Below are 143,870 nucleotides of genomic sequence, written 5' to 3' on the forward strand. Positions count from 1 at the left end.
TAAATGCCCTTCCTGAGACACCGAGAAAGCTCAGGCACAGTTCTGAACCATTTGGCTGGAGGCTCACCCTCGGCCACTTGCAGCTGGACAGAGTTCAGAGAGCGTTTACTGAGCACCTCCAGGACAGGGGCTTGCATGGTGCATCCTGGAAAGCTCCCACTCTACACTACCTCTCAGGACCCCTGGCGGATGTCTGCGCCCTGAGGTGCTGCTTCGATCATTTCATGCTGTCGGCAAAGCAGCCACTCTGGGCCCAGCACTGGCCAAGCAGCTCTGGGCGCAGTGACGAGGAAAAGCCCATGGGATCTCTGCCCTCACAGAGCTCAAGTCCGGTGGGGAAGACAGCCTTTAGCAAACATGTTTTTAAAAGGAACATGGATCACAGATTGTGATCAGAGCTATGGAGGAAAAGCTCAAGGTCAAGGACATGTGTGAACAGGAGGACCTGATCAGTTCATCTCTGAAAAAGGCATTGGTGAGAAAAGTCTGGGCCACCCGCAGCTTAGACCAGTGGGAGAGGGGATTGCTAAAATCAGGGAGAGGTGGCTGTGGTCTGTCCGGGAATGGAAGGACAGGGAGGGGTGGTCTTGGGCTCTCCCCATTCTCCGGGTGTTCCTTGGGCAGGTAAGAAATAACGAGTTTCCCCCACAACCAGCAGGAGATGCCTGGTCCTGTAGAATCTTTACATTCCTCAATTCTGAAAGGGACAAAGAAAAATCTGTCTAAAGGTTGGATTATTCCAATTCGAGGACCCTGTGCAATGAGTAATGAGTAAGTGAAATCACAATTAAACCCAGCAATCATTAAACTCCTGTAATATGTCCATGTAGGATCTAATCTATAGTAACCTAGGGCTGGCCTATGCATAAAAAAGACCTTTTTTGCTCCCTGTTCCGGTCCTGGCCCTGCTCCCATGGTCATTTATTTAACAAATATTTAGCAAACACCTGGGCTGGGCAGAACACCGGTTTCCCAGCACGTGCCTGGCACAGACAGACCCAGGGCCGTGTAAACACTTGGTGCTCTCTGCAGAGTGGAGAGACACGATCCTGCCCCGGTGCCCACCGAGGGCCGCCTCCCTGAGCCCTGGCTATAGGAAACTGAGTACAGATGCAGGTCGGAGGAAGGCCAGGTGGCCACTAGGTCCCCGTGCTGGTCCCTTTCTGTGTCCCATGGATCCTAAGTCTCTGGGATTCTGAGGGGAGAGAGGTGCCATCTTGACCTGTGGTCTGGTTTCTCTGCAGAGGTTATGACTCCAGGGCTGCTCCCTCTGCTCGTGCCAACCTGCCCCCTCCTGCCCAGTCTGCCCCCCTTCTCATCTCAGCTGACGCCACTTTTGGAGGAGCCTCTGGATCTGCCTCAGGCTTCTCTTTGGCCCCCCTGCCTCCTTCCATCTCTGCGCTCAGTGTGCTGTCCAGGTGGTGTCTGGTGTTCAGCCTCTGCCCCACCAGAGTGCATGTCTTGATGGAGGACTTGTGTCATATTCTCCACGCGTCTAGTGTCCAGCAGTTAGCGTGGCATAGGGCAGGTGCTCAGTAAATAAATCTTAAGCAAATGATTGTAGGCAAATATGCAAAAGACAATATCTTCCTGCTCATTTATTCAAATAGCCATCTATCCTCTCTCTCTCTCTCTCTCTCTCTCACACACACACACACACACACACACACAACCTCTGCACATTCTCTCTCTCCCTGACTGACTCATTTTCTCACACTTAACTCTATTGCTCTGGTCTCTCCCCTCTGGAGCTGCCTGGAGTGCACAGACCCACCTGCAGCCAGCTACACTGAAGGCCTTTGACCCTGTTCCTGCAGATGGCATGGCCTAGGTCACCCTCTCCAGACCCACGCCCACCTCAGTCCCTGACAGCTCCCTCGCATCTGGTCACTGCAACACAGTCCGTACAGGGATCCCGTGTCTCAGCCTCCCTGGAGCCTTTCAACAAAGCTGGAAGGTAAACCGGTTGCAGGTAATGGACTCATTTTACAGATGAAGAAACTGAGGCTCAGAGAGGCTGAGGCCAGCACAGGGAGCAAAGCCAGAGTTGAGACCTCAGTTTCCCGAGTGTGGGCCAAAGCTCTTTCTGCTAAACCTCTGGGAAGCAAAGGCTGAGGCTCACCCCACGTCCCCTGAGACCCTGGAGCCCGTGACGTGGGAAGAAAATCCTGTTTGGAAGGACTGAATTGCGGGGAGGACTCTGCAGCACCTCTAATCCTGGCTCTCAGCTCCTCACCTCTGTCCATCCCACATGGGCCCCAGGAAATCTGCCCACAGCCTGACCCTCAGCATTGGGCTATTCGTCTCCCTGGGCATCCTGGAGGCACAGCACCCCGTTTGAGGAGTGTCGTGCAGGCAGAACAGGGGTGATGACAGGGCTGAGAAAGGAGCTGGCAGACCTCACCATCCCTCCCCCGCCCCACAGTGGCTGTTCAGTTTGCCCCAGGCCAGACCTCCTGGGCCCAGAACACCAGTGCTCCAGCCATCACAGCGGCCAATGCAGCCTTTATCTTCCCTCCTTGTCATTTAAAAAAAGCCTGGCCAAGGTTTTGTGGCCCTGCCTCCTTCCCTGAATACCCGGCCCCGCTGCTTCCAGTGCATCTCCCCCGAACACTCTTTCCTCCTGAAAGAGGGCATGAATATTTAAAGGCTTTTTTTCAGCCAGTGAAACCGCATCATGCTGCTCCTCTCTCTCCAAATTTGATCTCCAAAAAGTTTGCCAGAGTCTCTCGAATGCCTCGCCCTCCCTGGCACAGTGTCATGGGGGGTTCCAGAGATAGGAGCTGCCCCGAGGAGAAGTCAGCCTCCCTTCGCATCCTGGGGCTGACTTGCGTGTACACAGTCCTAAGTCTGGTTCCCAACCACCCTTTCTGCTGCCTGGGGAGCTGCACCTACCCACCCCCTGCCACCCCAGTTCTTGGAGGAGTAGAGAAGACGGACATTGACACAGGCAGGATCCGCAGAGGAACAGGGGTGCAAGAGAGCAGAGTGATGAACAAGGCCCCAGAAATGCAGGACCCGGCGAGAGAAAGCCCTTGGCTCATCAGTCCCCCGGGCGGATAGGAATCCCGCGTTCACGCGTGCATGGTGGACTCCCGCACGGCCACCACCTCCAGCTGGCCTCCTCAAGCGGCTCCGTTCTGCGGAATTACTCACAGCCCACCGCATCAAATCTCTCTTTTATCAACAAGACACAACACTCCCTGGATAACTTCTTGAAACTCCAGTCACGCGAAGCAGCTTCCAGTGCCCTGGGAAGGCTTGTGTCCCTGTGCCCGCCTGTGACCAATCGGCCACACACCACCAAATCCATTTCCAAAGTTCCAGGCAATTATGGCCGGCTGAGCTCCCTGGCGGGGTGCCCGCCCGCTCAGAGCCAGGACCCAGGTTGTCGGCAACCCCGACTCCCAGCCACCCATTCGCCCCGCCCTCCCCTGAGACCCCGGCACAGCAGAGCAGTCGCAGATGCCACGCCAAGGCACTTGGCCAGCCAGACCACATTAAGACAGAAAACGAGGGTCAAGGCCAGGCTCCCTACCTTTGCTGAGGGTCCCAGTGATGAGCTTAAAGACGGTCTGGGCACATTTCACGAACCCCAGCTTGCAGGTTTGGGAGCAGCCGCTCATGGTGGTAGAGGGAAGCTAGGCTCTGCTGTCGGCGCCCGAAAGGGAAAGCAGCCGCTTGCGTGGCCCTGGACCTTGGAGGCCGCCTGGGCAAACCCTGAGAGGCGGAGGTACCCCAGAAGCTCTGGGAATAGCACAGCTGCCTCTGCAGCGAGTCTGGCTTCTGCATCCAGAAAGCCTGCAGGGCACGAGGCTTGCTCCCTTCCTCCCTCCCTCCCTCCACCCCCTCCTGCTGTCCACTCAAGTCCTCACCACGGGAGGCCCTCAGGACACGGGGGGCCGGCCTGGGGATGTCCTGCCAGGGCACAGGGCGCTCCGAGGGAACCAAGGAGGAGTGAGGCTGAGCGGAGCAGGGAGGGAGGAGCTGGTTTCTCCCAGGCTTTGCCGACTGTCTTTCTTACATGGCAGTGGTAATGTAGCAATTAATACTCGAGTCAGAAGGGAGGGACTGCTACGCAAAAACACTCCACTCAGCAGCCACCTGCTTGCTCTCCCGCTCTTTCCTTCCTGGTGAATCTAATAGATCAATTCTCCCTGCCCTGATCGGGATGTGGGAGAAGTCCCCACAGAGCTGAAAGCGGCTGGTCGGCACTCGGGGGAAAGTTTGCAGGCAGCAGCTGAGCGGCCTGGTTTGCATCATGAAGTCGGGCTGGGTGGGAGCCCCGGGGGAGCAGGCCTGTGAGCCCCCCCCCTCCGCACCAGCAGCAGGGGCTCCCTGCCTCCAGGACTGGGAAGGCCAATGCTCTGACCACCTCCAGCTCCAAGCGCTCCGACTCAGAGTCGGCCAAAAGTCTGCGCTCTCATCGGGATAGAAGTGCGATTCGCGCTTTCCTCGATGAAGAAAGTATTCCTCAGAAATGCCAGAATAGAATTCAATTTGATTACAGTACAATACTCTGAGAAGTAAACTCGCAGGCAGTATGCAAATATGAAACCCAGTATACAAATATGAAACCCAGTATGCAAATAGGCTTAATAAAAAATCTGGTTGTTGTTCAGTACCACAGACTGTGCAGGTCAGAAGGGACCTCGGCGGACAGCTCATCCCACCCCCTACACAGGGCATGAACCTCTCCCATGACATCCGCACTTTACTTTCCTTGGTGATTCAAAAGGTCCTCCTGGGGCCATCAGCATCACAGTGAGGCCCTGTAGCCACACGAATAGCAGAAATGCAATCCCCCAATAGCTGAACTAAGCCAAACCCTGGGAAAGTCTTTCTCTTCGTCTCCATCTCATCTTTCTCCTCCTCTCTCGTCTCCCTGTCATCTGCTTCTCTGGGATGTTTGAGAAGAATATATTGCTTAAGAGCCAGAGAATGGGCTACCAGTTGATAAAATGCCAGATAAGTGGAATTCATGCTCCACGTCTGGTTTCTTCCCCATCTTCCATGAATCATGTGGAAGTGAATCTTGAAACAAATCTCAGCCCTTCTGGGGGGTCACCATCAAATTTCAGCTCTAAGACCAGACTCTGGAGACAGCCCACAAACACAGAGCACCTTGACTCACCGGCGTGGTATGAGTCACAACACATACAGAGAGAGGAGTCCTGATGGAAAATATCCCATTGTGTTTGATGTCTTAGGGCTTGAATTGCCCCTTTATTCACTCTTTTTTTCTTAAAGGATAGAAGGTCCCAGTTAAAATGCACATGGTATCTGGGAATGTTAATGGCGCTTAGTCTTTGGTTCACTTATTTGCGTGACTATTTACCGAGGTCCGAGGATGTACAAAACACTGGGCCAGGCAAACTAGACACACAGGGTCAGTGCCTTCCCAACTTTATGGTGGAGTGGATTTATCATGAACCTTTTTCACCTTTCGCCATCTTAGTGGGATGGAGACACGGGCAGGTAGATGTGAAGAAGGGGAAGGAAAGAACTTGACCATGCAACACACCTGCTGGGCAAGGAGCAGACAAAGAGCATCACCACCTGGCTCCAGGGAGGAGGAGAGAGTTGAGAGAAAGACTGAGGGAGGCGATGCTAGCCAGCTGACCATTTGCCATGGAGAGTACCACCCTCTGACCTCTGCAGGACGGAACTCTCAGCTAGACCCTGCTGCCTCTCTCTTCCCTCCCACACGAGGCAGGGACATGGAAGATTGTGAAGCCAGAAGAAACAATGGCTGTGACTTCAGGGGCATTAGCCGACTTCAAACCTTGCCAGGAACCTGCAGGAGGAGAGGCTCCCAGAAGGCTGTGGGCAGCATCTGTTTTGGGATGACAGGAGAGGTCCGGGGGGACTTGTGTTTGGGCTCCAGCTCCGGAATCTGGAGTCCTGTCATTTGAAACGTAGGGGGAAAGAGACACAGCACTGTGGTCTGAGGGAGCTGGCAAATCCCAAGAACGAGTCTCCCCTCCCTGCTCCAGGCAAGACAGGTGATGGTTAAGAGCATGGCCCTTTGCCCCCGGCGTTTAACCGCCCACCTGTTCACTCCGTACATACGAATGTTGAAGACAGACTATCTGGGCCTCGGCTCCAGGTGCTGAGCAGACAATGGGGAACAAAACAGAGTCTCTGGGCTTACTGGGGTCACATTCCTGTGGTGCAAGGACAGATAGACAGTGTGTCTACATACAGGACTGTGCTTTGAAGGAAAAGAGAGCTAAGTGGTTGGATAGGGACAGGAGCTCCTAAGGTTACAGAGTCACTGAGAAAAGCTTGTCTCCATTAAATGACATTTAAGGAAGACCCGAACCAGCCACACAGCTCTGTGGGGGGTAATAACTGTTCCAACTGAGAGAACAGCAAGTGCAAAGGCCAAAGACAGGCCTGAGATGCTAAGGTCTGCAGTCTAGCTGCTGCTGTGCAAGCAGAAGAGCCTCAGCTTTTCCTTCTGGAAAATGGGAATAATAATCTTTACCTCATCTGGGGAGGCTTTGATGAAATCAATGGGCTTAATATAGTGCCTGGCATAGTAAAGCCACTCTGTCTGTGCACAGGTCATTATCACTGTCCACTAGCTGCCACTGTCGGGTGCCACCACTCCTGCCCCTGGCCCCTAAAACCACTCCATAAAAGTAGAGCCTGTATAGGGAAACCTTTGTGATTATGGGAAATCCTGGGGCCAGGCTCCAATTTTTAATCTCCCCTTGTAGTAACTCAAACACGAAACATTTCAGATTCTCCTCCGATCTCAGCAAGGATCAAATGTTTGAACTCTCCATGTTAGAGAAACGACTCAGGCCCAGAGAGGGTCAGGAGCACCCAAAATATCACACAGCAGAACCTCCAGCAATGTGGGCAAGGTGTTTAGTGTGCCAAGAACATTCCCAGCAAAGGAAGGCCGGTGAATTCATAATAGAAGAGTACAGGAAAAAATCGTTCTCTGCTCTAGGAACACGCTATTCTGCAAATACGGCATAGAAAGGGACACACAGTAATGGAGCATTCAGGGGGCACCAGGGAAATTAGATCATCAGTAGGTTTGTAATTAGCCAGACTCCCTGTCACAGATGCGCATTAGCCAAAGGAACTTGGGAAGGCAGAGTTCTTACTCCTGATACTGTTCACAAGAACCTTCACATGGCATTTCCAGGGGGCAGGAGGAGAAGCCAATGGGGGCTCCTGATGTCGTCTATGCCCACGAGAGTATGCTGACTTCTCTGAGAGCAAGGCTAAGAGAGGGCAGACATGCTATCCTTTAGAAGGTCGAAAGCCTGCCCACATGACCATGACATTCACAGCAACATTCGCTGAGAGCCTTCTACACGCAGGCAACAACTCCAAGTACTTCCCTTCACATACGTACTCCTTACAACCCTATGACGGAAGTATTATTATGCTACCCATTCTATAGAGGAGGAAACAGGCCCAGAGAGGGAAAATAACTTGTTGAAGGCCACACAGCTGAGGCAGGATTTGAGCCTAAGGTCATTTGACATTTGACTCTAAAATTCATGGAAATTTATTTCGTATCTCACCAGGGCTCAAGATTAAAGCAGCTGGGAGTTTGAGTGAGACATATTTTGCCTTGACTTGAAAGAGACAAGCAGCTGCCTGTTATAATCATTAACCCTCGTTCTTGGATGCATCATGGAGTGAGTTGAGACCAACGTCCTTGGAAGGAATTCCTTCCATGACCATGGCTGTGGGGATGGGAGAGATGGAGACGGGCAAGGCTAGGTGCAGGGGCAGCCTCAGGCAGCCAGGGACACAGCCACACCAGCTATGCCGACAGCAAGAATTTCATATAAAGACTTGGTATATGCGTACTGGAGGACCGACAAGGGCAGAAGGGGACACTGAGGAATCGCGGAGGCGGTAACTGTAGGAAGCAGCGGCCAGCCCTAGCACTGGGTGGGAGGTAGACAAGGAAAGGACTGGGATTCCCAGAACCTAGGAGCCTGGAGGAGGGGTTCCCTGAGGCTGAGACCCAGTCCTCTGAGGATGGGGTGCTGGCTGGCTAATGCTGGTGTCTCTGAAGGAGAGTTTTGAGGTTGACTCTGGGAGTTCAAAACCTATGTATCAGAAACTAACCAATTGCTGCCACCAGAACCTGATGCCATTGCTAGTTGTCCTGGGGCCACAGGTGGGAGCGGGAAGCTGCCTGGAGGGACCATGGCCCCCTGCTCCCTGTCCCCCCTACTGGGAGAGCCGATCTTGGGCCTGCTGGCAAAGCAGAAATGTGGCTTGCAGAGTCCCAGCTCAGCAGCACCAAGCAGGACAGAGAAGAGAGCCCTGGAAGCTGGGGGTCGGTAGTTTAATAACCAGCCAGGCCAGGCGTCTTTCCTTCCAAAACTGTAGAATCCCACCTTGTGCCAGGTATTGAGGATACACCAGTAAATAAGACAGCATCCCTTCCCTTGCGGAAATTGCATTTTAGAGGTGGAGTGTGGTAGGTGTGCTCAGACTATAAACAAGCAGACAAATGTATAAAGTTAAGAACTTAAAAGCATGCAAATACTTGAAGCAAATAGTGACCAGTGTTTTCTAATCAGCAGAACTCACTGAATAGTTCATGATAGAATAACCATGAAGATGAGGAGGAGAGATTCCATGGGGGTCATGGTCATTATAAAAATAATCATCATGATTTGTAGGTCTGTTACCAGACACTTGTGCTGGGTGTTGTGTTTGGATTATCTGGGTCTTATAACACCTGAAGTCAGTATTACTATTATACCCATTTTACAGATGAGAAAGTGGAGACTCTGTCAGATTTGATGATTTGCCCCAAGGGAGAGGGTTGAGTCAATGGGACTGGTGACTGATTGGAGGAAGTCTGGGGAACAGGAGGGGGTCAAAAGCCACCAGCAGTTCTAGAAACAAAATCAGGAAAGGTATAAAGAGGATCTGGTCTGGGGAGGGAGATGGTTACAGATTTCATGTGTCTTGCGGAGAGCTGCATCCAGCTGGTAGGTGCAAATGAAGATGAGGAACTCAGGAGAGAGGGTGGGGAGTCTAGAATTCTCATAAATAAATGATTTTTTGTTACTGCTCAGGAAAAAATATTAAATGTTGCCTCCCAACAGGCCAAGCATATTAGCATTTAAATACAGGCTTACACAGGTGGGTAGAAAGGCAATTTCCTAAGAATTAAGTCAGATTTTATTTTTCCTCTAAGTCTCAGAAAAAAAAATCCCTTCTGCAGAAGTGGGTCCTCAGAGAGGGATTTGCCTTGCTCTAGGGGCATGGCAGCTCCATGTCCTCAGTGGGACCTGGTGTCTTCTCCCTGCTCTAACTATGGGAAAATGAGGCCTAAGAGCTGATGGAAATTCATCAGCACTGTTGGCTGGAGGGCCTCAGGATCATTTGTGTGGAGGGCAGGACAGCTCGTTTTGGGGTCCAGTGGCCTCTACACTCAACCATGTCAGCGGGTCTGCAGGGCCCAGCTGCGAGCTGGAGGAACCACAGTTTGCAGCAGAACTGGCGGGAAGGGGGAGTGAGCAGCTGCAGCTGCTTCCAGGCAAAGATGGGAAGAGACCACGTTGGTCATTGAGGCCACCCCTTTTCCCTCTGTGTCACCAACTGCTATCCCATTGCTGCCTGTCGACACGTCCTGCCCGTCGCTGTCTTCTCTTGCCCCAACAGCGCGCTACGCTTACAACTGGACTCCGTCCTGGACCGCCACGGGGAAACCTTTATTTTGTGATCATGGAAAGAGCAGAACCAGTTGAAGCTGGACACCAAAGGCCACAGGTGTGGGCATGGTTGCTCCCGGCTGACCACCAGAGAGCCCTCTAAGACAAGCCAACTAACCTGTCGGGGCTGCTTCCCCGTCTGCCTCCCAGGGTCACTGAAAGCAGGACACAGCCCCCCAAAGTGTAGAGATCAGGGCTGGGGTCCCAATTCCTAGATACGATGGGTTCTAGATGCCTCTGCTCACCTGCTTGCTCACCTGTCCTATGTCCCCAGGTCCTACTCTTTGCAAATAGCCCGGATGGCGTCTCTGACATTCTGTAGCTCAACAAACCACACTGTCAGCCTCTAGAACACCTGGGCTGTAACACTGGGAATCGTTCTTGACTCTCCCCCAACCTCTTCCACTTGGCATCAGTTTCCTGTGGCAGCTGTAACAAATCACCTTGTACTGACGGGCTTAAGGCAGCAAGGATCTCATCTCTCACCGTTCTGGAGGTCAGGAGTCAGAGATCAAGGGTCGGTAGGGTTGGCTCTGGGGAGAAACTATCCATCTGTGGCAACGAGGTGGGGGGTCAGTAATAGTAAAGGGGCAATCTGTCATGGGTGCCCAGTCCCTTTTTCTGTGATTCTTCCTCCCTTCCCCCACAGGTCAGGGTCCTGTCTGGCCAGGGCCCCCTGCAGAATAGGGGAGCTGACCTTAATGTTCACAGTTAGGCCAGAATGACTGGTCCCCTCTACCTTTAAGGCCCCATACCAAGAAAGAGGGAAGAACGGTCACATGACCTTTCACAAGGCCAAACCTCAGGCAGCTCAGGGTCTAAGTCAGAACAGTCCTTCTAGAATCCATCCAGACACAGTGATGGAGGGAATTTGGAGAGGAAGCATTTACCGGTTAAGTAAGAGTCCCTTTAAATATTCATCCTCTTGTTGGTAATTACGTCGGTGCCCAGAAGGGCTGGCAGGATCCTGGGTGGCTAATGGACAGGCAGGAGACAGTGGGGCATTTTCATAGGGCGCATAGTGGGGTGCTGAGTATTCCCATACTCTGGTGTGATGCTCAGTGCGGAGCTGAGATAACTTGTCTCTGTGCCCAGTGCCTCAGATGGCAAAACCAACTCAACTCTTAGAGGAATTAAAGCCAGCGCCAAGCTGGTGTGTTCTGGGAAGAGCAAGAGGCAATAGGCATGCCAGAGGTCACCCTCCGCCTTTTCGGGTGGTTTGTGTCATTTTTCTCCATCTAGCATGTAGGCTTGCTCATGGCAGGGAAGGGGTCTGTCACTCCTTTCATAGACACCCCCTCCGCCCCTGTCCTCAGTGATCTCTCTGCTGCAAAGTCAATACCCCTTCCTTCTGCATCACCCTCACGTTCCTATGAGCAAAGGGAAGGCGGACAGACCCCTGTATCTGTGCAAGCCTCAGTTTCTTGTTGTGCTACCGTTGTCAAAGAGCTTCCGGGTTGTGCGTTCCCAGATGGGGAGAAATGAAGTAATACAGGAGAATTTCATTTCTAAATCGCAAACTGTACACAAGCATTGAATGGCACCATGTGGTGGTTAAAAGCCCGGTTCCTACACCTCCTACCTGTGTGACTTTAGACAAAGGAAGCCCTTGAAGCCTCAGCCCCCCATCGGTAAAATGAGGGTAATCACAGTACTCACACCATATGGTTATCGTATCCCGTGAAAGGTGTGTGTGGGATCTGGCATGTAATACATGCTCAAAAAACGGCAGCCGTTATCATTTGCAGTCGGTGCTGGTATTGTTGTTGTTATAATAACCACAGTGCCCACTACACACATGAAGAACCTGAGATCCATCACTGGCCCATCCAGGGTGTTCTGATCTCACATGGAATTATCTGGAATCTGGAATTACTGCAAGTCTTGCCTCCTTACCACTCATAGCTCTTGTCTCCGTCTCCAGCCAGGAGTCTGAGAGCAAGGTATCCTTGGGCTTCAAAGGTACCAGAGCAGGAAGACAAAGGACTAGACATAATGTGAGTTTCCTGGGCCCCCTTCTTTATGTGGCTTCAGCTTAGGTTGGAAAGGGTGTGGGTCCTGCATCCCCCGAGGTGTCAGCGGACCACGCCCTCACAGGACACACCTTTACTACGACCCTGTCATGCAGATGGAACAATGCTTGAGTTTGAGTCCCGGACTTCCACTTGGGGAGCTAGGACCCTGCGAAAGTAACTGTGCAGCAGAACAAGGAGAGGCCTTGGAACCCCTCCCTGGGGCCTTCCACATCCCCAGCCCCGCGGCAGCGTCCTGGCAGCCCTCCTTCTCTCCAGCCTCTGGCCCACGTGGATGGGGAGCCCAGAGATAAAGAAAAATGCAGTGGACAGAGAGGTTATTATCCCATCGGCTGGCACCTACATTCCTCTTAGGGAAGGAATTGTCTTTCTTGGGATGTGGGTCCTGAATATTGCCTTGATAAACAATGGTTGACAGAAGACACAGAAAGAAATACTTAAACGTCTCTATTGTAGGAACCGGCAGGAATTGGGGTCAGAGCACTGATGAGAGCTTAGGAAAGAGGAGAGGGAGGCTGACCTCAAGGTGCCAGAAGTAGCCAAAGGACATTTAGGAAGATGCATGTCTGACATTCACCTTTCAGTTTGTCTGTGTGGTTATGAGGTAAACTCCCTCTGTCTCTTATGAAGTTGGCAGCCCACAGGGGACTTGTCAGATTTTTAAAAAATGAAAATTAGGAGAAGGGCTACATTACAAATTCAGATAGATTTCAGGTAGACTAGGACCAGGGCACATCGGAAACCAAGCAGGTCCCTAAAGTGGCCTAATTCAGTGGAAGCAAGTGCTCAGAGGTCTAGGTAATGGGGAAAAAACCCTAGCTTACCCATACCCTCCCATCTAAATAATAGGGAGAGTTTGGGAGAGGAAGGGGTCCACTATTTGGTGGTGGGACATTCAGACAAAACCCATTTGAGTCTTAAAAGATAAGGCATCTCACTTGACTTCTTTGTTTCAAACATAATAGAAATACTAATAACAGTTTGTGCATTATACTTCCCAGAATGCTTTCCCATATTTTGTCCCTTTTAACCTCAGTAGTTTGTTTTAATTTTCAGACAAGGAGACTGCAACCCTGAGAGGTCATGTGACCCCTTCCAAGTCATACTGGCCAGGGTCTGCTCCTCACTTCTGTTAGGACCTCTGCTGACTCAGCAGAGCCTAGGCAGCTGGTTGCGATTGTTTGCTAATCATTAGGATGCTAAGTGTTTCCAAAAATACTGTGGGGTGGCTTCCAGGAGGCAAAGTTGAGCCTGGAAATGGGACTCAGGACCAATCTCTAGCCCCGTGGGGTGGTGATAAGCAAGCTGGGGTCAGGGGCAAGCCCAACCCAACAGGCCCAGCAGAAGAATCAGCATGTGCTCAGGGTGGTAAAGAGGTTGGTGAGGAGGCCACCTCCAGCGGGAGGCCTGTGGGGGGCTACCTGGGGCTAGACCCAGGGATCTCTATGTACACAGCTGGGGGAAGTTCAGGTTCAGAGGTAAGTACCTCAAAAGAGTGAGCATTCCAGACAGCTCTGCTGGGGAGTTGTTGCTGTCCTTGATAGCCACAGGAGGTGCCATTTTTGACCAGGACTCACTCAACCCCATCATCTTCTTGATGGGGAGGAAGTCCTGCAGAGGCAGCTTTTTGCCTAGGATGCCCGTGTTTTCTTGCACTGCCTCGGTGCCTCACTAGAGGGAGCCCAAGTTCTCAACGCCCTGCCTGCAGCCCACCTGGCCCGGTGTGGCCGCCCTTCTGCCCCAGAGAGGGTGTGGATCTGGGGGCGTGGGAGAGGCAACAGACTTTGGAAAATGTTTTCAGGAATCACAGGCGGCAAAGGCTAGATTTGCCTACAAAATGAGTGCTGTTTCTCCTCACAGTTTGTGAGAACTTACGATCCCCACCCTGAACCTGGTGGTCTGTTGCCACCTGCCACCTACCTGTTCCCCCATCCCCAGATCAGGACTCTTCTCAGCAAGTGCCACCAAGTACAGTGTCCTGGGAGCCCAGAAACAGGACGGGGGATGGGAGGGGCTCGGCTGTGTGCTTGACCACGATGATAAGACCCATCACCTATCAAGGAGATAGTTCAGTGGTCAGACCTGTGGGCTCTGGAGTCAGATGATCCTGTTTCCAAATTTTCTCCACCCAGATGTGATTACCGAGAGACCAGGAGCATTGTCTGTCTCGTGGACCACAAAATCCCCGATGCCTGGAATAGAATCTGGCACACGGAGAGCCGTCAATATTTTATGAATAAACCAGTGGCTCCGACCTTACTGCTTCTTTAACCTTGTGCCAGTTACCTCCTGTCTTTGAGCCTCAGTTTCCCCTTCTGTAAAACAGGACAAAAATGTAACTTACCAGATGGGTGGTGGTGAGGACTAAATGAGTGTGTGTGTAGGCTGTAGTAAACCTCCAGCAATAAATGGCAACTCCTAGCAGTTCTTACATGCCGGGCACTCTGCGAGGTACTGGGGATGCATCTATGTGCATTTGTGTGTGGACACGCGCTTGTGTGCGTGCACAATCTCATGCTATCCTCCAGGAGGACGGGTCTATTATTATCTTATGTTTACAGTTGAGGAGACTGAGGCATGGAAAGGTGCTGCATGTGGCCAAAGTTGTTCTGCTGGTAAGTGGTGGTGGAAGCAGATTTTTAAGCCCCATGAATCTGACTCCACAGCTTTGCTCTTATGCTTGGAAATTGCTTGCTTAGGGTCCTTCCAGATCTCGGATTCTGCAAATGACAATGTACAATGATTCTGCAAATGACAATGTTTTGGGTCATTTTGTGCGGAGGACAAGGCAAGAGTCTCCAGCCATCCTTTTCTGCGTCTGACACTTCTAAGGCTTATGACCTTAGAAACCCAAGAGCTGATGAATTGAGTTGCCCAAGGATGAGATGATCAACTGTGGCATGCTAGTCAAGTGTCGAAGCCAGTGCCCACCCCCAGCTGGCAGAGGCTGATTCTGTACGTAGACTCTGAGGCCTGACTCTTTGGCAAGCTCTTTGGGTATTTCTGAGCAAGTGTTCTTTCTACTTTTGGAAATTTGAAAAGGAAAAAAAAAAGAGATCTACGAAATGGGTATGTACTCAGGAGGGAAGGGATGAACTTTGGCTTTTCAAGAAAGAAGGGAAGGCCAAAGAGATATAAGTCTATGGGTATCCCCCCGCGCTCCCCCAGTGCCAGCCCCTATCCCCCCACCAGCCCCCAAGCACCATTCCCACGCCCTACCCTCCGAGGGAAGTGCTAAGTCGCCTCCAATGGGCAGAGAACATTAAGCCCAGATAAAGGGACAGGGTAGGGAGTCTGCGCTCCGTCCTTCATCCTGCTCTTCCACCTCCCTTTGCTTCCATTGGAAAAAAAATTGCCCAGTAATTGCTCCTCGACAAACCCCGCTGGCCCTTGGTCTTCTTTCTTGCTGAGATTATAATTAAGGAATCAGTAAATTTAAATAGAAAATCCTGAGCAGCACAGAGCCTTCATTTTTCAAGCGCAATTTCGCACACCTTGTAAGCGGCCCTTGTGCTCGGTGGCGGGCAGCGGTGGTAGGGGGAGGCCCCACGTCTGGTGGGGGCAGGAAGCCAGAGCGCACAGCCCCCTGGGGTCTTTGCAAAGGCATGGGAGCCAGGGCAGAGGCTCGGGGGAGGATTTGCTGTGTGCCGGAGGCTGGGCCGGGTGTTTCCCAAGCCTTGTTATAGCCACCCTTGGAGGTACCACTAGTTTTATTCCCATGTTACAGAAGAGGAATCTAAGGCTCAGAGGGATGATGACTTGCCTAAGGTCATATAGCTAGTGAGGGACAGAACAGAGACTTGAAGCGCCATGCATCTGAGCCCTTAGCCTATTCATCTATCCTGAAATTTGACTGTTTTTCCAACAGAGGTGGGGGGGCCTCCATCCCAGATTTGAGTAAATTCCAGGTATGTGGCCCTCTTCTTCCCCCGCCAAAGTCTGGATGCAGCCAGAGCCTGGCCCGGGCCTGTCTTATCCCTTGGGCCCCCAGGGTAAGGGGTCAAAGCCAGGCTCCTGGATGGGCTGAGACAGAGGAAGGGATTTGTGCCTGTCCGGTGAGCTGTGGTTTCTCCCTGGACTAGTAGTATGGCCTCCCTACCCTGGGTCCTCGAAACGGCCTGTCTGGGCAGGAGGACCCCTCCCATCACCTTCATCTCCATTTTAGAGATGAGGAATCTGAGGCCACAGAGAGATAAAATGACTTTGCCCAAGATGACTTAGCCAGCTACTGGCCGATAGATTTGGGACTGGGAGCCTCCCCACCCCCGCCAGGGCCGAGCTGCTTCTCCAGGGCTCTGCAGCTGTGTGGCGCCGGGCTCCGGTTGCAGGCAGTGGGCCTGTCCAAAGAGAAAACCAAAAAGGTGACAGGCAGGGCAAGGAGAGGAAGCTGACATTTCTTGGTCGCCGATGACGTGTTGGCTGCTAATGGGGAGGGGTTTCAGAGCCTCTCTCTGTCAACGGTAGCTTTTGGCTTTGCCTTTCTGTGTGTCACGTAACGAGTGAGGGTGTTTTGTGATCTTCACCTAGTGGATGATGTGAAGACCAGCTGGGATCATGGATGTAAAGCCCAGACTCAGTACAGTGCTGAATGTATGGTGGTCATGTGTGGAAACCATGACCTATTTCCTTGCTAATAGTACACTAATATCATTAACAAGTCTTATAATAATGCTGTGAGATATTTTTTTTTTTAAAGATTTTATTTATTTATTTGACAGAGAGACACAGCGAGAGAGGGAACATAAGCAGGGGGAGTGGGGGAGGGAGAAGCAGGCTTCCCGCCAAGCAGGGAGCCCGATGTGGGACTCGATCCCAGGACCCTGGGATCATGACCTGAGCTGAAGGCAGTCGCTTAACCAACTGAGCCACCCAGGCGCCCTGGTCCTGGTTCTTATAGGGTCGCCCTTTCCTGGGTCGCCAGTTACCTGCTATGGAGGTTTTTTATTTAGTAGTAGATAAGGAAAAAGCCCTCTTAAACCCTTTCTGCCCTCTTCAAATCTTATTAATGATTTTTAAAAATATTTAAGAACTGTATCACTTTTTTTCTTTCCCTTCACCCTTTTGATTTTTGGTCTTTCGGTCTCTGTGTCTTGCTCTGCCTCTCTCTTTCCCTCTTTGCTTCTTTCCCTGTTTCTTGGCTTGGGAGCATTGAGGATGTTAGTCCCTGAAGTCAGAAGGAGCGTCAGACCTCCTCCTTTCTGACACTGCCCTCCCCAAGCCCTGCAGCCTCCTGAGCCTAGTACCAGCTCAGCACCTTGGTGAGGACAAACCCTTTTATATATCGCTGTAATTTTCCCTGGCCTCAGAAACTCACAGCTAAGCCTCTTTCCTCGTGTTCCTAAATGTAAATAAACATCATCCCCAGCTGGGTAGGGCAGGGTCATAAATTGGCTATGCTTCTGCAAAGTAGGACTTTTTAACCAGAAAAAGGCAGACTCTGGTCTTCCTGCCTGGAGGGGGGCAGAGAGGTGAGAGGCCAGAGGACCTAGAGGATGGGAGGAAAAGAGAAAGAACAAGCAAAAATAGGGGAGAGAGAGGGCAATGGAGGGGGGGAAGGAGGCTGCAGAAAGCCCACGAGAGTCACCCCTCTCTTTCTCACACCGTAGGTAAAGAGTTTAAAATTAGGTTTTCCATTTCACTGACTTGTAAACTGAGGCCGCAGAAACCTCGATGCAATAGGAGGAGGAGGCCGAGTTTTCTCCATGATTGACGGCGGCGCAGCAAGGACAGGGAGAAAGGGAGTTTTGGAGCTCCTGAAGCCCCAGGAACTGAAAAGCCACATTCAGCAGCCTCTTTCTTCCAGCGAACGGAACTGGCCCTGCGGTTCTGCTGATTTAGCTTTGCATGCCAAATGCATCTGGGGCTTCTGCAGTCTTCCAGAGAAACAGCACATTTCCTCGGGAGCGAGCACTGACACTGGATTCCTGTTCTTTTCAGGACATGAACAACGCCGCAACGCCACTTTGCTGCAAAGGTACAATCATAGCAGGAGGCAGTGGCCAGGCAGGATCTACACGGGGGCAAGGGTGCTGATGGAGGGTTCGGGAGAGGCCTCACACCCTTCTCTCGGCCTCCCCATATAAGGGTTGGGGGAGACCCCACGTGAGAGGCTTCAGCCCCCTGTACATTCCCGGGCTTCTCCTGGCACAGTCCACAGCACTGATGCCCAAAGCAGTAGCCTCGGGATCTTCCGAACACCTAGGCCAGCTGAGGGCTCAGGAGCTAATCAGGCTTGCAGCTTGCCACCCCCGGAGAAAGGCCACATTTTGGCTAAAGAGCATTTCCGGTAGCTGTGGACTGCGTGGGGGGCAGGGTGGGGGAGGTGGTGGGAGAAGGGAGCCATGCTGCTCTGCCCTCTGCCGGGGTCAGCACAATCAATCTCAGTTAAGCCAAGGCCCGGGGAGCAGGCTCTCATGTTCCCTGGGTTTCAGGTTATCTAAGCGGAACCCTTGTGAGCTCGGTGCCTTGGGGGTGGAGGAAACGTTGAGACAGTGCCTGGCCAGTAAAGCAGAGGCCATCGTGCAGTCTTGGCCCTGGGCTGGGAAAAGACGGTGACCAGAACTCAAACTCAAAACGGCCCCTGACACGTCCCCACCCTGGGCCGTATGCTACAAGACCTTTTCTTTTCTGATAAACCCTCATTGACAACATCTGTTTTTCATGTTCCCTTTTCTCCTAAAAGGCAGGTGTAGGTGTCTGCCCCATCTCTGCGTTCTGTGAAGTGTCTTCTGTTTCCTGAATGACCATCTGGATTTCTCTTCTTCCTGTGGTCTGTCTGGCCAGTGCCATTTTGCCCTGACCTCTTGTCTGGGATGAATGGCTGGGCACGCACCCACCCTGAGCCTTTGTGACTGGGTTTCAGTCACCAGAATAGCCCTGTCGCAGCCGCCGAGCGGCCCTGGATGGAAGGGCTGCAGACAGAGCTGGTCCGCAGGGCAGCACTCACGAGCAGAGCTATGGATGCTTTTGGAGTCTGTTGGCTTTGCTTGGTTTGTCTCTCTCCTCTCTATCCCTCTCAAGGATGATAGATAGTCTGCAGGTGGATCACAAGAGCCGGGAAGCATCTTTTCACAAGAGCAAGGAAAACAGCAGAAGATGCCTGATCTAAGCCTTCCTGAAGACTCATCTTCCCCATCTTCAAAGAGCTGTGGAAACACCCCTCATGGATTCCGGGGGTCCCCTCCCCTCAGACCCCTTTCCCTTCCCATCACCATGATGCTTTCTGGAGAGAGGGCCCCTGACCCACTTCTTTGCTTCATCTGAGCTGAGTTGAGGGGAGAGAAACTGCGGGAGCAACAGACCTCACCACATTCCCTCATGGACTGAGGGTGGGGGCGAGGACTGGGTGAAGGCAGCTCACAGGCAGGGTGCGAGCACGCCATGCAATTCTCATTGATTGTCTCCCCAAAGGCAGCAGCTCCTGAAGGGAAGTGTGAAAGCACCAGTAACTAGCTGTGGTGCCAGATAAGAATGGCCTTAGTTTCTCTTCCCATGCCTTCCCTTTGCACATGAATGTGAGCGCACACATGCGCATCCTTGGCTTGCTTCCCACGGTGGAGCCCACCGGCTTAGTTCATAGCAGCCCCCTTTCCCGCGCTCCACCCACCATCTACACAGCACACCAGCGGCCCCAACCCCAGACCCAAGCCTCATCTAGGAGCATGGGCCTTTACCAGCAACAAGGGCATCCTTGCCCCTTGAGAGAGATGAGCAAAGGGACCGAGATCTTTCCAAGCCACTGTACAGACGTGGGAATTTCCCTCCGGGTCAGAACCACCTCTCCTTCTCAGCAACTCCTTTGACCCCAAGAGAGAGAGGGCAGTCGGATGCCCCCAGACAAAATGGAATTGCCTGTGACTCATACCCGGCCTTGCTGGTTGAGAAACCTACTTTCTGGGGTTGAGGGGTGGGGGAGCAGTGGGGAACTGGGACCAGGGTGTGTGCATGTATGTATGTGTGTGCTCTCAGTTGGCCTCCTAGGAAAAGTTCTGGTGTAGCCCAAGGTCTGTTTGGACATTTTTGCCAGAAGAAAAAAAGAACTAAAGGAGAGCAAAAATACTTCAGCTGTGTGAAGCCAAATTACCTGCTCCGCTCTGGTTGGGAAGACACTTTATAAGGCAGGTTCAGGGGGCGGGTCCTGGAAGGCACAGTCTGATGCCGTTCCTGGAGCTCCCAGCTCTTGCCTCATCCTGGGCTGCTCAAGCCTCGGAGAGGCCACACTGCCTTCCTTTCTCCACCACTTTTTTCACTTGCAGTTCTGCTTTGGGGGCAATGGGATTGTCATGCTGGCTCTTGAGGGAACAGGAAGTGAAGCTGTTTCGGTCTTTGCATTTTTTTTTTTTGTTATTGTCACAAGCGGGAAATATCAGCCTGGATATAAACAAAATGGGGAACTGAGACACACTACAGGATTTTGCTATGTTCTCACTTTGTTAGAACAGGGGTGAAGCAGGAACGTGCTTTCTAATGGTACAACTTAACTTTTAGGCAATAAGGCCATGGTTTGTTCAAAGCGAGAAAAGGAGAGCCAATCATGTTTGTTGAAACCTATTATTTTACCAAAATGTCTTATTTAATCTTTCCCCCAGACCCAGTGACTTAGGTACTTATGTCTCCATGTCGTGGTGGGGACACTGAGGCTGAGAGGTGAAGTGGCTTATCCAAGGGCATACATGTAGAGATGAATGCTAGAGAAAGGATTCAAAATCTGGGCCAACTATCACCAAACTTCTGTGTTTCCCGAGTTCTTACACCATCCCCAGCTCTTACTCCCTCCTCATCCCCATGCTTATGATTGCCCTTCTCCCAGGATCCCAAGGAACTACAAGAGAAACAGCCCTGGACCAGGAGCTAAAGGCTAGCCCTGGACTGTTTCCAGGCAAGGCAGCTCTCTGTCCTTTGTCCTGGTTCTGAGATGGGGCCAAAAGATTGTCCAACAGCCACCTGACTAGAGCTCAGGACAAAGGTCGTCTCACCTGATACCATGTGTCAGAGGAGAGGACCTGGTGAAGGTGGTGCTGAGGGCTCAATGCAGGGACAAGCCATCGGCAGACTAAATTCAAAACCATGTACATGCATGATGTTTATGCATTCACTGAAACATTACTTCTGCGTCTAACTCAGAATGAGATCCAGATTCCTTTCCATGGACTGCAAGATGCTACATGATCTTACCTTGTCCCTGTGGACCTCTCCAACTGCATCTCCAGCCTCTCCACCTGCTTACTCTGCTCTTTTCTGTTCCTCAAACATACAAAGCTCATTCCCAGATGAGGACTTTCTGCCACTCTGTGCTTGGTTGCTCCTTTACTACCATTTGGGACTCACTACAAATGCCACCTTCTTATAAGGTGACCTAACCATTCCTTATAAAGCAACACCCTCTGCGACATCAATCTGGTTAATTCACTTTATAATAAATCTCGCTCACCTATTTTGCTTATTTGCTTCTTTTATTTCCATATTCTGTGCCCCCCATTTGGGTGTAGGGTTAGTGAGAGCAGGGCTTTCTCTCTCTTGTTATTCTCTATATCCACAGAGCCTGGAAAAATGGCTGATACATGGAGGATATTCAGAAATATTTGTTGTATGGATGAGTGAATGGATGGATGGACAGACAGGTAGATAGTTAGATGGATGGATGGACAGACAGATGGACAGATAGATATATGGATGGATGAATAACTTAATCAATGAACTGATGAATGGTTAGATAAAATGGATGGATAGATGGTATCTACTAAGTCCCAGGTCCCAGTGGGGGTATAGAGATGAATAAAATGCTGTCTCTCTGGTCAAAGAGTTGTTTCTCATAGTCAAGTAGATGTGACTAAGTAGAACAGATGTTCTGGGAGAATAAAGGAGCATATCTGAAGTAGAAAGGAGAAGGGATCCATTCTTGCTGGTGGATGATAGGGAGGTGACACTTCCAGCCATAAAGATAAATGGCAATTAGTCAGGTGATCAGTGAATTTAAGAGGTTTTCCTATAGCCCAGGAAAAGACAAAGAGGCTGAACCCATCCTACATAGCCTAGAAACTGGGATATGTAGGATGTTTGGTGTGGTGAAACATGGGATGTGTAAGATCTTATACTGTTCACTACTATGACTGCAGTGTTTAGCATCTAGTTACCCTACTATTAGCACTTGATAATAGTACTCAAGAATCAGTACTCAAAAGTTATTTGTTGAAGAAAGGAACAAAAGGAGAGCATGGTGAGAAGTAAGACTGGCAAGACTGACCAGACTAGAGAATTTAGACCTTGGCTGGAGGACAGTGGGAAGTCACAGAAAGACTGATTAGATGTGTATTTCTGATAATGGGCTACCCTGCTGTATCACAGGAAATGTGCTGGGGAAAGCCCATGCTGAGGCAGGAAAGAGGCAGACTATGGTAGTGGTCCAAGTGAGAGATGAGAGGTGGTCCAGGAGAGAAGAGGACCTGAACCATGAGAAGATGGTTTATATGAGGAGATAGAGAGATACCTCAGAGACATGAGGAAGAGAGATTTTATAAGATTGTATCCTTGATTCCTTATGGAAGAGGAAGGAAAGGGGGAGGGAATGGAAAGAGAGGAAGGCTCCCAGGTTTCCAACTAGAGTGACTACCTGCTGGTCACTGAAATACACAATGTATTGTGTGTGTGTGTGTGTATGTGGGGGGATTCATTATGAAGCTAGTGAAAGTTATGTGTCAGGCTCCCTCACTTTCATGGGCCACTTTCAAGACCCTGTACCTGATTTTGTATTCACTGTTTTATTTTTCTCAAAGAACCTTTCTCTGTTCGATTTTGGAAGCTGCAGCCCTCACCAAGCCTGGAATTATAATGGAAATAATCCCTGGGGAAAAGATTGTGAGTTCCATTTGGACCATGTTGAGTTTGAGGTGGATGAAAAATCTCCAAGTGGAGATGTTCTGCAAGGAGCATAGTGTGGTGGTTAGAGCATAGGTCAGAGTTTGGGTCCTGGCTTCAAGCCATGTGAATTTGGTGTTTGGGACTCTGTCTGTGCTCATCATGGGGCGATGATGTTAGTAGCACCTTGCTGGGGTTATTGTAAAGATCAGATGAGACAATGTATGTAAAATGTTTAAACAGTGCCAAGGGTATGGTTGGTCCTCACAATGCAGATCTGGGGGTCATCAAAGCGATGGAGGCCTTGGAAGGATCATGTAGGAAGAGCATGTTAGGGCATGATAAGAAGGCCAAGGACAGAGCTGTGATGTTTATCGGGGTGACCAGAGGAAGAGGAACCAGCAAGAGAGGCTGACAAGGATCAGCCAAATGGGTGAGGGGAGGAGAATGGGTCCCGGAAGCCAGAGGAAGAGAGACTATCCAGAAGGCACTCGGTCATGAGTGTCGCCTGCTGCTGAGAGTCAAGGCTCTGGTGTGGGCTTTGGAGGAAGTCCTTGGTGAACTCGAAGGCTTCAGAGTGGAGTTGGACACTGAGAAATGAACATATGTGCAGACGGCAAGTGTAGACTGTCCTCCGGAGGACCCTGGCCATGGGAAAAAGAGAACAGAGGCAGAGAGAGAGAGAACTTCGGGGTGCTTGGTTTGTTTTGCTTTTGGAGGACACGAGTTGTTTCGAGATGAAACTCACAGGCTTTGGGGGCTGTGTAGAAAAGTTGGGGCAGAAGATTTGAAATTTGGGAAAACAATGAAATAAATGATGGGAAATGGGAATATCCCAGAAGGATTAGGAAGGGGAGGACCAAAGACAAGGTGAGGGGTCAACCCTGAATGGCTCTCTGAGTCTGGAAGAAAGGGGGCAAGTGCGGAGGTTATAAATAAGTGTGTATGTAGGAGGACAGGAAGTGGGGGGTTATGCTTGTTGGTCTCAATTTTTTTCTGTGAAGTGGAATGTTGGGTTGTGTGTGGAAATAGATAAATATATAGCATCTCCCCAACTGCAGGGCATTTAGGAGAAATTGTGATTAAGAAACTTAAAATCTCAAGGAGAAAACCAGGGCTGTGGAAACCAAAGTTGACGATGAAGCTATTAATATCCTTAAAAATTATTTTATATCAAGTAATACAAAGCAGTGAACACAGCATACCGAGAGGACAACCTCAGAGGCAACCTGCACATCTTTATTAGTACAACGCAGCTCACTGTAATTCACAGTCCTTTGTTTGCTTGCTAGCTGCTGGATGCTTTTCAGGCCCTTCCTACCCTGCAGTTTAAATGAAATGCTTACAAGTTCATTTTTTAAAATTATGAATAACTTGAAACACACAACACAGTTGAAAGAATTTTATAGTGCCTACCAATGATTCTACCATTAACATTTTACTAAGCTTGTTTGTTTATTTATTTTAAAGATTTATTTATTTGAGAGAGAGAGAGAGCACACAAGCGGGAGGGGCAGGGAGAGGGAGAGAAAGAATCTCAAGCAGACTCACACTAAGCATGTGGACCCCGACATGGGGCTCAATCTCAGGACCCTGAGATCACGACCTGAGCTGAAATCAAGAGTTGGATGCTTAACCAGCTGCACCACTCAGGTGCCCCTAAGCTAGTTTATATAAATAAACTTTTAATTTTAGAGTAGTTTTGGATTTTCAGAACATTTGAAGATTGTGCAGAGTTTCCATGTCCCATGTGCCATTTTCCTGTATCATTAACATCATAAAATAATATAGTGCATTTATCACAATTAATGAACTAATATCAATGTATTATTATTATTATTATTATTATTATTAAAAGAGAGAGAGAGGGTACGTGTGGGAGGGGCAGAGGGAGAGAGAGAATCTTAAGCAGGCTCCAGGCCTAGTGCGGAGCCTGACAATGGGCTCCATCTCACGACCCTGACAAGATCATGACCTGAGCGGAAATCAAGAGTAGGATGCTTAACTGACTGAGTCACCCAGGTGCCCCTATTGATGTATTATTATTAGTGAAATAAAAATAGGTTTTTCAAATTTCCTTAGTTTTTCAGACTTCCTTAATTTTTGCCTAATGTCCTTTTTCTGTTCCAGGATCCCCTCCAGGATTCCACATTACATTCTGTTGTCCTGTTTCCTTAGGCTTCTTTTGGCTGTGACATTTCTTAGGCTTTCCTTGTTGTTAATGACCTTGACAGTGTGAGAAATAATGGTCAGGTATTTTGTAGAATGTCCCTCAATTGGGATTTGCCTGATGAATTTCCTCTTTTTTTTTAATTAATTGATAATTTTTCCCAGCTTTGTTGAGATATAATTGACATAAAACATTGTGTGAGTTTAAGGTGTACAGTCTGTTGAGTTGATACCATGAAATGGTCACCACAACTGAGTTAACCCCTCCATCACCTCACATATTTAGCATTTTTTTAATGGTTAGAACACTTAAGATCTACTTACTTAGCAACTTTCAAGTATATAATACAGTATTGTTAACTATTACCACCAAGCTGTGACCAACATCTCCGTGATTTTCCCCATCCCCTAGCTTCTGGCAACCACCAATCTCTGTTTCTCTGAATTCAGTCTTTTTAGATTCCACATATAAGCGAGATCACACAGTATGTGGCTTTCTCTGCCTGCCTTATCTCACTCTGCATGATGCCCAGCATATTATCAGAAATGGCAGGAATTCCTTCTTTCTCATGGCTGTGCAATTTTCCAGTGTGTGTGTGTGTATCTATGTGGGTGTGCACCACATTTTCTTTATTCATTTGTCTATCTATGGACTCTTAGCTTGTTTTCGTACTCGCCTGATATGATGATTTTCTCATGATTACACTGGGAGTATGGGTTTGGGGAAGAAAAACCACAGAGGTAAAATGCCATTCACATCACATCATATCAAGGGTACACACCATTGGCATGATTAATCACTGTGGATGTTGGCCTGGATCACCTGGCTGAGTTATTGTTTGCCAGATTTCTCTAGTGTAAGCTTAGCCTTCTTCCTCTCTTTTCATGTGTCCTCATTGGAAGGAAGTCACTGTGTGCAGCCCACAGGTGAAGGGCTGGGAGTTGGCTCCACCTCACCGAGGGCTTAAATTTCTTTTTTTCACCCACCAGTTAGCCATCCCTCCATCCATTAATCCATATTCTTTTTCTAAACATATCTCAAAATAAATTTGCAAATTTATTTTATTTTGTTGCAGGTGATGCACACATGAAGGGATATTGTTTCTGTGCCTTGTCTGGTCCTAATCCCAAGTTTCAATTGTATTACCTTCTGGGTTCTGTCTTCTGGCTCCCACCAGGATCCCGAGATCACAAAATATTGTTTAATCCATGTGTTTGCATACCAAGTAGACACTTCTCAAGGCAACTGCCAGTCTCTGAGATCATGGGTCTTGGCTCTGCCATGGCAACATCTTACACAGCATGCATGGACGGTACCTGCACCCTGGCTGTCTCTGGCCTGTTCTTCTATCGCTTCTAGGGCTTCAATGCAATCAATAAAGAGAAATAAATAAAAAGAATAAATAAACCTCTGCGGACCTTCTGGTTCCATTCTCACGTCCTAGTTCCCTCTTTTGCTAATTATCCCCATCGAGAGGGACGCTAGATTCACACACTGAAACTGAAATTCTCAATTCCTAGTACAGTTGCATACATTAGATTTGCATTTCACATAAAGTGAACTTGGAGTTGAAGACAGATATGTTGTGTTTTATAAGGGATATACGACGTAACACAACTACTGCATATTTTGCAAATATGCAAAATTAGGTATTTTCTGCCAAAGTGCAAATAGCTGTGTGAGTGCAGCCTAATGGGAAGAGTAATTGAAAGCTGTTGGATTTTATAAGAATCTGGCAAATTCCTGTTTAAGTGGAAACTACTTCAGGAACTTTTCTTTTAGCCATCAACATACTTCTTTGTTGATATTCATCACACTTTGTCACATTTTCTGTGTCTTCCATCATCTAGATCATATTGTATATCCCATGAGCCCTGGATGTGTGCTGGTCAGAACAACCCAGAATGATTGGCTGGTTGGCTGGATGAATGTAATTTCTAGATATTTTCTAAGAAATGCCTGATCTTTGGCTTATACCATCTGGTCTTCCTGCTTCAATTCAGAAGTATTAGTAGTGATGGTTGACAGCCTTCAAAGTATATGGTTACTTCGGGATTTAAAAAATTCTGTTTTAAATTAACACACAGTAATACTGACTTTTTTATGTGTGTAGTTCTATGAACTTTAAGATCGAGGTGTGTGACAGCCACCACAATCAGGATACAGAACAGGTTCTAACACCCCAGCAAGCTCCCTTCTGCTACCCCTTTGTATTCTTACCCCCCAGCCCCCACATCCCTAAGACCCTGGCAATCACTGATACTTCTCTATCACTGTTATGTCTTTTTGACAATATCATATGTATGGAATCTCATAGTATGTGATCCCTTGAGACCGACTTTTTTCACTCAGAATAATACCTTTGAGATGCTGCATGTATCAATGGTTGGCTTGTCTTCTTGCAGAGTAGCGTCCCGTGGTATAGACCTACTGCCGTTTGTCTACCCATTCACCAGTTGCAAGAGGTCCAGCTTGTTTACATTTCTTGACAACTATAAACAACTGCTATAAACATTAATGTACAGGTATGTGTGAACAGAAGTTCTCATTTCCCTAGGGCAAATACCTAAGAATGGAAATGCTAGTCCCCATGGTAAGGGACTATTCAACTGTATCAGAAACGGCCAAACTATTTTCCAGTGTGGCTGTACCATTTTGTGTTCTCACCAACAATAAGAGAGCTCCAGTTGCTTTGCTATCCAGTCCCCAATCACAGAGCAGGCCTTGGAGCTGGGACCTCATTTTGCTCCATGCTCGACCAGCAGTGCCTGTCCCCGGACTGAAGCCAGCCTTAGCAGTGTGCCTCTGGGCATCTGACAGCTTACAGTGCTCTGGCCCTGGCTTCCTTCCCTCGCAGATGCATGTTCTCTTCCAGAAGCCCAGCACACTCCCTCTTGCTTCAGGATTTCTTTTAACTTTTGCATGTACTTTGAGTTTTGATTTGTATTTGCATTATTTGTATTATTTGACTGCTACTTTTTGAGACCTTCTCTATGGCAAGCACTTTGCTGAGGACTGTCTTATTCTTAATTACTATTGTTAAATATTTCCAACACAATATATGATGATAAATCCCAATGTATCCCTCACTCCATATTTTGCCCATTTTGCTTCAGATCCTTTCCTTTTAAAAATTAAAACTTTACAAATATATTGGCGTCTCCCTTCCCCAAACCCATTTCTCCCTCCCTTTATATAATCAGTAAAACCTCAACTCTCCTCTATCATTTGCTCATTACAACCAGACGGAAAAGCCTATTTGTCAGCCCAGGCTTGGTTTTGGTGGTACTTCCAGATAAAGGATAGAGGGCCAATGGCAAATAGAAGCTTAAAGATCATCCATCACAAGCGAAGAGGTGGTACCTGGATTCACATCCAGTACCAGAATTTGGCCTGAGATGCTCCCCAGAGGTTCTTCCCATGCTCCTGGAGTCTTGAATTTCAGACTTCCCTGTCTCACTTATCATGGTTTTTATTTTCTCTAAGATTAACCACTATTACTTCTATTTATTATTTTATTTTAATTTAATTAATTATTTTAACTTTACAAAATCTTTTCCTTTTTCTGAACAACACCCACGAAATCATGAGTTAGATGAGCTCAGGGTATTTTCCTCACACATGGCAGTATGCGTGTGAGCACTGCATGCTATACTTACATTTGTCAAACCTAAGTTCCTCTGTGTCCTAAATCACAGTGATTCGTGCACCACACCAGTAAAACTCTGCTCAATACCACTCTACCTTTGTGGGGGCGGGGGGGCTGGATTTGGGCCCCCTGAATGCACAACTCAGGAAATAAGCCAGGGTGCAGGCCTTGGTGAGGAAATCCAACCAAAGAGTCACACTCTTATTAGGTACCACGGCTCCCTGTCCAGCCTAGTAGCTCAGGCTGCACTAGGTATTTCTTGAGACATGAGCTCTCCAAGAGAGGAGCTTTTTGCAAAAGACCTATAACACAGAGCTCAATTTCCTTTTGTGTAAACTGGGGTCAAAAACCCAGACTCTTAAGAACAGAGAACAAATTGGTGGTTGCCAGAGGGGAAGTAGGTGGGGGGTTGGGGAAGATAGAGGGGATCAAGAGTACACTTACCGTGATGAGCATTGAGTAACATGTAGAATTATTGAATCACTATATTGTCCACCTGAAACGAATGTAACACCATATGTTAATTATACTTCAATAAAAAAATAAAAATTAAAAATTAAAAAATACAATAAAAAAAAAAAACGAGGGAAAAGGATCTCAGGAGATCAGATTAGGGTTTTAGTTGTAAGCAGCAGAAACAGATGTTGCCTGGACCAACAACTGACATGCATCGAACAACTGAGGGGGCTGGAGGCTCAGAGAACTGGAAGGGATGCAAATGGGGCCGGGAAATGGGCAGTAGCCTGGTGACCCCAGAGGGCCAGGCGGCTCCCCCACACCGCAGCCTCCCACCTTGGGAGCCAGGGGATGCTCGCTCAGGGCTCCGGATGTTCCAGCTAAACCTATGTCGCTCTTTGCACCCCCAGCTCAGAGCTCAAAACCCTGGCACAGAGTGTCTGATGGGCCACGTCAGTAGGGGACCGGGATAGGGAAAACTGGCCCATAACACACACCCCTTCCATTGTGACTGCCCTGATGGGAGCGGTCCCCAAGGGATGCGCAAAGCATGCATCGGAAGCAGGGTGGGGACCCTGGGCAGCCCAAAGTAGCAACTGGCTCAAATTGCTTGGAGAATTTGAAATAATTTGTATAAGGTGACTGACAGAGTGCCTAGTACCTGAACAATTAATTCCATGGCCTGTGCAGTTTTACGGAAACCCGTAAAGAGAGGTAAAGATAAGAACAATAACAAAACTAAACTAAACTAAACTAAACTAAACTAAACTAAACTAAACTAAACTAACTAAACTAAACTAAATGAAAACAGCAGTTACCTTCCTGGGAGGACTTGAAAGAGCCAGTGTAGAACTGTACTTAAAAACTCCCTCTTTTCCAGACTAAGCCATCAGTTATGAACACAGCGGTTTCTAACACACGGCTTCTGCAGACAGGGCCAGGGGGAGGCAGCACTCATATTGCCAAAGGACATTGCAATCCCTCCGGAATGATGGTGTCCTCAGGGATGGAGGTGGAGCCCTGGGCCATGCTGCTCAGCCAGCACTCTGAACCCGAAGGCACACTTCCCAGGGCCCCTGAGACATGGGACTAGGATGGAAAGAAAAATATAACATCACAAGAGAAGGTCTAAAACTAAGGGCTGATCTTTGTTCAAAGATCCAAGACCATGTTCTCTTCTGGATATAGTATAGATGACACTTTGGTGAGTGTTTTTACCATAATGAAATAAAAATGGCATCCTTTTTTTACAAGTCTCCAAATATCGAGTTTATGGTCACCTTCTAGCATTTCCAATGCCAGTTTACAGTCGGGGGCCCAGCTAGGTCTAAGGATTACCTGGGAGTTTGCTAATGAGACAGACCTCTGGGACCCACCTGAGCTGGGGTGTTCACTGAGACCCCAGGATCTGCATTTTGCCAAGGGTACCAGACAAGGAGTCTTTGACTTGGTGTCTAAGCCCCAGTTAGCTTTTCCTTTGCCGTGGAGAAGGCTTGCTAGGAAAAGCTTTATGAAAATAGGGTCTGTTAAGCCAAATAAAATTTCACAGGGATTGTCAAGAAACACTGAATTACAAAACAGAATATAGTAAATATTTAAGGAAATTAACTCATTAAGGGCATCTCTTCTCATGAGAATAGTTGCTACATTAGTTAGAAATCATTCTTAACAGTTTAACAGGTCTCTTAAGGGCCTCAACTGAACAGTTTATTATATTGGCTCAAATTATTATGCCTAATTTAATGTAGTTCCAGCTACTAAGGGCTGAAGCCTCACTTGGTACTCTGTGCTGTGGGTTTTAAACACCTGATTACATTTAATTCCCAACTAAACACATCAGGGTGTGATATTATGATTCCATTTCATTTTTTTAAAAGATTTTATTTATTTATTTTTGTATGTGTGAGAGAGAGAGGGAGAGAGAGAGAGCACGAGCGGGGGTGGGGGGGCAGAGGGAGAAGCTGGCTTCCCGCTGAGCAGGGAGCCCGATGTGGGACTCGATCCCAGGACCCTAAGATCATGACCTGAAGCCGAAGGCTTAACTGACTGAGCCACCCAGGTGCCCTATGATTTCACTTCACAGCTGAGAAAACTGAGGCTCAGTACTGTCTTGCCCCAAGTCAAAGTCAAGATTCAAACCCAAATTTGTGTGATCCCAGATTCTATTAATCTCTGTGCTATGTTTGATAGGACCATCATGGAATTTTTAAAGATATTTATTTATTTATTTATTTGAGAGAAAGAGAGAGAGAGCAGGTGAGTGGAGGGGAGGGGCAGAGGGAAAGAGAGAATATTAAGCAGCTCCACGCCCAGCACCCAGCCCCCCATCATGGCATTTTAAAAATCATTGTTTTGGGGTGCCTGGGTGGCACAGTTGGTTAAGGATCTGACTCTTGGTTTTGGCTCAGGTCATGATCTCAAGGTCCTGGGATCGAGTCCCACATAGGGCTCCCTGCTCGGCGGAAGGTTGTGAGATCAGGCTCCACATTCAGCATGGAGCCTGCTTAAGGTTCTCTCTCCCTCTCCCTCTGCCCCTCCTCCCCATGAACTCTCTGTCTCTCTCTAAAAACAAAACAAAACAAAACAAAAACAGCAACAAAAATATAAAATCATTGTTTCAAATGTGATGCTGATATTCTCACCAGCCCTCCTTGGCATAAACCAGATTATTGATGTTTCTCTGGGGCTTTTCCCAGGTGGGTCCTGTGGCCAACTGCAAGGCCCTCTATCTACCTTCCCAGTGAAAACAGACTGAACACCAAAGGCAGCCCTGGCAGGATATGAAATGGCACAAAGCGACAATACATACCCTTCCACCCTGCTGTCAGAAGACAAATTTAAAGCTTTCTCAGTGGAGAGCAGTGGGTGAGGTGTAACAAAAGTATAAAAGTTCCTATCTTCCACCTAAGCAAGTCTACATCTAGCAATTTATCCTAAAGAAATAATTATGGCTATGTGTAGTAGTTTAGTTGAAAGAATGTTCATTTCTGAGTTGATTATAATAGTGAACTTTGGAACCAACTTAAGTATCCAACCAAGGGAAATTATTGAAATAAATTTTAGTACCTGCATATCGCAGGACATACTGCAGCCATTTGAAAAGCTGCTTTGGGACGATATTCAACCATATGGAAAGTTGCTCACAATATGTTGCATATATTTAAAAAAAGCCAAAGAGGTTATAAAGAACTGTATGAAGAGTGTGATCCCATTTTCACACTATGAATTTTTTTTTTAAAAAAGGAAATAATAAAATTTTAAGTGTTTAATGTTTATTATTCTTGTTTCTTGCTTGTATTTTCTCAAAGGAGGTGATGTTCAACATTGACAGGGAAGAGAATTATGAAGGGGGCACTTTACACATTCTCATAGAGGGGACAGGATGATGCTCTCAATTTGCATTGAGTCATCTGAAGTGATTCTGTGGGTAACTTCCAGTAAGTGGGTTCTGGGAGCTTTGAGTCTGGTCATGGGGCCTTAGAGCCCTGGCCAGGGGACCAGACAAGAGCTAAGAAGAACCAGGAGGGGTCTACAAGCCGGGTCGGCGAAGGGAGGGAAACCAAACTCAAAGTGAAACATCGGTTCCACCAAGCCTCGATCTGAAGGGAACTGGGCACAGAGGGAGAATGGAGGTGTGTGTGGCGGGGACAGAGCAGGGTGGGCGTAGCAGAGGCTGAGAGACATGCATCTTGGAGAAAGGCCCCCAGGGGGAGCTCAAAGGAGCTGTTGCTGTTGGCTCTCTCCACTGTTAATGTTGCTTTAAGCTTCCTCAGTCTCTGGTGCCAGGAGGAGAAAAATCTGTTAGGCAACCCAACCAAAGAAAAGAGGGGCAAGAATAGAAGAGCTGTTTGACATTAAACCTGACAGGGGAGATGGAATATACTACTTAACAAAGAAGGACTGGTGATGAGAGGGAAAGACACCCCCACGTAGTTGGCTGTTGAGACCTGCACCACCTTGTGATTTCCCCAAGGTCAGCCATGCACCTCCCCACCCTCCCGATGGCCTGTTCCAACCCATGGCCCCTTCCCAACCTGGCCCCCACTTTCCAGTGACATGGTTCTTCCCCGCTGTGTCTGGTATCCACCAGCATGAGGTCACCTTCCTCAAGCACGCAATCAAGAAGACCCCTGCATTATGCTCTCTCACACACTGGCTTGTTTCCGCATGTCCCCAGCAATCATTCCTCCTGAAAACGGGCTTCCTGCTGCATTCACTGTTTTCTCTCCCATTGTGCTCTGAGGGCAGGACCCTGTCTGTCTTGTGCATCACCATAATCTCACCCTTAGAACAGTACCTGGTACATAGTATGGCTTGATATAAAACTGCTGAATGAATGATAAATGAATGAATGGTGATTGTGTTTGGGGGGAAAGAAAACAAGCTCCAAAATCAGACACGGACAGGCCCAGGATTGAACCCAAGTCCACCACTTATGCATGGAGTAATCTCTGAGCCCAGGGTTCCAATTTGTAAAATGGGCTAGGCAAGGATTGTGGATTTGCAAAGGGCCTAATATAGTGTAAGTGCTAAAAGGTAGCTATTTAATTTTATTAACATGATAAAGAATAAGGAAGAATTTTGCTGTTATACCAGAGATGGGATGGGTAAGAGTGTAGAATGGCCAGCAGGCAAGCTGCATGGGTCAGGAAGGGAAAGCAGGAAGGGGAAGATGGAATGACCTGCTCTAAGTCCCCTCTAGGCCATCAAACCGCGGGAAGGAAAGGCTGAGCTGACAGGTCTCAGCAATCAAGAGCAGGCTGAGTGTGGTTTCTCTGGACAATCCCTGGGCAGAAACCAGAGCAAACTCATGACCCACCATCATTGCTCAGAAGCACGGATGTTTCTGGGGAGCATGCTTAGCCACATGAGCTGCCCCGGCCACACTCCCCCATCATGGCCCAGCCGTGGGGCCCTATCTGTGCACCTTACTGTGTAGACTGCCCCTCTAGAGAAACCAGGTTGGACATCTTGGCATCCTGTTGTGTTACTTTCACATGACATAGATGACTATCCAGATATTGCTGTTGGGCCAGGCCTGCAGAAAAAGGGAAAGTTAGCCAAATAGAAGAACACAGTCTGGAAGAAAAGGGGGAAGTAAGGAAAAACACAGCTGGGTCACGGGAAAAGCAGTAACTGAATTGAGAGAAAAATGTCCATCAAGAGCTCCGAGAACAAAGGGAAAGCTGTATGGGGCAGTGGAGAGCTGGAGAGAGTCCAGAGCCAGGGGAGGGAGGCCTGGGGCTCCAATACAGGCTCTGTCCTTAACTGCCGTGTGGGTTTAGGCCAATGGCTTCCCCTTTCTGAGCTTCAGTTTTCTCAATGACCACGTGTTCTCATTCCTTCCCTATATCATTCACTCATTGATTCACTGATTCAAAAATATTTCTCAAGCACCTAGTTTGTGCCAGGGACTGCTGTAAGCACTGGGGATTCAGTAATGAGCAGAGCTGACAAAAATCTCTAGCCTCACATTACTGCCCACAGTAAACAAAACCAGGAAAATATGCTGTATCTTATTTTGGGATGAGTGCTAAGGAGAAAAAACAGTAGGGGAGGGTGACAGGGAGCCTTTTCCGAAAGGGTGACTTCAGTCAATGGTGAGTCAAGACCTAAAGAAGTAAGGGAGTGAGCCAGGATTTCATCTGGGCAAAGGGGGTTCCAGGCAGAGGGGACAGCCAGTGGGCAGAGCTGCCTTGAATATGCAACTTTCTCATCTCCACTCCTTTCAATGCTCCCAGCTAGTTTGCTGGCTGCAGCAGCTTCCTAAGGGCCTTCCTGCCCCCACTCCTGCCTCTACAGTCCTCTCTGCACCCATGATCCTGGTGACCCTTTAAAAAGTAAGTCAGTCCCCATCACTTCTCTGCTCGAAACTGGCCAGGTACCCCTACTACACGTGGAGCAAATGGCGGTCCTTCACTATCGGTTGAGCCTGGCTTTCTCCTCTCTCCCTGGTTCACTCCTTCCCCGCTACTCTGGCCAAGCTGCTGTTTCTGCAGCCTTAGGGGTTTTACCCATGTTCTCCACCGAGATATCCTTCCCTGGTTCCCCAAGTCTCTCTTCCTTCAGAGAACCGCCTTCACCAACCTGTCCCACACAAGCAGCACCCTCTGTCCCCTCCCTGTGCTTTATCTGTTTTTATAGCATTCATCACTCCCCTCATTTTATATATTCACAGTAGTAGATGTAATTGATCAGACGGTTACTACATGCTGGACACTGTTCTAAACATCCAAGAATTAATTTATCTTCGCTCAGTCTCCCTGAAGATGGTATTATTATTAACTACATGCTCTAGATCAATAACCTGAGTTACAAAGAGGTTAAGAAATGTGCTCAAAGCTCCCAGCTGGAGAGTGTCAGGGAAGATTCAAATCCTGGAGCTTCCATTATTAACCACAACACTCTAGACCAGCACTACCCAAAACCACCGTGTGATGACAGAAGCGTTCTGTGTCCATATGGTAGCCACTGGCCGCAAGTGCCTGTTGAGTGCTTGAAATGTGTGTGACCAAGGAATTAAAATTTTAATTTTATTTCATTTTATTTTTAATTTTTTTTTAAAGATTTTATTTATTTATTTGATAGAGAGAGAATGAGAGACAGAGAGCATGAGAGGGAGGAGGGTCAGAGGGAGAAGCAGACTCCCTGCTGAGCAGGGAGCCCGATGCGGGACTCGATCCCGGGACTCCGGGATCATGACCTGAGCCGAAGGCAGTCGCTCAACCAACTGAGCCACCCAGGCGCCCTATTTTTAATTTAAATAGCCACATGTGGCTAGTGGCTACTATGTGGGACAGTGGAACCCTAGATAGAGCCTCTTATTTGTTCTTTTTTAATGTCTGTCTCCCACAGAAAGAGGGAACCTCTCTGTGCCTCAGTTTTCTTATTTTTATAGTGATATAAATACTTTACAGGACTGTTGTGAGCATGGGTGTATATATATATATGTATATATAATATTATATAATTTTATTACATTATATATCTATATAGACCTATATATCTATAGATCTCTATACTTGTATATGGCATATAAAGGACTTAGGACATAGCCTGGCACAGAGTATATACTCAATGCTTATTAATTATCATAATCATCATGATCATTGTCATTCTTATTATCATTGTGAGGCTCCATAAATCCAAGGACTTTGTTTACTGATGAATCCCATTACCTGGAACATTCTTAGCACATAGTAGGTGCTCAATAAATATTTTTTGAATGAATAAGTGAACTGAATTGACTGTGGGACTTGAACAAAAATCAATTGCCACAAACTCAAACTCTTTGGGGGCCTTGGCAGGGCATGTAAATGAGTGAAGGGGACCTGTCTAAGATAGTCGAGGAGGATTAGGGACTGTGGTGAACTGAAGAGAACGCGCTCCAGGTCAAGGCTTTCAAGATCATTTTCTGGGGGTGGGGGCAGCAGAGAGCACTGTGGTCCCAACAGAACACCCATAGATAAAGGCAGCCAGGAGCTGCCACTTTGGGGGACTTTGCTACTCCGTAATTACAAGTGTCTGGTTCTCTTTCCCAGAGGTTCAACTCTGGTCTTGATAGGTGTTCTTTGCATGTAAAGCAACCCCAGACCCAGGGCTCAGAAAACCAATGCTTTAGATGGTGCTGAAAGAAGACATATTTGTTCAGAAATTACATGTGAAGAAAGAAAGAAGGAAAGAAAGAAAGAAAGAAAGAAAGGGGAAGGAAGGAAGGAAGGAAGAACGAAGGAAGGAAATGTGAATGGCTGGCAAAACAGGAACATCAGTCTGGGAAGTGGCAGCCAAGTTGAAAACAATGACAAGGAAAGGATCCGACACAATGCCTTGTGTCTAGAAAGAAGTCTTTTTTTGGAAAGGATTTGAGTTCTGAAAACAGTGCCTTTGGTTGGCCTTCCGGAGCTCACCGGGGCATTTATTTTTTGTTGTTGAAAAGAACAGTCGGCAAAATGGCCTCCACCATTTGAATGGCTAGTTCTTTCTCTCTCCCAGCCGTGTACAGTTATGTGGATGTAGGGCATAAGCACGTATGACACACTTGAATGCTATTCTAGGAATCCACACCCCTAGTATGAGTCACTACGGTGTGATCTTGGGCACCTCTCAGACACTGACTGGGTCATCAGGTACTTCGAAATAAGAAGTGATACATCATTCAGTGATTCTAAATCAGAAGTGGCTCGTAGGTACTCTACAGCCAACAGCTGTGGGTTGTTTGGCCCATATGTTTTTTTAATATTTTATTTATTCATTTGACAGAGAGAGAGCACAAGCAGGGGAAGCGGCAGGCAGAGGGAGAGGGAGAAGCAGGCTCCCCGGGGGCCGGGCAGGGAGCCCAATACACAGGGGCTCGACCCTAGGATCCTGGGATCGTGACCTGAGCCGAAGGCCGACTGAGCCACCCAGGCGCCCCACCCACATGGTTTTTTAAAAGTTAGTCAGCGTATTACTTTTCTACTGCTGCTGTGAAAAATTATCACAAATTTAGTGACTCAAAACAATACAAACTCATTCTTACATTTCTGGAAGTAAAAGCTGACACAGGTCTCACTAGGTTAAAAAAGGGCTGCGTTCCTTCTCGAAGGATCTAGTAGAGAATCTCTTTTCCAGCCTTTCCCAGCTACCGCTCACATTCCCTGGCTTGTGGCCTCCTTCCTCCATTTTCAAAACCAGAATGTCACATCTCTCTGTGCCTTTCCTCCATAGTCACATCTCCACGGACTCTTCTTCTGCCTCCCTCTGCCATTTTTCAGGACCCTTGTGATGACATTGGGCCCACCCAGATATTCTGGGATTCTGAGATTTCAAAGCCAGCTGATTAGCAACATGAATTTCTCTTTGCCACGTAACTGAACGTATTCATGGATTCCAGGATTAGGACATTGATCGCATTTCCTTTTTTGACATAAAATCCAGTTTTCTAGTTTCCTTTGGGTAAATATCTGCTGACTGGTGACCCTGGGTCCCAATCGTGCACGGGCAGGCCCTCATTACAATATGGCAACAATTAGCCTGAGCTGAGCTCTGCCATTTGCCCCAGACTTCACCCCTCCTTATCATCTTTCTGACTAATGCCCAGAGTAAGTTGCCATTTGTTATTTCACTGGGCTACTGTTTTTCCTATGAAGCTTTCTTCACTCACTTGCATGTCCCCCTGGCCGTATCAGCCTGTGAGCCTGCCCCACAGGTCCTTAATGCTTAAATATTCGGAAAGTTCAACTCTGTTGCTTCTGCTATCTGTCTCCATCAGAAATATTACAGAGTAATGTATGCAATCGATCCCCACCCACATATGATAAGGGGAGTCTGGGGTTACATGCAACCTAGGGAACTCACAGCAATGGAAAACTAACTGCCCCTCGGGGCGGATGCCTGGGGAGGGCTGAGAGAGGCTGCTGAGTTCCCAATGGTGCACAATACCAGCAAGGATCACCACATACATGTATGGTGTGCCAGGCACTGCAGTCTGTGCTTGTGATTTTCTTTCGCTGAATCCTCCCAACCGTTCACTGAGGTGGACGTTATTATTTAGCTTTCCCCGTCCCCTTGTGAAAACTGTGGCACAGAGAAGTTAAGTAAGTTGCGCAGTGTCACAGAGCTCCAGAGGAAGAGTTGGGGTTCAGAGATGTTATTCTGATTCCAGAATCTGAGTCTTGACACCTATAGCTTCTGTCATTAGAGAGAAAATTGGTATGTGATTTTAAGCTTTTGAGGGGCTGGACTTAGGAAGACAAGCTGGACCCCAGGGATCATTCTAGCAGGTCTCGAGAATGGACTTGAGTCCCTCTGAGTTCCTAGGTTCACACAGGAAACCACTGAAACAGGAACAAAGGCCCTCGGTCAGAGGAGGCTGCAGCTCAGCAGAATTTGGGCCTTGAAGTTGTTTTGGCGAGACTTCCTAAATCGTCAGCCTTGCAGTCTGAGATGTTTGTGAGAGGCCATGAACTCTGTGAGGAATTGACAGGGAACACTGGTGGGGTGGGGGAAGGAAGAGGGATGCTTGTGAAAATCTAGCACTTCTGTTCGCTTTTCGCACATTAAATTTAGAGCTGTGAACTTGGTAGTTTCCCGATTTAAAGCGAGTGGCCGGCCCCTGCAAGTCTAGTAAGGGCCCGTTAAAGCAGTGCTTTGAGGAGCCCCCTCGAACAGCTGGGCAGTGACAGGCGCTGGGCTCGGGGCCATATGCTTGGACATGCCTCCACCCAAATTACATTCTGCCTGTGGCAGAGGGGATTCTGACTTCTTGCTAGATGCAAACAGAGTCACCATTTGCCAGGACGACGAAGGCAGAGGGAATTCTGTTTGACAAGGGCAGATGAGACTCATAGAAGACTGGCCAAACCTGGCCAAGGCACCAGGACAGCCGCATGATGACTGAGTAGGGCGCCTGTTTGCAGGAATGGCCCCAGACCACGCCTCCTCCTGTCATGGAATAGTTTGGTTTTTTTTTTTAAGATTTTATTTATTTATTCGACAGAGAGATAGACAGAAGAGCACAAGCAGAGGGAGTGGCAGAGGGAGAGGGAGAAGCAGGCTCTGCACTGAGCAGGGAACCCGATGCGGGACTCGATCCCAGGACCCTGAGATCATGACCTGAGCCGAAGGCAGATGCTTAACCATCTGGGCCACCCAGGCGCCCGTCATGGAATAGTTTTGATAGCATCCCTTGTGCTTTCCAAAAGTCCCAGTTTAGCTGATAATAGAGATGATCATCCTCTGATGATCCTCTGTGAACGCTTTTCAAAATAAATCCCCTGTATCAGGTTATTGGTATCTTTTTTGTTTCTGTCTCCAAAGAGAAATGGACAGAAAATTAATCCGCTATTGAGAAGCATCATGGAAAGTGAGAACTGCAACAAAGCTCTAGAAATTGTCTGGGGAAAGGGAACAAAGGTATGGCATCTCTATTACAGGCCAGACAGAGTTCAGACACGTAACACGAGCAACTTCATTTCTCACAAAAGTGCCAAGAGGAATGTTAAGTATTATTAGCCTTTTTAAAAGATGAGGAACCTGTAAAAAGGACTCAAGGACAGACACCTGGTTGAGGGCACTACTGCGATTAGAATTCAAGCCCAGGACCTCCCCACCTCCCAATCCATGGCTTCCATCCTTACCCCAGGTCACCTCTTTTTCTTCCCCTTGACATTATTTTTTGGCCAAATTAAAGAGGAACGGTCCATGTATCCTGGGACAGTTAGGGATTTTGTATTGTGCTATGGCCTAAATATTTGTGTCAAATTCCTATATTGAAATCCTAATGCCCAATGGGATGGTATTAAAAGGCAGGGCTTTTAGGAGGTGCTTAGGTCGTGAGGATGGAGCCCTCCTGAATGGGATTAGGGCCCTGGTAGGAGAGATTCCACAGAGCTCTCTAACCTGTCCTACCACATGAGGACACAGCAAGAAGGTGCAGGCTATGTCCCGGGAAGAGGGCTCCCACCTGAACATGACCATGCTGGCACCTTGATCTTGGACTTCTGGCCTCCAGAACTGTGGGAAATAAATTTATGTTGTTTATAAGCTACACAGTCTGTGATGGATATTTTGTTACAGCAGCCAGAACTGGACTAGCCACAGAGCCCAACTCTGTGCAACAAGGTAACTTATTAGAAGGAGACAAGGTATTCACATATTTATAAGGATTTTTTTAAAAGATTTTATTTATTTATTTGACAGAGAGAAACACAGCGAGAGAAGGAACACAAGCAGGGGGAGTGGGAGAGGGAGAAACAGGCTTCCCGCGGAGCAGGGAGCCCGATGCAGGGTTCGATCCCAGGACCCTGGGATCATGACTTGAGCCGAAAGCAGACGCTTAACGACTGAGCCACGCAGGGGCCCCTATAAGGATGGTTTTAAGAACATGAAGAAGCCAGACAATTCCTGGGGGTCTCCCCAACAGGACAATGCAGGCTTCCTCAGGATTCCAGCTCGAATGAATGTGGACAGTCACTCTCCTCCTCTTCTCCTCCAGCGCCTCCCCTCCCATCCCCCACTCAGCATGACCCAGCTGAGCTGTGGCCCCACATGCACATCTCCCTACATGCAGGGTACATTTGAGGGGCTTTGTGAGCCTCAGCATTAGAATTGACAAGCTTGCATCTTTTTTTGATTAGAGAAAAATATATGCAAACCAAGATCCCTTATTTTAGGAGCACTCAAAGACAGAATAATCTTTCTTTCATAGCCTAATAAATATGGTTGGCATGACCTGTTCTGGGTAAATAGTAACTATTCACCTAGTAAACTTTCATGCTTGGAAACTGCATCTTTCAGTGGAAAGAGTTTTAGCGTCAGACTGGTCTAGTTTCAACTCCCAGATTCCATGTCGGATCAATAGGCATCTGTTCTCCACAAGCCTTTCTCTGCAATCTGTAAAATGGTTATGTATCCTCTCCCTCCCTTTCCTGAAGAGCACTCACAAGGATCACATGCTATAATACATATAAGATTCTAGCATTCCTTTCCCCAAAACCCTTGCTGTCTAGTGGAAGGGTTGGATAGACATAGCATGTGTTTCCTAGAGCCTCTTCTCCCCAAACCCCTAACCCACTCCTTCTAAGGGACCCACTCTCCGTTCCAGGAACATGCTCACAGGAAGGCTCTGACACTCATGTGCAGTATGGTGGGAAGGACTGGAAAGGCCTACCAACATGTGTTGGAAGATGTGCTCTGTCTGGGTCAAAATCCTGGGAGGTCAGATAGAAACTGGTGTTCAGGGCACTGATATTTTCAAGGCAGGTAACGAAGCCACATCAGGAGCCCCAGAAATAGTGAGGGGGGCCACAAGAACCAAGGCCACAGGTGAGACAGGAAAATCCAGACTGAAAGTCAACAGCTAAGTGACTGACTGAGACTGAAGGGACAAGTTGTACATGTAGGACAAAGGATGGAAATCCGCCCAGGCCTGGGCTGGCATTCTTGCTCTGCATTTACTAGCTCTGGGAATGTGGGCAAAAGAATTTTGGTCTCTCAGCATCTGTAAAATGGGAGCATTGCCATCTAGTCAGAAGGCTTTTGTAAGATCAAAAGGGCCAAGAGCTATAAGGAATTTGATCCATGTGGGGCTGATGGGCTTGCTTGTTGCAAATCTTTGCTTCCTCCTAGGGCACGTATGTGTTTCCTGGGCCACCACTCTTCCTTGGGAATAAACAGCTGGAGGAGGCCACATCTACCCTTTCTGGGCTGTGGGTAAAACTGCTTTTGCTTTTCTTGCACTCATCCCACCTCTTCCCCCAACTCTGCCTCTCTACAGCTTGCCCGAGGAGGGGGGCAGCGCCTTTTCTCTTTTATCGAGATGAGAAGCCTGCCTTCCCCTCTCCTGCCCTTGCCCACATCCCACCCACCCTTGCGGCCACTTGGGGAGTTTCCCTTGGTGGCAGAGCTATCTGGGGATAGGCTGCCGAAGTCAAAAATAGGGCAGACAAGAAAGGGAGGCTTGACAGGAAGTCCAAATAAGCACTTCCTCCCACCCACTTTCAAACTTCTGAGGTACCTCCTTTAAAACAGCAAAGAGATCGAGAGGGTGAAAAAGACATGTATTTTTTTTTTTAAAAGAATGAACTTGTCAGCTTTGAGGAAGTGGAAAATATTGCTCCTCATTGTCTCGCATGTAGCCGCTGATTCCTGCTCTCCTCGTGTGTATCCCAGGATGGGGGAGGTGAGGACTGTGTCCAGTCTGGGGTGGCAGGTGTGTCTCGAGGGCGGTCGGGACAGAGTACAGCATGGCCCGAGGAAGGGCTGCTGTGGGCTGGCACCAGCGTCTCCCCACCTTCCCTACCCTGCAGCCTCCAGGAGCTCTGGTGAGCACGGCCCCTGTACCTCCCAGGGTGGTTGCATGGAAAGCCTGTCTCCCCCCCAAGCCCCCGGTACACCCATTCTGAGGCAGGGTCACCATATTCTGTGTCTTAGTGTATGGCCGCCGAGTGTGTGGAACTGCCCTGCCCAGGGCAGGGGCCAGGGCCCCTCTGGGCTTTCCTGCTCTACCTCTTATGTGGGTGGAGCCCTTTGCCATCCAGAAGGATTCCACACAGATGGCGCTTCTATTACCGACCTCTGAGGATGGAGGGGAAAGCTGTCTCCTCCTTGTGAAGGTCACAGCTGTGGTTCTTGTTCCCTCTGTAGGCAAACCCACCCAGGCTCTAAAGAAAGTTCAACAGCAATTCACTCCAGCAGTAGCTCACCTCGAGTGGTACATGCAGCCATAAAATGTTGGTGGCGGTGAGGCTGGGGTCACCCCACGCGAGGGCATTTGTCTCCATCGCCCACAGTGCCCCATGTCGTCACCCTCTCCATGTCACATGCCACCACTTTTGTCTCTCTCCCCAGCCAAGAGCCTCGGTACAAATCAAATCCAAATAAGCACGTCATCTTACCCACCTTCTAATGCCTTACGGGCCTCTCTTAGGAAGTCAACACACTCTCCCCCCCAAAAGCCTACTTCCCATTCTCTCTTGGGGTCCCATGACAAGTCCCCAGACCCTGCCCCCGCCCCACATGCAAAAGCTGCAGCTTCCAAGTCTCTTCTAATGAATTGCTTATCTTTCTCACCCCTCAAATTAGCTGTGAAGAAAACAGTTATCTCCCCACCTCATTCTGCAGTGGGTCAGTGGGAAGAGAGGGGGCTTTAAGTCCAGATGGGGTGGGGTGAGGCGGGGGAAAGGGGGGAGATCTCCCACTCTGGGTTGCAGTGTGCAATTCCTACATCTGCTTTTAGTCCCTAAGGTCGAAAACTCTGACACCTCACTCCCTCCAAGTGTCACTTTCTTGCCCACAAGCTCATTGATGCCACATGTAAAATTCCTATCCCGCGAGCCCCTATTCCCTATATCAGCGTGTCGTTCTTACTGTATGCTGAGATTTTGCCCCTTCCTAATCTGGAGATAATATCCCAAAGCCTGAGAAGGGCTCTGCTAACATTTCCATTGACTCCTTCACGAGTCCTGGCTTTCTCCACCTGCTGAGGGAGAGGGCATTCCCACCGAGGCCATGGCTTTACATCACTGCACCTTACCTGCCCCTCTCTCTGTTCTGCTTCATGCTTGAAGCCAAGACTGATGCCCATAAGAGGACTGGTGTGAGCTGGCCTGGCCTTCATTGCTGCAGCGTCCCCTCTGCGGTGGGCTGTACCCAGGGGCTGCTATTACGACTCTCCATTTCATAGGCAAAGAGCCTGAGGCTGGGCCAAGAGAGCCGGCCTGCATAGGATCACTATGGTCCTTCTGGCATCCTGAGCGTCTCTCGGAGATGAACTGGCCCTGCCCCCAGAACTTCTGGAACCCTGGGCCAGAGACAGGAGATGTGAAATTCGTGAGTGTTGGGAAATCGCCGAGGACTGAGGAAGGGAAAGTCTCCAGGCCTGAGGCAGCCCACTTCCCCTCGAGTCACCTGTTCTTGGCTGTTTAGCAGCCCTTCTGAGGAGTGGGCCTGTGGTCATATGGGGAGGGGGTGCCAAAGGCCTCATAGAAAGTGCTGGATCCTTTTTGTAACTTCTCCAGATTGCCAACCTCCCTTGCTCTTCATGGAAAGGAGGCTGACAGAGTAGGACAGAGCACAGGGTCTGGAGGCAGAGCTGGGTTTGAATCCCTACTCCACCTGGGTGATTTATGTAACATCTCAGAGCCTTGAGGTGACAGAAAGGGAAGGACCAGGGGCCCTGGACCCAGAGAGGGCGGGCGCCAGATGAGACCTAGTTGCACGACCTACTTTCTGGGTACAAGGCAGCAAGTAGTTTTACCTCTCTGAGCCTCAGCTTTCCCTTCTGTAAAATAGGAGAGGTGATAGTGCGAATAATTAAATAAGACAATTAGTGGCAAGTTTTTAGCATACTCCCTGGCACACGGGAAGGACTCTGGGGGTTTCACCCATGATGAGTCTTCTCTCCATCATCACCGTCATCCACATTTCTTACCTGCCGTGTCTCTCTTCTAAATGGGCTCCATGGATTGTCCATCTTGGCCACATTTGTTGGAGAGTTCTTTCAAAGGAACCTAATTTTTAGCTATACCTTAATTCAATTTCTGTGTTTCTGTAGATATTTATTCTCCTGAGTGGGAGTGAACATCATTAAAAAAAAAATGCTTCTACTTGTAAGAATGATCTTAAATATTCCTTTCCACTGGTGCTGTGTGTTTTGTTTGCTCACAAAGTACGCGCCACACACACCCACAGGGCCAGAATGTCCTTCCTCTGCTTCATTTTCCAAGGCCCTGCTTCAATTCCAGCTCATTCCACATCTTCTTATTTTTTTTTAAGCTTTGTATTTATTTATTTATTTGAGAGAGAGAGAGAGAGAGAGTGAGCAGGGGCACGAACGTAGAGTTGGGGCAGAGGGAGAGGGAGAAGCAGATTCCCTGCTGAGCAGGGAGCCCAAGGTGATTCGGGGCTCGATACCAAGACCCTGAAATCATGACCTGAGCTGAAGGCAGATGCTCAACCCACTGAGCCACCCAGGCGCCCCCCCGCGACATCTTCTTTGACTACCCTGCCCGGAAGTGATTTCTCTCTATCCTTCTCTTTTCAAATAGCTTTTTGTCATTGACCACTATTCCGGTGATTTGAAACGCCAAGTGACCTCTTCCCCCCAGTGGCAGAGCTTTTGAACGGCACAGTTAGGTACTGAGAGCTCCCAGGCCCTGGAGAGAGCACTTGGCTGGGCGGCCTCGATTGATGACTGGTGCCCCCAGCACCCCTGCACCACATTCTGTGGGCTGTTTCCCAGGTGCTGGGCCTGGAATGAAATGCAGAAGCCCTACAGGCTGGGACAGTGTCAGTGGGGCTCCTTAGATTGTGCGTAAGATGGGAACTCTGCGTGGCCAAAGCTACCCTCGGAAAGGCTTCAAGAACTGACCTCCTCTGGGACCAAGGTTGTGTCACTTAGTAAGTGACAGAGCTTGATGTTTTCCTCAAGCATCAGAACTGAGGGCTGTGTGTGTATGCGGGCGCGCAGAGCATTAGCTGAAGTGGAGAACCTGTGTTTAGAGACTGCGACTTTGCACAAATGTATTTGCTTTTATACACTGGATTTGCCCTCTGCCAACGAGGTGCTCATACTGTGAGAAGTGCGAGGGTCGGAGACCAGCTCAGAGAGCAGCAGATGCCCATGTCCTGCCACAGGACCACTCCAGAGAATGTACTCTTCGGGCAGAAGATATGGAGGAGTCAATGGGGACTAGAATCTATGGGGGAAACCACAGCGGAGAGAGCCCTTGGCAGCATCAACAGCAGTCGCTATTTGTGTGCTCTTGACTTTTTCTTTAAGTTTGTCTAGTTAACTGCATCTAAGGTTTGCGCATATACGAGACGATTCCCGTTCTCCTGTTTTATGGATATGGAAACTGAGACTCCTCCATTTTAAGCCCCGTGTGAGGTTGCACAGGATGGAAACAATCGCATCAGAAGTGAAGCCGGGGTCTGCCCGATGCAGCCCCTTTCTCAGCCCTGGGTGCCCGGCTCACTCCCTGAGAATCCTCTGGTAACTCTACGGAGGCGGTGGCTGAGGGAATGCCAACTTTATCCTTTTGGGAGAGACTGAGAGATGATTGGAAAGCATTAAAAGGCTATACTCCTTACCCCACAGTTTGCTGATGTGGGAGCTTATGTGTATTTGAGGTCAACTGTCAAAATAGATTTTCATCTGCGAAGACCCAGCCAAGCAGGACGGCAGTATAAATATCTGGGTGCCAGGAGTTTTAATGGAAACACACTTGGGCTCACACTGGAGTCTAAGTCCCCTTCACTGTCCCTCCTGTGGGGCGGGGGTGGCCAGGACCAGGGGGAGATTACCAACTCCATCACTCTCTCTACCTCTCCAGCCCCCAGAGCTGGGCTTCCTTGTTTACATATTTAGAGCTGAGCAGAGGAAGTGGTAAAGGAAACTTGCTGAGTCGTTTTCTGAGAAGAGACCATATTTGTTCGCAGAGGAAGCCGTTGCTTTTTGGGATCTGGTTAGAGCAAAAAAGACGTGTGCCCCAACAACGGGGTTCCAGAAGGTAACTTGGAGTTGGAAGAGCAAAGGACACCTCCACGCTGTGGATTTGGAGTTCTCTGTCCATGGGTGCAGCATCCATGCTCCGCTTGTGAGTTCTGTCCCGGGAGAGCAGCCATGGCATTGAAGAACGTGCCCTTTCGCTCAGATGTCCTGGCCTGGGACCCCGACAGCCTTGCAGACTATTTCAGGAAGGTGAGCCTTGCTCTTTGTTGGCGGTGAGGCTGGCGACCCTCGGCGGGCTGGGCAGAGGCTTGAAGAAGGGGTCCGGGCAGAACACGAGAGGTATAAAATAGAGCAGTGGACCTTCCAACCCCACGGCAGCCTTACCAATTAAGCGAGCGCTATGTAGATGCACATGCCTGAGTGTCCCTGGTGATGAGTTCTGGGGAGAAGAGAGGCCCTCAGATGGGTGTGCACCTACTAAGTGCCAGCACTTTAGTTTGCGCTGTGTAGGCATTGTCCCATTTAACACTCTCCAGTATCGCTGTCCTCTTGGCTCAGCTGCAAAGTAGGCTCCAGGAGGTTAAATGACCCAAAGCCCCAGGGACTACATGCGACAGAGGCAGGATTCCAGTCACGCCTTTCTGGCTTCAAAGTCCATGCTCAGAGACTCAGAACTGCTGTAACCACTAATGAGATCGAGGCTGCTTACTAGAAAGGGGTGAATGGAGTCCTGGGCGTGGGAGAAAGCAAAGGCAGGGCAGGAGGGCTGGAGAAGGCTAGGATGAATGTCTGGGCAGTCATTGCTTATGACCTGAAAAAGGGCTCCTCAAGCCCTTACGGAGAACAGAGTCTTGCTGGAGCTTTAGGAGGGTCTTGTGAAGCAGGAGGGAGAACTGCTACAAGCTCCAGGTTGTGATCGGTTGAGACAGCTAGGTAAACTGAGGCCCCTAAGAGGAAGAGTTTTGCCAGCAGGGTCAGAGGCCAAGCTTGTGGCAGACCTGATATGAGAGGGTCACTGTCCTTCCTTCCAGCCCTGGAGGGGCTGCTCAAGGACCCCGTGCTTGGTCATCTGCTGGGGGGACCACAGGTCACACATCTGCTTGGGCAGATCCCAAGCCACATGTCTCAGGGACTCTCCATCTCTGTTCAAGGGATAAGAAGTCTTGTAAGGGACATCTGATCTTCTAACAGCCCCATCCCTGGAGGCTGGGATGGAATTCAGTTGACACTCCAGATGGTTGTAAAGATGAGATTTTAAAGTCAAGACTTTAGAGGTCATTTAAGTCAACTTTCTGTTTTTTGTAGTGGTGGAATGGGGCTCCCTGGGACACACAGACATCTGGGGTCTACATAGTGCCTCACTGCTCCCCCTCCACCTAAAGAAGAGAGATGTGAAGATGTAGAATCGGGTGTGGCATGAAAAAGGCATAGCCCACAGATCCTGTTATTTGCTGCTTTGTGTGTATCTTGTTTTTGTTCTTCTTTCCTCCAAAAGGTCACAATAAACTTAGGTTTCAGCACTGTGGGTGCAAAGGTGGTTGGGACAACTGACTTTTGAAGTATTTTTCTTAAATGTAGACCAAATAAGTTAGGGCAAGAAGGTGAAATTTGCCAAGATGCTATAAAGTGGCATGTTAGCTCAATTAAAGGAAGGAGAAAATATTGAGAATTGGTGAGAGGATCCTGGGAATAGACTGAGAGGCCCAGACAGGCCCCATCTTCAGTGTGAGAAAAACTATAGAACAACTATGCAACAGCAGAATCCATGGGCAAATCCCCCCTTAATGCAGGGAGATGGATGATGGGTCAAGGGTGATTCAGGAAAACGGCCATCTGCCTGAGCTGGGGGAAGGGAGAACCTCCTTCTTGGAGACCCCAGACCCTGGGACACATCTGCAGCACTGGGACAGGTTCCTTCTTCAGACATAGGAAGAAAGAAAGAAAAAGAAAGAAAGAAAGAAAGAAAGAAAGAAAGAAAGAAAGAAAGAAAGAAAGAAAGAAAGAAAGAAAGAAAGAAAGAAAAAGAAAAGGAAGAAAAACGATGGTAGGATGAGGAGATTAAAGGGAATCTGTGATCCAGAAAGTCCCATCCCCAACAGACTCAGATGGATGCCTTTCAAATCCTGGGCACCTTAATTTCCCCAGAAAGAAAATATCAAGTGAACTGACCATGGACCATGAAGTCATTTGGGGATGGATCTTAGTCATCAACTATCCTATTCAAAGGCTCCATGGCCAGGTGCAATTTCTACTGAAGCAGAGAGGTTGGGACCTCTTCAGAGAGACACCTCCCAGTCAGCTCTAGAGTCAGACACTTTGGTTGGAATCTTGGCTCTACCACCTGCTAGCTTGGTGACCTTCCCTTTGTTACTACAACCTCTCTGAGCCTCAGCTTCCTCATCAGTGAAATAGAGACGCTAACAGCAAATACCCTCATGGGATTGTTAAAAGAATTAAAGGAGATATGGTGTGTGCAGCATTCAGCAGCTTGAGGGGGACCAATTCATGTTTGACAGTCCCTTTTTCCTGCTCTGTTTACCGGGCCCTAGCTGGGGATGCCCACGCAGATTGGCAGGCTTTTGTGTCTTACTGTCTTAGATATGTGTAGCTAGGAAAGCTAGTCCCTGAGGACAGAGGTCATGTTTTGGATTTTTTAACCCCAATTTCTTTCTTTCTTTCTTTCTTTCTTTCTTTCTTTCTTTCTTTCTTTCTTTCTTTCTTTCTTTCTTTCTTTCTTTCTTTCTTTCTTCCTTCCTTCCTTCCTTCCTTTCTTTCTTTCTTTCTTTTCTTTCTTTTTCTTTCTTTCTTTCCTTTCTTTCTTTCTTTTTCTTTCTTTCTTCTTCCTTCCTTCCTTCCTTCCTTCCTCTCTTTCTTTTTCTTTCTTTCTTTTTAGATTTTCTTTATTTATTTGAGAGAGAGGAGAGCAGGGTGAGGGGTAGAGGGAGAGGCAGATGTGGGGCTTGATTCCAGGACCCTGGGATCATGGCCTGAGCTGAAGGCAGATACTTAACCAACTGAGCCACCCAGGCACCCCTAACCCTTCCAATTTCTTTTGACTTGGCATGAGAGCATCCCTGGCCATGCCGTGGTGAGGCACTGGGTTAGAGCCATTTCTAATCCCTGCTATGCTCCCAACCCACTGTGTGACCTTAGGCCAATCCCTTCCCTTCTCTGGGCCTCAGTTGTCTCATCTATAACACCAAGTACCTGCTCTAGACCACTGCCTACCAAAGCTGGGTGCTCATAGAATCCTCTATGTGCTTGCTAAAAATACAGATTCTAGCCCCCAGGCCCAGGTATTATGATCAGAATCAAACTTCTAGAGAGGCCTCAGTCCACAGGGCTATCTGTCTATGTAGAGTAAAAGTCAACAATCTGCAAAATCAGAGCTTTATCTGAAAATGATGACAGTGAATGATGAATTAAAGTCAGTTGGATATTCCAAGAACTACTTCTACCCCATTGCATGGAAATAGAAAGGATGCTCATGGTGCCTCAGATGTTGCTCATGTTCCACACTGACCTCGAAATCAGCTTTTTCTAAGTGTTTTAACATTTATCCCACCCTTTCAAGCCAAGAGACTACAACAATTATATTCACTTTTTAGATTGATTGACCATAAAAAAAAAAAAGACCGTGATTTGCCCCCAAAAGAAGGCTGCCACAAATTGTGAGGCTCACACTTGTGATGAGAACCAAAGATTCTCCAGGACAAACATTTCACCTTAAATACTCCAGCCCAAAGTATCACATTTGGAGGTATTTCAAATGCAAGTTCTTAGGCTGTCGAAAATACGGTGAAACAGAAAAGTGATAAGATTGTCAATTGATGTGATTCTTTGGGAAAGCAACCAAGATCATTCCTGTTGATCTTATAACTTATTCTGAGAATCCAGCTTAATTTATCTTAAATAGAGCAAAAAAACTGTGTGCAGAAGGATATCCATGATGTTCTTTCTATATTTTGATCTGGATGGTGTATTAAGGTACACTTAAATTTGTTCACTTTACTTACTATAAGTTACCCTGTTACTAACAAAAAGGAGAACATTAAAGCCTTGTTCTGAAGCCCGATTGTCACCCCTGTCACCTGCTACCCATGGACCTCGTGTAAGTTACTTAACTTTCTGCACTTTTGACTCTCTGGAAGATGTGAAGATTAAAGACTTAAGATTGGTTAAAATACACAGAAGAGTGCCTGCCAGATAGCAAGCACTCAGTAATTATCAGCAGTTTCTATTACCACTATTGGAACAGCTGTTTGGTAAACAACCTAAATGATCAGCAATAAGGGAGTAATTAAAGAAAACAATGTTTAGAGTAAGTCGGTGATAACATGAGGCAATGCCTCCATTACCATTTTAAGGTAATTTTAAGAGAAAAAGTTAGGATAAGATTAAATATCTTATCCTGAGTGATAACCTCCTTTATGTTTAGAGATGGCTCAGAATAAAGCACTATAGGAAACACATCGAATGTTCTCCAAGGTTGCCTTTTGGTGGTGACACAATGGTTGCTATTGATTTTCTTTTTCTCACCTCTTCTTTGAGTGTCTGAGAAGCATGTGGCCAGACTTTGTAGGCTTAAAGGCACTCTCTTTTTGTAGAGGTTGGCCCCAAAACTTTAGACGGAGGCAATTTCTCCATTTCAGAGAGTCCCAAGGGGCAAGTGAAAGCAGAGCTGAGGTAGGGATGGGGCCCGTCTGTTACAGTGGGGGGAAGGGGGGTAGGGGTCTGGCTAGCCACAAGTACCACAAATTGCTAAGCTTCTGGGGCAGGCAAGTGAGGGGAGCTAATGGCTTGCACCTGCCCGCCACTGACAGCACCTTCTCCTTCCCTTTGCAGCTGAACTACAGGGACTGTGAGAAGGCAGTGAAAAAGCATCACATTGATGGGCAGCGGTTTTTGGTAAGTGCTGGCCAGTTTGACACATTAAGACCAAAGCTGTTCCACAAGTTAACCAATCCTGGCAGAGCCAACTGGTCTACCCTGTTCCTGGGGATACTCAGGGTCAATGCCCGTCTTCAGGATCCCCACACAGCCCTTTGCCATCTTCTGAGGTTTTATATGGCCCCTGCTGTCATCACCTCTCAGGATCCTGCTATCCAGGATACGTCCCAGGCTTTCACTGATACCAAGGTACATTCTAAAGTCAAAGTGTAAGGAGGAATCCAAGTACAGCTCTCTCTCTCTCTCACACACACACACACCTTGAAAATCTTTTCAAATGCCAACCATACTTTGAGAAGCCTAAGGGGAAAAAAGACCATTTAGGAGAACAGAAGATTCTTTTTTCCCATCTCTCATGTTGGAGTACATGCTCACTGAATGGAATAAAATGTGAAATCTCCCTCATTATTCATTACATCCCTCTTTCTCTCTACCAAATTCACACAGTTTTTTGCCAATTAAACACATGTGATAGGACTCTCTTTACTCCATTATATTGCAAAGAGCTTTAATATAATACTAAGAGGCAGTCATATGTGAAGGACTAAGCCCTTGAATGGAAAGAGAGGCAGCTTTGAGAGACCATACCTAGTCATTGGACTAAAGCACACACTTAATTTACTTTAACACTGCATGAGTTTTTAACATTGTTATTTCTTCATACTGAGCCTTGAGCCTAGGGAATACCTGGAGCTTTGAGAGGTGGGAAGTGGCTGGGAGGTGGTCTGAGCATTTCCCCTGAAATGTCACCTTTGCCTATGGATGAGACAGACCCCAGCTGTACCAGTCTACCCCCTTCCCATCTCATGCTTCCTTGCCCTTCAAACGAAGTGGGGACAAGACTTCAAAAGTCTCATGGGTAGATGCTCCCAATTTGGATTAGGAGTGAGGAGGGCAAGGTAAGTTGTGTTTCCCTGCAAGGCGTGGTTAGGAGCAGTGAGGTCAGCAGCCATAAGACTTGGGGGTTAGAAGGGGCCAGAGAGGTTATGAGCTCTAGCTTTCTGCCCAGCACTCCAAACCATTTCCTATATTGCATCCCTGCCATTAACATCTGCTTGAATTCTTTTAGGGATGGTGTGCTCACTACCACACATATTCATCTGCCCTTTTCTAGGCAGCTCTTAAGTTTCATGCTGAGACCAAACTGTGCCCTACTGGTCTGAGCTTTGCTTTCATGTGCCATGTAAGACACGTGTGTTCACTGTTTCACCTAAATCATGCATGAATTCACCCATCCATTCATCTCACAAGCATTTTCCTGGGCTCCCTTTACATACAGGACCATGCCACATCCTGGGAATATAGAGATGACTATGGTGTGATTTCTGCCTTCCAGAAGCCTGTTTTATGGCAAAAAAACTATCTTCAGGAAGGCTCCAACCACCCCATTTGCAACTGAGGAAATGTGTACAGAGGCTGATGTGAATTTTCTAAGTCCCATGCCTAGTCATTGGACTAAAGCACACACTTAATTTACTTTAACACTGCATGAGTTTTTAACAATGTTATTTCTTCATACTGAGCCTTGAGCCTAGGGAATACCTGGAATTTTGTTGCTGTTGATCTTGGCACCTTAGTACTAAATGTAAATATTTCCTTCTGGTGCCTTTACCACTGAGAACTGAGATCTGAGACTTATCGGTGCTGAATGGACAGGGAGTAAGACCTCTTTGAGGATGGTCCTGCTTGCAGCCCTGATGCTCTGGGATCACCTTGAGCAAGCACTTGCCTTCTCTGAGCCTCTCTCTCTTCTCCTCCTGAGCAAGAGCACGTTGGATTGATGGGTGACAGTCCCTTCCAGTCCCCACAAGACTCCCTGTGTGAAGCTCAGGCATGCTAGGACCGGGTTGTTTCCATGGCGGAGAGATGCTATCAGTCGCTGTCTCCTCTGCTCCTGTATCCAGGACCTATCAGTCCCTGGAGACTGCCACATATCATGCTTATCGTGTGAGCGGGAGGAAATGGAAAGAAGGGCACTAGGAACCAGGAGAACGGGGAGCAGAACCAAGTATCTGGCCCCGCAACTGGGGTGTTTAAAGACAGCTTCTCCTGAAACCCACCGTCCACCCCAGGTGCTCTGGGTACAGCGTGAGCTCTGGGTGGAGCTCTAAATTCTCATCCGTCACTCCTGGTTTTGTAATATCAGGGACCATTCTGCTCCTGAAGGCAGCAGTGGAAGGCCGCATTCTCTCTGTCTCTGTCTCTCTGTCTCTCTTTCTCTCTCTCTTTTCGTTGTTGGGGCTAGTAGGTCCCTTGTATCTGTGTTGCTCCTATTTTGGTTTCCCAGTGAGAAGAGAAGAACCTCATCTGGTGGGGAAGGGGGTGCCATACTTACAGAAGGTTGAAAGAGGAAAAAAAGTGTTTGGAACTGTGTCAGTTAGGAAGGCATGTGGCTGCCTTTAACAGAAACCTGACCACAGTGGCTTAACCAAACAGGGGTTTATCTTTCTCAAGTGATAATGAATCTAGAGCAGGCACTAGGGGCTGGTGAGCTGCTGAACGCAGTCATCGGGAACCCAGCCCCCCCAACCCATCTAGTCTGTGGAAAACGCCTGTGGCTTTTGTCGGAGAGTCTGCAGGTTGGCTATGCCACCTCCAGACCTCACATCCACATTCCACGCAGGAGGAAGGGGGCAGGGCAAAGAGTAAAAGGCACAAAATTGCGTGGGGAATGCCTCCCCTCCTATTCAGGAAAGTAGTAACTTTTCCAGAAGTTCCATCCAGTAGACTTCAGGTTATATCTCACTGGGCGCAACTGAGTCCCATGACCTCCGCTATCTGCTGGGAAGTGTTTGTGGACATGGCACATTTACTGCCCCAAATGAAATCCAGGTCCAGGCAGAAAGGGAGCAAGGGAGAGTGGGTACTAGGTGGGCAGGCAGCAGCACCCATACGTCGCCTCCCCGGGCAGGGCCCATCTTGAGGACACACTCAGCACCTAATCGCGCTCCTGCAAAGGCACAAGGGATCATACGGGTACCCCCGAGTGGCTGGAGGTTTTAGAAGGAGGTAGAGAAGGGGTTACATTATGCGGCAGAACTCTCTGAAAATCCTGTTTAAACGTCTCTCATCTTTCCTCTCCATTCCTGTCCTGTTCTAAAGGCCTTTCTCTTCCTTAACATCCTGCTCCTCTGCATCTCCAGCCATGTTCAAGAACACCTTCTCCTTCACACTCTTGCTCAGATTTCTTCAGCCCACATCCTCAATGAGGCCAAACAGAAGGCAGGCGTGCCAACCACCCTGTATGCGGCCACCAGCCCCCTGGCAGCCCCCAGATAGCCTGCACTCACCATGCCACTCTGAACATGAGTCTTGGCACATCCCTGAGAGGGGCTGGTGTTGGAGGAAGGAGAAGCTGCTGCTTAGAGACATTAAAAAGAATAAAAGAGAGGGGCGCCTGGGTGGCACAGTCCAACTCTCGGTTTCCACTCAGGTTGTGATCTCAGGGTCTTGAGCTCTGTGTTGGGCTCTGTGCTCAACGTGGCATCTACTTAAGACTCTCTTCCAGGGCACCTGGGTGGCTCAGTCGGTGAAGCATCTGACTTTGACTCGGGTCATGATCTCAGGGACCTGGGATTGAGCTCTATGTCAGGCTCCTCGCTCTCCTTCTCCCTCCCCACCAACCTCCCGCCCCGAAATATAAATCTTAAAAAAAATAAAAAATAAAAAAAGAGAGAGGTTAAGAAGCTTGACCAAAAGCCCGATTGTCTCAGGACTCTGGGCAAACTCCGGCCCCAACCCTGCTGCCAGGTCTGCTAAGGGGGCTGGGTCAGACACTGTGCCCAAGAGCTGCAGCAGGTGAGCCCAATGGACTCATTGCTAAGATGCCCCAGCCTCGGCACCACTGGGCTCAAAGGGGAGCATGCCCAGCTCTTTCCCGTAGGCAACCAACAACCTGCCAGGTGGCTCCCAGCCCAGAGCGGGAGCAGGGGCAAAAACTAACCTCTGAGAGACAGCCAGACCCCAGCTTATTATTATTTATTTTCATGTAAATTATTCACATAAGGTTTATTATTCACAGAGGGTGTGCCAAGCACCGAGCCAAGTACACGACCCACTTCATCTCATTCAGTGCTCACAACCCCTGAAAGGTGGCCCTTATTAGTATTTTACAGATAAGGAAGCTGAGGCTCGGGGTGCTTAAGAGTATGCCCCAAATCAGACTGCTGTTCAATGGATGAACCAAGATCCCAACCCAGCCTGTCTGACTACAGAGCTTTCACCCTAACCACCTGTTTTCCAGCTTCGGTTAGAACATCAGTGGATCCCTTTCTGTGGCTCAGCATTCGTTCCATGGAAAGTGGGCTCACCCTCTTTTCTGGTTCTGCGATTGGCACCCTGCCTCTCCTGCTCTGGGACACTTCCTTGTCTTACCCTTCCCACCCTCTTCCCCTCCAGCATGGGTCACCATGTCCCTCAAAGGGATCAGTTGTGGGAAGAGGGAAGTTTGCAGGAAGAAAACTGACCACGGATGCCACAGAGTCGGGCTCCAGCCCCAGTAACATCACCTACAAGCTGAAATTCCCTTAACATCCCAGAGCCTCAGCGTTCTCACCTGTAAAATGGGAACACTAATGGTTCCTAAATCCCAGGATTGACATGAGGGTTAATCAGGGTGTGAGTAAGGCAGAGCCCCAGAGTCAGTTCTTCACAGATATGGGTTTCTTTCTCCTCTCCCCTCTCTGTTCCCTCAGGAAAGCCTCTTTATTGTATCCCCACATCTAGAGAACGCTACCAATAACCCTGATGAGAGAGGCTTTGGGGTGTGATGGTGGCATAAGGGCCCAGACCCCTTCTCCAGGCTGGCTTCTCATAGCTTCTCCATATGGAAACTGAGAGGGACCCTGAAGTCTGGGGTAAGAGCCTAGGGAAGAGGTCGCAGCGTGACCAAATTCAGCCCACAAAACAGGTTGTTTGGTTCTACAATTTAGCTCTCATCATGTTTGTTTCTTATCGTAAAATTATTTGTCAATACTTCAAACTCAGGAAATGTCACCTAAATCCAGATTTGGGGATTCCCTTTGAAAAAGTAGATCTGGCCACATCAGGCCCACTGGTGTTTTATGCAACATCTAGAAGCTGTCGCTTTGGGTAGGTGTGGGGAGGTGGGCTCTTCAGTTTGCTGCAGTCCCCACTACTCCATTTCTCACCTCACTCTCCTCACCTGGGCCAGAGCCCTTCCTGTGTGGGTTGTAACCCGCCTGTGTGTCTTGATTTCAGAACCTGACAGAAAATGACATCCAGAAGTTCCCTAAGCTCCGGGTGCCGTAAGTACTCACCCCAATTTCTTGTGTGTTGGGGAATGAGGCTGGGATGGGAAGTAGTCCAGGGAGCACTGAGACACTTAATCTATGACTGTTGGTTTGAACTAGGAGAGTGAGCAGGAAGGGGAGAGGCAAGGGCAGGGCACAGGAAAGAGAAGTTTCATGATAGGTTGAGAAAAAGAAGTAACAGATTCAGCCCAGCTGGTGTGTTGCCTGGTCTTGCCAAAGACAAGCCTGACTGGGGACCGGGTTTTCATTTCCTCTCTCCCAGTGGGGCGGCTTGGGCATGAGGGCATCACACCAGATCAGTGATTGCTTAAGCTTTCCCGACCTCAGTTTCCAGCTCAGTAAAATGACAGAGTTGGACTAGATGAAGAATGGCAGTGGACATCATTCTGGCTGTCAATACTCATTGCTTGAATGGCTGTCGGGGCACCATCCTGAGAAGAATTGCGAGCAAGGGGGGCCATGATGCACTACCGAGGCCCCACGTGGGTGCTGAAATGAGAGGTATCGTGCACCTCGTGTCGTTTATTTTCACCGCTCTAGTAAAGGTCTCACACACCCAAATGCTTACCGGAGCCAGGCGGGTGATACAAATGTGTAAAATGGGTCAGGTTGAAAAATACGAAGTCCTCTCAATTTCTCTTTCATTTAACACCTTTGGATAGACTACGGGTATGAAGAAATATTTCTCCACTATAAGAAATATAATAGTAAAGTATGATGAGAAAAGAGGTCATCAACACAAAGCCTCATTGTTGGTGAAAAACTAGGAAGTGCTAGAGACTGTGGCAAATCAGGATGATAGTTTCCATCCCAAGAGAGCTGCAACTACTCGGCTCCAATCCATTTGGACCCAATGATGTCCAATCTTTGAACTTATCAAAAGTCCCTACAAATATTGATTTTTGTAATATATTCTTAATATACATAATAAGCGTGTAATAAAATATATTTGTGTAATATATATGTACCTGGTCTTGAGCACATTTTGGTTTGCATCTCTTGGTTCCCATACAACACTAATACTTCATTCATTTAATGAACTGCTACTAGATGCCGATATAATGTGTCAGGCCTTTGTTAAGGGGCGGAATCCCCACCTCAGGACACACATTCTAGTGGGAGGGTCAGATATACAAAGCAATCCTACAACAATTATAACGGTGCTGTGGCGTATGCAGGTCCACATTCCGTGGGAGTAGGAAGGCGAAAGTCACTTTCCCCATGGCATTCAGGGAAGACTTCGGGGTGGCAGGGAAGCTAAGTGGGATCCTGACATATGCCAGAAGTGGTCAGATGAAGAATGGGTTGATACTCTAGGAATGGGGACTATCTTGCAAAGGCATGGGCACCAGGGAGTTGAATTGAACAGCAAGTGGGTCAGAGCAGCTAGGGGTACACCAAGCAAAGAGGCTGCAGAACTGGTCACAAATGAGAAGGGTCCTGTGAGCTGTCCTAAGGAGCCTAAGAGGGTTGGGGAGGTGAGGGCCACAGGGAGAACAGGGAGATAAAGCTGGTGTCTTGACTTTCTCCAGGGCAATGTAAAAGATGACAGGCGAGGGCCCAGCTGAAGGCAGGGAAGGAAGCTAGCGGATGAGGGACATGACCCCACTCATGGGATAGGAGCCTCAGCGAGGACCATGGCCCTGAACACACAGGGCAGAGGGGATTGAATCAGAGCAGTGGAAGGAAGGAGATAAGGAAGGCACTTTCAGCTCGGAAGATCTTTTTTTACCTTAAGGCTGGGCTCACTTGATGTCTGGAGCTATGCTGGAGTGTCTGGAGAAGGAGGCGGGTGAGAAGTGGTTGCTAGTTAGTGTGGAAGGCAGATTGTAAACACTCGTGTTGCGGGTGCCGTAGGGGTGGGGCATTTCTTTAGCCATTTGAAAACGGAAACAGAATCCCTGTCCAATGTGTGCATGTGTGCCCCAGACAAGCTAGGAAGCTGCCCATGGGGCACGAAGGTGAACGGGGAGTAGTGGGGGAGGCACCTAGGGAAGGTCCGGGCTGCCCTGATTCGATGACTCTCGAACAGTTACCGACCCTCTTGGTAGATGTGGATAACAAGCACCAATCCCAGCTCTACTTACTAAGAGTTCTGTGCCTGGGATGAGTCCCTCGTCCACTCTCAGTTTCCCAAGTCTGTAAAATAAAAGATGACTGTGGAGGCTCGCTCTTCTAGGGGGTTATAATTTTAGGTGTGAACAGGCAGACTGGAGAGCTTAGTGAGTGAAAGTATAAGTTCTGAGGTCAGAGTGCTTTAAACCCAATTCTCCCGTTCACTAGCTGTGAGTCTGTGGGCAAGTTGCCTGGATTCCTTGAGCCTCAGATTCCTCATCTGTAAAATGGGGATAATAGCAGAACCTACCTCAGAGAGTCAGCAGGAAGGAATAACAGTACACACTGAGCAAGTGTTAGCGGTTCCTGTTATTTTATGCAAAATCCCAATGAGTACAGTTCTAAGTTTTTCCTAACCATGCTATCCTGCCAAAGGGGGAGGATTGAAAGGCATGGGCTTCGGAGCAAGAGAGCCAAGTTCTAAAGCGGACGCTGTCTCCCACCAGCCGTGGAAACTTGGGGAAGTCTCATCAACCCTCTGAGCCTGTGTCCTCATCCGTAGAAGAGAAAAGAACTAACTATGGGGGAGTGCTGGATTTTAAAGGAGGCAGTCCACATGAGCTGCCTGTTGCTGTCCTTGATGCGGATAGATATTCAATACTGATTTGTTCTGTTCCCTTGTACATAGGTTCATTGGCCATAATCATTACCCTAAGGGGCTACGGGAAAGAAATTGTGTTAATGTACAGCAGACCAAAACAAGATTACACTCCTCTGAATATCGGGATTTTCTTCCCCCATGCTTAAAAAAAACCTCTATTAAATAGATTTATAAGAAGGTAGATTCTGGTGAGGAAGACTTTGCAGATACAGGTACACTCTCGGACAGTTCCTCCTAGAGACACCCCAAATACTGTAATGGAGGAGAGTTTTTAAATAAAACAACTAAGCCTCCTTTATAGGGACGGGCTTAAAACCCATGGTATAGCTGAGCCTTATCTGGCTAAATCGGTAGAATACATGTTCAGGTCTGCTGATGCCAATTTGGAGTTTATTTTAAAAATGTGATGAGTTTTATATTTAAATCCATAGTATAACTTAAAAAAAAAATAAGGAGAAGGGAGTGATGGGATGGTGGTGTAGGCAACAGATAGATGTTGGATGTGTCTATACCATGAGTCCCCATTGTGCCCCTTCCCGAGAGTGGAATTAGGCTAGGAAAAGCGAAGATCCCATCAGAGAGGGAATGCGGTAATAACTGGTTACTTGTCCATGCTCCTGCTGAAGCTGCAGGCCTCCTAATAGCAGAGTCAGCCTGCCTGAGAAACAGCAGGGAAAGAAGGAGAGCGTGAGGACCAAGGGAGGGACCCAGAGGTGAGCAGGCCATTCCTGGGCCACTTAAAGAACGTGACCTAGCCTCCCCACAGAATTGCTAGAGTGACAGGTCTGTCTCCACCCTGCTCCTTCCCTCTCCCATCCATGGGCTGATCCCTGTCCAGGTAGCCGGTCTTCCCCACAGGAGAAATGCCTCCTCTCAACTGATGGCCACTCCTTCTCCCCCAAAGCAAGCCCGGAAAACCTGACTTCCCAGCTCAGCTCCACATTACACCCGCTCACGTGGCCTTTGGCAAGTCCCTCTCTTAGTGCCTTGGTGACAAACACGGGAATGATCTGTGTATCACAAAATAATTGTGAAGCACAAGTAAAATACTACGTGTAAAGTCATAGGGGGGTACAAGGCTGAGAAGCGGGGAGACCACGCTAGGCTCTCCTACAGATGGTTCTGCCCTAAGACCTGAGATGACAGTGAAAGGCACCTCGCTGGGTCCCAAGACCCACACCTGGCTTCTCACGTGACAAGGACAGAACTTCCAGAGGTCTGGCTCTTGGTTCAAGGAGGCTGACCCCTAGGGGTGGAGCCCTGTGTTCCTTTAAAGAAGGATGAAATCCATTTGCAATGACGTGGATGGAACTAGAGGGTATTATGTTAAGTGAAATAAGTCAATCAGAGAAAGACAATTATCATATGGTCTCACTCATAGGTGGAATTTAAGAAACAAAACTGGTGAACATAGGTGTAGGGGAGGAAAAATAAAATAAGATGAAAACAGAGAGGGAGACAAAGCATAAGAGACTTAACTCTAGGGAACAAATTGAGGGTTGCTGGAGGGGAGGGGATGAGGGGATGGGGTAACTGGGTGAGGGGCACAGGGGAGGACACGTGATGTAATGAGCACTGGGTGTTGCGTGCAACTGATGAATCACTGACCCCTACCCCTGAAACTAATCAGTCAGTATATGTGAACTAACTAGAATTTCAATGAAACCTAAAAAAATAAGGTAAGTAAAATAAAATGAAGGAAGAAATGCAGAGCAAGAGCCGGAGCCAGAGTGAGAATGCGCGCTGGGTGCCCGCGGGGCGGCAGAGAGGTGGACTGAGGACAGGTGGGCGGTGAGGAGGGCAGAGAGCTGGAGGTGCCCAGCTCAGCAAACAGACTTCACCTCTTCTGGGTCTGGGAGCCTGTCGTCCTGGGAGGGAGCAGCCTGCCCTCTGAAATGCTAGTCAAGGCAGCAAGGCTCCCCTGCGCGCAGGAGGGCCTAGAAGAGGGGAAGAAGAAACACTCTCTAAAGCTCTTACTGTGGGAGGTCTGGTGAGAAATGTGTTTACACTGTAAGCCCTTGAACAGACAGGAACACAGGCAACAACGTAGGCAACAAAGAGATGGCTCCTGGAGCAACCGACTCTTCCTGTGCTCTATGGGCTCTGGCACTTCCTCTCCTGTTGCCTTCTGCCCTGGCCTTCTCCCTCCTCCCTCCCTGCCCTCCTTTCTGCCTGCCTTCCTTTTTATACTTTCCTTCTTACTTCTGTGACCAGCAAAGTTGATTTCGAAATGCAGAGGGGACCTCCACTTGCCCTTGGTAAAGCACAAGGAACCACTGAAAAGCAGGCCATCTCCTCCTCCTCCATCTATTTCCACATCTCCTCCCCCTCTTCCTCCCCCTCCTCCCCACCTCCTCCCCATCTCCTCCTCCTCCCCCATCTCCTCCCCATCTCCTCCTCCTCCTCCCCATCTCCTCCCCCATCTCCTCCTCCTCCCCATCTCCTCTCCCATCTCCTCCTCCTCTCCATCTCCTCTCCCATCTCCTCCTCCTCTCCATCTCCTCCCCCATCTCCTCTTCCTCCTCCCCATCTCCTCTTCCTCCCCATCTCCCCCTCCTCCCCATCTCCTTCCCATCTCCTCCTCCTCCTCTTCCAGCTCGTCCTCCTCCTCTTCCACCTTCTCCTCCTCTCCTCCTCCCCCATCTCCTCCTCCCCATTTCCTCCTCCATCTCTTCCTCCTCCTCCTCCCCCATCTCCTCCTCCCCATCTCTTCCTCCATCTCTTCCTCCTCTTCCTCCCCATCTCCTCCTCCTCCCCATCTCCTCCTCCTCCCCATCTCCTCCTCCTCATCTCCTCCTCCATCTCTTCCTCCTCTTCCCCATCTCCTCCCCCATCTCCTCCTCCTCCTCCCCATCTCCCCCTCCTCCTTTTCCACCTCCTCCCCCATCTCCTAGTCCTCCATCTCCTCCTCCTCCCACATCTCCTCCTCCCCATCTCCTCCCCATCTCCTCCTCCTCCTCCCCCATGTCCTCCCCATTTCCTCCTCCATCTCCTCCTCCTCCCCCATTTCCTACTCCTCTCCCTCCTCCCCATCTCGTCCTCCTCCTTTTCCACCTCCTCCCCCATCTCCTACTCCTCCATCTCCCCCTCATCCCACATCTCCTCCTCTTCCCCCATCTCCTCTTTGTTTTCCTCCTCCTCCTCTCCTCCTTATCCTCCTCCTGAAAATTAAAAAAAAAAGTCCAAGAATACTAAGAAAAACAAAATTGATTTCATAACCTTTTCAGACTATAGGAATCACCAGGAAACCAGTTGGTGTAACTGCCCGCAGGCCTCACCCCTGTAGGTTCTGATGGGTTAAGTCTACAGTGAGCCTGGTAATCTGTGTTTGTAACAAGTATCCCCGTGTAATTCCAACAGTCAGGCTGGTCAGGGACTCCCTCAGCAGGGCTAACCCTCTTACTTTGCTGCTGAGGAACTGGAGCCTAGGGAGGGCAAACGTCCTACTGGAGGTCTACAGTAGGCACGGCTTACGGGGCAAGATGTCGCAGTCAGACTCAGGACGAGGACCCACACTGTGTTTGCCAGCAGTTCCAAGAAGGGCCTGTGACTGAGCAGTCAGAGACCGGCCCCCAGCAGGCAGCAAGCTAGGACTGCAACTGCACTGGACCCACCTTGCCACATGGCTTGACTTCCTGCCAGAGGCTTCAGCCCCAACTTGGGGCCCCGTTTAGCTCTACAACAAGGCAAAGCAGACAGGGTTATGTCTACCTGCTGCCCAGCGCTGGTGCTGAGTGAGGCCTGGGGTTTGTGGGGAGGAGGAGGAGGAATGAGTCACCTCCGGCCACGCACTGTCACTTGGGTCTCTGTGGGTGTGAGAGTGGGGGACAACTCTGAAGGTTTGAAATCACTTCCCCACCCCGTCCGTCAGCAGTGCCCCCGGCAGGCCTAGAAGAGTTCTCTGAGGCCCGCCAAAACAGGAGGGCCCTGGGAGACCCCGTCTTGCTGCAAGCTGGCCTGGTGGGCCCTGCTCTGCATTCGGTCACCTCTCTGCTGCTCTTCTGTACAGCCTGCGGTTTGACATTTCCTTCCTTAGCCAGTTAGAGCCCCAGAAGCCTCCAGCCTGGCTGCTAAAGATACTGGTAAGAAGAGCCACCGCAGAGAGCAGGAGGTCCTTTCAGGATCAAAGCAGCTTTGTGAGCTGGTCAGAGCCAGCCACGCTCTTTCGGATGGGCCCTTCCTCGGGGCACTGCTGAAGTGTCATCTCTGTGCCCAGGCCCACTGGTTTCCAATCGCAACGGCACCCAAGGCATGCGTTCCCGCCCCCGCCCCCACCTCCGTCGCATATATGTATACACAGCACTTACCTAGAATTTCACTTCCTGAAATGTTCATTGTGTACCTCTTTCCACTCGCGTGTAAGCTCCTTGAGATCAAGGGCCTTTGCTTTGTTCACTGAGGCATCCTGAGCTCTCGGCAGAGTTCCTGGCACTTCGAAGGCCCTGAAGGCACACTGTTGAGTGAAGGCGTGCCTTCGTGGGACGGGCTGTGGCAGCCACCACGGCCTGACTCGGCCAAGATGTGGGCACCAGCAGGGCTCCCTTGGCGGCTCTGAAGGATCCGTTCCCTCCCAGATGTCGGAGGAGGGAGGAGAGGGGCTCCCATGGGCTTCTCAAAATAATCGCTTAAAGGAAACAAAAGAAGTGTGTCACAAGTGCTCAGGTGGTGTGATCAGGAGGCCGCTGCGAAGTCCCCACTCCTGATTTAAAGCAAATCCCAGCAGTGACATTACAGGGGAGGACTAAACCTTACCCTCCTTCCTTCTCCATCCCCTTAAGTCCCCAGTGTGTTTATAGAACGTGTCCTGTCATTCTAATGAGGAAGAAGGGCTCGCCAGCATTCCCTGGGACCATGGAGAAGTGAGGGGTGAGGAGCCTGGGGGGGAGTGATGAGGGAAGCAGGGAGTAGTGGATGCTAAGGACCACCTTTGCCAACTTAGCAAGTTTGTTTTAGGCCAAAGTTGTTACCTTCACTGAAGGAATGTAGATCCTGGCTCATTGTCGGATGGGCCATGGGCTCAATGCCTCAGCTCCCGGGAAGCTTGTAGCATAGAGGAAATTAACATGAGGCCCTGGTAATTAGGGAGCCTGGCTTCTGCGGGGGGTGTGTTTTGTGGGGTTCCTGGAGTTCCCTGATCACTAACCCACCCTGTGAGCCTCTGTAGCCTCATCTATAAAATGACATTGGGTTAGATCACCTTTGAGGATCCTCCCAGCTGTCTCCAAATCTCTAGGAAGTACTGAGCTTGTGTACTAATGAGGGTTCCCTTGGTCTCAGCAGTCAGTGCTAATGAGGGCTGGAGTCTCCTGTCCTGGAGACTTGAGAGACCCCCATGGATTGGACACTGACTGCTGGGGTGTGCTTGAGGTGTCATCCTGTTCGTGAAGGCCCTCCCTGTTCTGCGGTTTGAGGATTTGCTAGCTCACAGCACCCAAGGACTAAGAGTATCTCCAAGGGTCCTGGCCAAGTTTGGCCTTGGGACATGGGTGAATCAGGGAGTCTCCCACTCTGCGGGATGTGCCCTGATTGGGAATGCTTCTCCAAATTTTATAAAAATCCATGTCACCAAGGAGGAGGCAAGGGGGGAGGGGGGATGAAAGGAGATACAGACCAAAGGACAGCTCACCAGAGCTCCTGTCAAGCTCTGCAATGAACAGCTGATTCCTCTAGGTTTCAGAGATGGTCTGAGTGTTCCTGGAAGCCTGACATCACCACAGGGATGTTAAACCAAGAGTCAGGGGACCTCAGACCCAGGAGCAGTAAGACAATAAAATACACAGTGGTTGTATCCAGGTTGTAAGGCTCCAGAATTTCAGAGAAGGGGAGCCAGGTGAGAACGGGCAGGTCTTCACAGATGGTCTTTGAGCTTCAGTGAGGAGGCTGAGCCAGCACAGAGGGCCTGCTGCGCAGGAGCAGGGACCAGGGAGGGGATGAAGGTGGGAGGAGGTGAGGAGCAGACGCCCAGTGGAGGGGACTGGCTGGAGGCCAGAGGAGGAAGCTGGTCTAGGTCGGCCCAGATGCCCAAGATTATGCAGATCAGGGAACTCCAGGACTAATGGGAAGGTTGGACTCGGGGAGAGATGATGGTTTTGTCACCTTATCTGTCTTTTATCTCGTAGGATTCTCAGTAAGTTGAGTCAAGAAATCAACAAGAATGAAGAGAGAAGGAGCATCTTCACACGCAAGTGAGTGGGGGAGCCAAGAGTCCAGTGACACTGTAACGAAACCCAAAGAATTTTCAAACCCAAGTTGAACCTTCAATGGGAGGCACAGGACTGTTTTTGCCCCAGTTTTTGACCTGCAGCACTCCTTCAGCCCCAGGGTCTTGAAGCTGGTGCCAAGGAGGGGAGGGAGAGTTCATTTTCTCTGCCCGGCATCCTACCCATGGGTCTGTGACTTCAGGGGAACTTCCCCTAGAGAGTCAGGCAGTCATGAGCTCCCAGTTATTCCACTAATGTGACTTTGATAATTTCCAGAATTTTCGGGCAGCCTGGCCCAAGGTGCTAATCAACAAGGACACCAGTCCTAGATGGTGAGATACACCCCTTACTGGGGGCTCCTCTCGCAGGGCTGGATTGAAGAAAGAGGGAGATGCCCCTAAGCCAGTAACACCATTAATGCAATGCTGTTTGCCTTTGCAGACCCCAAGTCCAGCGGTTTCCTGAAGAGACAGGTAAAGGTGTCAGGGGTGGGAGTGATTGCTTTCGGAGGTGACAGGTACTTCGATTCTTCTGTCTGCTGGTTCCTGGGGCTCCTGGGGTATTGTGCAGGTGACCTTATTCATCTGCCTGTCAGGCAGTTCTTTCCCAGAGAGAAGTTTGGGTCCAAGTTGAGAGCAGGAGAGGTGTTACTATGCCGGGCGCCTGGTTTACAGCCCCTACTTAGCTGGGAACCTCTACAGATCTGAAATGAGGAATGCTGTGGGGAAACGTGGGAGGATCCAGGCTTTGACTGAGCACCTGAGCAAAGCCAGTGCCCCTCCATCTGGGTCTTTAAATCTTTCAGTAAGTAAGCTTTAGGGATAGGTCCCCAGTGTCTGTGTATTTTAAAGCCCTCTGGGTGACTGTTCTGTGGTGAAAGGTTGGGAACCACCTCTACCTTCAGGTAGAATGAGCTGCTCAGGTGGAAATTCTAGAGCTGATACTAAACCAACCCCCAGGTATGAGAAAGGTAGGATGAAGGCCTGGGATGGACAGTGGTGTGAGAGCACATCAGATGGGGTACTGTTTTGACTTTTCTTCTAGAGGCTTCTTTTGGTACTGATGAGGGTGTGATCTTCTTCCACAGAAAGCCATGAAGAGGACAATGGGGGCTGGTCATCCTTTGTGAGTACGGTGTGGGCTCTCCTACCCTCATAGCAGTTTGCAGAGCACCTTTGTAATAAGGGACTAGCATGATGCCAGAAGGAGCAAGGCCTCCAGCAAGATGCCAGTATTACCCTCCCCTGAGTGTCATCAAATGTGTTCTCTAAAGGTCAGGCAGTGAATATTTCCAGCTTTGCCACCCACACGGCCTCTAGCTCGTCCACTCACCTCTGCTTTTACAGCACCCTAGCAGCCACGGATGACAGCTGAACAATTGTGCTTGGCCGTGTGCCAATAAACCTTTATTTACAAAGACAGATGGTGGGCCGGATTTGTCCCACGGGCTGGAGTTTGCAGATCACACCATTAGTCACTATTATCACCCCCACAGCAGGGCCTTCCCAAACTCCCTCCCCTAGATGGTATACACTGAAGTAGCTTAAAATAGATTTTCTCATAGACTTAAGTCCCCACTGGTGACAGAGGGAAAGGGAGTTCAGAATCAACTATTAGCCCTGAAAAGACCTCAGGGAAAGTCCAGTCTAATTGGGTTTTTATGTTGGAGGGGTCACAGTGACCCCTTTGAGAGTCTGATGACCTCTGGATATCCTCTCCCCAGAAGACTGCATTCACAGGCACGATGCATGAAGCTGGACTCTGGCTAAGCACTCGGTTATGGCTCGGAGCCCAGCGTGCTCATTTTACAGATGAAGCAGCTGAGCCCACTGGAGAATGGGACTTACGTACTAGTTAGAGGCAAGCCTGGGACCCAGGTGTCCCGATCCTCAGTCTAGTGGTCTTTCTGGTAAGCAGCCGCCTCAGTGCCTTTAGGAAGCAGGTAAAGCATCCCTCGTCTTAATGGGATTCTGGCAAAAGGAAGCATTGCATTTGAAAAATGCTAGCTAAGTCTGTGCTTTCTCTAAGAAGACAAAGGAATTGGACAGATTTATTTTGTACAAAAGGGAAAAGACCAGAGTTTCCCCCAAACTGTGTCCAGTTTTGCACCGAAGCTGCATCTTTACCACTGCAAAGGGCCATGTGGTGTCTCCCTGCAGGAGCCCAGCCTGAGGCTAGTGTCCTTCACCCTCTCCACGAACACAGGCTTTCCATTAGCCCCTGCCTCTAACACTCGTGGGCTCCAGTGCATGTCCAGCCCTGCACAGGGCACTAGGCGAGCAGGGATGGAGACAAGGCACCCAACCCTGTGAGCATTTTACAGCATGGGTAACACACGGCAGAATATGATTAAGAACAAATACATGCATGCAAATTTAGGAGCCAAATCATTGGGGAAGCCCATTGTTCGAGAAGTGGAGAGGAAAAGACTCTTGTTGAGAAAGGCTTCCAGGGTAAAGCCTGGTAGAAAGCAGGAGCAATGGGGCCTGGGTGTGCAGGCTGAGACAATCTAGGGATTCCTCTGTCAGTCAAGGGCAGTCAGTGGGACCACTAAGGAGACAGGTGGAGGCTACTATTCTCAAGGCCCCTGATTCAGAGGTTCCATCCCCTGCTCTCAAGTTATAGGAACACAAAAGACAGGATGAAGACTTCTTTTTTTCTTTTTATAATAAGACTATCATTATTATTCTTTTTTTTCATTTTTTTCAAATATTTCATTTATTTATTTGACACAGAGAGAGATAACAAGTAGGCAGAGTGGCAGGCAGAGGGAGAGGGAGAAGCAGGCTCCCCGCTGAGCAGGGAGCCCCATGCAGGACTCAAGCCTAGGACCCTGGGATCATGACCTGAGCCAAAGGCAGCCGCTTAACTGCCTGAGCCGCGCAGGCACCCCCAGGATGAAGTCTTTCTCAGAGTTCAGGAAGACACTCAACCTCACTTTGCCTTCCAATATTTTAAAAAAATATTCCTCAAATCAAACATGAACACAGGAATCTTTCAATTGAACAACTTAGACAGTCTTGCTTAAGTCACCTAGCAAAGCTGTGAGGATTTCTAGGCTACCGGTACTCACTTTTCCTCGCCAAGATGCAACCTCCCACGGCTTCTTTCCATACTGCCCTTGACTTTAGAGAACTGCCCTGGGCTCATTTATTGCCCACCCGACTTTGGCACGAGGGTTATAAGGTGCTCGTCCCACGTGGCTGATGGTGCCACCTCTGCTTGGGAAATCATTACTATGACTGTCCATTTTCATGAGCGGCCTCAAAGGCAGTCACTCATTCCCCAGGGCTCACTTTCCGAAAGACCCACAAAGAAGCACACATAAAATAAAACGCAACGCTTAAAATTTAGAAAGAGAGTCTCCTCCAAAAAAGCAGCTTTAAACTCAGTGTCAGATGTCATGAATAATAAGCTGTTGTTTCTCCACACTCAGCTCTCAGCAAAAAGGATCGCGTAGCCCTGACTCTCCCCTCTCCGACACAATTTAATCTGCCTTCTAATTAACAGGCTTTGGTTATCTGGTTTCCCCATTAGCATGGCCTTCCACACTGCACTAGGCTATAATGAGAAGAATGTTTTGAGCACGGGCACACCAAGAACAGAACTGACAATTAACTAGCGGCATCGCAAATGCTCCAGGCATTTAGTCTCCCTCTTGGTGATGCCTGGAATAAAAAACATGTTTACTCAAGACAGAGCTGGCTCTCCCACCCTTCTCTTCCTGTGCCCTCCTCATTTCTTCTGCTTTTCTCTCTTGTGCAAAAAGGCGTAGAAGAAAATGCACTCGCCTCGTGGCCTAAAGGCCTTGATGGAGGTTCCAAGTCCTGCGCTTTTGCACTCCCCAACCTCAGTGTCCTCATCTGTGAAATGGGAGTGACCGTCCTGCCACTGCCACCTCCCTACCCCAGGACCCTTGCGAGGCTTGGCAGGGAGAGAATCTTGGCGGGCACCAGGGTGCCACGGAGCCTCTACAAACTGGTCTGTCCCCGTCACTGTGTTGGCAGGATGAAGATGACTATGAGAGCCCTACCGACGATCAGAACGAGGATGACAATGACGACTATGAGTCACCCAACGAGGAGGAAGAGGCACCCGTGGAAGATGATGCGGATTATGAGCCGCCGCCCTCCAATGATGAGGAGGCCCTGCAGAACTCTATCCTGCCTGCCAAGCCTTTCCCCAACTCCAACTCCACGTACATCGGTAAGGCCCTGGCCGCCTGCGCCGGCCGTGCGGACCCACACGAGGCCAGTGCCCATGCAGCACCAGGGGGCCCGCTAACGCCAGCTCAGCGGCTTCCCGGCCGCGTGCCTCTGGGCAGGTGACTCCCCCTCTCTGGGCCTCAATTTCCTCATCTGTGAAATAGGATAATAAAAATGTAGACCGCAGAGCTTTGCTGGGAGGATGATAACAACTGCAGACAAATCATTGTCTGTGGTGGCTGATACCAACACTGAACTTCCACTTACGGGCATCTGGCAGTAATAACTCATTTTGTGTAGGACTTAGGGACTCAAGAGTACCTTCCTGTTTCTCCCCGTCTTCCGACCAACTCATGGTTACATGGCACTTTCACCCACACACTGCCACGGTAAACGTAACCATATTAAGGGGGTTTGACCATCACTTAAGAAAATTTAAACACTATTTAAGATTTTTACTGTCAGTCTGCTCCTATCAGCCTGTTTCTCCCTCATTCATTCATTTCTCCATTCAACAACAACGACCGGTCTCCTCTTGTGAGCCGGGCAGCATTCTGAATGCAGAAATGTGAACTCATCAGGAAAGAAGACAGAGCCCCCGCCTCGTGGGTCTTACCCGCTAGGAGTGGTGGTGACAGAAAACAGGCTTCTGCACGCTTGCACAGCTGAGTGTCACAGAATGAGCTAGAACGTTGACGATCTAGACCATGAACCAATGGATACTGCTCGTCCTTTCTGCTGTATAACACTTTTGCCATGCCAAAGCCCTTGCACAAACACTGTTTTGTGTTTTTAAGCACACTGTGTGATACAGGGAAGAAGGATCGACCCTATTTCATATACGGGGAAACGGAGGCCCCGAGACGACATGGATTATTAAGTCATTGCTTAGGTGCCAGTTCTGGAGACAGAGTGAAGACAGTCCTCACCCCCAAGATTTCATAGTCTAGTGGGTGAGGTAACCTCCAGTGCATGCAACACAGATGACTTAATTAAACCATGATCTCTGCAGGTGATAGACAAGTGCGGGTGATAAGGCTGGGGCATATGCCTCGTCTGGCCTTGCTTCCCTGAAGATACGAGATTTAAGCTGCACTTTCACAGATGACTGGGCGCTGGCCGTGGAGTGGGGCAGGGGATATGGGAAGTGAGGGTGGATATTTTCAACAGTACGAATGGCCGTGCAAAGGCTCTGAGGCTCGAGGGAGCAGAGCATGTCAGAGGCGCTGAGAGCTGGCCAGTGTGGGTGGAGTGGCATCAGATTAGACCAGGCTTGCCCAAGTTCTGAGCCACACTCTCTGTCGAAGAGCAATTCCTCTCCTAGGCTGGGACTAGGGTGAGCAACAGAGGCACCCAGGGCACAGAATATAAGGAGGTCCTCAGTCATAGTCCTGGCCTGGCCTTTCCCCCCCTCACAGGGATGGGACATGGCTAGCCTATCAACTTGGCCTAAGGATACATCAGTGGGATCAGAATACTGTGAGTTTCTGTCCAAAGCAAGTGCAAGTAACCAGTTAAGATCTGCAAATCTGAGGCTCCTTGCTGGTTCAGTCAGTGGAACCTGTGACTCTTGATCCCGGGGTTATCAATTTGAGCCTCATGGTGGGTGTACATATTACTTAAAAATAGAATCTTACCAAAAAAAAAGTCTGTGATTCGGTAACAGGAGTTGGTGACCAGCCCTTCCCTTTAAGGGAAGAGACAGCAAAAGGAGGAAGTGGGAGGGGGAGGTCAGTCCAGAGCATTTGTGAGGGGAACGAAGGGGACCTACGACCTGAGCCATGAGGGCGGAGGTTAACGCTGCCCCGGCACCTGGGTGTGTGTGTGTGTGTGTGTGTGTGTGTGTGTGTGTGTGTGTGTGAGACTCGGGCGGGCTGGCCTTGGCACTTGTGGGGGTCTGCGGGATGCGGCGCCCCCCGGAGCGCAGAGGTGCTGCTCTTCCCGGACAACACAGCCTGCCTTGGTGTGGCATTTCTGCTTTCATTTCACCACCCTACTGCTCTTGCCCTTCCGCAGACCGGCCCCCCTCCAGCAAAGTCCCTCAGCAGCCGCCCGTGCCCCCCCAGAGACCGACAGCCGGGTTCCCTCCTCCGTCGGCAGGCCGGAGTCACGCGGTAGGCCTCCCAGCTTTCTTCACTGGTGCTGTGTCCACTTTGATCCCTCCTTTGCCAGAGAGAAGACTCTACGTATCTTTACCCATTGCTGACTAGTAAGAACAGATTATATATAGGCTGGGAACATGCAAACCCAAGCACTCGCGGTGTGGGGGGTGGGGGTGGGGGTAACATACATACTAGTGCATATCATCGGCATTTTCTTTTTACCCAAAACAATTTAAACTACTTCAATAATGAAGTATTGCTGTCCCACTTTTGAAATTAATAAAAATTGTGAAATAAACCCGAGGGACCAAGGTCAGTAAGTGGCCCCTACCGCTATCGCGTGGGTCCCTAGCACCTTCTCTCGCCGCAAGACGTGCGCCACCTACTGGCCAGAGGCGGAAATTCCGCGGGCCGGTGGCTTGAGCCGCCAAGGCTTACAATGCAGAGAACCCAAGGGCAGAGAGAGAGGCAGCAAACCGCCTTTCCTCTTTCTTCAAGCTTACAGCCTCAGGTCCTGTGGGTCCAGTTAAGTACCCAGAGAGACCCCGAGAAATTCAGGCTAATATGTCAATAGCTGGAGATGTGTTTTCTTCATAAGGGATCGGAGCACTTTAACTGCAGGGTAATTGCCAAAGTGTCAGGGCTAGAAGGAGCGAGAGAATGTATTTTTCCAAAATCTCAAAATGCAGACCTCACCACAGTTGGGACCTTTCTTCTAAGCATACATGGCTTCCTCTTGCTTGTGCAGTTTTCTTGCAAAGGGGGCTCAGGGAGCTGAATTGATCTACAAAGCATTTTGCTTTGAAACCTGAAGGCTTCCACCTCCACTATTGGGGTGCAGAATTCTCTCATTCAGTCAACAGATAGTTACTAGCCGTTACTGTGTGCCAAGCAACGTTCTAGCTGCTGGGAATAGAGCACGAACAAGACAAATAAGGTCCCTTTGCTTTTATAAATTTTCAATTTTGGTTGGGGGAGGCAGATACTAAACAAGTAAGCAGATGTATGCACAAGACAATTTGAGTAGTAATGTGTGGTTAGGGAGACAGAGAACCCAGTAACTTGATGATGGGTGGGAAGGTGACATTGAGCTGGACAGAATGGGCCAGTTGTGGCAGGAGCCAGGGAAGGAACATTCTAGGCAGAGGGAAACACAAGTACCGAGATTAGAAGGAGGGCATGAGTTTAAGATCTTGCAGGAGCTGTAAGAAGACGCTTGGAGTGGGAGCCCAGTGGGCAGTGGAGAGAGGAGTCTAAGATAAGAAGGAGTTGGAAGGGTGGACACACGGCGAGTTTTTATTGTGTTCCTAATGTGATAGGGGCCACTTGAGGGCTTGGCAGGGGAGTGACGTACTCACCCCATTGCCATGCAGATAATACCTGGATTAAAGAGTGTGGGATGGGGAACTCAGGTAAGAGGTTATGGTCTAGGAGAGAAATGACAGGAAAGTGAACAGAGTCAGACAGATTTGGAGTGATAAGGCCCCAAGTGAGAACTTGTGGATGTATCCTAACGAGATGCTACCTAACATGTGGATCTTTTTTAAACAGCCACTCCCCCCACCCCAACCAAACCACGAAGAGCCTAGCAGAAGTAGAAACCATAAAACAGCAAAGCGTAAGTACGGGGGCTGCCCTCTCTCACCCACCAGCGCACCTGCTCCCTCAGCCCCAACCAAGTGCTTTCTTCTTGTAATTGATTTCAGTCTTTTTCCCTTCCAGTCCCTGCTCCTTGCATAGACAGAAGCACGAAACCTCCCCTCGATCGTTCATTAGCCCCATTTGACAGAGAGCCCTTCACACTAGGTTGGTATCTCTCTATTTGATGCCTAGTAACAATGGCCAATATTTATAGAGCGCTTACGGCATGATTTTCACACGCACCACCACAATCATAATGGTACCATGATGTGGGATTATTAGCATCATCCTCATTTCATAGATGAGGCAACTGAGGCCCAAAGAGATAACTTTCCCAAATGACTCAGCTACCCAGTGATGGGGGTAGAGACTCAACCCAAGGTCAGGCTGGCTGCAGAACTCCCGCTGTCAGCCCTGGGCTGGGCTTGCTTCTACCCGGGTGCCGTGTGTACACATATCTCATTGTCCTCCCGAAGGATGGTGCAGGAGGCAGTGCAGTGCAGAGAGAGGGCCTGGGCTGAGACAGGAGGTCTGGGACAGCTGTTGTCAGCTGCCTTGGCAGCTACTGAGCCGCTTACTGACCGCAGGGACCATATGTGTTCAGAGTTGTCTCCTTCTTTGTATGGTGTTCTGTTCTGTAAGGAGAAGATGCTTGATAAAACTCCAAGGTGCTTTTCAAATGTCAAAGTTGTTTATTGTTGCCCATGTGCAGTTGACCAAACTGTGGCTATCCTACAGTCCTTTTCCCCCAGAAGTGGCCCAGAGTGTTCTTGGAGTATGGCTACCTCTATATAAAGCTATTTTCAATTCAATTCTAAAACTTAGCGACCGTTTATTGAGCACCCACTCTGGGGCAAGTACTTTACCTACCAAAAATAATTTACCTATATTATCCTCACACCAACCCAATGAAGGGGGGTGTATCCCCCCCATTTTGCAGACAATGAAACCGAGGTTCAGAGAGGTTGAAGAACTTTTCTACATTTGCATTACTTGGTGTAGGATTTGAACCCATGTCTTTCTGACTTCAAAGCGGGTGCTCTTTTCCGCCACATCATGCTACAGTTGGAGACCCGGATTTTCCTTGCTCTGGGGTAGGGAGTTCTGGGGAAGGAGCTGGGAGCCTTGCCGGAGAAGGAGCCCCGAATCCTGACCACACCCAGCCTTCCCGACCCGCACTCTGAGCAAAGCAGTTAGGCTACTGTGGCCTCAGGTTCCTCTCTGCGTGCAAATGAATTTCAGTTCTTAGATTTGAGGCTCCTGCCTGCTGCTGTTTCCACGAACTGGACCACAGCTCTGATGACTCCTGCAAAGCTCTGTCGGCTATTTGAGTTCAGAGTGGTCTGCTGCAGAGGGCTGTTCAAATTACATGAAAATGAAGACAGAGAGATTCAAGTTCAGACCCCAGGCCTGCTTACTACCAGAAGTCAAAGCATCAAAAAAGTGGAATACTGACATCAAATCCATCAGAGTCACCTCCTGAACAAAAGTTTCCTTTTAAAAGATTCTTTTTAAAAAAAATTTTTTTTTATTTTTTAAAGATTTTATTTATTTATTTGACAGAGAGAGAGAAAGAGAGGGTGAGAGAGCACAAGCAGGGGGAGCGGCAGGCTTCCTGCCAAGCAGGAAGCCTGATGTGGGGCTCCATCCTAGGACCCTGGAATCATGACCTGAGACACCCAGATGCCCCCAAAAAACTGTTTTTAAAGGTACCCTTTCTTGACAATACCTACTCTTGATTGCTTCCTTGTCCATGATGTTTTGAGAGCACTAACCTCTTACGATGCCCAGAGAATATGCATACAACAGAAGATTTTTTTTAAAAAAAAAGAAAATCTACTTAAGCCTAAGAATATAAATCTAAGTTTTCTGGGTAACCCTGTAAAGTAGGGTTTCCATCCTAACCCAAAGTTTTATGAATAATAAACATTTCTTATACCATCAAAACTGTCTCTTACTGGGCAGTGAGCTCTTCACAGTAGGACGAGATTCTTAGGCCCTGTCAGGGGCCTGGGCTGTACATCATGTCGTGAAAATCATATCATCATTCCCCTTGGGGTGTTACCTGCACAGAGGTATGGAAGGGAGGGGAAGAAAGAGGAAGTATCAAGGAGTTGTCAGCACCCATGGAAATGTGCCTGACCCTGCATAGAAATTGTCACCTGATCCTTACAGCAAACCTGTGCATTTTTAACCTATAATCTTCATTTTACAGGTGAGGAAATTGAGACTCAAAGACCTTAAATAACTTGCTCAAGGCATATAGGATTCGCTTGTAGACCTGGTTGAAGAGTTAAGTAGTACTTTTTATTGCACTGAAAACATAGGGCATATCAATTCGAAGGGACTTCGGACAGAATCAAAAATAAATTGCTTTGAGGGGCGCCTGGTGACTCAGTCATTAAGCGTCTGCCTTCGGCTCAGGTCGTGATCCCAGGGTCCTGGGATCGAGCCCCGCATCGGGCTCCTTGCTCAGCGGGGAGCCTGCTTCTCCCTCTCCCACTCCCCCTGCTTGTGTTCCCTCTCTCACTGTGTCTCTCTCTGTCAAATAAATAAATAAATAAATAAATTGCTTTGAATAACTTTGCAATGCAGAGTTCTCAGGTACACCTAGCATTTCTTCAGGGAGCCTGCATGTCGTCCGTTCCAAGAAAAAAGTAAAAGGAAGAAAGAAACAAAACCCAACCAAAAATTAAGACAAAATGATTTGCACCCCACCAGGAGTATCTCCTAAAATGCTCTTCCCCAAATCAAAAGTTTTTCCAGAAAGTAAGTGTAATACTTTAGGTAATGTCAAATGTTCCACAGGACTGGAGGAAAATTAACCCCTCCAGGGCAAATGGGTTTATTTCAGATACAGGAATAAACTGAGGCTATCCAAAGAACTTCTTAGTCAATGAAAGAGGCGTAAAATCCCAATAAGACATTTTAATCCTTCTTATCATCAGTTACATAAAATCAAATGTTGAAAAGAAGCACAGAATTCAGAATACTGTTTGCATGTACACAACTCTGAGTGGCCTTGGGCTAGTCACTTAATTTCTCTGAGCCTGTAAAATTAGGTGCTCCCTATGGGCATCTTCCAGGTCTGAAGTCTGTGATTCTTCAATGCTCACACCCAGTCGGCCCCCTCAGGGCTCGGACTCATGGTTTCATCAGACTATGTTTGAATACCTCCTGCTTAGTGGATAAAGTATTCAAGGCCTGCCTGTTATTTGTCATTTACAGGAAAGAAGCCCCCGTTTCCTGACAAGGTAAGCTCCTTCCCTGGTTTGTTCTGTTTGTTTTTACTTTGGTTTCATTTTGTGTCTTGTCTTTATCCTTTGGAAAGTGCCGAGGACACTGACATGTCTTCCCTCCTGTCTTACAGCCCTCCGCCCCCGCGGGAAGGTAAGGTGCCCTGTCGCATCTGTGTGAGGGTACACGGTGTAGGCCGTAGAAACACGGTTCAGTTTGGTTCTCACCCCTGCTTTCTCTCAACTCTGCAGGCCTCTCGGGGAGCATTTACCCAAGATGCAAAAGCCTCCTTTACCTCCAGCCACTGAAAGACATGACAGGGGTAGCCCCCTGCCCGGGAAGAAGCCACCTGTGCCCAGGTAACTGTCTTCTGTTGCCTGAGTTTGTCACTCAGAGAGGTGACGCCAACAGCCTGCTTAGCAGTAGTCTACAAGGAACCGAAAATCATGGGTGCTCCTGGGGAGCAGTGGATGGTTTCGCTGCTGGGGCTTGAGGAATTCTGGCTCCTCGGGTTGGATGTCAAGTCCTGGGTCCCTTTGAAGACGACAGTGATCTAGCAAAGAAAGGAGTGGAGCAATGCTTCATCAGGAGGACGGGAATGGCCACTGTCTGTGGAGAACGTCTCCTCAACCAGTCGAACCCGTGCTCATGTTTTCCTTTCACCTCAATACATGGGAACAGTACCTGCCACTTCATTTTTCAAGACAGGTAGCAGAGATGACATAATTGGCAGAGGTTTTTAGGTCACCGTAAGGTCTTCCTCACTCTGCAGCCACATTTTATAATGGCAGAATTGCTCTACTATTTCTAAATTTACTGTGAAGTCTTTTGGGGCCTATGTACCAAAGGCATAAATGTATCTGGGGTCAGGCTCCACTTTACTCCTTACGAAGGACATAACCAAGGCTTCTGTTTTTCTCATCAGCATCATCAGGCTTCATAGCTCTGGCTGTTGGATTGAACCAGGGCCATGGCTAGAGGGCACCAGAAAAAACCCCTCAGTAATCAAGATATTTGAATGGATTTTTTTGATGGAATCTTTTTAGAAATCAAATTGAATGTAAAAAGTATATAATGAACAAAATATCAAAATTTTAAATAAACCACAAGGATGATGCTGCGTGAAGCCCCTGACAGATAGGAGGCATTCAATACATTCCTTCTCTCGTCCCCCTGTCCAAGGAGAATGTGACGTGGGCCCAGACACACAGCTGCCTGCCATGGCCCAAAGGCAGCTGTCGCCAAATCTGTCTGACTAGCTCGTGCGTCTGGGAAAAGCCCCAGAGCAGTAGCATTTTCCAACTGTCTTCCCTTCACCCGAAGGGTGAGCCCCGAAATGGCTGTTTTAAGACATCAGCAAAGGAGAATATTACCTAAAATATTTCCATTTGCTTGGAGAAACATCTACTCAGTGAAATTTAATAGCTACTAAAGAGTTAGTTTGCTGACTAAACCTTTTTTATATGTATGTAATTATTTGCTGCAGTAGCTAAAAGAATAAAGGTTTGCCTAGCTCAGCTTGTAATGGTGACAGAACACTGAGTCACCAAACCTTCCCTCCACTCCTGCTCCCCGGCTTTTCTGCTATTTTTTTTTTTTCCCATTTTATCACAGTTCAGTGGGTTTGATTTCTCATTATTAGAGTAAGTGAAACTATCTATATTCTGAGGCTGGCTCATTGGAACTCTTCATGTTCAGTTCTTCTTTTAATTCATTTCAGGCACGGATGGGGACCAGACAGAAGAGAGAATGTAAGTACAAAATCCCATTTGGTAGATGCTTCGCACAGGGAAAATCAGTGCAGGCTCTGCGGAGCTTGGGGCCATGCCTTTCTCAGACTTCATTGAGGCCCAGAGCACGGAGCAAGGCCTGCATGCAGTCGGCTCCTAAATACTGGTGCCTGTGAGGGCCTCCATCTTTTCCTCCTGCCCGCAGTGCTGGCAGGTGGCCAGCTGCATCACAGCCCCATTCCCAGGTGGTAATTCGTAAGGTAAATAACTGTGGTTGGAGGGAAGGATAAAAGGAGGGATGCCCAGGAGTCTGGGCCTCGAAGCAAAGTTTACAAGGCCTCTGTTTTCCCTTTTAGTAAGTCCATGGCCTGAATAAGAGAGGGAATAGCAATTATTGAATGCCTGCTGTGTGCATGTTGACAAGCTAGCGACTTTTGGATAATGAGCCCTTTGCCTGGGAAACAGCAATGAAAGTTTTATGTCCAGTTCTAGCAATGAAAATCTTATGTCCCAGAAGCCCCATCAGTTTCAGGCAAACTGGGACCAGGATAGTTGATCACCCCAGCTTTACACGTTTTGCCTTTAATGACCCTATGAAGAATCATTGTTTCTCTTTTACTAAGAGGAAATCAAAGCTCACAAGGGGTAAGATACTTGTCACAAGTTGCACAGCTATGATTAGCCAGGATTGGAATCCAAGTCTGGGTGCTTTCCTCTACACCATAAGCCCTCCGAAGGTGATCACACCCCTACCACTATGCAAGGGCTCAGCCCACAGGTGCCTGCTGTCTCGTAGCTCTGTGCTAGATGCTAGGATGGTTCAGACACTGTCCTAGGATATGAAAGACAGGCAGGCCCACACCCAGCATGCTAAACAGTAAGTGATCATGGAATGAGCTCTAGTGGTGGAGGCAAGAAAGTAATTGATGGGGCTTGAGGAGCCAGGGGTGACTTCTTAGAGGTGAGATTTATGATGTCGTTGAGTGATGGGGAGGGCATAGAATAGAGTCATCCTAAGAGAAAGTCCAGTTGCATTCCAGCCTCAGGAATGTCCTGAGCAAAGGCAGGTGGATGACAATGCCTATTCACCCTATGGGGACTGCAAGGACAGCAGCTTGGCTGCAGAGCCATAGGGAGAAAGAGGAGACAAGGTTGAAAGTGAGAGTAACATTATACTCTCAAGGTTCCCAATCTCTGGAAGGGATGATGCTCATGTCATGAGAATCTGAGAGTTGTAGAAAGAAACATGACATGGTTGCAATGGTGTTGAAGAGAGATTTCATCGTGGGCATTCACTGAGCCCATGTGGGTTTATTCACTGAGCCTATGTGTAGCACTTTGCTGGGACTCCCAGTTGGCCAACTGGGATGAATGATTCTGGCTATAACTCTTCTTATCTCAATGGTAGGACTAATGACAGCTAACTTTCACTGAGCACTCCACATATACCAGGCACATGTAATAACCAATGCAATCCTTGCAACAATACTTTGAATAAGGTGGTCTTTCTTCACCAGTGTGCTGGTCTATCAAGTCCAAGTTGGCACTTTCGGCCTGCTGGTCAATGGCAAAATCATTTTGCCTCTTGGAACATCATTTCTCATCTGAGGAGTACAGCAAATAGCTCTTCCCTTGCCTATTTCACAGGTTGCCTGAAGATAAATGCTGAGCAATGTAGACACCTTGTAAGCCACATGGTACATAAATAAAGTGGAGTTGCTTTTAAGGGGCGTGGCAGAAAGAAGGCTTAGCCTTGGGCCAGACAAATTAGGGGCCAAATCCATTTCTGTAACCCTTGGCAAGTTAGGACTCCTTCCTGAGCGCCATGTTTCCATTTGTAAAATGAGGATGTTGAATTTTTAAAGGGTTGCTAGGAGAATTGGATGAGACACTGTGTATAAATCTTTGGGGGCACATAGTAGATACTGCCATTATTATTGTGTTTTTCGGCCCTTTTGGGCACCTCAGAACCTATTCTGAGAGTCTCAGATTGGAGTGTCCTTAGCTGATTGTTTGTATTAAGAAATTATGAACCACTTAGCAAGTTTTACTGTTCTCCACAATATATTTGTTATGGAGACACACAACTGCTAAAGAAAGAGAGACATTTATATGATTGAGAAATGCAGTTCTTTTAGGAATTGTGTTTTGATGATAGGCTAATACCTTTTTTTTTCTTCCTCTTACCAGGATGAAGATGATGGTATGTTCAGAAAAAGCTTTCTTACAACTTATAACTCATTCCTTCCTTTTTCTGCTCAGGCGTTCACGTGGAATTATTTAGCACAGGAACCCCATAGAATCAATTATAATTGTTAAATTAGTATTAAGTAGACATAGAGCAGTTGGTATACTGCATTATTTATCTGGGTTACCAAAGAGAACTGTTATGTTCATAAGTAATGGTGCAAATAACTTAATAGTACAGCAAAATTAAAAATTGCATATATGGTTTGTTAGAAAAATTTCTAATATTTATGCCTTCTAATACAGGAAAGGATCACTAACTGTAGATAGATGAGACAGCATAAAATTTGGCTTACATAAAGCAAAACTTGTGAATCATTTCTGAAATTCATATGGTTTCCAACTGACAATTTTCTGCCGAGATAGCATTTCAAAAATGAAAAAATAGGATAAATGTATATTATAGAGAATATAGAACGGCAGCATTTTAATGCACTCTAAGGTGGCAAATCATCTAGAAAAACCTTGGGGGTGGGGTTCCATCCTACCACTTCATAATTACATTTGGTCTTTTGACCAGCTGTTTCTAACTTACGGGGGAGTGGTTCTGGAAGGTTCCTGGGACACTTGGTTCCTGACGATCTGTTTTATTTTTCCTTTCCCCCACAGTGCATCAAAGACCTTTGCCTCAACCCACAATGCCCTCCATGAGCTCCAATACTTTCCCTTCCAGATCCACCAAGCCATTGCCCAAGCACCTCCTCCCGTCACCTCACATGCTTGGAGCATTCTCTGAAAGGTCTGTGGTAACGTCATTCAGTGCTAACTTAACATCACACCCAGGTCCATTCATAAGAACTAATGTTCGGTGGTTTGGGGAAGAAAGAAATGAGCCAGTGGTAGTCAGGTCGGAATATTTTGGGTTTTCAGAAACAAAATCAAGCTGAGCATAAACCACCACACGTGTTAATCCACTGCTATTCTTGGAGTCTCTGTGCTTGGGGCTGGAGGGGTACAGAATTGACTACCCCATGGTCACCCGGACAGAATGGATCCTTGGGCAGTAATGGGGAATGCTTTCACTTTGTGAATTAAAACGAGCACTCAAGAAACCCAATTAATTTAAGTACTTGGAGTTCATCCAGATCTTGGATGGGAGGACCTAGCAGATGCTACAAATTCACTGCATAGGCTCTGTCCCTAGTAGGCCCACTTTCTCAACAGCAACAGCGTTTCTCAGGGCCCACAGTGAGGCTGCCCAGAGGCAGAGGCAGGAACAGGAGAAAGATGCAGGCCATTTCTACCTAAACAAGCCCGGGAGCTGCTCCCTCGTGTCCTCAGAACCCCCAGCCCTTTGAGTTCATTCTCTACAATGCAAAGAGAGAGGCCCAGTCCCCACCTTCAATACGGGAGAAAACCACCAGCACGACCTCACTACGCCTGCTAGATATCTAGGTGTCTCAAATTTTTTTCATTGTCCCTGGGTGCCTCTTGCTTTGATATTCTGCTTTTTCTTCTCACTCTTCTAGCTGTTTTTCTTCTGCCATTTTCTCATTCTACTCCATCCCTCACTGGGCCCCAACTCTGTCCTTCCTTTGTGCTGAAGACCAACCACTCCGTGCCATTGCTGAGCAGAGCAGACTGACGGGGTTGGGCTAGCGGGTGGGGGAATGGCTGCTCAGCACAGAGCCGGCAGCATTTTGGGGCCCCCTCCAGTGCCTCCTCCCACGCACATCCCCGAAGATACTGTTTTTGTTTGCTGCAGGGCCACCTGGCCCTCTCTGGGTTTTTCACCCAGCCACCTCCCCGCTTGTGGACCATCAGGCCCCAGGATTCACTGTTCCCAAACTACATGCCCACTCATATATATTCCTAACCAAAAGAGATGTCCTCTCCCCAGAGGACGTCTGCCATTCTCCAAACTCAAAGGTCTTAAACTGCAGCCAACTCTTAAAATGACCCTCCAATGCTTTTTATGGATTTTTGTTGTTTCGGCTTTCAGAGTCTGTTAGCATTTGGGATAGTCCACCTTGGGGCAGTAGTGAGATGTGCCCCATCAGCCCCTCCTCTTTGTCCAGCTGCCACGGCTTCAGGGACGGGCGGTAGTAGTCACAAACGAAGCAGCATTTTCAGTGGGTTTCCCTAACGCAGCTTCCGCATCAGCCTCTTCAGCCCAACCCAACACCAATCAGTTCTTTTTCTGTCTCCACAGTAACAGTGGTTTCCCACAGAGTGCCTCCCTGCCTCCATACTTCTCTCAAGGTTTGTACTCTGGGCTCTAGTGACCTACTCCAGGCAACAGGCCTCCATGACTGGATTCCTAACCGTCCCAAAGCCTTTTGGCAAAGGTTTGGTTATTTCCTAAAAGCCAGAAGATATGTTTTCTCATTCAGTATGTAGTTCAGTTTCTGCTGTGTGCCAGGGCTATTGGAATGCTAGGATGCTACTACATAACACGCACACACACACACACACACGCACACGGCCTCAGAAAGGTGGCCTTGGCCTTAGTCTCGACACAGAGAGCTTTTCCTCTCTGCTGTTTTTATATGGTGCTCAGGATAGTGCTTGGTGTTCTCGGTAGTTTTAGGTTTCTGTAATGAATTTATCCTTGAGTTGCAAGTTGAGGAACATGGTTAAAATACAAACTAAGAGAACTCAGGCCCCTAAGATTCTGATTCAGTAAGTCTGGATGAGGACCTGCATTTTTAATACCTTCTCCGGGTGTCCATGATAAGTATTTGCCGAGAGTGTTCTCAAACTTGAATATGAATACAGATCGCCTGGAAATTGTGTTAAAATTCTAATTCAGTGGGTCTGGGGTGGGATGTGAGAGTCTGCATTTCTAGCAAGTTCTCGTGTGATGCTGATACTGCTGGTCCATGGACCACTTTGAGTAGCAGCAAAGGCCTACAAGGTAGAACTAGACTGTTTATTTTTCAGCCTTAGAGACTTGCAAGTGATTGACATGTGGTAGGCAGTTTTTAAAATGTTTGTTGAATGACTGAGTGTTGAATGACTGTGGAAAGTTACCCAACTCTAGCAAATAGATTTTTCTTATGCCAGGAAACCGACCTAGTGTTGCCAGATTTTCTGATTTTTTTCCATGAAAAACTGGAAATATGGCTTTTAACATGAAATTACCTGATTTTTATTTTATTTTTTAAAGATTTTATTTATTTGAGATAGAGAGAGTATAAGCAGGGGGAGCAGCAGGGGCAGAGGCAGAGTCAGGCTCCCCACTGAGCAGGGAGTCAGACACTAGGCTCAGTCCCAGGACCCTGAGATCATGACCTGAGCTAAAGGCAGATGCTTAACCGACAGCCACCCAGGCGCCCCCAAATCACCTGATTTTTAAACGTTGACTTAAAATTTTTATTTAATTATTTATTTATTTGACAGAGAGCGACACAGCGAGAGAGGGAACACAAGCAGGGGGAGTGGGAGAGGGAGAAGCAGGCTTCCCGCGGAGCAGGGAGCCCGATATGGGGTTCGATCCCAGGCCCTGGGATCATGACCCGAGCCCGATGTGGGGCTCGATCCCAGGACCCTGGGATCATGACCTGAGCCGAAGGCAGACGCTTAACGACTGAGCCACCCAGGCGACCTGATTTAAAAATTTTTAAATTGCTGTGAGGACCAAAACACTTTCGTTTTGGTCATGAACACACGCAAGAACACAAGTGTGTGTTATAAACAGAAAAGTACCTTAGTACTTGAATTATGGCTCAAGGGTCAATATTTTTTTTTTTTTTTGAGCACATCCATTACATTCAGTTGAATACATTATCCCACAAACATGTGAGACACCAATGAAATCCATTATGTTGTCAATGTTTCCTAAGCATTTGAGGGTATAATGAATACTATATGGTTTCCACAGTTGCCCCCACGCCCCCTTGATTTTCCACAGTGTCCACAAGTCACTGTGTTTTGTGAACCCACATTGTGTTACTTGCCTGGCTTCTGCGGGCATCTAAGCTTCAGACACTTCACGTATAGCAATGTTTCCCAAAGTAAGTTCCACAGACCCCTAGTTTCATGGGTTGGTGGTGGTGATTATTAATGTAAATAGTTGGTTAATTTGGGGGGCAATGCTTAATCAAAATTGATCCTTTTCCCCCTAAGACTGCCAGGACACCTGGTCCTCAGTCTTCTCCTTTGGCTGCTCCCATGTTAGGAAGATAAAGGATATTCTGTACATTGTCCAAAAAAACCCACCCCAGCTCCCTTGAGGATCTCAATAGTAAGGGTGGTGTGTCTGTTAAGAATATGATTTCATGGTGCTGGCCTGCAGATGCAGAAGCAGAAAAATAATTCCTCAACTCTAAAGGAGCTATGCAATATAGGCCTTGTTTATATTCGTTAACTATATAGTTAACTATATAGTTTCTTTCATTCAATACACAGTATAAAGTGCCTGCCACGTTGGACTGCAAAGGTAGGAGTAGGGAAAACCTGTTTAGGCTTTGGGAGCCTTAAGAAGACATCTCAACAGTTCAGGGCAGTCTGATCTGCTTATTTTGAAGCAGGGAACACCATGGTGAAGAATTCTGCTAGCCTGGCCCCGGGGACCTCAGCCCTTCCCGGGTAATTCTCCTGGCTCAGTGGCCTGGATCAGCAGTTTGCCATTTGGGGCCTATTGTTGATGGAGGAACAACCCTCCTTCGGGAACCACCTGGAGTGCTTGTTAAATGCAGATTGGGTGATTCAAATCCCCCTCCCCCACCCCAGGGGCTCTTAACTTATGTAGAATAATGTTTGGGAAATCACAGGTTCAGGTCCTGGCCCTGCCACTAAAAGCACGGGATTTGTTCAGGCTCTCGGAGCCTCTGTTCCCTCATTCTCAAAAGAAGATAATACACATCTTGCGGTGTTGCTGTGAGGTTTAAAGGTAGGGTACAGGGGTGCCTCACTTAAGGCCTGGGCAGAGTCATGCTGAATAAGTATGTGTTGAACAATGAGTGAATGACACATGACTAATTCAGAGAACATTCAGCTCACAGAATTTTTCAGTTCTTAACAGCTGTTCTGGCATACAGAAAACAGCCTTGGCGATTACAAATCAACACAAACCTTTGCTGAGATTAGGAAACACATTCTCAGACGCAGAAAGTTTCAGGGAAGCGTAAACAAGACAATAAGGTGTTAGGGAAGGTGAGACACGAATGCTGGGTAACTTACAGGCACCTCACAGACTTCCTGATTGATCGGGTAGTTGGTAGGGTCTTCTGTGAGAGATGAACACTTCTACCTCTTTAGGAAACTCAGTTAGGAGCAGTAGGTAGCGAACTCTGGTTCTAGAGGCTAACAATATTCTCAAGCTAATTTCACCTTGTCTTGGGTAACTTACATTTCTTATTGTGTAAACAAATGAGGACCTAATTCTCTTTATTACTGCACTGTCACCATATCAGTGGTTGGGAGTCCATTCTGGGTGTGCTGGAGCCAATGAAAAAATCAGTCTCTTGAATATTCTTTTTGATGATCACATTAAAACTACTGTGACTTTTTCATTAGTGGACTAGTTATTTTATAGTATGTGACATGCACATTTAAGAAATCACTCAAATTTGTGCAACTCTCCTCAAAATTTCACTGACATGGCTATCGAATGATGCCTGAAGAGTCAACAGCCCTTATAGTTTTGAACAGGTGAAAATTATTTTTGAAGCTATGGCTTCTTAAAATGTTAATTGTTGGGAACAATTGCAAGGGCATTTTAGGGGGAAAATGTGTGATGACAGAAATGAAAAGTAGCTTACAGCAAGTTAACTTTCAAAATGCTATACTTTTGAAGGCCTTAGCAACAGACCACCTCCTAGAGCTGAAGGAAGAAACTTCTCCTTGCCAGTTCCGAACAAACCTCGATCACTGTCTCCTGGGGAAGAAGAGGTAATTAAGCATATGTTTTAATTTTCTTTTTTTCCTAGCAAATAACCAGAATCTCCCATTTGATACTCTTTTGTATTTTTATTATTATTTTAAATTACCCTTAAATTTTTTTTAGTGAATTAAAGGGGAGGATCCAGATGAAAAATAGGTTCTTTTTCCTTGGTGTTTTTTCAGACTCTTCCAATAGCAAATGTGTGTTTTGTATTTAACAAAGAGAAAAATAATCCTATTTTTCATTGGTTTTCTAGCTTATGACCTTGAATAAGTCACTGAACTGCTCATTAACCCAGATTTTTCATTGTGTATTATACTAAACTGAGGAAATTATTACATCTCTCTCTTTCCTGATTAAAGCTTCCATTATATATGCAATGTTTATTCACAACTACCTTTGCAACCAGTGTCATGATAAAAAGCAGTTCATGCAAAATATCTTCTATTTAGCCCCACCTAAGTGATTCCATTTTCAAATTAAGAAAACAAATGTTTCAAAGGTCATGGAATTGAGGTGGTGATTTATGAAAATGATTACTTGGAGGCTTTTCTTTTCACTTACATATGTAACTGCAAAATTTATTCCATTTTGAAAAAATTTACATTTTCAGAATTCATTAAATGAAGAATGGTATGTTTCTTACATTACCCGACCAGAGGCAGAAGCTGCTCTTAGGAAGATAAACCAGGTACTGTGCTAAAGTTTATTTTTAAGTAGTTATAAATATTAATGGAAGGAGAAAAGGGGAACTGGCTTTTATTGAGGACCAATTATGGGCTAGGAATTCTGCTAGGTGATATTCATGCCGTTAGGCCAAGGGGACCCATTAGTGACAGCTTTACACTTACCAGCATCCTATTCCTAGAATCTGGGAAAAATCTAAGTTAAGGCAGTCATTCGACTGGCAGAATCTGAGGAGATTTTATTAACGGACAAGGTCTATCTTGTCATAGGAAGCATACCTTATCAAAAGGAGACTCTTTCCCCAAAATTCTCACATCTTACTGGTTCCATCTTCATTTTTAATACACAATTGGCCATTCACACTGATGTGAAGGGATCCCTATGGAGAGAGGCAACAAAAACTTTTTGCCCTTTCCCCTAGAAATTTCTAGTTTAACCAGATCTCCTGTGGTTTGGTGCTGAACCTTAACCTCAAATCTATATATCTGAGAAAGAAAAGCAAAGATCCTTCATCTCTCACATCTTGAGTCTACAAGAATAGTTCTCAATCTTAGCTGCACATTTAAATCACCTGGGGAGCTTTAAAAATTCTGATTCCTGGGTTTCACCTGGAGAGATTCTGATTTAGTGAGTTAGGTGTTCTCTGTGGGTTCTGGGAGTCTTCAAAACTCTAAATTCTAAATTCTAGGCTGTGAATCACTGGTCCACAGGTATATCTGTTGAATAGAAGAGGTTCTGAATGGAATTTACTCAGTAGAAATAAAAAGAACAAAGGAAAGCCATTATTGCAGATTGCAGATTGATGGCTATTTAAAGCCATCTTGATTCAATACACAAACAAGGGAGTATTTTAAAGCTGCCTTACTAATTAATTCTATTTTTATTTTAGATTTTTACAGTGTTAATATTAGGTAGCAATAATTTATGGAATGACATTTTAAAGTACAGGATAAATCACAACACTATTTTAATAAATAGAAAAAAAAGTGGTAACACAAGATGGTCCACATTTGTTGATGGTCAGGTGTTTAATGATGAACATGTGGAGATCACGAGGTTTTTAAATGGGTGCATTTTATAGGTATTTGCATGTTTTATGACTTTGGCTATGGAAAGAAAGGGTTAAGGAATTAGCTCCCAGGAGTAGGAAGACAGATCGTTAGTTAAACCAATAAAGTCCTTTATTTTGTCTGGCCCTTTATCCACTCAACCACTTAGTATTTATTTTATTACTGAAAAAAGGGAATTCTTTTTCATCAAGAGACTTCGATTTGGAAATTTCTCTGACACAATCTTTGCTACCTCTTGACAACCAAGGAATCCGTGACACAGGGGACTGTAACCGTTCACGGAACTAAACGTTCACTGACTTGTCAACTGGTTAAGTTTCCAGATCTCTAGAGGCTTGTCTACTGCTCTTACAGGCAAGAGAAGTAGTGACATTTACTGGGGTACCTGGGTGGCTCAGTCAGTTAAACATCCGAATCTTGATTTTGGCTCAGGTCATGATCTCAGGGTCCTGGGATCGAGCCCCGAGTTGGGCTCCCTGCTCAGCAGTGAGTCTGCTTGAGGATTCTCTCTGCCTCTCCCTCTGCCCCTCTCTCCACTCATGCCCTCGTGCTCTCTCTCTAAAATAAACAGTTAGGTTAAAAAAAAAAGAAGTATGGACATTTGCTGCTCACATAATAACAGGAATTTATTCTTTTAGGATGGCACTTTCCTGGTTAGAGACAGCTCTAAAAAAACAATAGCAAATCCATATGTCCTCATGGTGTTGTACAAAGATAAAGTTTACAACATCCAGATCCGTTATCAAGAGGAAAGCCAAGTTTACTTGTTGGGAACTGGACTCCGAGGGAAAGAGGTAAGGAATTCCAGTTGCAAAATTTCCCCAAATCCTCTGTTTATGCCTTTCCGCATACCTGCCAATATGAAACCTTGCTGTAACGTTCTTTGGGAAGGTCCATACTATATGGCAACATTTGAGTTAAATCACATTAGTGAAGCCCTTCCTTTACTGGAAGGAAATAAATAACAGTAGCTATCTGTGCCATAGAGTCTTTCTTATATCTTTTATTCCAAATAGTCTAAAATCACATGTATACCTTTTAAAATAAAAAAATTAAGACTTAAATTAAAAAATATATAGTTAGATGGTGTCAAAGGGAAGTCCCTTCTATCATTCACCTCTGTAACATAATTTTAATGTAAGATGGCAGTGTATTTATGAGGCTATATTTTAAAATTGATATCTGGAAAAGGGTAAAAAAAAATAGAATTCTTGTTGTGGAGATTATTTAAATATTTGGGTCATTTCTCACTTAAAATGGAGGCTTGGCCAATGAAGGTGGCCAAACTGCCAAAGAAATTTTCCTCTGTTTGGCCAATGTTTACGCTAATTCCTTTTTGGATGGTAATCAAAAACACTGCTTTTGCAAAGGAAACTAAAAGCTAAACTTAAGCCCCAAACATGTTCTTTAAGTTCAAAGTTCCAGGAGGAGGATCAGCTGAATCAAACATTTCCAGAATGAAAAACAGCTAACCCTTAACTTCCACTTCACTCCACATATTTTTAAGTTATAATCATGTAAATGAGTAGGGAAAAACACATGCTTCGGATCAAATGTTTCAAACACTGGTTCAGTGTGGCAAGAGCTGCATAGATGCTAGAGGGGCGATGAGGTCTGCCCTCCAGAATTTCTGTTGGTCTGGTGGGAAACCGTAAGTACAAACCACACGTTGCAGCGTCCTGGAGGGAGGCATCCAGCCCAGTAGTCTCGGAGGAAGTGCATAATGCTGTCTGCGGTACCTGTGTGATTCTGACCTATGTCTAGAAGGATGGATGGGTTTTTTTCCAGTCTGGCCATCAGGGATAAGGTGATGAAGGCAATGGGTGCAAAGACTTTGCTGCAGAGCCTTTGCGAGCGTGAGGTGGCAGTGAGGACACAGCAGAGAGATCATGAAGGAACCATTCATTCTGCCATGCCATGGATATCAGCTCCAGACATTGGGACACTGTCTGACCTCCTGATTCCTTACACCTCCTCACACTATTAGTCACTACTAAGAGTGAAGTAGAGATACAGAAACCAAAATCAAAGACCCAAACAGAGCAATTCTAAGGCAAAGGCATTATAATTAGACCTCTTATTTATGACCCCCATAAAGTTAAAATTTATATATATATATAACATAAATATAAATATATATAGTCTTTTATCCATAATTTGTTGGATGTTAAAGAATTATTTTTTCAAAGTTCTATAGCAGAAATTATTAAAATATTTGCCAAGTATTACATTTTTTTTTCTCACCATCCTCATGACTTGAAGAGGTAGGAAATTAGGCAGATAAAAAAAAAAAAACTGAGGGTGAAATTCATGCTACTCAATGTTGATTTATCTCCTTATTTTGAATTTTTCAGGACTTCTTGTCTGTGTCAGATATTATTGACTATTTCAGGAAAATGCCACTTCTGCTCATTGATGGGAAGAACCGAGGCTCCAGATATCAGTGCACGTTAACGCATTCTGCAGGTTATCCCTAGCAAGTTAGCCAAACAAATGAACCTTCCTCCTGCCTCTGTTGCCAGCCTGGGAAGATCAGTCAACCGTGGTGAATGGACAAACACTTAGAACTGAATCAAACTCCTCAACATGAGCACAAGGTTTTGACCTTTCGCATAAAAAAGTGTTTGAAATGAAGACTGTCAAGTATCTCATAATTTATTTATTCTTCTTCAATGTTTGTAAAGTGCATGAGTTAATACTGTGCACACTTGAAGTCTAGTAGTGCACTGTAATAATTCATTTAAAAAAATGTGTACTTTGGAATACCCATTTCAAAGTACAGTAGTTTATATAGTTACAGAAATAATTTGAGGCAAATTTAAAAACACTGAAACAGTAGTAGTTTTTGATATCACATAAAACTGATTTTTTTTAATAGCCAAACCTTTGTTAGTCAGAGGCAATCCTCAGTTTTATACATATAATTTGAAAATTTCTAAAAGTCACTTTCTCAGCAGCAATAATTTAAGAGGCTTCAAACTATTTCATCCTTTCTTATTTGGTGTTTTTTGCTGGGGGGATTTTTGTGTACTTTTTTATGAAAAGATATATGCATGATGGGATAACTTCCTAGGATTAAAATTAATTTCCCTTTTGCTTTACTTTTGTGTTCCTAAAACTATTGACTTTGTTTAGTCCATACTATTATATTTTTGTTTTAAAGCAAATTTAAGCTACAAATACCGAAAGTAATCATTTTAAATTTAGAGACGAGGCTTTGGTGTCAAATACGTCTGGATATAAGTGCATCATATCCCAACACCCACATCCCACCTCCTCTGCAATTCCCACAACTCCAAAAGCATTTTCAAGTGATGTGGATTTTACCAAAGTCTTCCAGCAAAGATGAAAGAGCATTGCATATACACAGAAAAATGTGATCAGACTTGCCTATTAGATGCCTTCCTTCCATCTCTTTTATCCCCTGACAACTCTACCATAAAGCCCTTCTCATCATCATTCCTAAAAAGGCTTGATAGATCCTTTGAAGCAACGCAGCTCTTTCCTTCAGCTTACTTATCTCACTTAACAGACAGTAGTAGGTATTCAGCACAACAAAAACCAGGCATTTGGTTGTTCTTCAAGTTTTCCCCTTGGGGGCCTTGGTTATTATTCCACAACTTTCATTAACGACAAAAATTTTCGGCTTCTCTACTTAATCTGCAAGTTTTCTGAGGGGCAAAGAAAAATATCTTGCCTCTTCATTTTCATAAGTTAATTAATAGAACATCAGAAGGGAGCTTAGACGTCACCTGGTTAAAACTGATAATTTGCTAAGATAACAGGTATGTGGAGACTTTTAACCAATGATGATGATAATGTTTCATCAAGCTTCATCCTTACAAACTGGGAGTTCTCAATTTAGGGTCCAGAGCTAGGGAGTTCTAAAGCTGAAAAATCTTCATTCATTTCCATGTTTATTCAACAGGATTTCAACAAGCATTTAATTAGTGCCTATTCTGTGTTAAACACTGAGTTGGGTGGTGAGGATAGCAGACACTGTGAGCTGATCTTGTGTCTTGCTTTAGGGCCTACTGTCCTTTATGTTTGAAAATCTCTGAAATGAAAGAGGTCATAGATTTCAAAGCAACTATTTGGTAGTGAATCATGTCCGCTGCCATGTCTCTACCCTCTTCTACCTGCCATATGTAGGAAACCAGTCTAACAGAAGAGGATAAAGTCAATGCACAGAAATAGAACCAGGTTATAAACAGATGATAAATTAGTAGAGTCCCTGACATCTATTTCAACCGCTTCCAAGTCACATGACCCAATAAATGCTTCAGCTAACTTGAGTTGTTTTTGGCACTTGTTACCAGGAGAGATCTGATTAATACAAATTCATACCATCCACTTCTAATTTGGTGAACTCTCTTTCAATCTGAGCCAAATTCAAGCATAAAGTAAAGGATAAGCAATGTCCCAAGGCCAATTTCCTATATCATATTCTTGCCACTAGTGAAATGAATTAGCCATTCTTCGAAACATTAAAACAATAAAACAGCCTTCAAGAATATTAAATAATTATTTACAACTCATATTTTTATTTTGTTTTTTATCATATTAAATATATTAGTAGACTCAATTCTCCCAGATACATGTTAATTCTACAATAAATACAGTTACAAATTCACAACAAACAAAAAGAAATCAGATAGAAAAACTGGTAGAAGCAAAGGATACATCTGATATTTTAGATTCTTCAAAGAGGGGGGTTTTCCCTTCTGGTTCCTGTAAGTCATCTGTCTTCACAGGATGATTAAAATGTAAAGTAAGGTCGCAAAGCAGCAACTGGGAGAGCTCTGTGTAAAACAAAATAATAGAAGATACTGTCCTGGAGCACATATGTCATAGACAACTATTATTACCTTTTTTTTTTTTAAAGATTTTATTTTGGGTGGGTGCCTGGGTGGCTCTCAGTTGAGTGTCTGACTCCTGATTTCAGCTCAAGATCTCAGGGTCCTGAGATGGAGGCCCGTGTCAGGCTCTGGTTTCAGCTCGGAGTCTGCTTGAGATTCTCTCTCTCCCTCTCCCTCTTCCCCTTGCCCCCCTCGAACTCTCTCTCTCTCTAAAATAAAATCTTTGAAAAAAAAAAGATTTTATTTTTACATAATCTCTATACTCAGTGTGGGCCTCGAACCCACAACCCTGAGTTCAAGAATTGCAAGAATTCCTGTTCTGTATTTTCCTCCTAAGAAAAAGGTAATTTCTTTATAAGCCTCAGCACTTATAAACAACCAACCAAGCCAGCCAGGTGTCCCTATTATTACTTTTAGTAGCTATTTCTAATTCTTAGTTTTCTCCTAAGTGATTATTGATCAGACCACAATTAAGTGTGCCCCATTTTGACTTAAAGTCAAATTTATATACTATAAAATAAGCATGGCATAAAAATTAACTAGAAGGCTCCACTACCTTACTGAACTGCAACTTGATTTATACAAATTTGATTTATGCTTTTTGTAAAGTTACTATTTTTGTGTTATATGTTATGTATAGAGAATCAAACAGGTCTATAAAGCATGTTACAAATATTAGCAGTTCCTATCTCCAAGAGGCAACCACTTTTAACTTTTTTTTCTTGCTCATATTGTTTTTGTTGCTTTTGTTGTTTTGTATGTGTCTGTGTTTGGTGTCTTTTGGTTTTGTTTGGGGGGCAGGTATTTACCTCCATATCTCTAAATGACATTCATATTTTATTTTTTCAACTGTAGGTATTATCTATGTGCTTCTGACTACAGAAGATTATGATACAGTTCTTTTCACTCACCCCCCACTCCCCCAGAGTGTACTTAAGAGTACAATATTTTTTTATTTTTATTTTTTTTAAAGATTTTATTTGTTTATTTGACAGAGAGAGAGAGCGAAAGCAGGAACACAAGCAGGGGGAGTGGGAGAGGGAGAAGCAGGCTTCCCACCGAGCAGGGAACCCGAGGTGGGGTTCGATCCCAGGACCCTGGGATCATGACCTGAGCCGAAGGCAGATGCTTAACGACTGAGCCACCCAGGCACCCAAGAGTACAATTTTTGTTAGCTCAATATTTAAAGGTTAAAACGTTTTGATTATATAAATATTCTCCACAGCTGAGCCTTGCAGTACATTTCCCTTCCTGCATGGTGCCACCCAATCAGTTAGTAATTTTCTTGTCTTCACTGCTTAATTATCATAAATATATCCCAAATCTTCCCCAGTTGGGCCGATCTCCTTCAAGTATATAGTCAGATGCCTTAGCTATCTGATTGTTGAAAGTCTCTCCTCTCCTAGAGCCTTATGATCTACTCTAGTCTGGACTGCTTGCTCTCTAGAACTGCAGTACAGCACACATCTGAAAACTCCCTTCACCATTATCCTAGGGACTTCTTTCCTCCCTCCCTTGTGTGGAGTATCCTTTTTCCAGAATCTCATTTCTTTCTCTTTTGGTCTGCTACCTTCTTTGGTGGAATATGACCTCAGTAATCAGTAACTTTCTGAAGGGGGAAAAATTTTATGTCTGAAAATTTCTCTCTCTATACCAATGCTTTAATAGATTGACTATAGAAATATAGGTTAGAAATCATGTTTCTTCAGATTTCCAAGGCCTTGCTACACTGTCTTCTAGCTTCCAGTGTAGCTTTGAGAATTTTCATGATTCTAATCCTTAATCATTTTCTCTTTAGAAACTTCAAGGACTTTTTGTTCTTCCAGAACAAAATTTCACAGTATTGTACTTGGGGGTCTACTTTCAACCACCGTGTTGGCCTCTTTCATTATAGAAACTGCTCTCCTTCAGCTCTTTAAATTTTTCTCAGATTAGTTCTTTAATGAATTCCTCCCTGTGCAGTGTCTGCGTTCTTTTTTTAATAACATTCCTGTTTACTGAATGTTGAACTTCCTTGACTGATCTTGTAATTTTTTTGCTCCCTAAAACTTTCCACCTCTATTTTTTTTCCCTCTAGGGGATTCTCCTTTTATCCTTAAACCCTTCCACAGAGGTTATTTCTATTGTCTCACTTAATTTCCAAGAATTCCCTTCTCTAAAATTTTTTTATAGGATCATGTTCCTGTTTCATGGTCATAGCATCTTCTTTTACTTCTCCTCGGCTGTTGATAGTTTCTTGGGAGTTTTCATCTTAATTCATGATTTCTGTTTCTTCCTCATTGATGGAATCCATGTATTGACTTTGTCTCTGCTTTTCATATTAGATGCTTTCATCAAATATCTATTGCTCCAGAGCTATCTGCTCATATTTAAGACCATGGCAGTAAAGACAACTGGAAACGCTGTGCCTATGGTAGCCTGTCCTGGGGGGTGAGCTGGCTGGGTATTTTGTTGGGGGAAATCTCTGCTCTCAGTGTCTTTAGATTTTCTTCTCTTAGGCTAGTCAGATTCCTGAAAGAAAAATCTACTTGAGGGTGTAAATCTGGCTGCCAATGTTTTGTAGCCAAGTGGGAAGAGAAAGCTGGGAGTCTTGTAATTCAGTATGTAAACTTTGTCTTAATATCTTTGTTTTCAGTACAGTACTCTTTGCCTCAACTTGTGGCTAATGGCTCCAGGCCAGAGATCCTGTCAGGGAATAAACTCAACTCTTCTGTCATAGAAAAGGAACAGTTGCCTAGTTCAGAGAGGGGAAGAGAACTTAGGGGTCTACAACTTCTTCTTCTTCTTCTTCTTCTTCTTCTTCTTCTTCTTTTAAGAGAGAGAGGTGGGGGAGGCACAGAAGGAGAGTAAAAGTTTTTTAAATTAAAGAAGAGAGAGAGAGAGAGTCTCAAGCAGGCTCCATGCCTAGCGCAGAGCCTCACGCAGGGCTCCATCTCATGACCCTGAGATCATGACCTGAGCTGAAATCAAGAATCAGATGTTTAATTGACTGAGCCACCCAGGTGCCCCTTTTTAATTATCTATCTATCTATCTATCTATCTATCTATCTATCTATCTATCTATCTATCTATCCATCCATCCATCCATCCATCCATCCATCCATCTATCTCTCTAGGGTCTACAACTTCTTAAACATTTAACCAGGCTTCCTGTTCTTAAACCCACGTTTACCCCCACTTCCTGAGGATTCTGGTGCCACCATATGCTGAGTCTTCATTGGCTCTACCCAGCCAGCTCACAGATCAGATTTTTGGACTTTAGGGTTCAGACTTTTCTGTTTGCTTCCATTTGCTTTCTGTTTCACTGTTAACTTTTTTTGAGAGCTCTTTACCTTGTGCATTTTTGTCTCTTTAAAATCACTTTAAATTTAAATCTCAGGTTTCTTTGTGACTAATTGTGTGATCTAGGAAGAGTAGTTAACCTCTCTATGTCTGTTTCTCTATTTGTAAATGCCAGTGGTAATATTTTCTTCCTCACAAGGTTGTAATGACAGTTGAGTCCATTTATACAGAGCTCTTGGAAGAGCATCTGGATTATGGTAAATACTATGTGTCAGCTATTGACATTATTACTGAGAAAAGGAAGTGTGGCTAAAAGGAGTGCTGTTCATTTAATCTTCCATGTTTACCAGAAGTCTGCCCTCTGACTCCAGCTCTACAAGCCCCTATAGCCTAACTGCCTGACTTACTCCACAGCTTCTCAGGAACACATTCATCACATTTCTATTTTACTTCACGAAAGAATAATCCCCAAGTTAGAACAGTTAATCAAGTTTGAGAAAAATCTAAAGCTTCTCTGTTTTAAATGAACACAAGTATCCAGACACCAATTATTCATTTAATAAACATTTCCAAGAACCTATTATATCAAGGTGCTATGTTAAGTGCCTGGAAGACCCTTAAGGGGCTTACAGTTGAGCAGGGATAGGAAAAGTAAGTAAACGTGCAATTACAACACAGTGTGATAGATATGAAAAGGTAGAAGAGATAACATGCTTGCTTAAAAAAATTTTGCCAGTGGAAGTAACCTTGACTACTAAGTAGCAGTTAACCTGGCTGGGTGGAGGTGGGGGTGCAGCAGTGGGCATTTCAGAAGATGCATGTGTTATTAAGGTACAGATACGAATGAAGAGCAAATATGTAGCTCAGCAGATGGTTCGGTATGGCTGAAGCACAGAATGTGCAGGGATAAAAGAATGATAAGATACTGGAGAGGTAGGCAGGGGCCTGATCTCAAGAGGTCTTATAGCCCATTCTAGGAGGTTTGTTGGACTTTATTCTGGGGCAATAGTGAACTAATGAGAGTTTTCAGGAGATTCACATTTTAGAAAGGAATCCTTAACTGTATCGTTGAGTTTGGTTTTGAGGGGTGATGAATTAAGCAAAGATAACGAGATTTCTTTACATCAGATTCCTCAGAGCCTTTGTTAATATGTACTGTGAATTTTTGAGAGAAATATACAGAATAAAGCACTTCCCAAATTTATTTGACCCTAATAATGTGGACTCTGTTCTTACTGCACACCACTTATTAACATCTCTTGAGACAGCAGGGTTCGAATATCAAAGTCTGGGAAATGTGGCACCCACTATTTGGTGCCTAACTAACAAGCACTTCCCTCTTGTTTTTGGTGGTACAATGTGATTCCATCTGAGGTGATCCTTTCCCCAGCTCCAGCAGTAAGTCCTGACTGGCCCAAACTGGTCTTGGCCGTCCCATCCCCCTTAACAGCAGCTGATGTAGGCATATGCATTCGATGCAAATGTGGCCATGAAAGGAAAGGGAAACTCTGCTGGAGGGACCGGAGGAAAGGCTTTTATAGAGATAGGCAGGTGCAGTGTCTGTCGATGGCCACACCTGCAGGTAATGACTCTGAGTGATAAACAGAGCGAACATAACAGAGGAGATAAATGGGAAGAACCTGGTATGGTCAGAAGCCTTTAAAATTCTGAATTAACTCTGGGACTGCCCTACCTTGGATCTCTTATTTCCTTGTTGTATAAGCCACATTAAGTCGATATTTTGTTACTTTTATAGCTGAATTCCTTGTAACTGACAGAGAGGTTATCTTTAAATATCCAAGAGCTGTCATAAGAAGAGTAACTACATATTCAGTGTAGTTTCATGTTTAGAAATAGGACAAGTGTGTGAAAGGAAGACGAGAATGGATTTCAGCTAGTCCATAAGGAGGAACCATCTAAAAAGGAAGAGGCTGACTGGTGAGAGAGGGAGGGCATTCCAACAGAGGCAATTTGGGTCAGGGATGAATTGTCCCTAGAAATATTCAATCACGGAAATGTTACATGTCTGGGATAAAATAACAGAATGTCCGTGAGGTGAATGACTAAACGTCATGAACTGTAAGGCCTAATCCTACTCTATGAATCTGTTTAAAATGAAGAACCCTGAACTCACAGAATCAAACTAACTTATAATTTTAATTTGGAAGGAACCTTAGGGGCTTGGTAAAGATTAATGGATAGAGACACTGAATTTTGCAGAACGTGACGTCATCGTGCAATAGTTTATTGAAGGGAAGGAAGGAAAGTAAATAAATTTAAAGAGGTTAGTTAGACAACATCATAAGCTTGTTAGTGTCAGGGATGGGAATTCAAGTCTGCTAAAACTCCCAGGAAAATTTTCAAACACAACTCATCTTTAGAGATCTAGTTCATATTACAGTGTCAACATTTCTTAAGAAGTAGAGAAATCCTAATTAGTAGGCAAATTCAGTTATATCCCGCAGAAGCACAATTTGGCTCTATTGTTTGTTTTATAACTATGGCATACAAACATTTTAACTCGGGGATTCCATACTTACCTTTCATCTTCTTCAACTCTGAAGAAATTGTGTTAATGTTTTTAATTATGGCTTCCACATTTAGCTCATGGTCAGGAACATTATTCTTAAACATCTGATTTTAAAAGAGAAACAAAATGTATAAATTAGAAGCATTTACGTGCACTTTGAAAATACTTAAAGCTTTGGTATTTCTAAAAGGAAAATCTGTTATTTCAGCACTGAAATAATTCTGAAATGATAGTCAACATTACGGTTAAAATTCTAGTATAGTAAGTCATCAACTTGTTCGTATTTTCCAGCTGAAGACACCTCCAACTAGAATTCTTCTTTAATGAAACCAGATAATAAGATGGGGCCCTTACAATGGAAATGCAGAGGTCCCCTTTTCAGAAAGCCTCAGCACTTATAAACTACCTTATAATTGAGTAGTCGTATAAAAGTTTCTCTATTTTTGTTTATGTAAGACAGTGTATTCTTCTAACTGATTCTTGAATGACAGGGTCCACATTAAAACTCATTAAAAAGTTCATAGTAAAACTCAAAATAAGGTTCAATTATAATTTATAAACTAAGAAGATGGCAAAAGGACCACTTTTATTTTAGCTTTGGGAATTAGGGCAATACACTTTTTAAAAATTCTGGTTAACTAAAATGTGTAAATCAACAGGTTACCATGTTATATGTACAGTACCTATTTTTTTAACCAACTGTGCCAGGTACAAATACATAAACAGGTGGTTCACTAGAAACTAATCTCAGCCATTCAAATCTCTCAAAATGACTTGAAAAAATAAACCACAATTAGCATACACCACTCCAGCAGTGTGAAAGGCGGGCAGTTACGTACGGGTCAGGCTGCTTGTCCAAAATAATGGAAACAAACTAACCGTTAAGTCAATTTCTGGTCTCTGCTTTCTCCTGAGTCGAGGAATTTATCCTACTTCACTCACTTTAGAGCCACTACAAAGGTATAAAAATTTCATTTTCCAATGAATAAAATATATTTTGCATCCACCTACAGTACCCTAGAAGCCATAAAGGGAATGGTAGCTATCTTACTTGGTTGGGTATAACAAATCAAAAGATTTGTGTTTGGGATGGGGGGGAGAAAAGCTGATTAAAATAAAGAGGGTGGAGAGAGTGTAATTAAAGAGCTTTAAAAATGAGGAATGGTTGTAAAAAAAAAAAATTTAAAAAACCTAGAGGGAAGTAGAAACTACATGGACAGAGAAATGTCCAAGACACTTGACCCTCCCATCCCGGGTCTGGTCATCCAGCACCCTCGAGTGTGCCCTTGCACGCGAGGGGTCGGAAGGCAGAGCTGGGGCTGGGCCCCACTGGACTGGAGAGAGGTCAGAGGTGTGTCAAGCCTTCCGTGGAGATCTCAGGTAGGCCACCGCTCAGAGGGAAAGGAGAGGCGGTCAGAGGGCATCCCCGAGGTGAGAAGTGCTGAGCGGGCTCTGGGGACAGAGCGACTAGTGGAACCAGAGGCCGCGATACCGTAGACAGAAGGCACTAATGCAACGAAGGCACTGACCTCCAGCCAGAAGGCCGGGAGGCAGGAGGGCTCAGGCCCTCGTCCTAGAAGCGAGGATCATCCCCACAGCTGTGGTTCTAAAGGCCAGCCCCGCCCTCTCACCCCAACCTGCACCATGGGGAGCCCCAAGGTGCCGCTGGCCCGCCCAGCCGCCACTTGGTGGCTGAAGATGCCCTCGAGGTTTCCACAGCCCTCCTGCTCCCAAACCGGATCAGGACGACGCAAAACGCACTCCGCGAGACCCTGGCCTTGCGACAACCACCGGCCCCTTCTGGAACCCACGGATGCCTGTGAGGAGCCCCGGGCCCTTGGGGGCGCGCCCATTTGGAGGCTGACGATGGAGTCTGAGGCAGCCTGGACACTTCAACAGCCTTCGCCTTGCCCCCAGACCGGATTAGGATTTACTTAAAACCCAGTACCCTTGGCTGGCCCACAAACCAACCCCGTGAGGACCCACCTGGCCAACCGTCACCAGAGCTCTGACAGCAGGTGGGGCGGAGCCGACTGCGAAGAGGAGGACTGTGCATCCTGATTGGCCAGCTTCTCTGCCTGCTGCATCCTGGGAGTTGTAGTCCCAGGCACGGCCCCGGCCGAGAAGGTGCTGGGTGCCGAGCTGGAAGGGACTGGCGCGGACCTGTGGGCAGAGAGGGAGGGTGGAGAAGGCGCTGACATTTTTGCTTCCAGTGTGCCAGGCACTGTGCTAGGTGCTTCCCAGCCCTTATCTGCATTTAATTTTCACAGTATAGGAGTGCGATTAAGGCTAGACCCTGGACTGAAACTGCTCAGGTTTGAATCCTACTCCAGCATTTGTTTAGCTAGAGAGATGCTGGTAAACAGTTTAATCATTTAGAGTTTAAGTGTCCTCATCTATCACGTGAAGATAATAATAACTGTCTTCTAGTATTCTTTTGAGGTTTAAGTGAGATAATGCCTCAAAGGGGCTTGGCAGATGATGTGCCCAATAAATGTTAGTTATTACCATTCCTATAAATTTTTGTAGATGAGTGAAGAGTACAGGCCAGTGGAGATATACACTGGTCTCTTGCCAGTGGAAAAGCTGGGATTCAAGCTATCTTTGCTAGATTCCAAGAGGAATCTCTGGCACTGCAACCTCTGGGGCTGACTCAAAGACTTTCCCTCGGGAAGGCTTTAGACTAAGTAAGTCTTCGCCTTCTCTAAGCCTCCCCTATAATACCCAGCAGCTCTCAAACCAGTCTTTTCCTGACAACTGAGAGCACATAGTCTGTTGTTTATTTTATATTCAGTCACTTTCAGTTTGACACTGTGGAGTATGTTGTCTGATGCAGTGTTAGATGTACTTATTTCGCAGATCACTGACCTTAAACGCAGGTGTACTAATGCACATACAAGCATGCAAGTGACCAACACGTGGTGAGCAACATTTATTTTCTAAATTAAGGACATTAACAAAGCAAAAATAACTGCCATCACCGTTTTTATAAAAGCAGAGATAATTTGACATCCAAAAAGAAAGGAAGAAAGAAAAAAGAAGAAAGGTTATAGTAATTTCAGAGTAAGACCAGCTTAATAAAAATCTTACTGGATGTCTCCCCCTTGTATTGATTCAAACTAGTGAAAACTGCACCTCAGACGTGCATCCAGATTGTGTGTTTGGAAACGCCACATAGATTATAGCAGAAGGAGATAAGGTGTTTAAGAGAAGTAGGGTGAAAAGCATAGGTGGGTTGAGATAGCATTGAGACTGAGAATCCTGAAAATCCAGGGATGATGGGGGCTGCGTCTTCGTAGGATGTGGTGTCTGTGGGGCCCCATCATCCCAAACCCACTGACCCCATTCACAGGATTCAGGAAGTGTTTGCGTGACCTGCTTCAGCTCAGATACCTGTGGATTAGGACTCTGCTTACAGGATTTCTGATAGAACTTCCCCCTATCCCGAAAGCTGATTACTTCTTATGAGTAGCCTCAAATGCTGTAATTTGGAAAAGATCATCATTAAGCCTTTAAAAAAAGAAGAAGAATCAACTTTGTGTTTCTTTAAAATAAGTGGTATAAGAAGAAAAAAAATGTGGACTCAGGAAAAGATAGATTGTAATAATGTATTTTCCTTCATAAAAATGTCTTAGAGTAACGATGACTACTTATTGTAGTGTTTTTCCTCCCCAAGTAACTATAGATTATTATTTCTTTTCCTGAGAAAATAAAACTTTAAAAGCATGATCTGCTACTTAAAGCTTGAGACTGTTATAGATGAGGCCCTAAAAAATCTATCTTCCTTAATAAGTTTGCAACGCTTTACTGGAACTTCACACAGGTTGCAGTTGTTGATTCTAATGTTAATCAAATAAAGAAGATTAAAAAGCTGGTAAATTCTCCCATAAAGAGAAAAGTTGTTACAGAACAAGGTGATTAAGCGTTTTATGGAGTCGGGTGTGAGTGCCTCAGTTAGTTTTAATACGAATTCTTGACATAAAGTCTTCGTTTCCAGGTAAACAAATTGAGTAAATTATCTCACTTCTTGCACTTGCTCTCAAAGTTCCCATTCCCATTGTTTCCCTGCTCATCATCAATTCCAAGTGCTGGTCTCTGCCTGGGGACTGGCTCCCGTTGCAGCTCCAACTCCCATCTGAATATGGGTTTGTGCAACCTTCTTGCATATAAATGTAGGTGGTGACAAGTGTATGCTTAGATCATTACCCGTGAAGCATGACCTGTATCTGGTGGATCAAGGTAATCTCCACGTGTCAGAACAACCAATGTTCTCCCCATAGCCAATCACAGAAAGAAAGGGAGAAGGCACGTGACTTTGGCCACTGTGATCTGAGGTGAAACGTGGGCTCCCTGCCCATTGTCTTCTTCAAGCAGCTGATGTTCCATTGGGCAAAATCATTTTCTTTTTCTCCAGAAGAAACTCACTCCTGAACTACAGAAAGGTGTTACTGACAAAAATCCACATTGCTCGCTGTAACTAAAGTATTTTCACTTCTAATGAAGGAATTACACGAAAGAAAGATATCCTGCCATTTGTGAAACAGGGATGGACCTTGAGGCCGTTATGCTAAGTGAAATATGTCAGACAGAGACTTATACGTGGAATCTAAAAACATTGAACTCCTAGGAACAGATTGTAGAATGGCATTTGCCAGAGGTTAGGGGGTGGGGGAAACGTGAAGATGTTGGGGAAAGGGGACAGATTTTCAGTTACAAGATGCATAAATTCCAGGGATCCAAAATGGTAACTGTTGTTAATAATATTCTATTGTGTATTTGAAAGCTGCTATGAAAGTGGAGCCTTTAATGTTTTCACCATAAAAGCAACAACATAATAAAATGCTTATGTGAAGTCATGGATAACCTTGTTATGGTAAACATTTCACAATAGTTATGTACATAAAAGCATCCCATTGTACACCTTAAATGTAATGCTATATGTCAACTATACCTCAATAAAGCCGAGGAAAAAAAGAGATTACAGTCTGTATCAACATTTTCCTCTGAAATAGGAAGGTATCCAAGGATAGTTGCCAGATAAAATACAGGACACCCAGTGAAATTTGAATTTTAAGTAAAAAACAAATAATTTCTTTACAAATAACTATTTCCTGAGTATTGTGTGGTACATACTTATATTTACAACTTATTTATCTAAAAGCCAAATTTAACTGGGAATCCTGTACTTTTATTTGCTAAATTTGGCAACCCTATGCCCCAAACACTTCAACCCCTAAAAAGAAAAGCAAACAGTCTGAAGCCTTGTAGATTCAGTAGGTATCGGAAGCCAAGAGAGAATATTGAGGTTTTCCAACTTGATGCCCGAAATAATAAAATACATACACTTACTGTGCCAGAATTTGGCTCTCTTCTTCCTTCAACATTCCTGTAATGCAAGAATGAAGCAAATGGACAAAAGCTGACAATATTCAGCATGGTGCTGTTTTTGACAGTTGCTTGCTATGCCCGTTTGTCTGAAAACTCTTTGTGCTTGGCTTTTTAGAAAGTGCCTTTATCCAGCAAGGCATATTCATGATACAAGTTGTGTTTATTTCCAGAGATCCGCCAATCAGAGAAAACTTTTTCTGTCCCCAAATAAAATATGTTTCCAATTCTATCACGTCAGCCCTGCATCCCCCAACAATACTTCCCCTCTTTATTAAAGACATAGATCCTGATCAGATGTTTCTCCCCCTAGGCAATACCTTCACCTCCCCACACCTCACCTTCATCAGCTGGACATGCAATGAAAAATGAGTATCTTCATGAAAAAATTATATTACATTCATGAAGTCAATTACAATAGAATATAAGTGTATACTCACCTTTTGTAAATGAAAATATGTATATATGCATAAAAGCAGGTTTGGAAGAATATACACCCAAATGTTAACAAGGATCTCTGGGTAAAGTGAGATTTATGTGTGATTTCATTCCTCTGTGTTTATTCATATAGCCCAGCTGTGACTTTAGTCCCAATCCTCTTCTCTATATTTTAAACTCTCCAGGGCATCTCTGAATGTGGGCACAACTTCAATCAGTGTAAAGCAGAGCTTTTCAAGCCTTACGGTGCAGTTACTTAGGAAGCTCGTGAAAATGCAGATTCCCAGGCTCACCCCAAAGACTTTGATTTAGTACATCTAAATCTGCATTCTTAATCCTTCCTCCTTCCATCTTAACCTAGTTCGACTGCAAACCATACTGTGGAGGAATAGTTAGTGACTTACTGGCTTCACTGGGCATCTTCTACAAATCCCATGTGCATGACCATGGTTGAAACTTATTTTGGCCACTGATGCCAGAATTATACACATATATAATACACACATATATAATTTAATATACATTAGATATAAATATATATTTTTATATACATATTACGTATATAGACATGTAATTTTCAAGCATAAATCAGTCCATTTAATTTCCCTTTGAGAGAGGAAAGTATTTCGGGGGGAAGGCCCCCCCAGCACAGCAGCATGGAGACTCACCATGTCCTCTGATTCATGGGGGCAGGGGGAGGGGATGGACATTCCAGATTCAGGTTCTTCCTAATTTAGGTCTGTATTTCTTCTGTTTCCTCTGCTTTTTGTTTGTTGGCTTCCAGTTTCCCTTGCCATCGTGATGGAAATCTAGTGCTAAGGTCTGAGATGTTATGTGATTTGTGATTTTTCTCAAACGTTTACATCTGTATGTGTAATTTTTGGCAATAAAACTCCGCCTACTTCTAGCTCTGCAGCCGTCCCCTGCCGTGGGAAACCACGAGCCCTTCCTGTGCTGCTTGCAATAGCATCCTCGTGGGTTTTACCGCGGCTGCTCTTGCACATGATGATCCGCTGGCTCTACGCACTACAACGGGATGAGCTTTTTGAGATGTAAATTAGATCGTGCCATTCTCTAGCTTAAAGCCCTCCAGTGGCTTCCCATAGCCCTGGGAAGAAGCACCCACCTGCTGACCCTGAGCTCCCGTCGGTCTCTCTCCCCGACACGCCTCAAACACTCCCAGTCCATGCCAACAACTCTTTTGTAACTGTTTCCTCCCGGCCCTCCCATACTGGCACCTTTTCATGCTTTAGGGATCGGAGGGGCCATCCTCTAATGTTACCCCATTCTCTATCCCAGCCCCTTGTTGCCATAGAACACTCGATATCATTTGTAATTTTAACATTTATGTTTCTGTTTACTTTTGTTGGTTTTGTTTGGGTCTGCCTCACTAATATATACCTCCTGGAAGGGCAGGAACATCTTGTTCCCCATCACCCTTTATTGTTTATCGTGGTATCCTGTGCCTAATCCCACTCCTGGAATATAGTAAGTACTCAATAAATCCTTGTTCAGTTCAGTTCAGCCTGGGTAAATGAATTGGCTGCTATAGCGGCATCCTTGAGAGTCAGGGAAACCAGGCTGCTCATTAGCACCCGCCGCTCAGCTGGACTCCCGGCAACGCTCTGACAGCAGAAGTCCCCCTTTGTGGCCTCTGAGCCCTCTGCAAGAGGGACAGCCCCCCTGGGAGCGAAGCAGAAAGTGGATGAACCACCGCAACGTAAACACTAAGCTTTCCCCTTAGTTCTGTCTGCTCTCTCATACTGGAACACAGACCAAAGATCCGACACAGCCATGAAAAGCAGACTCGTGGCTGTTCTAGGAAACAACAACAGGCCTGAGAGCTTCCAAGCAGCTTTGCGCGGGAAGGATCACGCAATGCCGGTCCCTGATGAAGGAACCATCAGGGCCGTGGATCATCGCTTGAATAAAAATCAGATGACTTAGGATCTGTCCAAAATGAAGGATGTTTTAATACTTTGTGTGTAAAAACACTGATATTTTGCTTCTTTTTTATTAAACAGATTTTATTATTTTTCAGACTCTTGTCAGCATAATCGTTTTATGGGTGGATGAAATATTCAGCCTCGCTGCTGCAGGAGTTCTTTCCCAGCAATTACCTTGTGGCACTTTCGCTGTAATTAGGTTTTTGCCGAGGATTTTTCCCCGGGTCTGTGTAATAAATGAAATATGACCAGAATTTAAATTTGTCAATTACAAGCAAGCATAGTGCATAAACACACAACAGAGCCATGAATTCCAAACCACGGGCTGTTGCTGGGGGGCAGATGCTCTGAAAATTAAAATGGAAATAAAACTACGACTGGCAAACGAAAAGTGGCTCCCAAAGAAAGCAAATCTCCCCTAACACTCATGCATGACTCAACCCAACGGTGTGAGCTCTTGATTACAAATTTTTCATCGTGAAAACTGACAAATTAAGGAGCAAGCGGTGGATTTGTGTTAAAATAATCTACACGGGCCTCTGATCTCCTTCCCTATGGATTCCTATGTTTCTTGAGGCCATATCCAAAGGATTTGGACATGGCAAGTCAGACCCCCACTGCCATTTGCCACCTGGCTGTGGTGGTGGTGATCTCTCTGAGTGGCTCAAGGATGGACTTGACCCAGGACTGGGTCTGCTGTCTCCCAGCAGCTGCTCCTTTCACTGACCTGACTTCAATAATTGCTCCTCTGGGGCCCTCTGCCGACCATCTCTTGTACAGGGGAGCAATTCTAGGAGTCTGCACTGTTAAGGACTCATACAAATCATTTATTTCGTTAAAACAACCACAAAACAAAAGCAGATTTTTAAAATTTGTATGCATGAGGAGCCATAAGCAAGGAAAAAGGAACTCACATTTTTATAAACTTACTGAATCCCATGCACCAGGGCATGCAAAGAATCTTTCTGGAATATCTCTGCTTGGTGTCTGTGTCAGATAGTAAGTTTTAGATATTTAGTGGTGAGCTCCAACCAACAGGTCTCTTGCTGGTCTAGAGCCAGATGCGAACAGCTCATGTCTGGAGGAAGAGACAAACTGGGACCCACAAAGGGCACAAAAACATATTAAGTGATCATTTAATTAAGCACTGTCCAGGAAAATGACATGTCATGGTGGGGACAGCTTTCAGGGAGCGTGTCCCTGAGGTAGGAACACTCAGGCTGAGATCAGAAGGGGAGAAGAGCAGTGTAGGCAGAGGAAACAACATGGTCATGGACCCTGTGTCAGAAGATAGCCTAGTAGATGTGATGGCTTGGAAGCATGTCTGGCAAGGCTGGGGTGCAGGGAGCGAGGGGGTGCCTAGGGCAAAAGGAGACCAGAGAAGGACAGAGGCCAGACCCTGCCAGGGCCATGGAGGTTGTGTGGAGGATTATGGTCTCTCCTGAGACCTGTGGGGAGCCACTAAGTGTTCTTAAACAGGTGGAGGATGGGAATGGTGGTGGTGAATACAATCATATTTGTGGTTTGGAAAGATGACTCTAGCTTCATGATGGAGAACAGATAGAAAGAGGAAAAGAATAGGCTCAGGAGGTCCAGTAAGGAGTCTAGTGCAGTCCATGTGAAAGCTGGCAGTGCCTCGTTCAACATAATGGCAGAAGAGACAGAAATGAGATTAGGGAGCATTTAGGAGATAGAATCAGCACGGACTTAGTGATGAGTGATAGAAGAAAAGCGATGTTAAAAATGGCCTGTGTTATCTCATTTAATTGTTCCAGGCTTGCAAAAAAGCATTATCCGCATTTTATACATGAAGGAATTGAGGCTCAGAGAGGTTTAGTTTGGGGCTTGAGATCATTCAGCTGGGAAGTGGCAGGGCCATACGCTTATTCCTCCCCTGCAGCGTCTCTGATGTCACATGGGGTATCTGCTTAGGAACTCATCTCCCCCCCAATCCTCTCAATGTATCCCCTATATTCTTTAGAATACTCCAAAATACTTACTGTATTTGTTTCTTTGTCTTTCTTTTCTGCTAGACCATCAGCTTGTGGGGGCTTGGGCTTTGTCTGCCGCTGTATTGTCAATACTTAGTCCAGTGGCTGGCTCAGAGTGGGAGCCGGGGAGTGTTTGTTGAATGAATGAAAAATCTTCATCCATCTCCTAGAAAAGGGAGCTAGTTGGAGGACAATGTGTGTTTTAAACAACATTTTCACTGGCCTAATTCTCTTTTGTACCAGGGCCGCAGCTTGGGAATTTTTGCTGGAATGCTCAAAAAAGACTTTCAAGAAGGATCTAGAAGTTTCTATTAGCTTAGTGTGGCTAAAAGAGACCAGGTTTGGAATCATGTGTCTCTGGTTTTACATCCCAGTTCCTCAGTTTGTAAGTTGTACATCTTAGAATTACTTATCCTTTCTGAGTATTCAGTGTCCTTATGTGTAAAGTGAGGATAATTTTAGTACTTACTTAGTAGGGCTATTGTAAAGATGCATTTGGTCTTCTGTGCTAAGTGCTTGGCACATTAATATATACACTGACTATTTTTGTAGGAAAAAAGGATCAGGATTTCATGGCTAGCCAAGAACATGGATGGGGCTGGGAATTTCTCTCCACTTGGCCTCAAAGTTCCTGTTACTTACAGACTCCTCTTCCTGTGGTTTATTCTGGAATGAGGGAAGAGGAAGTTGGCTCTCTGGGGGTCCCTGACAAGCTGACAGATGTCCCCTAAGGCAGCTTTCAACAGACAGCTCTTTATTATTATTATTATTATTATTATTATTATTATTATTATTATTAATTATTATTATTCGTGATTTACAGTGTGTGCCTACAAACCTCTGGGCACGATCATGGAATAGGAAAGGAATTAATAAATTGGATCTGGTTCTTGCTTAATTCATGGCTCTGACAAAATTAAAAATGGAGACAGGTAGGAGAGCCTAAGCAAACAAAGTGTCCCAAAGCCTAGATTCCAGAACACATGGGGCTGCAAGAGGAACACTACATAGTCAGAACTGTGGCTGAAGCCAGGCAGACATCCAGATGGAGCAGAGAAGCCTGAGAACATCCTAGAAAGCAACAAATCCTTTCAATCCAAACCTGTTGGATGTAAGGAACCCCAGACCCTGAGATTATATATGCATGGGTTCAAATTCAGACTGCACTGCTTATTTCTGTAAGTTGAGCAAATGGCTCAAGGTCACTCAGCTTGTTATTTGCAGAACTGGATTTGGATGCAAATCTGACCCCAAGCCTGTGGTTTTTCGCCATTGTAGGAGAGAAAAAATAATTTCCCCTCTATGCTTCTAAGTTCTTGGTTGAGACAGCCTATAATAAAAGACAGATTAACAACAGAAAGACAAACAGAAGTTTGTTAACATTGTTAAAAAACAAAAACTCAACTGAATAAATTTTAAAGACCTTACTGACCTCATTCAATGATTCATGAATCTGGCAGCATCTGATCTACCTGATAGAAAGGAGCTCCAAGGAGCTATACAAAATGAAAAACTTATAGGCAGAAGGGATTAGGAACAAGGAAGTTATATTAGGCAAAAAAGCAGGTTGGTTATTGCAAGGTTACTTTCCTTTAAGGATGGCAAGAGTCTATCAGGCAGATTACCTAACTAGTGCTAATCAGGTGATTCCTGACGGACTGGTTTAAGATTCCATTCCTGGGAGAGCCAAAACTGTACTTTAATTAGGTCTCAGTTTGGTGATGTGGGGCTTAACATAAGTGACTCCGTTTTGGGTCTGTTGTCTTGTTTTTACCAATATGTATGTATATCTCATGTATACGTGGGAGATACCCAGAGGAACTGAGTAACTCTCCAAGATAGCCCAAGCCACCAGCTTAAACACCATCTCCCCTGAAGACGAAAGATGTTGGGAAGGGCCAATCTGGGGAAGTTACCAGGAAAAGCACAGCAAACAAGGTTAAGTTTTGCTATGCAGATTGAAGTTAGTGCCTTCTCCACTGATAAAGAGTTTCTTGTGATTTAGAGTTACTTACAAATGGAGACTTTCCTTATAAATGTAAATGTCCCATATAAAAGAGTAACTTCTTTTTTGTGTTATAGTTTCTCCTATGTCTGTAGGTTCTCAAAAATAAACAGCTCAATTAATCCTTATGTCAAAGAGGCATATTTTGGGGTAGCATATTCTGCTATTATATTGTTTATGAACATAGGATGGCATGTTATCATTGCTTAAATATTTACTGCATAACTATGAATTCCTTTAAACGAATGCCTAGTATACGAAAGGGGTTCAATAAATACATGCTGTAAGTTTTGCTGTCTTTGATTTTTTTTTCCCTCTGAAGTTCCCCACCCCCTTACTACCCCACTCCCACCACACCAACAGTTATATTGATCACTGGAAAAAGCATCTTCGAGAAATACATCTTAAGACCTTCACAAAATACCTAATTCATGATATAAAAATAGTATCCACACAGCATAGGGCTGTCCTTCAAATATCATTTCCCTCCTAAGTCATGCGATCTCTGGGTAAACCCTCATATCACACATTAACCACTGACTTTTTCCCCCATCACCTGTGGCCACTCTTCACCAGGAAACATAGTTTTGATCTCAGGAGAATTGGTGCATATGGGCTCAGAATCGAGTGATGGAATGGGGCAGAGGGCAGTGGTGGGTCTCTCTTCCTCCAGCTCAAGGTCAGCAGGGTTCACCTTCACCCCTCAGCAAGATGTCAACCAGCCGCATGTCACGCAGTAACCTTTGGGGTTACTGCCAAGGTCAGCCAACCCCAGGCCAGGGTCAGCAGTGTTGCAAAGCTGCTGTGGGCCATTCCTTTCCCAACACCAGGCCCCACCTTCTTTTGGGCCACCAACACCCTTTCCTATTTTGATCCTGAGCTTTCTAACATTTCCAGGCTTACATCTTATCATAGTTGGTGTATTGTTTTTAACCTAATTTTTTTTCCTAGCTACAAAACTAAAACCATCACAGAAGACCCAGAAAAACACCCAAAAAGAAAAACAAAACAAAACAAATCACCTATAATCTCTCCATGTAGGAAATATAACTGCTAATGTTTTGGGGCAAAGCCATCTAGTCTATTCCCCCCCAACCCCACTGCTGTCCACTGTACAGCTTTTGAAAAGGGTTACTCCTTCAGGTGTTCTCATGTTTAAGAAAAGGGGAGAAAAAAGTCCTTATGTTATCCCTCCAGAAAGAACGCAAGTAATCCCTATTATGTAAACTCTTTCAAAGAAACAGTCTGTTCAAAACTGTCGTGAAGTCATTTGTTGCTATAGCAATGCTTGGCCCAAGACTGCAATAAACAACCATCCTGACTCCAGCCTCTAAACAGAAGCTGCCATTATCTCCCTCAGAGCTCTTCAGGGGGGGCTCATTTTGCCAAAGTTATTCATTTAAATTAGCAGCTCCCTTCTTAGTCACTTGAATTCCTTTTGCTTCATATGAAGCCACACCAGGGGGCCAAGAAAGCTGTTAGGGCAATAAATTGAGATGCTGAGGATTGGGGGCAGCACTCCTTTGGTTGGTGGCCTTCTGAGGATCTGAGATAAACATGGGTTCTTTGCTTCTGGTGCATGCTGTCTCTGCTGGGCATGCAGTGTACCATTTTGGAGGCATGTCACCCAGGGCAAAGTAAGGTTAGGTGTTGGGCTTCTGAGCACAATCCCATTACAGTGAAAATTCTGACAACACCATATTTAATCAACACCAGGTAACTTTTTTGAACTCAAAGTACTGAGAAAATCTCATAGAGAACATTCTGGAAAGCTTTTTGCAATTTATCTACAGCCACGGAATATTATAGTTGAAGGGATGAGGTGTGGGGGGCAGGGGAAGATATTCAAAGTGCTTGATATGCGTTAATTCATTTGATTCTGACAACGTGCTCCTACAGAGGCAAGCGGCCTTTCTTTTTTCCTTTCCTGTTTTACAGATAAGGAAGCAGAGGCTTGGAGAGATTACATGACTTGCCCAAGGTCCCTGACCAGAAAGTGCTGGAGCCAGTTTCAAACTCGTGCTGTCTACCATGGAAACCGCTCTCTTGACCCTTCCATTATATTGCCTTAAAGGACCAGAGTAGACATGTAGGGAGCTCCTACTCTATGTACAGAATGCTAGAGATCTCACATACATTGTTTAAATGTCATGATTGGCCAGAGTAGAGGTTATCATTCCCATTTGTCAGATAGGGAAGCTGAGACCCAGAGATGGAGTACAGCCAACCTTGTCCAGCTAGTTGTAGTGTGGAGGGATTTGTACTTGCGGCAGGCTGACTTCAAAGCCTGTGTTTCTTCCTCTACACAGCGTTGCCTGGTACTCAGAAATCGTGAAGCCTGATGCCCTCTTTTTATAAATGAGGAAAGTGAGCCCTGGAAATACTAAGTGCCCAATGTCATCCTTCAAGATCTAGAGGCTGCCTCCCTCCAGCCTGAACAGGCAGATGGAAGAGAGTTCATTTGTTCTAAGCTGGCCTGGTGGGCATTAGGTTAAGTCCCAGGGGTGTCTGTTTGCAAAAGCTACTGTACTTGAAGAGTGTGCATTCAGTGTGAGATCACACTGGAGTGCTGAGCCATTTCTGCTCTGTTACTGGGCATCTCTTCTCCCTAACTTGGCTTTTGTCAAGCCTTATGTCTGGGAGACTTCATCTTGGAAGTGAAGCATCAAAGGCCTTCCTCTGAATGATATTTCTGATGGTAGGCCTTCTTTATTAGTCCTGTTCTCTCCCTGTTGGGTCACTGAGGCTGGTGCTGTGGTTTCCAAAGGTCCCAGATCCTGTCAGTCAGGCTCTCAGTTGACCTGTTCCAGGTTCTGGTAACTGCTCCCTCCCCTCCACCTTCTGGCTAGGGGTAGAAATGGTGCCCAGCTGTTTTTAGCCATGGGGTACTGTGCCCATAACCTTCTGTTCTATCTGATCTTGCCCACACTTTTGTAAACTGTCTCTTTAATAATTATTCAGTTTGAGTATTTCCTGCTGGGACCCTGACAGATTCACTCCCCCAGTTATTCTCTGACTCATCACCCAATTTATTTCCTGCCTAATACCTACCACATTCACTAATTGTTTCATTTATTATGGATTTGCTTCCCTAATGTCTTTCTCCCCTCTAGAATGTGAGCTTTGGGAGGGCCAGAACTTTACTGATTTATTATCCAATATTGTCCCCTTGAGTCAGGATGGCCATCTTCATAGCCCAGCTGTCAGTGGTGCAGGAAGTTTCCAGGAATGATTGGTTGCAACTGGACGTAATGTTGGTGGCTGTCTCAATGCAAAGGTCCCTTCCAAGACTCTTCTTCAGGGTGCAAACAGAGGTTACATTTCAGACTTACACCTGGCCCTGCTAGGTGCTATTTGCGTCTCTGGATTCGTCCTGGATAATCCCCACTGTGATGATGCTGTCAGGATCATAATTATCATCATGCATGGTCAAATTCATCTCAGCCAACAAGCCATGTCGATCAAGTCTGTGCACTGAGTAGTGCTGTGGCCTTTGTCCAGGAGAAAGGGAAACCCTCCTGCATGGAGCATGACCTGCCACGGACTGCTGTTCTCAGATGGATGTTCATTATCAGGCTGAACACTCTTGGAGGAATCCCATGGAACATACACTTGAGAAGAGAAATGGAAACTCTACCCGTGGGTCCACCCAGATCATTTATCAGAGGACATGCAGGAGGAGCCATCCATTTGGTGCCAGAAGGAAGACTCACATTTCAGACACACAGGGACCAGCACTCCCAACGTCATGGGTCCCAGGGAAGCACCTGCTGCCTTTTGAGAAAATTCTCAGCTTCACTTCACTGGCCAAAGCTTTTAACCTTGCATTATCTGCAGAGATAGACAGCACTGAGCTTGAGACTTCAGGCTCTGGAGTCTTATAACTTGGTTCAAATTCTGGCTTTCCCACTTAAGAACTCCAAGACTCTGAGCCACTCACTTAACTTTCCTGGACCTAAGTTTTTCATCTGTAAAGTAGGAATGCCCACACCCCCTCCCTAGAGTTATGAAAATGAGGCTGAATGAGATAGTATAGGAAAGGCACTGAGCATATGCTCAGTGAAGGGTAAGTGGCAATTTTAGGGACATGTCAGATTTCTCATCTGCCAGTTCTGCTGGATAAGTTTACTTATTTACTTATTTATTTATTTTAAGATTGTATTTATTTATCTGAGAGAGAGAGAGAGAGCATGAGCGGGGCAGGGGAGCTGAAGCGGCATTGGGAGAGGGAAAAGCAGACTCCTTGCTCCGCAGGGGCATGGGGCTTGATCCCAGGACCCCGAGATCACAACCTGAGCTGAAGGCAGACGCTTAACCAACTGAGCCACTGGCCCCACTCTGCTGGGTAATTTTTAAACAACCCAGTTTCTCAGCCACTTACCCCTGAGCCCCTTCTGTATCATTTTTCCTTTGAGTTCCGGTGTTTTCCTAAAGTAGTTGTTTAGATTGTTTTTTACTTCTACTCCCACCAAAAGTTTAAAAAGCTTCCTTGCCATTACTTTCAAGGCCCCTGGTAGTATGGGTGCAGAAGATGCATTAGTGATGTGAAGTATTTCCCTGTGGGCCTCCCAGTCCTGCCCTGGGGCTCTTCAGCCACCCCACCTCACCCACTGGTTCATTGTCGCACAGGTGGGCGAGCCCCAGGGCTCTGGGCTGGACAGGTGGTCAGGGTTGGAGTCCTACATCTGCCACCTACTTAGATGTGTGAATTCGTGTGCCCTACATAATGGCCCTACCCTCAATTCCTCGTTTGTAAATATCGTGTGAGAAACATTTGGGCCCAGGGCTCGGAAAGAGAAGTGATTTCTGTTATGCTGACGATTTTATTCTTTACCCTGGAGTTGCTGCTAATATACTTGAGATGATAAAATGAGTACTTCTAAAATGCCCATGTTGAGTCAAATAGTTATTACCGATTAAAGTTCCTGAGCGATTGCATCTCCAAGCTTTCTAACCACATTATAGATGGGTGCCAGTGACTTCAGAATTGATCTGATCAAAGGCTAATTTCTTTACTTTTTCTTTTTCCTTTTCAGAGGGAGTATGCTGAGACCAGCAATCAGATGCTCAAAACAGGACGAGTCCTGCAGGTGGGACTCCCCCTGGCTGCTCTAGAACCCTCGAAAGAGATCAATGACCCTGGCAGGTGCTTCTGTGGCGTGGGGCCTGCCCAGCGCCCAATTCTTCATTCATCACAGCTGAGCGCTGCCCCCTGGCCTTGCCACTCCCTCTCCAGCCCGACCCAACACCCTGCCATTCCCAAACACACCGGGTTGCTCGGCATGGCTTTGCCTTTGCCATCCACCTGCCGCACACCCTCCTCTCTTCTTTTCCCCATGTCTGTTATTTCTTCCACGTGCAGTTAACCATGGCTCACCAAAGCTCTAAAGCAGTGCTTCTCCAAGCATGGGCTTTGACAGGGGCCAATTTGCAAACTGGGGCTGGTCTGCAAGGAGGGAAGTACGAAAACAACAATTGGACAGAATAATTTTATGTCTGTTGAATCTAGTAGTCGTAAATGTGTGCTACTAGTTTGTATGTCTGTTTTTTTATTTCATTTTTCTTGTTGTTTTTTACCCAGGTATTGGTGTGTGAGGGAACAGAGAGGCAAAAACAGAAATTGTGCTTCCCACAGCTGGTCTGAAAAGCACTGCTCCTGGCTAACATTCCCAGTGTCGGCTTGATCACTCGGGAACCCTCCCTAGCCCCACCCTCCTTTCTGTGTCTCCTTTCCACAGCCTTCCCACTCCCACCTGCTTCTGGCCTTGAGCTCTCAGATGTGCTCTTCCTCCTGCCTGGAGGCTCTCCTGTCCTCTGTCCATTTAGCTTCTGCTCCCCAGCCATCTAAGCAGCTCAAATGTGGCCTCCTCAGTCAGACCTCCTCAATACACCCTCGGTCTCAGGGCTCTCCTTTTAACACCTGTTATTCCTCTTTCTTCCCAGCACCTGATCCTAGCTGGAGAGTTTACAGGGAGTTCCACGGTTTCATGCTAGACCTACCTTATCCCCCCAGCTATAAGCTCCATGAAGGTAGGCGTCACCATACTAGCCTGTCCATTACCATCTCCCGGTTTCCAGCAAGATGCCTAGCACATATGAGGTGCCCAGGAAACATTGTTCTTTTTGGCTCATTGGATGATTGAGGAAACGAATGATCAACAGAACTCAAAGATCACTAACCATTTTAGTGTATTATCTGCCTGCCTCTGGGAAGAGTTGCTCATTCCATCTTCTTGACCCCCCTCTTAAGCTATAATAAGCCTTTTTTAACATTTCACTCTTTCCAATATATACTCCCCCAAAGCAAGACTTTGACATCAGGGAGAACCCGAGTTTAAATCCCAGTTCCTCTACTGACCAGCTGTACAACCTTGGGCAAGTAATTTGAACTCTCTGTGACTCAGTTTTTCTCATTTGTAAAATGGATATAGAAACAAACGCCTACCTCACAGAATTGTTGGAGGATCAGATGAGATAGTACAATTAAAAACATGGTGGAGAGTGGCCCAGAGTGGATGCTCAATTAATATTAGCTCTTTTCTGCTCTCATTCCCCCTCCATACTCTGTTATGACTTCACGAAGGCAAAGGCATGCCTTAGTCATCATTGTACCTGTGGAGCCTGAGATACAGCAGGTGCTAAATGCCAGTGTGTTGAGTGAATGAATACATAAATAATTTTAAATTATTACTATTAAACTGTTAAATAAAAAGTAATTATACCAAGTAGTCCATATTTTCAGTTTCTTAATCCACAAAAGGGGGATAATAAGCTTTATTGCTATGAGGATTAAAATAATGCATTTAAGTGCTTTAAAATAATGCATTTAACAGAAGTGTTCAATAATTGGTAATTGTTGTTATCATTATAATTCATAATAACAATAATACATTAGATGGTATCTCCAAATCCTCAGCACCAATTTTGTTTGAAATACAGCAAACAAACAAGCAAAAAAAGGCAGTGAACAGTGGTTTGGCTGGACTCCAGAAGTGTAGTGAGGGGGTGTACCTAGGTCCTAAGCCCTAAAATGAATCTGGCTATAGTCTGGAGAGACAGCAGGGGGTGCTGTTTCCTTATTAAAGAGACAGCCAACTCTTAACAGTGTGGCTTTGGTACAGAATTTGAGAACTGAGCAGCAAGGCCTACAATAGCCAAACTGTGGAGGGAGCCGAGATGTCCTTTCAAAAGATGAATGGATAAAGAAGATGTGGTTTATATATATAATGGAATATTACTCAGCCATCAGAAAAGATGAATATCTACCATTTACATAGACATGGATGGAACTGGAGGGTATTATGCTATGTGAAATAAGTCAATCAGAGAAAGACAGTTATCATATGGTTTCACTCATATGTGAAACATAAGGAATAGTGCAGAGGACCATAGGGGAAAGGGGGGAAAAATGAAGGGGAAGAAATAAGAGAGGGAGACAAGCCATACGAGACTCTTGACTCCAGGAAACAAACTGAGGGTTGCAGAAAGGGAGGTGGGTGGGGGGATGGAGAAACTCAGTGATGGGTATTAAAGAGGGCATGTGATGTGATGAGCACTGGGTGTTACACGCAACAAATGAATCATTGAACATTATAGCAAAAACTAATGATGTACTATACGTTGGCTAATCGGATTTAAATTAAAAAAATGAGAGAGAGAGAGAGAGAGAGAGAGAGAGAACTGAGTTGAGAGGGAGGTTTGAGGAGCAGCAAGTTCCTGTGGTGGGAATCTTGTAGGTTCTGAACAGAAATCCCTTGACTGACACTCCTATGTCTGGGGCCCTGAATATCAGCCTGTGTTTGTCTTTGGCTGCCTTTGGGACTGCAGGCTAGTCACTCAGCCTCTCTTGCATCCCCAACCCGAAGGGATATGTCACAGGGTGTGAATAGAAGAGGGAGAGAAGCAGAGAACAGGACCCTAGCACCTCAAGGCACCCTCCCCACTGCGTTTGGTACTGCTTTCCCCACCAGAGGGGGAGGGGCGGAGACAGGGGGTGTGCTGAGCTGTTGAGGGCTGCCTTTCCTTGTTCTCACTCGCACAAACGCCCCGTGGGCTAACAGCAGCATTGAAAGCACAGCTGGCATTCACCAGGGTACCAGGGTATGAATACATAGAAATATTTACAAATAAAAAAATAGGATGTTTTATTTTTTATTTTTTCTATTATGTTATGTTAATCAGCATACATTACATCATTGGTTTTTGATGTAGCGTTCCATGATTCATTGTTTGTATATAACACCCAGTGCTCCATTCAGTACGTGCCCTCTTTAATACCCATCACCAGGCTAATCCATCCCCCCACCCCCCTCCCCTCTAGAACCGTCAGTTTGTTTCTCAGAGTCCATAGTCTCTCATGGTTCGTCTCCCCCTCCAATTTTCCCCCCTTCATTCTTCCCTTCCTGCTATCTTCTTCTTCTTTTTTTTTTTTCTCTAACATATAATGTATTATTTGTTTCAGAGGTACAGGTCTGTGATTCAACAGTCTTACACAATTCACAGCATTTACCATAGCACATATCCTCCCCAATATCTATCACCCAGCCACCCCATCCCTCCCACCCCCCACCACTCCAGCAACCCTCAGTTTCCTGAGATCAAGAATTCCTCATATCAGTGAGGTAATATGATACATGTCTTTCTCTGATTGACTTATTTTGCTCAGCATAATGCCCTCCAGTTCCATCCACATCATTGCAAATGGCAAGATTTCATTCCTTTTGATGGCTGCATAATATTCCATTGTATATATATACCACATCTTCTTTGTCCATTCATCTGTCGATGGACATCTTGGCTCTTTCCATAGTTTGGCTATTGTGGACATTGCTGCTATAAACATCGGGGTGCACGTACCCCTTCGGATCCCTACATTTGTATCTTTGGGGTAAATACCCAGTAGTGCAATTGCTGGGTCGTATGGTAACTCTATTTTCAACTTTTGAGGAACCTCCATACTGTTTTCCAGAGTGGCTGCACCAGCTTGCATTCCCACCAACAGTGTAGGAGGGTTCCCCTTTCTCCTCATCCCCACCAATATCTGTCGTTCCCTGACTTGTTAATTTTAGGCATTCTGACTGGTGTGAGGTGGTATCTCAGTGAGGTTTTGATTTGGACTTCCCTGTTGCTGAGCAATGTTGAGCACTTTTTCATATGTCTGTTGGCCATTTGGATGTCTTCCTTGGAAAAATGTCTGTTCATGTCTTCTGCCCATTTCTTGATTGGATCATTTGTTCTTTGGGTGTGGAGTTTAAGAAGTTCTTTATAGATTTTGGATACTAGCCCTTTATCTGATATGTCATTTGCAAATATCTTCTCCCATTCTGTCAGTTGTCTTTTGGTTTTGTTGACTGTTTCTTTTTCTGTGCAAAAGCTTTTGATCTTGACGAAGGCCCAATAGTTCATTTTTGCCCTTGCTTCCCTTGCCTTTGGTGATGTTTCCAGGAAGAAGTTGCTGTGGTTGAGGTCGAAGAGGTTGCTGCCTGTGTTCTCCTTGAGGATTTTGATGGATTGCTGTCTCACATTAGGTCTTTCAACCATTTTGAGTCTAATTTTGTGTGTGGTGTAAAGAAATTGTCCAGTTTCATTCTTCTGCATGTAGCTGTCCAATTTTCCCAACACCATTTGTTGAAGAGACTGTCTTTTTTCCATTGGACATTCTTTCCTGCTTTGTCGAAGATTAGTTGACCATAGAGTTGAGGGTCCATTTCTGGGCTCTCTATTCTGTTCCATTGATCTATGTGTCTGTTTTTGTGCCAGTACCATACTGTCTTGAGGATGACAGCTTTGTAATAGAGCTGGAAGTCCGGAATTGTGATGCCGCCAGCTTTGCTTTTCTTTTTCAACATTCCTCTGGCTATGCGGGGTCTTTTCTGGTTCCATACAAATTTTAGGATTATTTGTTCCATTTCTTTGAAAAAAGTGGATGGTATTTTGATAGGGATTGCATTGAATGTGTAGATTGCTCTAGGTAGCATTGACATCTTCACAATATTTGTTCTTCCAATCCATGAGCATGGAACGTTTTTCCATTTCTTTGTGTCTTCCTCAATTTCTTTCATGAGCATTTTATAGTTTTCTGAGTACAGATTCTTTGCCTCTTTGGTTAGATTTATTCTTAGGTATCTTATGGTTTTGGGTGCAATTGTAAATGGGATCGACTCCTTAATTTCTCTTTTTTCTGTCTTGTTGTTGGTGTATAGGAATACCACTGATTTCCGTGCATTGATTTTATATCCTGCCACTTTACTGAATTCCTGTATGAGTTCTAGCAGTTTTGGGGTGGAGTCTTTTGGGTTTTCCACATAAAGTATCATATCATCTGCAAAGAGTGAGAGTTTGACTTCTTCTTTGCCGATTTGGATGCCTTTTATTTCTTTTTGTTGTCTGATTGCTGTGGCTAGGACTTCTAATACTATGTTGAATAGCAGTGGTGATAGTGGACATCCCTGCCATGTTCCTGACCTTAGGGGGAAAGCTCTCAGTTTTTCCCCATTGAGAATGATATTCGCTGTGGGTTTTTCATAGATGGCTTTTATGATATCGAGGTATGTACCCTCTATCCCAATACTCTGAAGAGTTTTGGTCAAGAAAGGATGCTGTACTTTGTCAAATGCTTTTTCTGCATCTATTGAGAGGATCATACGGTTCTTGTTCTTTCTTTTATTAATGTATTGTATCACATTGATTAATTTGTCGATGTTGAACCAACCTTGCAGCCCAGGGATAAATCCCACTTGGTCATGGTGAATAATCCTTTTAATGTACTGTTGGGTCCTATTGGCTAGTATTTTGGTGAGAATTTTTGCATCCATGTTCATCAAGGATATTGGTCTGTAATTCTCCTTTTGGATGGGGTCTTTGTCGGGTTTGGGGATCAAGGTAATGGTGGCCTCATAAAACGAGTTTGGAAGTTTTCCTTCCGTTTCTATTTTTTGGAACAGTTTCAGAAGAATAGGTATTAATTCTTCTTTAAATGTTTGGTAGAATTCCCCTGGGAAGCCATCTGGCCCTGGGCTTTTGTTTCTTGAGAGATATTTGATGACTGCTTCAATTTCTTTAGTTGTTATAGGTCTGTTCAGGTTTTCTATTTCTTCCTGGTTCAGTTTTGGTAGTTGATACATCTCTAGGAATGCATCCATTTCTTCCAGATTATCTAATTTGCTGGCATAGAGTTGCTCATAATATGTTCTTATAATTGTTTGTATTTCTTTGGTGTTGGTTGTGATCTCTCCTCTTTCATTCATGATTTTATTTATTTGGGTCATTTCTCTTTGCCTTTTGATATGTCTGGTCAGGGATTTATCAATCTTGTTAATTCTTTCAAAGAATCAGCTCCTAGTTTCGTTGATCTGTTCTACTGTTCTTTTGGTTTCTATTTCATTGATTTCTGCTCTGATCTTTATGATTTCTCTTCTCCTGCTGGGTTTAGGCTTTATTTGCTGTTCTTTCTCCAACTCCTTTAGAGGTAGGGTTAGGTTGTGTATTTGAGACCTTTCTTGTTTCTTGAGAAAGGCTTGTATTGCTATATACTTTCCTCTTAGGACTGCCTTTGCTGCATCCCAAAAATTTTGAACAGTTGTGTTTTCATTTTCATTTGTTTCCATGAATTTTTTTTAATTCTTCTTTAATTTCCTGGCTGACCCATTCATTCTTTAGTAGGATGCTCTTTAGCCTCCAGGTATTTGAGTTCTTTCCGACTTTCCTCTTGTAATTGAGTTCTAGTTTCAAAGCACTGTGGTCTGAAAATATGCAGGGGATGATCCCAATCTTTTGGTACCAGTGGAGACCTGATTTGTGACCTAGGATGTGATCTATTCTGGAGAATGTTCCATGGGCACTAGAGAAGAATGTGTATTCTGTTGCTTTGGGATGGAATGTTCTGAATATATCTGTGGCATCCATTTGGTCCAGTGTGTCATTTAAAGTCTTTATTGCCTTGTTGATCTTTTGCTTAGATGATCTGTCCATTTCAGTGAGGGAGGTGTTAAAGTCTCCCACTATTATTGTATTGTTGTCAATGTGTTTCTTTGCTTTTGTTATTAATTGGCTTATATAATTGGCTGCTCCCATGTTAGGGGCATAGATTATTTACAATTGTTAGATCTTCTTGTTGGATAGACACTTCAAGTATGATATAGTGTCCCTCTTCATCTCTTATTATAGTCTTTGGTTTAAAATTTAATTTGTCTCATATAAGGATTGCCACCCCAGCTTTCTTTTGGTGTCCATTAACATGGTAAATGATTTTCCACCTCCTCACTTTTAATCTGGGGATGTCTTTGGGTCTAAAATGAGTCTCTTGCAGACAGCATATCGATGGGTCTTGTTTTTTTATCCAATCTGATAGCCTGTGTCTTTTGATTGGGGCATTTAGCCCATTTACATTCAGGGTAACTATTGAAAGATAGGAATTTAGTGCCATTGTATTGCCTGTAAGGTGACTGACTATTACTGTATGTTGTCATGTTCCTTTCTGGTCTATGTTACTTTTAGGCGCTCTCTTTGCTTAGAGGACCCCTTTCAATATTTCTTGTAGGGCTGGTTTCGTGTTTGCAAATTCTTTTAGTTTTTGTTTGTCCTGGAAGCTTTTTATCTCTCCTTCTATTTTCAATGACAGCCTAGCTGGATATAGTAAAAATAGGATGTTTTAAATTAGTTCCAAAATCATGCTGACAAGGGAGTTGGGGAGAATAGAAATGAAACAAGGTTGGTCATGAGTTGATAGTTATTGATACATGTGAGTTCACTGTACTTCTCTACTTTTGAGTGTATTTGAAATTTTTCCATAATAAAGTTTTCAAAAATGGGATACATAGTCCTTTACCTAAGATTTTGCTTGGCAATATTAGGAATCTTTCCAATGAAGACAGGAGGAGGCAAGCTACAGAACAGCATTGGTAGGTGATGTTTATTATTCTCAAAAGCCAGCAAATATCAGCACTGGCTAAAAGAAAGATAGCAGGTAATCATGTTTAAGCAATTCTTCCAGAAGAGGAAGGAAGGTGACATTTGACTGGGCCTTGAAGGATGAGTGCAACTTTGTCAAGCAGACAGAAGCAGACTTCTACCTGGAATCAGCCATTTCTTCCATGAAGCCCTCTGTCTTTGTAGTGGTTAATGGCATCTAGAGCCTATAGTCTGGAAGCGTTCCTTTTAAAAACATACCCCTACTGTCATTACCATACCTAGAAATTTAATAATCATTCCTTAAAATATAAATCCTTTTAAAATAATACCTCTCCTGTGAAATTTTCAAGGCACAGTCACTTAACTTGACTTTCACATCCTAATCTCATGATTTTCTCTTCAAAATTTATTGTGTGAGGCAATAATGCTAACAATGTGTGCCAGTCACCATGTAAGAGCCTTCATGTAACTCAACTCACTTAACACTTGCAACATACTAAAGGGTAAGGAATATCATCCCCAATTCACAGACAGGAAAACTGAGGCCTAGACATGAAATCACTTGCTTATGAATAGAAGCTCATACAGATAACATAAGTTGCCTAATTCTGGGCTCTGTTCTTTTTATTCTATTGTACATGAGGAATAGGGCATATGTGGAAGGCAGACATTATCATTTTATTTTTTTCAGACATTATTTAAAAATGTTATTTAAATATATAGTATTTGTTGCTGGTTATAATGATTAGTGCTATCTTAGTCTATATTTAAACAATCCCTCATTGAATAAATTATCTTTGCCTTGGATGTAGCTGGTCTTTTTAAAAAGTATTATTATTATTACTGGAAATAAAATTTCACGCCCTAGTTTAGAGAAAAGTCTGTGTTTATTTTTGCCTTCTTTCTAGAGGACTTTCTAGAGGCATCTTAGTGAAATCAATTTTAGGGATTTTCCAGAGAGGGTTGCAAACTGTTTATCAAATTCACATTGATTTCTCCCCCACAGGAATTGCCAACTACACAGGTAGAACAAAAAGGATTTTCTTTCTGCCTCCTTACAGCCCTCCTAAAGAAATACTTTGAAACAAAAATGCAAAAATAAATGTACCCATCCATGGTCCTCAACGCTCTGGTGTTACAATGTATTATTATTTCTCTTGTTTGAGTTGACCACAAAGTACTGTTATTCACTTTATTTAATAAACATATAGTATGAGGTGCTGTTCAAAGCACTTTACATACACCTATTTATTTAATCTTCCTATGAAAACCTCTCAGATCGATGTCATCATTATCCCCATTTTATAGATGAAGAAACTGATGCACAAAGAAGTAATTTGCCCAGGATGGTACAGTTAGTAAGCTCTGGGGCCCGGCTCTAAGTCTGTGTGCCTAACCCCTAGGTATGCTGCCTCAACAGCTCTGGGCTTCCTTAGAAGCAGCATGCACACCCACAGGGCTGAAGGCCTTATAGCTAACAGCTCATTTGCTATCAGTAAAATGTACCTGGAAAGAAAAAAGTACCTTCAAGACTTAGGAATTATCTTGCCCGACTCATAGTTTCAGACCAGATTAGCAGAACACTGCTGTCTTTGTTCTGGACACAAGAGATTAGGAATTTGAAACGACGTGCTTTGTTTTTCCTCATCAAGTTTAAGTTTGACAAAGAAAACAGAAATCTTGTTTGCAGAGGTAGATTCTGCTAGAGCCAAGACCCCCAGATACTACGGTATAGCCAACATCTGGATGAAGAGTCAATTACACTTCCGGATACTTAGGTTTCCATGGCAGCAGCTGACTGAATGTCTATGCCTGATTCTTCTCCTTTTAATATGACTTCAACAATAATAGTCATGATAATAATATAATAACACAACAAGTCACAGTCATAATGGCCAGCATTTATCCAGTATTTGCCAGTGTCAGGGTCAGTCCTAAGAGCACCATGGGTCTAGTGTTTGATGCTCATAATAAAGCCCTGAGTCAAAGGCAATGCTGTGTTTATTTTACAGATCAGGGAACCTGAGGTGCAGAGAAGTTAGGTAACTTGTTTAAAGTCACAGAGTTGCAGATCTGGAATTTAGAACCATGTCTCTTTAACCAGGGCCTGAGTAATTTTCCAAATTACCTCTCACATTATAGAGTCATGGGCTTAACTTAAAACCCTCACCAATGTACATGGGAATTCAGTTTAATGTTATGCTTAATTTTCCTTCCTTTTTTAAATTCATGGACTGAATATTTCCTGAGTCATTGTTCTGTACTAGGATATGCTCAATAATGAGGGAACAAAAACCATAGTCCCTGCTTCATGGGACTGAGAAGAACTTATATATAAAGGGAGAGAGATGGGCTTTTACAAGGAGATTAAGAGACAAGCTAATATCCTGATCCTGGAGACCCCATAGAAGGGGCACTTACTCCAGTGTAGGATTTAGGGAAGGCTTCCTGGAGAAAGTGACATCTAGGCTGTGACAAAAAGAACAAACCGGAGTTTGGCAGGAGAAGTTGGAATTGGGACAATGGGGCATTCTAAGCATGAGGAAGAGCATTTGCTCAACTATGAGACAAAATCAGACACTTTTCAGGGAAATGCCAGAAATTTGGTATGATCTGAACTGGCGGTAAAGGGGAGCAGTAAGAGATAAGACTAGGAAATTAAGGATTGATTTTTCGGGGACTTACATGCTCTGCAAGATTTTATATTTGGTTTCTGGGGTGGTGGGGAACCTCCCAGAGGGGTTCTGACTTTGGATCCTCTTGAGCTGTCAGCCACAGAGATCAGCGTTTTCTGACACGCTTAGGAAGAGCTGTGGTCTGACAGTGGGACTGGCCATTTGACAAGGAGACCACCCTGGGAAAGTCAGAATGCCCGATGATGGTTAATAATAGCATCTGGTAAGTTGCAGTGATTTCTAAATTCCCTGTGGTTGCTCAGAAGCCAGCTAATGTCCCAAGGCAGGAAGTCATTCATTGTACCTTTTAAAGATGCTTCTCCAGAAAATGAAGGTTACTGACCCAGCACGTAAGAGCGGAGCCTCGGACACTGAGTAGAGATTAGGAAATCAGGTGTGCATCTTGGGAAGAATGCAAACTGGTGTATTAATTGGTATCTAGCTTATTCTTCTGCTATGAAAGCAAACTCTTTACTTGTTAGAAATATTGCAGTTTTATAGAAGTGAAGAGTTTGAGCTTTTGTCTCAGACACGTCTCAGTTCAAACCTGGGCTTTGTTGTCCATTGGCTGAGGCACTTGGGACCAGTTACCACACTCTCTGTGCCCAGGTTTCTGGGTCTCTAAAATGAAGATAGTAAGAGTAACTACCTTTTATGGCCTTTGGGACTATAAGGTCAATTATGTGAGACAATGTAGAGAAGGTGCTTACCACCGTGCCTGGCAAACAATGGTGAGTACTAATATCTCGAATCAGTCTCCCTAAGATCTGAATGACAAATAACTCTCGAAGGTATATGTATTGGAAAACTGGACATGTAAAGCTGGAGGAATGAATTAATAACGGTAGAATTTCAGATAGAGGGGAAGAATTAGGACACAGAAAAGAGTTGAACCATGCCTGGAGTAGGATTCAGAAAATACCTACAAGCTTATCATCCAATGTCAGGCAATTCCCTCTCTCTCTCCTGCTCCCTTTTTAATTTTTTATTCAGAGCTAATTTCAAACATACAGAAAAATAAATATACTCATGAGATTCATCTATCATTAACATTTTGCCTCATTTGCCTTTTTTCTCTGTACACACACCTGCTTTGTCCAGACGCTTTTTCTGAGCCATACGAAGAAGTTGCCTTTTACCTCTGCATACTGTACTATGTGTCTCCTAAGGACGAAAATATTCATGAGAAACACACAGCGGAGTCACCACCATCATAAATTCAAGATGGAGACAGCATTTTTATCTAGTCTACTATCCACATTCCAAGTTTGTCAGTTGAGCACAAAACGTACTTTATGGCACTTTTCCCTTCAGTGCAGTTTCCAGCACAGAATCAGGCTTTGCATTTAGTTGGTCATATTTATTTGGTTTCTTTTAATATTGAATGATTCCATCCTTTTCTGCCTTAACATCAGTCTCTCCTTCTGAAACAAAAAGGGGGAATCAGACATATCTGGGTTTGAATCCTGGCTTTCTCACATTAGGGGCTGAGTGACCCCGGGCAGCCTACTTCACCTGCGGAGCCTCAGTCTTCTCATCTGCTAGATGGGAATGCTAATCATCTCTGGTGAGAACTCAGGGAAACTGTGTGTGATGCTAAGGCACTTGATGGGGAGCCTGGGACCTGGTAAGCGATCCGTGCATTTCTTTAAAGTAATTAGCATAGTATGATTAATAATGTGTTAGTGACGTAATGTTAGTGCAGCTCTGCCACTTCCTTGCCGTGTGACCTTGAAGAAAATGCTTTGCCGCTCAGAGACTCCATATCCTTGGCTGTCATATGGAGCTTTTAATACCTTCCTCCCGGGACTGAAGGAGACCTCACAGGTAAAGTGTCCAGCGCAAGGCTTGTGCATAGAAATATTCAGGTAATGCCTGTTCCCTTCCTCCTTGCAAATGCTAACTGGCTTCTATCAGCAGTAACACCTCCTGCCTCCATTTCCCTTTTCGTGCAGAAGTCTTGAAAGGCAGACTTCATGGAAATTAACTCCAGGGGCAAAGCCTTGGCAGCAGGTGCTGTCCCATGAGAAGTTCTGGATCCCCAAAGATTCTGCCGTGAAAGAGCAGCTGGGGGCTGCCCCCTCCGCATGGCCACTTTCCACCAAGTGTATTTTGGAATAATCTTCTCCCTGTTGGTCAAACAAATTGCCATCCTGGGTGTGGTGGGGGTTTGGAGGAGGGAAGGTGGTGCTTGCAGAGTCACTGTGATTCACTGTTGATTGAAATTAGGGTCTGGGGATCCTTGTGACCTTCACATCACTGCAGAAATCCTGACATGGCGACCACCCAAAACAGAACTCTCCAGGACCGCCTGGAATGCCCAGTGGTCAGGTCTCAGCCATGTCACCTTCTCGGGGAAGACTTCTCTGACCTCTGCATCCAGTGTTACACCCTACGACCCAGTATCAACCCCCTGTTTTATTGTCGGATAGCGGGTCCGATTTTTCTGTTTACCTGATTCTTACCTGTTCTCCCCGACCACGCTATAAGCCCCAGAGGTCAGAGAACATGACTGTGTTACTCTCCACTGGATCCCTAGTGTATGACATGGTGGCCACCGATTTCATTAGTCACCAATATTTGTAGCCTGAGTCCATGAATCTTTTCCCACTCTGATGGGTCACAGTAAAGGCAAACTGATGAAGCTCACCATGCTTTGGGCCCTGTCATGACTTTGGGGCATATAGTGGGAGTTCAAGAGGGGCTCTGTAATGGATATGTTAGGACCAAGTTAGGAGGATCAAGGCATTTGACCCCTGGGAGCTGGGAGACCAGCTTCCTCTCTGGGTTGGGATTTTCTCTTTTTCTTCTGTAATTGAAGTTGGTTGTCATGTCCCCATCCGGGGGCTCCAGCCCACCCTGGATGCAAAAACCCTGGGGACTGCCAGGAGCTCCTTTCTGAACCATCTTCTCAAACATGGGGGACATTCCTTGTCCAAATGAGCTGCAAGTGAAAAAATATGAATTTTTGGATGTGAAATGAGGTTACTGATTTGGTTGCTGAAACATACAAAATTCACCCAACAGTAGGACTGTTTCGTGGAATGTGGTGGTCTGGAAAAGGCAGAACCATCACACCCAGCTCTCACTTTATACCCCACAGAATTAGGAATCATAGCTGGGTTCTAAATCTTGGTCACGCTCCATAATATCTGCGTGACTTGGGCAAATGCGTTCCTCTCTTGAGCATCAGTTTCCTCATCGGTGAGTGGAAACCATAATGTTTACCTCACCTGTGAGGATCGAGTGACCTACCCAAGTCGGGGCACCCAGCAGAGGCTGCATAGATGCTTTCTTTCCTCATGGGGACACCAGGCAGGTTGGTGCAGGGTCAGAACTGATGTCTCTGGTGTCAGACAGACCTGAATTTGTATCTCAGTTCTTCCTCTTCCAAGCTGGGCGACCGCGGATAATGCATTTGGCTTCTCTCAACCCTCTGTTTTCTCATCTGTAAAGTGGCCATACTAATGTCCGTACTTCCTTAGGACTACTGGGAGAATCAGCTAGAATGTATCTGTGCATAAAAATGTCAGCCAGGTAGTTATTACTTTTTGAAGGCTTATAAACTCAGATCCTTCCCTCTCAGGCAGAAATGAAACTATCACTGTGGCCAGGTCTGATACGACACCCAAATCCCCAAATAAAATAACACATTTATTATTCAACCAAATCCAGAGAAATAGCTGGTCTCATTCAATGGCAGTATCCTGTGCAACAGAAGGTGGTGGACTGGCCTTTAGTGTTGGGTGTGGGGGATACGTCCCAGCTAAAGGACGAGAGAGGGTCGCTGCCTCCTGTCTTTGCTCTGCTGCAACCTGCCCTTGCCCAAAGCAACACACATCCCCCGTTCGCTCAATTTCTCACGCATCTCTAGTCCTCAGGAAGTCACGTCAGCAGGACCTGGTCCTGAGATGTGCTACTGGGGTCTGGCCTGCCTCACGGGGCCTTCCTTCGAGTAAAGCTATGTTGTTTGGTTTGTTTGTGGGCAGAGGCAGGGGGCCTCTGGCTCAGAGAGGCAGGCTGGAAATGACCTTCTCTAGCTTGACGCCACAGGTTTGTTGCGAGAACACAGACACACGAGTGGCCACCGACAGTATGTGCTCCAACATCATATACGGGGCGTATTTTGCTCAGAAACATGCCCTGTTAGTTGTTGAAACCTTTTTTGCATTCCCCGAAACAAACGACACTAGAGTGTATTTTCTTTTGGGGGGCTGTAAATAAAAGTCTTTCATGTTGACAATGATAATATTATATTCTACAATCTATTTGCATTTCTGTATTCTGTGGATTTTATTGCTTGGTATAAATCCCCAGGCTGAGGCACATTAAGCTTCACTCAGGGAGAAATGGTACATTTTATCATAGGGCTGGACAGCTGCATGCACAAGCTGTCACCTGCAGGGACTGGTTTTTGCCCAGATGTGCAGGGAATATGTATAGGGAGAGAGCAATGCATATGTGTGCAGATTTTGGCATGCGTGCATGAAGTCTGGAAGAATTTTCTTTGGATCCACAATCAAAATGGATTTCCAGGAAGGAGCTGGTCTGAGCACACGCCTCTTGTATGTGCTGCATATGGCCCCATCCCACCAGGCAGGTCCTCAGCAAAGCCATCAGCAACAGCTTCGGCTCTGGCCAGAGCTCGCCGGCCCACGTGGCGGGCAGAAACCTGAAATGAGGACAGAGAAGCATCTCAAGAGACTCAGGAGGAATTGAGTCTCCCACCACCTTTCTGCAGGTCTTCTGAACACTTCTGAGCATAGGAGCCTCTTCCTTCAACAGGCAAGTCAGTAGTTGCTGAGATAAACCATGACACAAGCTTGAGCTAGCGTTACTATCAACCATCAGCTGTCCACTGAGCACTGACTGTGTGCCAGGCATTGTGCTAAGCACGCTGTGATTTAATCCTTACAACAATCCCTATGAGGTAGGTGAGACTATTACCCCCCATTTTACAGATGGGGACCCTGAAGCCTGAAGTTCCGTAGCTGGGAACTTGCAGAGCAGAAATTCATCCCCTGGGCCATCTGGCTCCAGCCGTAGTTACTCATGGCAGGAGAAAATATGCTAAATATGCCTTAAGAAACCGTCAGTGATGGTCACAAAACCACTCCCCTGCCAGGGATAAAAATATGGAGAAAAAAAAAAAGAATGAGTAGTGGTTTTAATGGGATAATTACATTATGCCATTATGTTGGGGAATTATGTTGTTTGGTTGCTTGGCATAAATTAATTTCCATAATGTTTTTCTGTTTCAGTCAAGGCTTTCTTTTTTCTTTTCTAGTGATGTTTTCCAGGTGTAGGAAGTAGGAATATATTGGGCAGCTACTTCGAAGAGCCTTTGGCTCTATTAAAGGGCTTGGTTGTAGCTTCACCCCAAATCCCTTGGAAAATTTGAGCAGAGAGTCCCTGCTCTAGATCCATTCGGAAGAACCCCCCAAACGTGGTGGTTTCTGGGTCACCGGTTAGGTTCGGCAAATGGGGCTTCTAGATACTTAACCTTTAATGGAAAAATTCTGTGGTTTGGATTACTGAAGTCATAAAGTGCTTATTTAATTATGTTTCAAACCCATTTATCTGTTATTGAGTCTAAGGAAGATGCACTCCATCAGAAAGGATAGATGGAAGGGGATTAATACATGATTTTCCTTTTTTTTCCCCCGACTCATTTGAATGGCTGTTTTCAGGTTGAACTTTTAAGTACGGCATTTGTGAGTGAAATCGCCCCTTTTATTTTCAAGGTAACTGAATCCCATTTTTCACTTTCCATTTCCTTCTAGAAGAATCAAAATGTTTTTAGAACTTAGCTTCTCAGTGAGCGACTTTACCAGGTGGGCACTTCGGTATCATAAAAGAGACTGGTGTGGCAAGGACATTGACGACAGGGGCGGTCAGGCCTGTCCTCTGCAGCTGAACCAACCCCTTCGGCCTCAGAGAGCATATTGATTTCACTGTGTTTGCACTTGAAACACCAAAGGAATGTCCACACCTTGTCCTTGGGCCAGGCCTAGGGGATGGGAGAGGTAGAAGTCTAGCCAGAATTTTGTCGCCCTTGGAGGAGCAGAAGGGCAATATTACTCAGAGGCAAAGCCTGGAACCATGTGCTAAATTGGCTTAGATCAGTGTCTCCAAAAGTGTCAGACAAATGAGAGTTGACCTTAGGTGACATTGGATGGGACTTTAATATTGGATCCCATAGTAACTTACGATTATCTTTCCAACTGTCTTTCAATCCTTCTGATTACATACATAAAGGACAAAGTCTCCGCTGGATGCTCTGTCTTTAACATTTTTCTCAATTCTGTTTTTTATATAAAGAAATACCAGGCCTGAGTCTTGGGCCTTTAGAACGTAACTGTTTGCAATTAATAACATTGTTTTATTTTTCATTGTTTTGTTTTTATTTATGACAACCTCTGATGGATGGCACTTTCAAAGGTAGGATATAAAGTTTTATTTTAAGATGAATGGATGAAGATGTTTTTTACTATTAAGTAAGTGATTTTGTGTGTGGGTGTGGCAAAACTCACCCGCGTGGCATAGGAGCGCTGATGTTTGGGATGCACCGCTTTAGGTGGCCCAGCAGGAAGCTGGCGGTTGGTTTCTCCCAAACTCACAGATGTGATTTCTGACCGTCCCTCTGCCCCTCACTAGCTGTGTGCTTAGCTTCCTTGAGCTTCAGTTTTCCCATCTGTAAAGTGGGTATGATGAGCTGCTGGAGAAAAGCTGGCTTCTTCCATTTCCTGAGACAGAATGGGCCCTATGGTTGCTCTTCACAGAGACGCTGACCCCTGGGCCAAGCCTCCAGAGGTGCAGGTTCCCTTACCTTGAGTTGTGTTCTGTTTCCTTAGTGCTAGGGCTCTGAATGTGCTGCTGGGTGGGAAAAGGGTGAGATATAATTCCTAAACCCCGCAGACTGATGAAGAAGGGTGCTCCTGAGGCCAGAAAATCAAGAAGACACCCATCTGGCCAACATGGCTCAGCAGCATTAAGGTCAAAGTTTTGTGCACCGGCAGGCTTTCCCCTTCTCAGGCTGCAAATCTTTGGCAATTAGAGGCAGGCTCCGGATTAAGCTTAATTAAAATTCACTCTTAATTAGGGCCATTACTTAAAATCAACCCTATGTAATGAAGCTGTGTAATCATAATTAAGCGCCAGAAATGGAATTAGGAAGCATAGAACACGAAAGCCAAACACAGATGGGCCCAGGGCCTATGAGGACAGAGATAGGACTTCTGGATTCAACAGAATTTTCAAATAGCTAAGGACCAATGATTGCACTGACAAGAACCTTGGTGGCCATCAGGGCAATGATGAGGATTTGGGATAAATGGGACCCTGAGAGGCAACTTGTGTGACATTATGGATGAAAGGATGGGGCAGCATCAGGCAGAGGGGACCAATGTGTGGTGACGAGGAACAGGGACACTTAACAATTTTATACTGAAAACTTACTATGTATCCAGCAATGTTCTGTCTTTTTTTAATGTATGAATGAGCTACATTTATTGTCATGATCACTCTGTGAATAGGTATTATTATTTCCTTCAACATACAGATAAAGAGTCTGAGGCTCAGAGAGGTTGAGTAAATTGCCCAAGGTCACACAGCAAGTAAGTGGCAAATACTAAGGGCTGCACAAAGGATAGTTATTATTTTAAAGTACTATCTGCCTATCTGTTTAATCTGTTGGTCAGAGCTAGTAAGAACTATAGACAACACATGCCCGGAAGCTAGGCATAATTGCCAAGGGAGGTCACTCACCCATGCTTGTCCCCAGATCCCAAGCCTATGCCTCTGTTACTGCCAGGGTAGGCCAGGCATGTAGGGTCAGAGCGGAAGGTACTATCAGGGGCTGATTCTAGAGCTGTGGAGCTGGAGGCAGAAGAGAAAGTAAGAGAGAACTCCCTCTGATACCTGTTTTTTGACTGAGCATTTCCGTTTTCCTTGCTCAGGAGACCCCTGGGAATTATGCTCAGGAGTGGCTAGGGGGATGTCTGGGCCCCTGTAGCTTCCCCCCGCCCCGAGCCCCCAGTTGTTCAGAGGGTGGCTCATACCTAATATATATACATATGTATATGCCTACTCTGTGCCTGGCATTGACCTGGGCTCCACGCGTATGTTATCAGAGCCCTACAAATCAGGAATCATCACTCCCATTCTACAGATGGGGAAACTGAGACTCAGAAAAACAAAGCTATCAGCTCACTGAACACTGTGAAGTACATTCTTTTTATTCCACTAGACACCATGCTGTCCCAGAGATCCTGTCCGGGCTGGGGTGCCTCCCAGACTCTATTCCTGCTCATAGTCAAGTCAGACCAGCAGGAAGGACTTCTCAGATTTAGAACCAAATGTGCCTCTGGTGCTGGAAATGTCCTGCAGTTCATATTTCCCAAATAGCCTCAGACCTATGCAGTGAATCCTCTCTGTGACATGCACTCCACAGTGCTTGTCTCCTGTGAGGGGGACGCCATTACTTACTGAGTGAAATTCTTCATTTTTTGGAAGATAGTGTAGAAGGAAAGTTTGGTCTAGGCCTAATGATCATTAAGGCCTTCCAATTCCAGACTTTTGATACCTCTGAGTTTATACACATAGTCCATAGTGAAAGTGTTCATCTGTTAAATGCAAATGTTTCAATCACATCGCATTTTTTTTCTTTGCAAAGCTGTATTAGCCTTTCCCCTTTTTTAGCACCCCAGAACCTGAATTGAAAAAAAAAAAAACACAGGGGGTGCCGGGTGGCTCAATCAGTTAAGTGTTTGCCTTTGGCTCAGTTCATGATCCCCGGGTCCTGGGATCGAGTCCCACATCAGGCTCCCTATTCAGCGGGGAGTCTGCTTCTCCCTCTACCCCTCCCCCGCCACTCGTGCTCGCTCTCTCTCTCTCAAATAAATAAATAAAATTAAAAAAAAAAAAAGAACACAGGATGTGGCTGGTCCATTGTCCATGTCCAGGAGGCCCTGAGAATTATCAAGGACATTTCCGTTGGGCTTGGATCTGTCCGTTTGCATGTTCTCACTCTGGGTTCAGGGTTAGGGAGCATTCGTTCCCTTAGTGCCTCTTACTTATGCCCTGGCTGTCCTTCACATGGGGGTGTGGGAACTAGAGGGAAGTCTTGCTCTGATAAGAATAGGTTCAAGTTTGCTGTTCAGTATCCACATTACAGAGCCAAGAATCCTGCTGGTTTGAGGAGGGGGGTCAATGGTGGGGGTGTAGAGAGGCTGGTAGCCAAATCAGACCCTACTTTGCCAGGAACGGAACAGCTTCCCTGTGCACCTGCCAGGCTGCCCCACCACACAACTCCAGGGGACACCCTTCACGTGTTATTCTATGTAAATCCCTCCCCATGGGGCTGTGCCACACGGAGGCCCTAATGCAAACCCCAATCCCAAAGGGCACCTCCAAAGGGAGCTAGTGCTACATTAGGGAGCTAAACCCCAGATTGCAAGGTGTTCACAGACACTGGCTTGTGAGGAGGCCACCATCCCTCGCCCAGCCGTGACCTCTTTGTCCTTTATCCTGAGACCATTTGCCTCTATTTACACTAAATAGCCACAATGCCATTTGCTGGTTCTTGTATTTTGGGCAAGCTGAGCTGGAGGCCGCTACAGCCGGTCTGAGCAGGCAGCTGTCCTGCTGGTGGTCACGCGGGAGGTCCCGCTCTTCCAACAAAGTTTAGCAAACATCTTATCTCCCACAAAACTGGTGATGTAATGTTTATGAAAGATCACTCTCCCCCCCTTCCCCTGGGCCGTGGGCCGCCAATGTGACCAACCCGTGCCGGAAGGTAGACCCTCCTCGGCCACCATGCTTCCCTCATTTCCTCTCCTCCTTCATTTGGGTAGAAAACCTTACTGAGGTCCTTCCTCACTGCAGATGGTGGGAGAGCAGGACTCTCCATCAACCTTCGCATTGGCCTTCCTGTCTCCACTTTTCAAGGCACATTCACAGCTCCCTTGTATCAGGAATCTGAGGCAGAGAGAAAGAAGGAAGACATCTTGGCCAAAGTTACAAAGCAGGGTGGTGGCTGGGCTGGGGACCCAGGGTCCTACCTCCTGAAGTCCCTTCTGAACTGCTTTGTTTGTGATCACCATTCACTTAAGATTCTTTATTTTTGAGACAGATGTGTGGATGGATGGATGGGTGGGTGGATGGGTGAATGGATGGATGCATGAGGAGCTAGCCATAGAAATAGATGGGAGAAAGATAGCTGGACAAGTGAGTAACAGGTGGAAAGCAGAGATGATTGTGGGGGTGTAGACAGTTCTTGAAGGATACTTAAAAACTATGGACAACAGTTATCCCTGGGAAGGGAATGGGGAATCTGGGTGTGAGAGAGAGATTGCTTTTTGTTGTTGTTGTTGTTTTTTCCCCCTTTGCTTCTTCTGAAGCATTGGAATATTTTTCATGAGCACCTATTAGATTTAAAAGTTTCCATTTCTACTATCTTGCCCTCTCCATTCCCACATGTTTGTCCACAGGAGAGATCAGAAACCAACACTCTAGGAAAGTCACAGGAGGCTTCTCGAGGGAACCCAGCAAGTCATTTCCTGGTCAGAAATCTGCTCCTACAGATGAACCAAATCCAACGGCTCCATCGGCCCCGCAGTGGCTCAGGCTGATACTGAAGAGAACAGCAGTGGGAGGCGGGTGAAGCTCAGCCTTTGGAGTCTGAGAGCCCACGTGGCCGCCCTGGTTACCTCTCCCCCTGACTCAGTTCCTGGGGAGCCTGTTTGCCAAGGAACAGCAGAGATGTTTATTTCATGGGTGCTTACAAATAGGACTGATTGAAAACCACCTGCATCCCCACCACTTGGAACTGGTTAATGATTTCAGTTCAGTTGTATAATGGAATACCATGCTGTCATTAAGAATAAATGAGGAATCCTATGCTTTCCGTGTTCAGTGTTAGATTCCACAAGTGAACAAACACCTCCGTCTTATGTAGGCTGGTTTTGTGGCTTGCAGATGTCCCGTGGCTGGTCTGCACGTCAGCCTGGGCTGGGGGCGGCTCTGCTGTCATTGGGCCTGTCACGGTGGTATGCAGAGAAATCGAGTCAAAATATGCCGAAGGTCTTAACAGTAATCATCTCTTGGTTGTGATACTCTGAGTAACTTGTCTTATTATCCCATTTCCAATGTGCAAATCTGATTCTTTATTGCAAAAAAATAAACATTAATAAAGAATCTCTCAGATAAAGAGCAATACCAAAAATCTCTGCACAGGAAAGAAATAGGACAAGATGATACATTTGGATGGTAAGATCATAGATGACTTTGTTCTCCTTATCTTTATATTTTTCTCAATTTTCTGTGTTTGATATGTTTACTTTTGTAATAGAGCATTCACATTTAAGATGACTTTTTTTTTTTTTTTAATGGGCAGAGAGGGGAAGAGAGATTATGCTATTGAAAAGCCAGAGCTTCAGGCTCTCCAAAGCCTGTTCCTGTTAATTGCTTGCCATTTCATGAGCCCCTAAAATGTGCACGTCACTGGGCTGGGGGATATACAGAGGTGAATGAGATGCAAATCGTTTAATCAAGAAAAATCACAGTCTAGTTGAGGAGATAAGACCCTTTCTGATACAAGATGCAAGGTCTCATCCTAGAGCTTAGGCTATCAAAGTAATAATCATAATACTAGCAAGGAAACCCTCTCCTTTTCTTAACCATGTCAGTTCTGAGCCTCAGTTTCCTCTTCAGTAAATGTAACCGGTCCCACAACGTCACTGTGGAGATCAAATGAAGCTGCACATACAGTGTTCAGCAAGGTGCTTTGCAAACAGTCCATCCTCAGCACGATGAAATCAAGGCACATAGAACCAGAGTGCAAGGTGACAGGAGGGCGATTTCTGGCAAAGACATGAGAGTGACGGATGTCCCTGACACATGCCTGGTGGATGGCAGCATCTGGGTCACAGATGTGCACAGAGGAGATCTGGGGCAATAAGGCTACTGCATGGGTGGAGGGGCCTCCAGAGGGTCTTGACTGACCTGCTGAGGGACCAGTAATGAGGGGAAGAGATGGGTCTGCTTTGTCCCTGGCAGTGCGTGTCCATGTGGGGCAATATGGAGATGTGGCTCTGTTGTCCTCGGTATCGTGTCTTCAGTTTGGGGAGAAGAAATCCTAAATTTATCATTTAATCAGATGACTGTAGAAAAACAGATATCTAGGTGCTGAGAAAATGGGTTCATTCATTCATTCATTCATTCATTCATTCATAATAGTTCTTGTACCTCTGTTTATATTTCCTACTACTGAAGTTTCTGTGATGGATACACAGATCGTTAAGGTTTGGTTCTAATCTCAAGAATCTTACAGCCAGAAGGAGAGGGAGGTGAGTACTAACCCTAGGCTGTTAACCCATAAACTGAGCTGCTCATATCACTTCCACATCACCACCTAAAATGCCCCATTGGACTTCTATTTCTCTCAAGAAAATTATGAACTCTTATTCAGGCTAAAGCATCCCTATATGGTTTTACCTCCTGAGACCATCTCCTACCACCTCCCCCATTCTCCCTTATTGTCCTTTCAGTGGTCCTCACCAGATTCCCTTCAACCACAGGCCCTTGACACATGTTGTTCACTCTGCCACCATCATCTTCCCTGGTTCATGTCCACTTATCCTTCTAAGTGCGCATTAATGTTGCCTCCTCAGGGAAGGCTTTTCCAGTCTATCAGAATTGACTCTGTTCTTATTACATATTTTCATACTTCATATAGCATCCTTCATAACTCTTATCCCAGTCATGGTTATTTTGCATTTATTTACATGATAACTTTATTAATAGCTGTATTCTCCACCAGACTATAAGCCCCTTGAGAGCAAGGACTGTGTCTTTTCAAAAAATCAACTTTACTGAAGCGTACTTTTTGTACCACAAATACACTCATTTCACATGTACATTTCAATGAGTGTTGACAGATTTACACAAAAAAAGTATACACTCTGTAACCACCACCACAGTCAAGATATAGAACATTTCCGTCACCTCACAAAGTTCCTCTGTGCCTCATCCCAGTCCATCTGCCCCTGGCCCCAGGCAACCACTACTCTGCTTCCTGCCTTTATAGATTCACCTTTTCTAGGGTTTCCTATAAATGGAACCATGCAGTAAGCATTCTGCTGTTTCCGGCTTCTCCCATTCAACATAATGCTTTTGAGAATTATCCTTCTGTGTATCAGTAGTTTTTGCTTTTTGTTGCTGAATACTCTTCTCCATTTGGCTCATGGAAGTTACCTGTCTCTTTGGGTAAGCCATCAGCTAACACATAACACTATGTGTTAGGAGCGCGCATTTCCCCCGCAAGTGCGGTGACCAGTGTTCAGCAAGGCCATGGTGCCAGGACACAGCCGACATCAGCGCTTTAAGGGCGGGGGCTGAATCCTCTGACAACCCTGAGACTCGATGTGGGCCTAGACATTTACACAACCTCTAGGAGTAGTATAGTCCATCTTCCCTGACCAGGGCACGTGAGTGAGCAGTCTGTGCCCACACCCGATAGTCACCCAGACACTCACGGTCTTCCCCTCCATTCCCACAGACTGACCTTCTGGGCCCGGGGAGCCCATGCACACCTACCTCCCTTCAGAATCAGTCTGATGCTTCCCACAGCCAGGGGGAGAACTCCTGGGTCAGCCACAGCGATTGGGGGGCAAAGCCGGGTGATCACGGGCTGATCCCTCCAACACTGAACTTTGATTTCTTCAACTGTCGAACAGAGATGCTGCTGTCTACCTCACAGGGTCATTAAGTGGGCACATGTGTGTGGAAGTGCTGTTTGAAGTGGAAAATATGATACTGTACAGTAAGAGTGAATTTAATCATTTAATTGAATTGACAACGGCCTGTGTTACCTTGGACACCTTTTCTCTCTCAGGATCTTCAATTTCTTTTCCCATCAAATGAGAGGTTGAGCTAGAGTTCCTTAAGATGACTTCCATCTTGAACGTTCTTAGATCCTAAGGTACTGGAATACTAGAGAAAGGGCCTGATTGTCCAGAATTCGAAAACTGTGTGTGATTTATATAGAGAACAACTGGCTTCTATGAGAATTTTCTTCCTGAGTAAAGGATTCAGCTCTGGTTTTAAGAACCAACCAGTGTTTTTGTGTCAATAGGCTTAAATCTGCAGCTCTTTCCAAGCCCATCGTGGAAAATAATAGAGCTCCATCCTTGCCAGTGTGCTGGCGGGGGCCGTGACAGGTCTTTCACTGGACCTGGATCTCGGATGGGGGTAAAAGTGTCCCCGTTACTGGTGGAGCTGGAGCGGCATTCCATTTTGCAAGCTAATAGTTTAGCTTGAACCACCTCTTTGTGGGCCCTGTCATTCAACAGGGGATTCCTGAGGGCCTACTATGTGTTAGGAGCTCTGTATATATTGCACTCTCGACTGCCCTATGCTGGAGGTACTAGCCCACAATTTAAGAGGGAGAAACGGCTCAGTGAGGTGTGGCTTGCCATGCTCCCTCAGTGAGTAAATGAGCAAGCTGGGGCTAGGACACCAGGTCCTCTCCGCTATAATAGGCCCTGCACCAGGCACAGGGGGCGCAAAGATACTCCAGTTTCACTTGAACTCTTAGTGGCCAGGAAGAGAAAGCAGTGGTTTAATGTTTATTGAAGAGAAATCCGAGAATGTCAGGATCGTCAGTAACTCATCATCTAGTTCAACTCCCTTGTTTTGCTGGCGAGCAGATGGGGGTCCAGAGAAGTGGTCCAACTTGCCTGGGGGTGACACCACCAGCTGGTTGTGAGAAAGAGCTGTTACCCAGGCCCCCTGACTCCCAGATTCAGGCTTTCCTGGCCACGGCATGCCATGGGGCAGAACAGAGACTGCTGCCAGAAACAAGGAAGCGGGGAATCGGGAACAAGGCTATTTCCAAGTCACTGTCTCCAGCATGCCTGTTCAGAGTGAAGGAGAGAGGCGTTCTGGAAACCAGCCAGCAGAGACCATTTCATAACTGCCCTTAAAATAATACAATGCTGTGTCCTTTTTCTCTGGCCTCTGATGGACTCAAGGACAAATCTCAGAACAGCCCTTTTGTGAGCCTCCGTTTCCTTGCTCACCCCCCTCAGAGACCCTCACTTCTGTGTGCAGGCCCATGGACCTCGGAGCAGGAATTCCCATTTTGCAATCGGAGACTCCATTTGCTATTTGGTCCCCAACACCCTTTGTTTTGAAAAATCTTGGCTAACTATTAAGTTATCTTTATTAATCAATCCCCACTTCTTTTTCCTATTCTGTCATTCTCAAAGGCGGACACTGCAGGGCGCTGTGAGGTGACCATTGGATTGGCAGTATGATGGTGGCTGCCCACCACCTGTCCCGGCTCGTGCCAGGCCAACACGCAAAGGTCTTAGCTCCTTGCATCCTCCCACCAACCCTGGGAGGTCAGCGCGCATTTCCCCTGCAAGTGCGGTGACCAGTGTTCAGCAAAGCCGTGGTGCCAGGACACAGCTGAGCCAGGAAACCAGAGCCCCTGAGCTGGGCTGGGAGGCCTCTTCCATTAGTCCGTGCGTCTTACTGCGGCTGGAAGAACCAGCACGCAGGCACTCAGAACCGAGAGCCCCTGGCTGCCTCCGAGGGAGGCCCTTCCGGGGCTTGAGGCGGCTGAGGAGCTGTGGAGGGGAAGGTAAGATGCAGGAGGAGCCCCAGCCATCCCAGGAGCCGTGGACCGGGGCACACAGGGCCCCTCAGCCATGTGCGTGCTGACTGTTCCCCCCACAGGACACAGGCTTCGCACAAACGGGCACATTGCCACAGATGACCCAGGAGGTAAGATGAGAGACTGGGCTTTGCAAGCCAGACCCAGACTGTCCCATCTAATAGCTGCGTGAACGTGAGCAAGAGTTTTCACCTCTTCAAGCCTTGCTTTTCTCACCTGCAAAATGGGGCCAGGACAAGCTACCGCAGTGTTCCTTCAGATGATTTAGTGAGGGAAAGTGTTGCCTGATGCCTGGAAGATAGTAAGGGCTTAGTCATTGAGAGCTGTTCCTATGAGTCCCCCTTGGCCACAAACCTAGAATATTTTATTTCTGCCTCACCCAGAGTCTGGGGCGCAGTCAGGCCATCTGCGGCTCTGGCCCTGGCCATCTGCACTAGCCTCCAGAGCAGCCCTCTGTGGGTCACTGCCACCACTTCACAATCGGGGTAGAAGCGTGTCTGCCCCACACCAAGACCTGGGGCGCCCCACCCCCCCCCCCCGTGCCCGGACAATGGTGCTGGACCGCAGACCTGAGGAGCTGACCACCAATTCAGAGCAACAGAGAAGTGAGAAAGGATGAGAGAGAAGGAAGGGAGAGAGATGCAGAGTGATGGTGGAGGCAAAAACTTGCCAGAGGCAGGAGTCAGGGCAGGTGGAGGACGCAGGGGGTGGCATCACACAGGCCCGGAGGGCAAGCCTGTCTCTACCCTTCGCTATGTGTAACTTTGGGCAAATTGCCTACTCTCTCTGCGCCTCAGTCTTCTCATTTGTCCAATGGGGATACTACATGCTCTTCCTTCAGACGTTCGTTTTTAGGGAGGATTTAATGAGGTAATACAGGGAAAGCACAGTGCCAGGCCTATAATATGTGCTCAGTAAAGCTTAGCCATATTCATAATAATTATTATCTCCTACTGGCCAAGCAATCATCTTGTTCTCTCAAAGGCCATGGGTGGGTGCAATCATCATTATTCCCATTTTGCAGGTGGGGAAGTCAAGGGGAGTGGCAGGAACCCCCCAACACACGCACTATAGATCTTTTCCCTTGTACCCCGTGGCCATCCAGGTGGGCTCTGGCTGGGCTCTGAGTGCCCGGTCGGCAATGGTGAGGTGGTGCCACACGCAGGAGCAGAGCCACTCCCAGCCTCAGGAGCTCCCTCAGCCTCTGGAGCTGTCCCAGACCGACTTGTCCCAGCCATTTCTAAGCAGGGACGGGACTCAGGAGCAACAGCTGCAGGAGCTGGCCACACGGGGGCAGCAGAAGCCTGGGAAACTCTAGACTGGCTCTGGCTGGGAAGCAAGTGCCCAGGAGGCTCTCAGGACACCCTGGGGAGAGTGCGGACCTGCTGAGGCCCAGGCTGCCTGTGCTGGAGCTGGACTCTGGGCTGGGCTGTGAGAGAGGGGGAAGCAGAGGGACACTGAATTCGGGTGCTTGGCCTCCTC

General features: G+C 46.1%; 2 protein-coding genes across 2 annotated transcripts; one reads left to right on the forward strand and one right to left on the reverse strand.

Annotated features, from left to right (window-relative positions):
- The first annotated feature begins 46,786 nt into the window (after nt 1–46,786).
- Nucleotides 46,787–95,179, forward strand: LCP2 (lymphocyte cytosolic protein 2). Its single transcript, XM_045901578.3, has 21 exons — nt 46,787–47,053; nt 51,650–51,712; nt 56,975–57,021; nt 65,863–65,928; nt 66,385–66,416; nt 67,031–67,068; nt 69,951–70,149; nt 72,165–72,262; nt 73,802–73,868; nt 73,973–74,056; nt 77,120–77,145; nt 77,262–77,281; nt 77,380–77,487; nt 78,849–78,879; nt 81,049–81,061; nt 81,715–81,844; nt 83,258–83,307; nt 86,846–86,940; nt 87,546–87,623; nt 89,328–89,483; nt 91,044–95,179. The coding sequence occupies exons 1-21, from the start codon at nt 46,976–46,978 to the stop codon at nt 91,164–91,166; spliced, it is 1,602 nt and encodes a 533-aa protein (XP_045757534.1). The 5' UTR covers nt 46,787–46,975; the 3' UTR covers nt 91,167–95,179.
- Nucleotides 93,340–99,464, reverse strand: CUNH5orf58 (chromosome unknown C5orf58 homolog). The gene is made up of 2 exons (XM_045901564.1): nt 99,371–99,464; nt 93,340–93,491 (listed from the first exon to the last, which is right to left on the reverse strand). Exons 1-2 carry the CDS (start codon nt 99,462–99,464, stop codon nt 93,340–93,342), a joined length of 246 nt encoding a protein of 81 aa, XP_045757520.1.
- Nucleotides 99,465–143,870: the final 44,406 nt, after the last annotated feature.

This window comes from Mirounga angustirostris, unplaced genomic scaffold (genome assembly GCF_029215605.1).
Source record: "Mirounga angustirostris isolate CCGP_5_RB_7025 unplaced genomic scaffold, mMirAng1.0.hap1 SCAF_7, whole genome shotgun sequence".
NCBI classification, from domain to species: Eukaryota; Metazoa; Chordata; class Mammalia; order Carnivora; family Phocidae; genus Mirounga; species Mirounga angustirostris.

Bases quoted from the DNA above. Each gene is read 5' to 3' on its own strand.
- LCP2 (XM_045901578.3), top strand. From the start codon at position 46,976: ATGGCATTGAAGAACGTGCCCTTTCGCTCAGATGTCCTGGCCTGGGAC. The intron at 77,282-77,379 runs GTAAGGTGCCCT...TCAACTCTGCAG, and splicing joins CCCTCCGCCCCCGCGGGAAG to GCCTCTCGGGGAGCATTTAC. The intron at 87,624-89,327 runs GTACTGTGCTAA...TTATTCTTTTAG, and splicing joins CTCTTAGGAAGATAAACCAG to GATGGCACTTTCCTGGTTAG.
- CUNH5orf58 (XM_045901564.1), bottom strand. From the start codon at position 99,464: ATGTTTAAGAATAATGTTCCTGACCATGAGCTAAATGTGGAAGCCATA. The intron at 93,492-99,370 runs GTAAGTATGGAA...TGTTTTACACAG, and splicing joins AGAGTTGAAGAAGATGAAAG to AGCTCTCCCAGTTGCTGCTT.